Source organism: Bufo gargarizans, chromosome 7 (genome assembly GCF_014858855.1).
Source record: "Bufo gargarizans isolate SCDJY-AF-19 chromosome 7, ASM1485885v1, whole genome shotgun sequence".
NCBI classification, from domain to species: Eukaryota; Metazoa; Chordata; class Amphibia; order Anura; family Bufonidae; genus Bufo; species Bufo gargarizans.
Genome location: NC_058086.1, coordinates 42,971,660 through 43,115,838, shown reverse-complemented (window position 1 = coordinate 43,115,838; position 144,179 = coordinate 42,971,660). Strand labels below are relative to the sequence as shown.

The window sequence follows — 144,179 nt, the reverse complement described above, 5'->3', positions numbered from 1 at the left end:
CTGAGCGTTTTACAGCACGTACGAACGGGAGCTTCTTTGGGGCGTAATGTCGCGCATTCCCGCACATAGACTTCCGGGAACGCGTGACAATGGGCGTTTGTTTGTTTCCGGAGCCGCGTATGTAAACGCCCGATAAAATCGCGCATACAGAGTACGCTCAGGTGTGAACCCAGCGTATAGTCATGAAGTACTGGAGTAGTTCAACCGTTCAATATAAATCCAAATGGATCAGTACACGGAGGCTGGAGATTTAGGCCTCTTGCACACGTACGGATTAGGTCCGAATGCGTTCAGGAAAACTTGCACCATTTCGCAAGCAAGTTCAGTCAGTTTTGTCTGCGATTGCGTTCAGTTTTTTTCTGCGCGGGTGCAATGCCTTTTGATGTGTTTTTCACGCGCGTGATAAAAAACTGAATGTTTACAAACAACATCTCTTAGCAACCATCAGTGAAAAACGTATCACATTCGCACTTGCTTGCGGATGCGATGTGATTTTCCCGCAGCCCCATGCACTTCTATAGGGCCAGCGTTGCGTGAAAAACGTGGAATATAGAACATGCTGCGATTTTCACGCAATGCACGAGTGATGCGTGAAAAACAACGCACATGTACACAGACCCATTGAAATGAATGGGTCCGGATTCCGTGCCGCACCATCTGAATACACCCTATATTGTGGATAAAGCTGCAGCTTCCCCAGAGAAATCCTGATTACCTTCAAGGCAGTGAATTTGTTGTTGTTTATTACATTGCAAACAAACTTGGATTCCTCAAATTCCCTTGGCAAACCTAATTAGATGTGAGATTTGCATATTCATAGTCGAGAAAGCGCCGCGGCTTAATAATTTATTAATGAATTCACTGAATAGAGAAATACAGGATGATATGAAAGTCCTGAAAACAGCGACGACTGAGGATGTTTATTTTCTCTTGAATTGCCTTAAAATCAGGGGCCACAAATAAAATACTGCAGGGCCTTACTTAGCGTGGCTTTAGAGGCCACCATCTGATGTGACCTCTGCCAAACTATGTCTTTTGCTTGGCTTTCTAAGTATGACATTGAATTCTTGGATTTTTTTTAACCACAGTTTTGGGAGTGGCATTTACTTATCCTGTACTAATCCATGGGTTACATCCTGTATTATACTCCAGAGCTGCACTCGCTATTCTGCTGGTGGAGTCAGGAATGGGTACTCCACAGCTGCACTCACTATTCTGCTGGTGCGGTCACTGTGTACATAAATTACATTACTTATCCTGTACTGACCCTGAGTTACATCCTGTATTATACTCCAGAGCTGCACTCACTATTCTGCTGCTGGAGTCACTGTGTACATACATTACTTATCCTGTACTGATCCTGAGTTACATCCTGTATTATACTCCAGAGCTGCACTCACTATTCTGCTGGTGTAGTCACTGTGTACATATATTACATTACTTATCCTGTACTGATCCTAAGTTACATCCTGTATTATACTCCAGAGCTGCACTCACTATTCTGCTGGTGCAGTAACTGTGTACATTACATTACTTATCCTGTACTGATCCTGAGTTACATCCTGTATTATACTCCAGAGCTGCACTCACTATTCTGCTGGTGCAGTCACTGTGTACATACATTACATTACTTATCCTGTACTGATCCTGAGTTACATCCTGTATTATACTCCAGAGCTGCACTCACTATTCTGCTGGCGCAGTCACTGTGTACATACATTACATTACTTGGCCTGTACTGATCCTGAGTTACATCCTGTATTATACTCCAGAGCTGCACTCACTATTCTGCTGGTTGAGTCTTATTTACATTTTGGTTAACGGGAGAAGTCCAGTGACGTTTCGTGTACAAGTGGGCCTCACATATGACATCAGGATACAGGATTGTGTGCAGATATTTATGATATTACCGGGATGTTCGCACCATGTTGTCATTCTGTCTCCAGGTTCATTATTACAAAACATATAACATATTCTGCAGAGATCGTGTGATTTGCTTCCACACGGTAGAGGCAGTCACAGTGTTTATTAAGAAGACTTTTATTAAGAGCCTTTCAGGCAAGACGTCCAAGATTCACTTCTCGCTGTTGATTTGTAAGCATATCAGGTTCCTTGTAAGCTGTGAACATGGCCGGCGATTTAGTGATAATGATGGGAAAAAACGCAACAATTCTCTGAACGCAGAACACCGGGAAGAGGCAAAGTCTACACAATGTGGATCAGAGAGGGGAGATCCGCTCAGCACCCCTAATGGGCCTTAGGGATGATTTCAGGCGGCCATGATCGGCCTGGGAAACGCGGTCCATCTGTCACCACGGTACATCTGACTCGAAATGACCGTATCATAGTAATTGATTCAGTTGAGATCAGATCATGAGAATAATGCACTGCATGGGATAGGCATAAGGCCATCCTTCATATAAGATGGGGCCAGGGGCTATCCATAGTATTCAGTATATTGGGCAGACTAGATGGGCCTAATGGTTCTTATCTGCCGACACATTCTATGTTTCTATGACTGCTATCAGATATGAACTATCATAAATTACTGTGATACAGTCAGGGGAGCTGCAGTCAGCCTGGAAGATGTGGCCGACCCATGAACTGTGTCTCCAAGGCCGATCACAGCCGTGTCCATCAGTTCTTAAAGCCGTTTTCCAGGAGTAGAATATTAAATCATCAATATCTAACAAGTCACCGTCCGGCACCCTCGCCAATCATCCGTTTCTGCAACCTCCTCACAGAATACCAAGCACAGCGCCGTCCATTATATAGTGGCCATGTTTGGACTTGAAGCTCAGGTCTATTCACTTGAATGGGACTGAGCTGCAAATAGGCCATGACACCAATAAACACTATGTCACAGGCCTAGGAAATGGCTGCAGCACCACAGACTATTCACAAGGCTGATCTGAGCCTGGGTGGGGGTCTGGCTGCTACAGACTGGCCCACCGGGGAGGAGGGGGGATATTCCTCAGTAGGACCCCAGTCTCCTGCGCCCAGAGATAAGACGGAGGAGTAATTATTTCTCTTGTTTCTCAGGAGAGATAATTATTGTAGCCACTAGGTGGCAGTATCGCACGGTGATGCAGCCTCCTACTAGTGTACATTGTACAGTAAACTTCCCAGGCTGCTGGCAGTGAAGGGGGGGAGAGAACATGTCTGGCCATCCTCCTGCCCTCCCTGCTGTCAGAAAACTGTGGTTGCTGGAGAGAAGGACTCCTCTGCGGTGCTGGGCTGCAGGTGTGTGACAGTAGTGAGCTGTAGGAGACTGTAAGGGGGGAAAATTGGGGATTTGTTTATAGTAGACCCAGATGTCTGCATGTGTGCTGCTCTCTGCAGAGTTCAGAGTGGCATTGGGGGACTCTGCCCTAGGTCCCCCCCAATGCCTCTGCTTTAGGAGCACCCCTATTAGTGCCACAGCTCCAGATGCCCCCCACTCTAAATGCACCCCTAATATTGCCTCTTCTCCATTTAGCCCCCTAAGGCCCCTCTCACACTAGCGAGTTTCTACGGAACTGCCTGCCGGAATCCTCTGCCGCAAGTGTGAAAGTAGCCTAAAGGACTTAAGACAGGCATCTAAAATGCCGATCTGAATAAATAACGCCCTTTATCCCTGCACCACATTTATCACCCAGCCTGAGACCTCTTAATAGACTTTCGTGAAAAAACGGATGCTGCCCATGTGCTTTACGCAATTTGTGAAACGGAACAGGAGGCCCATTATAGAAATGCCTATTGTTCACAAAACTGACATGCCTCATAATTTTTGCGGGGCCACGGAACGAAGCAACGGATGCTGAATTATAGCCGTGTAGTGGGATCTCTGCTCAGAGGTTGGTAAAATAGTATGCCAACCAGCAGAATAGCGAGTGCAGCTCTGGAGTACGATATACATTCATGATTAGTATTAGATAAGTTACACATTTGCAAAACAATTCATATAGATGGACTATGACAAAAACATTTTTCTTTTCAAAATGTTGGAAATAATCTGAGATGACAGTTATCCCTTATACAGTAAAAAAAAACAAAAAAAAACACAAACATGACAAATAAATTCAGATTCCATGACATTTGAAATCCTCCCTACCTATACGATGGAAACTTGCAATGAAATGGCATGCAGTGATCTTGCAAGAAAATTTAGACTTGCATCCAAAGTCACGGGTGCTCATCCATAAAGCTAAACATACAAACCGCAAACAATACACGTATGGTAGCACACTGTTATACATGCAAAAAAAAAAAAAAAAAAAAGGGATTGGGGATTATTTTGGATTACAGTGGTACTATACATGAGAAAAAAATTTAAGCTCTTTGCACACTTTATTTTTAAATCAAAACGTGTGCGTCGGGCCCATCTACCAACATCAAGGTGGCTTTTGCAGATGGATACCCAACACTAATACAACTGCCTGTCCTGGGACTAACCCCAGGAGAGGGATAGGCTCCCATAGAATACTGCACAACACACTTTCACTGCATCCCTCTGTAGGGCCACTGTATCATATATAAAAATAAATACACCGCAGCACTTCCAGTAGGTGAAAATAGTGGGATCCTTTTATTCACCCACTGGAAGTGCTGCGGTGTATTTATTTAATCGATTATCACCTTGGTAAGGTGCAATACCGCTGGCACCCCTTGCTACTGGTTGTTTCACTAGGTGTGCTGCCCTGAAATATATATATATATATATATATATATATATATATATATATATATATATATATATACATACATACATATATATATATACACACACACACACACACACACATACATACATACACACACATACATACCAGTCAGCTGAATGCTAAAAAAAAAAAAAAAGGTAACTCATTTGGCATATGCTGGGTAAACAGAGTCCTCTGTACACAATGGGAGCTTTCCTGATGCAGACATTCACGTTCTCTCACAAACGCAATGTGAATAGAGACCATCAAAGTTACAATTCCTATGAAAGTCATTCTATAGTAAAGGGACATGTAATCACTTCACATAACCACTAGATGGCAGCAACACACAATAATATGCCAAAATTGGCTCGGACTCTGGAGAAAGACCCTAATACTATACTACAGGGGTAGGCAAACTCTGGCACTCCAGGTGTTGTGAAACTACAACTCCCACCATGCTTACTTGTTCTGTTCTTCTCAGAACTCCTATAAAAATGAATGGAGCATGCTGGGAATTGTAGTTTCACAACAGCTGGAGTGCCGAAGGTTGCTGACCCCTGCTATACTAGATGATAATATCCGATAATTGGGAAGGGGGGCACTGTTCAGAGCTGTCTGTTACCAGAAAAATAACTAACTTTGTCATTGTTTTTGTTCCATTTCCTTATATTAAAAAGGGAAAAAAAGGGCATCAATTTCTGTGGGAGGAAAACTGGTCTTTACTCTGGAACGTTTTTTTGGACTTCAAAACAGCCCCCCTCTTGGCCATAGGCTGGGTTTGGTATTTCAATACTGTTGACAAAGCCCATGCACAAGGGTGGCGCCATTTCTGGAACAAAAGAGGGACCCCCTTCCTCCCTAATCTTACATACCCCTTTAGGCCTCTTCCACATTACCGTTTGTTTGTTTTTTGCGGGCCATTTTGTTTGCGTATACGGATATTCATTTCAATGGTTCCGCAAAAAAAATTGAATGTACTCCGTATGCATTCCGTTTCCGTATTTCCGTTCTGTTGAAATATAAAACATGTCCTATTATTGCCCGCAAATCACGTTCCGTGGCTCCATTCAAGTTAATGGGTCCGCAAAAAGGGAACACATACGGAAATGCATCCTTATGTCTAACGTATCCGTTCCGTTTTTGCGGAACAAACTATTGAAAATGTTATGCCCAGACCAATTTTTTCTATGTAATTACTGTATATACACAGAACTGAAAAATAGAACGGAAACAAAAAAAAAAAAAAAAAAAAAAAAAAAAAGGAACAACGGACCGCAAAACACTGAAATAGCCATACGGTTGTGTGAAAGAGGCCTTGTAGTGAGGTAATTAAAGACACACAGAAGACCAACGTTACAAAAAGAACATGGCTTTATTGCTTTACGAACACGAGGCAGTACACACTTTTAAAAATGTGAGTATTGTTCCCAGGGAATTGCACCTTCATAAGAAAAAGGAGTAAAATGCAATACCGGGGGCCTGATGGAGAAATTCAGCAGCAACAAAAATAAAAGTAGTAGTATATCCACCAGTGTAAGGGAGCGCTCTCCACCGACTTTATATAATATAGATTTATAAAAAAAAGGCTACATTACAATAAAATGTTCCGCCACTCCTCTAACCGAGAAATCCAGCTATAAATAAGGGAGGCTATCATATGCAACATTTTAATAGTGGGATACGGAAACTAAGAGGTCTACATTGAGCCCACCCCAACGACACGAGGGGGCTACTCCTGGGCCTCTTTGCCGGCCAGCCGGTACAGTTCTGTTGGTCCGTCTGCGTGCATGATTGTCGTAGTCAACTGAAGCTCCTCCGCGCTGTTCATACCGGTTCCACCTGCAGTTAGAAGAAACAGCATTAAGCAATTATTAACCCCTTAAGGACGTGGCCTATTTCAGTGGGAACACCCGCTTCCTCCTTCAGTGTGGAGCCGGGAGCAGGCAGCGACGGGGCTGTGAAACACGGAACCTTTGGTTTCCCTGATGGCTACAGGGACTGGATGATTGACTTCAGGGCTTTCTGCCTTTGAGTCGATGCCTGCCTACCCTTTGGGTGCCTGTGAGCTTGGGCGGCCTGGGGGTAAAAACTGACGGACTGTGTGGCAGGGTGACTGATTTCATATACCCGTGATCTGGCGTGTCAGAGGTGCTGCCATGGCTGGATGTTGGTTTACCTTGGCGACTATGCATGCATGGGGAACTAGTTCTGTGGCTGTGCCTGGTCGACAATTTCAAGTTTATTGGTCTACAGAAAGCAGAGGCCTAAAATGCTCCTGGTGGGGAGTGAAAATATGGGCTGGACTATATATTGTTTGGATGGCCTACAGGGGGTATGGTGCACCTACAAGTCTCCTTTTTGGGAGTAAGAAGATGGGCTGGACTATATAGTCTAGGTGGCCTACAGGAGGTATGGTGCACCAGTAAAACCCTATAACTACATGCTGCCGATCTGGGAGTCCCTGGAGGGTCGGTGTTTGTCTGCTGGGCTCCTTTGTGCGGTAGTTCTGGCGGTGTGGACCCTAGGAGGTTTGAAGGGTCCAAGGGGCTCTTTAGACCTCTTGCAGCAAATCTGTGGGCACCTCTGGAGGGATGGATGCCACAGTAGGGTTCCATCATGGTTGCCAGATTGGAGATTTTGGTGTCTGAAGTACTTCTAGTAGATCTAACAGAAAGAAAAGCGGGCCCTCCAGCAGATCTTGGATCTAAGCATCTATTTTGCAATGTAATCTGCACCAAAGGAATCAGTGGGAGTTCAGCAGACATCTTCAGTTTTGACCATCCTGGGTCATCGTGTACGTTTCAAAAATGTTTTGTTTAATTTGTTATTTTGATAAGCACTTAATGAGAAACCCACATCGGATTTCTTTTATAAAATTATGCCTGGTTTAAAGTCAAAAAGTTGTTAAAATTCCTAGGTTTTAGGATGTTTTTTGATCAGACTTTAGTTCGGACCTCTCGTTAGCCTTCAGTTCCCCCTACTTGCTTCTGGGTCGTTTTAGCATGGAATACTTTTCAAGCGCTGTCCCTCCCGAAGGTTGTTTTATTCCTCTGCTATTTGCCGCTTTCAGACGAGCGAGGTTCACGCTGCCGACTCGCAGCGCGAGTATAACACCGTTCCCGTCCTGAACTTCCAGCACTGCTGAGGTCGCGTAGCATTATACCGATTTATGATGCCATGTAACCTTTAGGCCCCTTTCACACGGGCGAGTATTCCGCGCAGGTGCAATGCGTGACGTGAACTCACGCGGATTTGCTGCAATGCACCCGGACAAAATCCGTGAAAGACCTTACAGTTCTGGAATGTATTGGATAACACTATGTCAGTTATACAATACGCTTCAGATCTCTAATGCCTCATTCGCACAGTCAGTGTTTGGTCAGTGATTTCCATCAGTGACTGAGCCAAAACCAGGTGCGACTCTAAACACAGAACAAGTGGAGGCTCTACTCCTGGTTTTGGCTCACAATCACTGACATGTGCATGAGGCCTAAGGGTTAAATAGCATCATAAATCAATATAATGCCAAGCGACCCCGGCAGTGCTGGGAGGTCAGGACAGGAGCTGCGCTGCGAGTCCGGAGCGCGACACTCCCTCGTCTGAAAGCGGCCATTCGGTCTCTCTATGGTGAAGGGAAAAATGCTAGTTACACTTACCGGTAATTTGATTTTCCTGAACCCACGATAGCACCCCTCTAATTCCCTCCCTGGTGCTTGATAATCGTTTCCATCTTTTATATTTAAAAATGTATTATTTTATTATAATAATATTATTATTCTATAAAAAGAAGTTATAAGAATTGTATTTGTACGGCTCATACGGATCTACTCTGGAATAAACATTGGAGGAGGAAGTGGTTGTTCCTTTTTAATTGCTCGAGGCTTCGATCCATCTCCCTCTCTACGGTGCCGTTATGGGTTCAGGAAAATCACATTACCGGTAAGTGTAATTATTTGTTGTGGGACGAGTTGTATTTGTATGATATCATTTTTTTGGGGTATGGGGGGGGGGGGGGCACATCAATTTCTTCATGACTTATGCATGCAATATAAAACGCTGTTAGAGGTGCCAGCAACCTTCGGGCACTCCAACTGCTGTGAGACTACAACTCCCAACATGCACACTTGCTAGTCTGTTCTGATAACGCAAAAAAAAATATATAAAAAATGAAACAGGATTCTGGGAGTTGGTTTAAAAAAACTGCTGGAATCCCTGCTGTATGGATTAGAGCATGTACGTGTGCTGGACCCTTTTTCGCCTTAGTGCTTCGCAAAACCCTGCAGCTGATCAGCAATCCACAGCACGCTGCACACGATTCTGCGAACGTCTCATCTATCCGTGCTCGCTACTGAAGCGCCATTCAGATGAATGAAGCAATTTTCAGTTGCACAAACGTCTAACAAATATAAGGAGTGTGAAATCCAGCCACAAGCAGCCTGCACTCTGGAGCCTTTCCGCTGCAGAATTGCATGTAAAAAATCTGCAGCATTAACAGCAGCAGCGGAATTAGATATAGATATCTATCTGTGCATTGGAAGAGTCTCCTCGTGAAGTAGTACAGATTTTGGGCATTTACTGGTGCCTGGCTCCTATGCAGATACGAGTGTCTCCATAGTTACATTTTCACGAAACGGAAGGAGATTTTTACTCAAAGTCGCTTTATCAGTAAAAGGTTACAAGAGTGTTCACATTCTTATGCTGCCTTAAAAAGCTAAAATGGTTTTCTTCGAGGGAATCAACTCTTATGCGACATTGAATTTCATTCCTTACTGTTTGTCTGGTCATCTCCATAGTTTTTGTGGGATGGCGCATACAGGAACATGAGTGCAAAGACGTACAGGTTCCACATCCCATAAATGCCGGTGAAGAAAGCGCTGTTCAGTTCAATGTTGTATTCGCCCCATTTCCAGTTACCCTCAGACACCTGGGGAAAAAAAAAAAAAAGTTTGAAGTTGTTAAAAGGGATGCACCAGGCTGAACTTTTGGTTGAGTGGACGCACCCTTCCCACCTATGTGGTCCTCAAAGACTGAGGGATCCATTGGTGCCCCCTCAGGTGCTTGGCCGAGGTTACAATGACCGTCCCTTCTCAGCGTGTGTGTTTAGAGCCGGTTATCCCCCATGAAGGTTTCTGGGTGGGTAATGAAAAGCATTGCCTGGGACATGAAAATGCTGCCAGAGCAACCAGCTAGAAGACGCCCATGTACCAATTGGTGGGGACCAGTTACATAAGGTTTTGAAGGGCACTTTTCGCTAGGCTATGCCCTCATTGTCTTAGGTGTAGGACCCGCACCTATAAAAATTAAGAACGGAGCCCCGCAAGGTGGTGGCTGGAGGACTCTGGTCCGGCCACCACCAAGTTGGCTCCCCATAGAAGTGAATAGGAGCGCACTGCGCATGACTGGCCACCGCTCCCATTCACTTTTGTGGGCTTGGCAATTTTCGGCGGCCCCATAGAAAATGAATGGAGGGCGGCTGCGCATGCAGTGCGCCCTCCTTCACTTGCGGGGCTCTGTTCTAGATATAGGTGCAAGTCCCAGCAGTGGGACCTGCACCTATAAGACAATGGCCGCATATCAGTCATGAGACAACCCCTTCAACATAGCCTTCAGCATCCCTCTCTGTACTACCTGCCACCATTCCCACCTTAGAACGCCTGGTCCTGCACTAGCATCGCCCACCCCTAGCCCTATTCTGTTGACTGAGTAGAGCAGCTCTATGGTGGCTTTTGTAGCCATACAAAGCCTATGGCAGCTTGTGATGTAATGTATGACCCAAAACTTGATGTAAAATGGGTGACAATGTGATCAAAAACAGTTACCTGTGTGGTAATGAAGAAGACGGTGGTCAGGGCGGCACAGGCCAGGGTGATGATCATCAGAAACTTGAACCTAAAAATCAGCCCCTATAAAAGAAAGCATAAAAGAGAGAAAGCATAAAGAGAGACCACAAAATAAAAAAAATCCAAGGCATTAGATGGCCAACCCAACCAGTGGCCAAGAAATGGGATGTTGGGGAAACATGGCAAGAGCAAGAAGGCCATCCACCATGAACCAGTCCATTGCATGTACAGAGTCTTTGAGCAGCTCATGGTGAGCAGAGGTTTTATGTGGTGGTCACCATTAGCATTTGTCCATGGCTTGGCCAGTTACAGATTTTTATATACAAATATGGATGTGCCAGACATCTTTAGTTATGTGATGACCAGGAGATATTCTTACCATGCAGTTTGGCTCCATATGGTTTCAGGTCAAACTCAGATACACACAGTCCGCTGTTGATTCCAACTTCTGGCCAATGTGTGTTTGCTTTGGGTGTGTAGAAGAACGGCCTAAGGTTACTTGAGGATAATTCTGCATTGCATCGAACCACAAAAGTTGTGCCTGAATTCTCAGGCTGCACGTCCTGTTTCCCTCTGGGGGATTTGTACTTATTTGCACCCCCGGGTTAACCCTCAGAGCCACCTAACGTCATTTACCTCGTAATGCAGCCTCCGGGCCCTGTTCATTGCTGGTAAACTAGATTGTTTCCCGCTGATGTTCTTGAAGACTTGATACACCATAAAACACAGAAATAAGAAGTACAGACAGGCGCAGATCCCAGCCACTATAATGAAAGCCATCTGAGAACAGCCATTAAGGAAAAGGTTGGTTGAATGACGAATTGTGTCTTCTACACAGATGTTCTGACTCACAGAACCCAGGACCTGAATAGCTTGAGGCAAGACTTAAAAGTCTGAGGTTTCGGAGGATGCCACTTGCATGATAGCAACTGGGTCTTCAATCCTCTTCCTAAATCTACAACTGCTTCCAGATGTATCTATTCACTATTTAGTCAGCCAATTCCCTGAAACCATGACAAACTCCATAAATCTGTTTGGATTGCACAGCCTGAAAAGTCCACTACAAGATGTACATGCGCAGTACCGCAGAGCAGGCGGTGCTTGCAAACTGTCCAGTGCTTGCCATGTTATTTGTCATTTTATGCTGTGTATACCCAGTATGGTAATGGATAGAAGTGACAGGGTTAAATCAAACCCTTGCAGAGTCCAGAGAGTTCCAGCAAGGAGAGGAAGAAACTCAATGAGCTCTATTCCTCACAGGACTGGACAAAAGCTAGAGAGACTCAAATCTCTGGATGAAAATCTGCATGGCTGAGCGTTGACGTCAGTAAGGTATTCTGCTACCCAAGCCATCTAAATTACTGCACTGAGGGGGAATACTGTTAAGACACCCTTCACACTTGGAACCGGCCAAGTTGTGTCCAAGTGTGAAAGGTGTCTTAACAGTATTCCCCCTCAGTGCAGTTTTTGTTTAAGACCCAACCGGGGGTCTTAAACAAAAACTGTACCCCTCCGTTGCAAAAGTGAGATGGTCAGATACAGAGTGTGCAGTAGGACATTAAGGTACAATAATTTCCACCCTTCCTCAAAACCATACAAATCCATCTGGAGAGATTTGTACTGTATATTGTGGTAACAGTTTTTGCCATTGTGGGATGGCCTGGTTTCCATGCACTGGCCACTGCACTCTGCACACCCTGGCTTGCATCGAAACACCTAACAAAAGGTACCCTAATTACCATTAATAGCGATGTTAGCGATCATGTAGCAGTGTAATACTGCCGCCAATTTCCCGATGAATGAGCTCCCTCATCAGGCAATTGTGATTTTTAAAGCACGCTTAAAAAATAGTTTGCTGGTGGCAGGTCGTGCTGTCCAATTAAGATCTGCCGCTAGACAACATGGGGACGAGCAATGGCATAATGATTGCTCCTCCTCATACTGCGGAGGAGATCGCTGCATGCAATAGCACCGGTCTCCTCCACTAGCGAGCAGGCGATTGCTGGGAGGGAAAACTTCTCTGCCGACAATTGCTTGCACAGTCAGCCTGTGCAGTCTTACCTCCAATGAAAATCTAAGTTTTGGGCATGTTTAAATGGGCATGTCCATATTGTGGTCTGCAAACCACGGACTGTCAGAATATGGATACCTTCCATGTGCAATCTGCATTTCTGCCACTCCCATCACTAGAAAGGACCATTCTTGTCTGCAATACAGACAATAGGAGACGTTCTATAATTTGTGGAAAGGACATACGGATGTGGACAGCACATGGACGACAGCAATGCACACTTATTTCTGTGAGATCCTCAAAAGAATGCGGATCGGACACATGCAAAATACAGTCGTAAGCATGAGGTCTTCTACTTCTCACCCCCAACATCCGCCACATCCCCACACACACATTAGATGGTCAGCCGCTTCTGGACAGACTGACGATTATACTGTATAACGTGCAGGGGTGAGGCAGGTTCAGAGAGGAGGACGGAGCAGCCAGGGGTCCGGCCCAGAGCTGGCAAGTGGAGGAGAGGCAGATGTGGCCAACATTCACATTCACTGCGTTTTGCTGTACGGTTTGGAGATCTGTCACAGGATCTTAAAACCCGCAGAAAAAAATGCCTGAGTTTTCTCCCCATTCATTTTTAAATGGGGACAAAAACGGAAAAAACTTGAACGGACTGCACCAGAATGCACTCCGTTATGTTGCGTTCTCATGACGCACAAAAACGCTGCAAGCAGTTACGGGATACTGACCAAGACGGATCTGTTGTGAAACACAATGTAAACCAAAAGGCGCCAGATCAGTTTTTTGTTTTTCATGTCGGGGGAGAAAAAAAATAAAATAAATAAAAAATCTGGCGCCCATTGACTTACAATGGTTTTAGTGCCGGATCAGTCTTGTTCAGAATGGCTTCCGAGTGCGCCGATGCAAAAATCTGTATAAAAGACCCCCATACACATTAGGCGATGTCAGCTAAGCCCACCGAGCAGATGATAGGATGTGCATGGGGAATCTTTTAATTGTCCCTCCACCCCACCTGCCCTTCCAAAAATAAAATAAAATTCTAAGTGCCCTTTAAACTGCCCTTCTATACGGCGTGGGGGTGTCTTCCGGCCCCCTATAACTAACCTCGCTGCATTTATCCCCATTACCAGGGGCCCCCCCTTCTTCAGTGCCCCTGACGCTTGAGAACCTGACATGAAACCCATGTTCCTGCATGTGCGATGAACGGGAATCAATTATTAAACACATTTATCACACTTGTATGAATGGAGCTGGAGACTTATTTCTGCTGATGCTCCCCGGAGCCGAGGAGAAATGTCCACAAGCCTCCGGTGAAGCTTCACGGGATGTAATTGTTTTATTAACCCCTTAAAAACTAGAGAGAATTTTGTAAAATCAGGACTTTCAAAGCAAAGGAAAAATTTACATGATGGCCTCTAGGCAATGAACGGACGCAGCAACAAAGCAAAATCAGGCGCACGCCCCTGGTGATCCAGGTAAGGCTACTTTCACACTTGCGTTCGGAGCGGATCCGTCTGGTGTCTGCACAGAAGGATCCGCTCCTATAATGCAAACGATGGGATCCGTTCAGAACGGATCCGTCTGCATTATAGTTCAGAAAAAATTCTAAGTCTAATTGTTAGACTTTACATTGAAAGTCAATGGGGGAACGGATCCGTTTGAAATGACACAATATGGTGCAATTTCAAACGGATCCGTCCCCCATTGACTTCCATTGTAAGTCTGGACGGATCCGTTTGGCTTCGCACGGCCAGGCCGACACCCGAACGCTGCAAGCTGCGTTCGGGTGTCCGCCTGCTGAGCGGAACGGAGGCCAAGCAGAGCCATACTGATGCATTCGGAGCGGATCCGCATCCACTCAGAATGCATTGGGGCTGTACGGATCCGTTCGGGGCCGCTTGCGAGAGCCTTCAAACGGAACTCACAAGCGGAACCTCGAACGCAAGTGTGAAAGTAGCCTTAAGGTGCTCTATGCTTCTCAAGATCAGGATGGGGAAAATGGCAACAGGGTCACAGGGGTCCGCAAAGGACCCACATAACTGGAGCAGTCCCTGGATGGACTTCTTTTGGCTGGTTAGGCCGGTGTCAAAGTTGCCTATAGAACATACACAAGCTTCATGATGAATGGCTGATGCTGGACAGCAGATCAGACCGATCATTCATTTAAACCAGACATGCTCAGCCTGCGGCCCTCCAGCTGTTGCACAACTACAACTCCCAACATGCCCGAACAGCTTACAGCAGGGCATTGTAGTTTTACAACAGCTAGAGCATGCCTGAGATCTTTGGATCCATGCGAGGTGCAGGGCTGGTTCTAGCTCTATTAGAGATTTTCATGTGCTATTGGATGTCCGAATGGATGTTTTAATTTAGATTAATTATGCGATAATCCATTTAAGGCTAAAGATGTAAAAAGGATACAGCAAGCTCCGCTCCTACATCTGTGGTCCAAATGCTGTAAAATGGGTTCTTCAGCTGGACTCCCCTGAGGGAAAGAAAGCAACGCAGCGAATTAAGGAGCAGAACATATATCCTAACCACCTAACCATTTAAAAAAAATATATATATAAAGATAGAAACTGCTATGGAGCCCGGCAATGATCTTTCCCGCTTGTAGCCAAAAAACAGTATTTTTCTGCAGCCACCAAGAGTGGGAGCTCGGTGTAATGAGATTTTTATAGCCGCCATTGCATTCAATGTTAACTGTATAAATTCATATAGATGGAGCTCCCTCTAGTGGTGGCAGTGAGTTCTCTTATGTAATGCTTAAAGAAAAGGAAGCAGGAGATTGAGGAGCTGCATCAGTGTACTGTATTTATATATGCTGAGAAATAGACACAGACGTCAGGTAAAGTGGGTGCAGCAAGGAGTTTATTATTTTTTTAAATAAAATAAACAATGTCTCATGTCCGTTTTGTGGTCTGTAAAATACCGATGTGGTCCCCATTTTCAGCCTTTGACTTCAGTGGGTCTGTGGTCTGCATTTTGCAGATGTATCTTTTTGCAGAATGTACACACAGATGATCCGTGCGCTTTTCATCCATATATCTGTTCTGCAAATAAGTGGCAGCAAAATGCACGCTGCAGACCCGGTTAAGTCAATGGGTCCACATAAAATGCAGATGCAACACGAACAGTATCCATACTTTGTGGATCCACAAAATACATACAGTTGAGTGCATGAGGTCTAATAAAAAAAAATTGAAAAACCAAAAATCGCAGGGGTCCTTACTAAGTTACTATGGAGCCCCATGATATCGATGTGCACCCATGTTAGCGGTCCTCCTAAGCTGCAAAAATATAGAATAGGAATGGGGTTGTCAGACATCAACCTGCTCCTGCTTTATCCTACACCAGATGAACATAAATGTTTCAAGACTTGAAAGGTTGTTAAACTCCCCTTCCCCACCCAAGACCATCATGGATGAGCTGACCAGTCCCTCAGTCACATCATAACCAGTAAGGAACCATTACCTTTCACACATATCAAATATGAAGAGACAGCAGGAGCCAAAGGCAATGGGGACAACTTGCTTCCAGTAGATGGAGATGCGATTCCTTTCAGACTGGTCCTAAACAGAGAAGGACACAGCGCGTCATGCACCCAACCAAAAACAAGGAAGGTTAACCAACCTCAACAACTAACCCTACCATCATGTGTTCCCCGCAGAAGATAATCCAGAAGGACAGCAGCATCACATAGAAAAGGCCTTGGCGGATATCTCCAAACAGCAGCATCCAAGTCCAATTGAATCCAATGGAGAACCATTCAACAGGAATGTTTATGAAGGTCATGGAGATGCCCAGTGCAAAGATAATCCTACGGAAACCACCACAAGGTACCATTTTAGCCAACAGAGGCAGGAATACCCATATGGACAGCCCACACGCACCCATCAGAACACAAATGGCCTTACTTTTCCAGCAGGACTGGGGGCCGAGTCATCATGGTTATTCTCCTCCAGTACCAGATCATGATAATTAAGATGCTCGGGGTCAGGAAAGTCTTCATAGCAAACCACACTTTTGTAAAGCCTCCATTCTGGAAGATGACCTGGAGACAAATGGACAAAAAACTAAATAAATAAAAAATAAGTCACATGTAGAAATATAATGCAAAATATATTTTAAAGATTAGATTGATGAAAAAGGGGCGGCAGTTTGTCGGTTACAGGACTACTGATTATAATGAGGACTTCAAAAAAAAAAAAAACACACACACACACACACACACGTGTGTGAGGACCAGTCTCATCTCTGCTGGCCCGCCAATATGGCCACTGTTGACTGGCCTTTCCACCAAAGATAGAATATTGAGTAGATATGCCAGTCAGATTTGTTGGTGGTTTGGCCTTTGAGATGCCCACATTCCCATAAATGTTGGTGCCTGAACATAAACCTCTTTAATAAAGTAAATGAAAGTCTGCTCTTAAAACACATTTTATTATACAATTTTGAAAATTGCAGATTTTTTGTCGTTGTTGCATACATACAAGGCTCTCTAGCATAGACATTATATGCAGACTACCTGCAACCGCCACTAGAGGGAGCTTATCGCATACAGTCTCCTCATCTGGTTCTGCATGCAGTGAGCTCCCTCTAGTGGCGGGTGCAGGGAGCCAAAATGTACTCCTTTAGATTGATGGAGATTTGGAGCGGCGTAGCCGTACAGTAAAGAAAAGGTATTAAGATATGAATTAGCACTGTATGCAAAATGGATTTAAAGGAAGAAAAACGAAACAAAAAAATTCTCAAGGATGGAAAGGGGGCTTTCCGAGATTTTGATACCCTTAGGATAGATCAGTGTCTGATCTGAATCCTGACAACCCAACCGATCATCTGTATGAAGGTTGCGCTCCATGAACGCTTAGGCCTCTTCCAGGGCCAGTGATGTTCATGGTCTAGGTGAAAGTCATTCCCACTCAAGTGAATGGGGCCGAGCTGTGAAACCAAGCACACGCGCTAGCCAATGGAGGACGCCATAATAGCACTCAGAGCTCCAGTTTTCACCGCTGCACGTCGGACCGCCGCCTATCTGATATCGATTACCTATCCTGAGGGACCCATTGACTTCAGACCAAAATAGGACAAGTTCATCCATTTTGCAAATTACGGAACAAAGGTTTACAAAATAGAACATGCACACGGATTTCCATGCTTTTTTGCCCCCTGCACTACAAAAATGCTGCAGTTAATTTTTTTGGGGACTTTTGGGGGGGGGGGGGAATTCCTATCGAATGACAGCAATTAGACTTCTTGAAACCATGAATTATTACCCCTTTAACCCAGAGATGGCCATTCAATCTACAAGAGCTGCAAAAACCTACAAATGGGATCCTGACCAGTACATGTCCACGATTCAGATGTTACGGAAAATGATGAAGGGGTCCGAGATGCGACGTTTGCACAGACCCTTAGCCCCGACCCCAAACTCCTAATGCTAGTGATCTAAAGCAGAAGTAGGCCGATACGTCGTGCAGTGTAATCTTGTTACTGGATTTGTATGTTATGTAATGTCACCTGCTGGGACCAGGTAAAGCTTTAGCATGGAGGTACAATAGCGCCCTCTGTGGGCAAGGCGGCAAAATATTTTGCATGTGTTCGTGCGGTAGACTGAAATCACTCAGCTCTAAAAGGATGCTTACGCTCCGCATAATGAGCCGAGCGGGAGGAATGGCTTCCATGGCCGCTCATTTTTCAGTCTAATTATCCTTTAAAAGCTCAGAGCAGAATTCATTTGGAGTATTGAAGGATTTCTCACCACTAAATGCAGGTCGTTTATCTCTCCGATGTTCACATTTATCTTCTTCTCCTCGTTAACGGGAATTCTGATGTTCACCAGGTAATATTTATGCGCCACGGTCCCCAGCTCCATGAGGGGCAGGACATCGCATTCATAGTACCGGCCCTGATTGTCAGCGGTCTGCACCAGAAGAAAACAAGTTATGGAAGGAGAACAAAGCAAGATATTGCAAAAACTACAACTCCCACCAGGACCATGTCCTGACACCCTTTCGCTGCCAGGGTGTGCTTGGTGCTGGAGAGATGCAGATTGGAGGCCATGGATCTAGAGAGACTCGGACATTAAAAACTCTGTTGAATGCAGTCTGGTATCAGCCATCTTGGGCTGGGAAAGCTCGACTTTCAAATGGTTAGTTGATAGGAAGTCCATTTAAATTCAGCAGAACTTGGCAGAGATTTGCAGATCTATCCCACCGCCTTATATTAAAGGCTATGGACATTTATTTTTATTAATTGCATTCTACTCATTTTGCACTACAATAGAAAAAAAAGAATATATGTTTTCTCCAATTGGTCTTCATTAAACACTTTTTCAGCCATTTCCCTGTAGCAGACAGCTTCTATGCAATTTCAGAGTAGCAGGCTTTCTGTTGAGTCCGTCATCTGACAGCTCATGTGAAGCCCCCCCCCATCTCTTAACTCCTAACAGCTCATAAACACTCATTAAACTGATATTTAAGGCATATTCCTATTAGTTTAACAATGAGTGTTTATGAGCTGTCAGGAGTTCAGAGAAAGGCTTCACATGAGCTGTCAGGTGACGGACTCTACAGAAAGCCTGCTACTCTGGAATTGCATAGAAGCTGCTAGCTATACTGGGAAAATGGCAGAAAATATGTAATAAAAACTGAAAAAAATAATTACTTGGCCCAAAATGAGTATAACAACAATAATAAAATTACCCACAAAAGGTTTTGATAGAGTTTAAAATAATTACAAAACAAAAAGAACCCTAAAATAACATAAAAAGGCAAATTCTGAACAGCCTTACTCCCCATGTAATAGTATAGACCAAGGACAACCTCACTGGGTGGGAACCTGTGGCCAAAACACTACTTGTCTGCAGTCCTGTCATTCCTATGTCACGGCCCCAGTTCCCTGCCGCTTCCCGTCTCCGCCAGATTGCCAGTAGCTTGGTCCTGTCCCATGACCAGTCATTGGCCTCGGTAGTCACATGTGATAGAACAGGTCACCATCATCGGCGTTGTCTGCTCCTAGGCTGGACAGTTTTGCATAAAAAATAAATCAATCCTGTTTAGACCTACATGTCTCCATGGTAACAGACTACAACCAAAGCCTGTGTGTAGTCAGAGCCATTTCATTTGACCCCACTTCTTGCTAACACTACAGATTTTAACCCTTTCTTGAAGAATACGGTCCAACACAACCACAATAGGCTCCAGAAATATCACCTTCGCAACTGGGAACGTGCACTGAAGTTTTCTCTGCTCGACAGAACTTGCCAGCTCAGTCCACGGATCATTTAACTCGTCACGGTACGCCACGGACACATCAAGAGTCACGACTGCATTGTCCTCTGAAAGGAAGCACAGGCAAAGTCAGGGAATTAGGAAAAAAAAATAAGAAAAATCAGCCCTTGGTTATAAAAGGAGAACGGTGCCGTTCACTGACAGCAGGCAGAGATCTTGGGAACGGTGAGGCATCCAAACACAAATTATATTAGAAAGTTGCAGAACATTTTAAGGCTACTTTCACACTAGCGTTCGGGTTTCCGTTCGTGAGCTCCGTTTGAAGGAGCTCACGAGCGGACCCGAACGCAGCCGTCCAGCCCTGATGCAGTCTGAATGGAGGCGGATCCGCTCAGACTGCATCAGTCTGGCGGCGTTCAGCCTCCGCTCCGCTCGCCTCCGCACGGACAGGCGGACAGCTGAACGCTGCTTGCAGCGTTTGGGTGTCCGCCTGGCCGTTCGGAGGCGTGCGGATCCGTCCAGACTTTCAATGTAAGTCAATGGGGACGGATCCGTTTGAAGATGCCACAATGTGGCTCAATCTTCAAGCGGATCCGTCCCCCATTGACTTTACATTGAAAGTCTGAACGGATCCGCGCAGGCTACTTTCGCACTTGCGAATTTTTTTAAAGTTATTAATGCAGACGGATCCGTACTGAACGGAGCCTCCGTCTGCATTAATATGATCGGATCCGTTCAGAACGGATCCGCCCGAACGCTAGTGTGAAAGTAGCCTAATACATAAAGCTTTATGGAGTCGGATGTTTTTTTTTCTGTCTGCACCATGAACAACAAACCTGAGAAGGCGGCTCAAATATTCCAGTGTTGAGCAGCGGTATTTTTGTTGGCGTTTATCCAGAATAAGTCAGACCCTGCATTTACTGCCGCTCCAGTGATCCAGTCATGTCAGATGAGGCAGCATTCTATTTAAAGATGTTACTTCTCCAATCATGGCCGCCAAACAATGCAGGACGGAGGCGGGAGCCTCAAATGACTAAGACCCTGCATTCTGCTTTACCCGCAGAGTGAGAGATTTCCAAATTATGACATGGGGGGGGGGGGGGGGCGGCGGAGATGAGCCCCCCCCCTTCCCACGCAATGATGCAGATTTGATATTCATTAGCCTGGGAAAGACTTAATTTTTATGGTATCTGTAACAGTGGCCAAATTGGCTGACACCTAGCACCCCCAGAAATGCGTAACTAAAGGCGGGACCAATGTCCACGGTGAGCTAGGTATATATGTTCTATGCTAGTCAACCCAAACGTTAAGGAAGGCAGGGACTCCCTTCCACACTAGAGGTTTATATATGAATGGCCAGCAGTCTGCAATAAAGGTCCAGATGGGTGTTACCAGTTGCACAGTCTGACACTGGCATCACTGATTGTGGATACACCCCCAACTAGCACCCAGCTGGACCTTCATTGCAATCTGCTGGCAATTCATTCATAACTTCTAGCAGGGATAACAGAGGAATGGTGCAACATAGAGAGTCATAAGACTAGATGCTCTAGAATTATTATATGGGGAAAGCAAGTAGTTACTAAAACAGACACGTCAGGAGAGGGCACGGAGCACAGCATCGTCACATAGACCAATGGCAGGACTTACCAATGTAGTTATTTAGCTTGAAGGCAATGTCCATCTGTAGGATGATGAGCATGAACTGGAACCAAGGACTCATCTCTTGGCCATAGTGTGGGATGTGCGTAGAGAACACAATGTCGTTGGCTTCGATAAGCCTGCTGGCCGCCTCCTCAAAGCCTTGGATGCTGTCGCAGCGATCCTTCCCCCATGGAAGCAGCCACTTGGGGGCGCTATGATGACCTTTCCGTACATCGAAACACTTCACAGCGAGGATGTTGACAAAGCTTGTCGGCTTTGGAGCTGGAAAGAACAAAATAATGGATTAGATCAGCAGATGTAATAGCCACGGTGGACGCAATAGGAAATGTGGCAGAAAATAATCACCAGCAGGGGGCATCCCACTACGGGTTTTACGTTTGCAGACCACACAGCAGAAGGACGGCAGAGCTGGTTGCACCGATTTGGCTCACGTACCAAGTGACCCACGTGAAACAAACACTTTGCACGGTTCCTATAGCAGCAACAAACGTGCTAAAAGGTTCTTGTAGTGTGATGGATGAGAGCGTCTCCCGGGGATGGAGGAATCGCTGCGCTCCGAGGGTCATAGCCGGCCTTTGGCTCTGGAGGGGCTTCCATGATGATAGCCTGTTCTATCGGTGATGTGATCCCTCCCGGTATAGCTGAGAGCAGGGTCAGTCTATACCTCCCCCTGATATAAAGCTGGCACTACCCTGAGGAACATGTCCATGGGCAGAACCTGTGCATCACGTAGAAAGCGTGCGCTCCACAGTACCGTCAGTGATACCACCAAGTCTGACCAGGTGAAAGGGTTAAAATTGGATTTTTATTTTATTTTAGCGGAATAAAGATATTTTTTTGCAAAACTAATAATCTCGGTTTTTGGCTTCATGCACAGATACCCTTTTTTTGCCGATTGCACGCAGACCCGTTCAATTCTATGGCTATGCAAAAATCAAATGGACAGCGCTCAGAGGTCATCTGCGTCAGTGTGTCCGTTCTATAAATAGTAGAAAGTGTCCTACTCCGGTCCGAATCGCGGACGACCATAGTCATTTCCAGTGATGGCAGTGATAGAAATGCAGAAGGCACGCGGAAGGTTTCCGTATTTTGTGGCTCTGTGGTTTACGGTTGGCAGCACAGACACGGTCGGGTGCACAAGCCCTCAGTATGTCACTAACCATGAACCCAAGACCAGATCTGATCCACGGGGAAAAAAAAAAAAAAAAAAAAAAAAAAAAAAAAAAATCAAGGTTACTGCAGGAGGGGATTTATGGACTTTTCTCAATTTTTGGGTCCTTTAAATGTCCGGGACAAACCGTTCTCCCGAAGGTTGAGCTTGCAATCCAGTCAGGACGCATTTAATAGGCAGACGGCACCAAAACCAGACTTGTTCAGAGTCTCAGTCTCTTACTGTCCGCAGCAATTAACTCCTGGATGTCAAGTGCACAGATCTGGTGTCAGAATCATCCGCCCCAATAAGGGCAGCCTGCTTCATGCTCAATTACCCCCGCCTGTGTAAGAGCGGCACATCCAGCACAATGGGGGAAATCGCTTCATTACACGAGAAATAAACAGGTCCGCTTCACTTACGGGAACCCCAGTTATCCGGTGAACTCACGCAGCGTAGAGAACAATCCACTATACATGGAGACTTATAATTGCTGTTGACTGATCCAGCTACAGTCTACATCGTTATTCTAATCATGGCTTGTGTTAGGGATTGTCCAAGTTTTATTTATTTATTACATTTTTTAATAAATAGTTCCATTGTTATGTTATTGCCTTTAAAAAAAATGCCCCACAAAAACAAACAAACTCATTTGCAGCGTCCTCTCCATTCACTGCTAGGGGAATTCAGAAAATAGCCCAGTAATTAGGCTACTGTCACACTAGCGGCACAGACCTCCGGCGGGTGAACAGCCTGTCCGATCCGTCCTGCCGCTAATGACCGCGTGCCTCCGGACTGCCGCTCCGTCCCCACTGACTATAATGGGGCGGAGTTCCGGCGAGGCTGCCGGAATAAGACTACGACATGTCCGACATTTATTCCTGCAGCCTCTCGCCGCGCCGGAACTCCACCCCCATTATAGTCAGTGGGGACGGAGCGGCAGTCCGGAAGCACGCGGTCACTAGCGGCAGGACGGATCCGACAGGCTGTTCACCCGACGGACGTCAGTACCGCTAGTGTGAAAGTAGCCTAAACACACTGAAATATTTCAGAAGTCCTACTGCGGTGGATGGAGAGGACGCAACAGAGGCACAGTGAGCCTTCCATTCACCCCTATGGGACGTCCAAAAACAACCAGCGCACTCCGCTATTTCAGAGGTCCTATAGCAGTAAATGGAGTTGGTTGCACATGAAGAGCTTTCTCTCCATTCACCTGAGCACCCATTCTGGAGACAGGAAGAGGCCCAGGAGGTGGGTCCTGCACCTAGCGACATTTTTGAAAAAAAAATATGTAAAAACCTACCACCGTAAGGGCCCTGCATGCAGAAATTCAGACCTCATTTTACATACAATTTACAGAGATTTTGCTGTATTAGGACGGACAAAAATAGTCAACTTTTAGGAATGGTCAGGAAACTTTCTTCTGTCTCATTAATGCCATTTGATAAAGCGCAGCTTTACTGTTCCGTATGTAGAACGTGTTCAGCTCCTGCCGCAGGGATGAGCGAGGTGCAGGTCTCGACATGTGCGCCAGGCCCAGGAAACAGGTCACTGCCTCGCTCCACATAAAAGAGAATTCCACAAGGAAACTGGAAGATCTTCACTTCAAACGAGACACAGACTCCGATCTAATGCATTGGAGATGTTAGAGCCATCATTCAGCAAGATCCACTGCAGTAAACATGAGGGATGAGTTATATAAGACATAACGTGTCCCTGCGCGGAGGGGGCTGGGAATCACTTAGAGTCGCTTGTGTGGTTTCTGGAACAATCATAGACTATACTGTATAGTAATACAGACTGTCCCGGGTGTGCAGAGAGATAATGGAAAGGAGGACACCAACTTTGTGAAAACGCCATTGTTTTTTTTTAGGTCAGTTTGCAAAGTATATAGCATGGAGGAGGTCTGCTCCTGCTCAATGGGGACGCTTTGTGATAAGCAATATGGCGGCCGTTACAGCTCAAAAAATAAGAAAAAGTTGAAGGGGTGTCATAAAAACAACCTTTTTCCAAGTGCCCAATTAGGGCATATGGATGCCATTGAGGAAGGTACCCCATTTTGTGCATAACTAATAACTAGAAAGCACGAGTGGCTCCAGCTCTGGCCCGCCCGATCAGTGACAGCCAGCCATCTCTGTATGCACAGAATGCCATCAAATCAGAGTCCTACTACATAACTCAAGCTGTTCTGTGAAGGCAGCAGAGGTTTGTTACTGAACATTAGTGATCAAACTGCATCAAGAAAGCCATGGAACACACCAGACAGGTCAGGGATAAAGTCCTGTGCAATTCATTATCTGAAAATGGAAGCAGTATGCCACAACTGCAAACCTACCAAGACATGGCTGTCCACCTAAACCGACAGCCCAGGGACGGGGAGCACTCTAAAAAGCCGGTCTTAATAAAAGGACACCATATGTGTGGTAGAAAACTAACACTGCACATCACCCTGAACACACCATCCCCACCATGAAATATGATGGTGGGGAGCACATTCAAAAATTTGCTGTGGGACCCAGTGTAAGGTGAAGAAATAAAAAAAAAAAAAAAAAAGTGGGAAGTTCAAGGGGTATGAATACTTTTTCCAAGTCACTATATAATGTTCAGCTTCTCCTGTTCTATAACCTACTGATGCAATGGCACTGTATTGTGTGGTGACAGGTCCTCCAAGGCTCGCAGCTCCTTTTTCAGCATTCACAGACATGTACTCATGCTTCCTCTAGGCCAGACAGAAAAATGCGGCTAAACACAGACTAACACAACAGTGACTGTCACAGGCTGCTTCCCCTATGTACAAATATATTACTACTACAATACTGCAGCATTTTCACTGAGGACAAAGCTGAACAGAGTGCGTCAGAATGCACTCTGTTCTGTTGAGTTCCCCTGACGCACACAAAAGCCTTTTGTGCGACTGCGCAAGACGGATCCGGTATGAAACACAATGTAAGGGCTCGTTCACACGACCGTTTGCTTCCTGTGCCCGTGGACTTCAAAATGCACAGGCATCGACCGTGGGGCAGCCGCAAGCGCATCGCAGACCCATTCACTTGAATGGGCTTGCGATCCGTCTGGTCCACAAAAAGATAGAACTTGCTCTATCTTTTGCAGTGCGGAAGCACGGAACGGAACCCCACATTGTTGCAGATGGCTGTATTATTGACCACTTGGATCCAGCAATAGCGCAGATGTACTGCCTCCTATGTACAAGAATATAACTACTATAATACTGCTCCTATGTACAAGAATATAACTGCTATAATACTGCTCCTATGTACAAGAATATAACTACTATAATACTGCTCCTATGTACAAGAATATAACTGCTATAATACTGCTCCTATGTACAAGAATATAACTGCTATAATACTGCTCCTATGAACAAGAATATAACTGCTATAATACTGCTCCTATGTACAAGAATATAACTGCTATAATACTGCTCCTATGAACAAGAATATAACTGCTATAATACTGCTCCTATGTACAAGAATATAACTGCTATAATACTGCTCCTATGTACAAGAATATAACTGCTATAATACTGCTCCTATGAACAAGAATATAACTGCTATAATACTGCTCCTATGAACAAGAATATAACTACTATAATACTGCCTCCTATATACAAGAATATAACTACTATAATACTGCTATGCACAAGAGTATAATTACTATAATACTGCTCCTATGTACAAGAATATAACTACTATAATACTGCCTCCTATGTACAAGAATATAACTACTATAATACTGCTCCTATGTACAAGAATATAACTACTATAATACTGCTCCTATGTACAAGAATATAACTACTATAATACTGCCTCCTATGTACAAGAATATAACTCCTATGTACAATATATCACTGCTACTGGTTTTAATTCTTATTTCTGCCTCAGACATGGAATGCGGCTTTAGTGTTAGGTTCCCGACTCACAGATCGCCTTGACGTGTGGCAGACAGGCCCAAATATAATTTTGTACATTTATTTTGTTTGCAGAGGCTGTTGGATTGTACAGAAAAGTGCACCTGCACATTGGGATAGGCTGACTGACCCCCCCCCCCCCCCTTTTTTTTCCTTTGCAGTTTGTAATGGAATGCGGCTTCCCTCATTTTCTTCTGAACTGTTCCAAGAAGAGAGCGCTAGTGAAGAACACTTCATCCTAGAAACAACCCCAGGTATCCAGCGCCCCAGAAGCTGCCCAGCGTCCATTCACTGCCTCTCCTGCCCTCATCCTCTTGGCGTCAATCCTGATACAAATGAACTTCAATTCTGCATTCTCTTTCCAAAATCCATCTCCACTGCCGCTGATGCCAACCAACCAGATAGAGACTGAAGTCAGCAGATACAAAGAGGTTTATGTAACATACAAGCCAAGATTCACTACTAGCAATACAGAGTGTAAAGTTATATATATTTTTATTTCTTTTTTTTGGGGGGGGGGGGGGGGGGGGTTACCTAAAGTGCAATGAAAAGGTCTCCTCATTCTTCTGCACATATTGTGTTGCTGTGTCACCAAGACCCCTCACTATTCAGTGCAACGGGTGAACGTTTTGGTCTCAAAGTTTTACATTTTTTGAAGAACATTAACCACCAGTACAAAATGGAGCCAAAAATATCAAAAAACAAAAGAGGCAGCTGGAACGGGACTGACAAGGTGGCCGGCAGGGAACGCAGCCACAGGCAGAATATGAGCGTAGGCCCTGATGCAGTAATTTAGTTGTGCCGAGATCTTGTCGTAACTTGCGGCAAAACGTAGCTCAATTTACAGCCTTTTTGGCTCTTCTGGTTCTAGAAGCCTCCACTGCACCTTGCATGTTGAAGCTGACCCAACCGATGGGCGGTATAAAGCTGGAGAAGTCTCTCGCCTGCACCAAATTTACCACCCAGCCGGAGCCCCCATGATAAATCTGGTGCATGTTCAGACTGTAGGTTTACAGTGTCTACAGTATTAATAAATCTGTCCCATAGTTTATAAAATCCCTTTGCAGCTGTGATTTCATTGCTCGGCTTTAAACCTACAGCATAGATGCATCTATTAATAACGGTACACAGTGAATGGATCTGGGATTTTAAACCAAATCTTGGATCCAGAGGGTTTTACACCTTACTAGATATTAGGGCGACCCGGCCACCCGAGACTCCATCCTAAGTTTTTGTATTAGACCAGTATGGTATAATAAAGGGATGAAAGGATTCTGCAATATCACAGTTGCGATGCTGCACACTACCGCACTGCTGTGTGCATGGACCCTGTACGGCACCGCATGCTGTTCCTATGCGTGCATATTACAGGCCTGTGCCGCAGCATAGCATCTCCAAAATGCACTGTTGGGGTCCCTGCATACATTACGGAATAAGCCTGGTTTTCCACGCAGAGTCTGATGCAGAAAGACTGCAGCGTAGTACAGCACCAGCAAAGTGGGTGACATTACACAAGTCTCATGCACACTTTGCATTTTTGTTCCGTGCAGAAACTGACCTGCCGTGCAGATTTTTGAAATCCTCAGCAAGTGAGTTCTTTGTGTGGATTCCACCCAAGAGTGAGATCTGGGGCAAAAACCACATCAAATCCGCAAATAACATGCAGTTTTTGGTGCAGAAACCCACACAGAATTTCTGCAAGATAGCCCGCACCAGTGTGCAGGCAGCCCAGGGCCAGAGTCACACGTGGCTGACTAGCTGCGGATTTTCATGGGGCAATTCTGCATCATTGTAGGGTACCAGCGAAGTGGATGAGAATTTCCGAATTATCATCCACACGCTGCATCCAAAACAAATTAAATCCACAGCATGTCAATTTATAGGGTGAAATCTGTTGGCTTTTCCACGGTAAAACCGCGCGTAATAAATGCTCTATCAGTTCTATTCACCCGATTGGGGCGTGCAGAAATCCATGCGCTTGACACCAAAGCAACTCCATTCAGGTTATCGCAATTCATTTTCACGCACAAGATTTTCTGCAACTAAATCTGCCACATGTGAAGGAGCCCCAATATAGAATGTAATGAAGAAAGCCGCAAGAAAAATATTAAAATCAGGAAGCACATGGAGGTGCAGCAGTCATCATATTATCAGTGCAACAAGGATCACAATACAGCCATGTGCATGAGGCCAAGAGGACGATTGCTGAACCCTAAAAGAAAAAAAAAGAAACACATGCAGCAGAACTTTTTTTTTTTTAGTCCAGAGCTACCTGGTGACGTAAAGATCACAATTCGAGATGAGCGAACTTCATATTTTGAAATTCGTTTACTGGTAAAAGCAGAATTGCATCATGGATTCCGTGACAATAGACCACAATGCAATTCTATGACGGAATGCCTTTAGAGGCATTCCCTCCATAATGGAAACGGGACGGATCCGTTTTGCAGCCCATAGACTTCTATTATGACGGAATGAATAACAGAATGCCTCTAAAGGCATTCCATTATAGAATGGCGTTATGGTCCGTGGCAACGGAATCCATAACGCAATTTTGCTTTTACCAGTAAACTAATTTCATAAGCAGAAATTCACTCATCTCTAATAACAATGTTGCATTCGCATTCACGATGCCATATACAACATGCTGCGACAGTGGCAAAGGAGCCAACACTTTTGGATCTTCGCAGGTCACAAGCCGCACATGCAACTTTGCCACAAGGCACGTTGTGAGTGGCTGCAGCAACCTGGCCGTGGTTTTAATGGCCACGTCACAAAAATAGTGACGTGAAGCAAGAGGCACAAACATTCTGGGTAGTGCAACTTTTCTGAAACTTGCTGTCGCACAAAACATTGTCACTGCGCAGCCGCAGCTTTTATAAAGAAAATAAAAAAAAAGTTAATTTAGAAAATCATTTGTCGAAGTATAAGAATGTGTCTTTATGCAAAACAAAAGTACAATACAAAGATAACGTGAAGAAACAGAGAAGTGGATTTCGCAAATGAGAAGCCAGAAATGCTCCGGATTCCTGCACCGCTGCCATGACGCGCTGAGCTCACACAAAAGACTGAGCTGTAACCTGGCGTAAAATGGGTTAAAAGAAGTTCACACTACAAAGTTCCACCAGGAGTCTTTTTTTTTTCTTCTTCTTTCCATGTTCTAGCCTCAGGGACGGGCTAAATAATTTCCTGATTTCACATAATAAAACTTGGCAGCACAGAATGGGCTTCCTGTGTAAAGTGCAGTAATTGATACTCTTCTCCTTGAGATGAAGGCTGGGAGGACACTATTTACCGAAGTAATTGGAGGGCGACAATTAGGAAGCGAAGACTCGAAAAATAAATATAAAAAAATAAAATTACAAAATTATTATTTTTTTTATTTATTTATTTCCCACAAGATGAACACATCTACATCGCCTCCATCTCTCCCTTTGTTGACCAAAAGTTCAGTTGGTTGAGCCCCTGAGATCCAGGCAGAGGTCCAACCCATTGAAATCTTTTTGACTCCCAAGTAAAATTTATTAGATGAATTTCCCCAAAATTCCTCGCACGCTCGCAGTGACTCAGACACTTAGGCGACGATCCGCACGAGTCGTGGATTTTCAGCAGTTTACCGACAAGTCACGATAGATTAGTGCTTTTTTTGGGACTAAAACGCCAATTCACGGCTGAAAAGATTTTTCTCTTTTCTTTTAAGTACAGCCATTTTGGAATTTTTCTGATTATTTCTTACAACGCAGATTTGGGAGATTTCCCAGGAGTCAGTTTCACTTTTACTACAAAAAAAAATAAAACAAAAACTTTGAGAAGAAAGATACAATGTCGCCGTGTAAAGCCCTGGTAACCCTCTGCAGGGCTCAGACCTCCCTTCCTGGGGTGTAGAGCTTAAAACAAAGGCAGGTCAGGGTGGAGTTTGGGGAAGAAGGGGGGGGGGGGGGGCTGTGTTTCCCTAATAAATTCGAAGTGAACTTTCCGGGTTAACCCCTTAGGGTTTGGAAACTGCAGAGTTCACCAAGTTTCATTAGTTGTGATCCCCAGAAGTAGAGGGGGCACCGCTAACAGAAGCTGCTGCACCCCCTATAGCCATCTAGGATAAAAGCAGCGGCTCAGTCCCGGGGGCCCCGGGTGCAGCACGAGAGCGGCAGACACAAGGAGAAAAGTTTTGGAGCAGAGGACTCACCGATCAGCCCCCCGACCAGGAATGCCAGCACTTGGCAGACCAGCAGTAAGCCCCCCATCAGGCACAGCTTCTTGGTGCTCATGTTCTCTATGATGGCCCCCGCCATGGCTGCTCTCGGCGTCTAGATTCCTGGGGCGCCCGGACTCACACACCGCGCTCTGCAGCCTCCAGATTTATCAGCCGAGCTGCCGCAGCCTCCAGATCACGTGACGGGCTCTGCCTGCACCTCCCCTGCTGCTGTGCTGCTGCTGCAGTGCCACTCAGTGACCAGAGCAGTGACCAGCACACACTCCTCTCTGCTGTACCTAATGTCCTGCACACACTCACCTCTGCTGTATCTAATGTCCTGCACACACTCATCACTTCTTTCTGTATCTAATGTCCTGCACACACTCATCTCTGCTGTACCTAATGTCCTGCACACACTCCTCTCTGCTGTACCTAATTTCCTGCACACACTCCTCTCTGCTGTACCTAATTTCCTGCACACACTCCTCTCTGCTGTACCTGATGGCCTGCACACACTCCTCTCTCTGTACCTGATGGCCTGCATACTTTCCTCTGTACTATACCTAGTGTTCTGCACACACTCCCCTCTGCTGTACCTGATGGCCTGCATACTTTCCTCTGTACTATACCTAGTGTTCTGCACACACTCATCACTCCTGTATCGAATGTCCTGCACACACTCACCTCTACTGTACCTAATGTTCAGCCCACACTCCTCCCTGCTATACCCAATGTCCTACACTCTCCTCTCTACAGGCACACTCTGACCAGATGTCCAGCACAACATATTCAATTGCAAGAAAAGTTTGTGAACCCTTTGGAATGATATGGATTTCTGCACAAATTGGTCATAAAATGTGATCTGATCTTCATGTAAGTCACAACAATAGACAATCACAGTCTGCTTAACTAATAACACACAAAGAGTTAAATGTTACCATGCTTTTATTGAACACACCATGTAACCATTCACAGGGCAGGTGGAAAAAGTATGTGAACCCCTAGACTAATGACATCTCCAAGAGCTAATTGGAGTGAGGTGTCAGCCAACTGGAGTCCAATCAAGGAGATGAGATTGGAGGTGTTGGTTACGGCTGCCCTGCCCTATAAAAAACACACACCAGTTCTGGGTTTGCTTTTCACAAGGAGCATTGCCTGATGTGAATGATGCCTCGCACAAAAGAGCTCTCAGAAGACCTACGATTAAGACTTTTTGACTTGCATAAAGCTGGAAAGGGTTATAAAAGTATCTCCAAAAGCCTTGCTGTTCATCAGTCCACGGTAAGACAAATTGTCTATAAATGGAGAAAGTCCAGCACTGCTGCTACTCTCCCTAGGAGTGGTCGTCCTGTAAAGATGACTGCAAGAGCACAGCGCAGACTGCTCAATGTGGTGAGGAAGAATCCTAGAGTGTCAGCTAAAGACTTACAAAAGTCTCTGGCATATGCTAACATCCCTGTTAGCGAATCTACGATACGTAAAACACTAAACAAGAATGGATTTCATGGGAGGATACCACAGAGGAAGCCACTGCTGTCCAAAAAAACATTGCTGCACGTTTACAGTTTGCACAAGAGCACCTGGATGTTCCACAGCAGTACTGGCAAAATATTCTGTGGACAGATGAAACCAAAGTTGAGTTGTTTGGAAGAAACACACAACACTATGTGTGGAGAAAAAGAGGCACAGCACCAACATCAAAACCTCATCCCAACTGTGAAGTATGGTGGTGGGGACATCATGGTTTGGGGCTGCTTTGCTGCGTCAGGGCCTGGACGGATTGCTATCATCGAAGGAAAAATGAATTCCCAAGTTTATCAAGATATTTTGCAGGAGAACTTAAAGAGGACCTTTCATCAGAATTAAACTTCTAAAGTAACTATGCAGGCATGTAGAGCGGCGCCCAGGGACCCCCCTGCACTTACTGGTATACCTGGGCGCCGCTCCGTTCTCCGGTAATTGCCTCCGGTATCTTTACAGTTAGGCTCCACCCAGGGGAACCTTCCGTCGGCTCATTCTCCCATGCTGCAGCGCTGGCCAATCACAGCGCTCAGCTCATAGCCTGAGAGAGAGCTGAGTGCAGTGATTGGCCAGCGCTGCAGCATGGGAGAAGGAGGCGCCGGCAGGTTCCCCTGGGTGGAGCCTAACTGTAAAGATACCGGAGGCAATTACCGGAGAACAGAGCGGCGCCCAGGTATACCAGTAAGTGCAGGGGGGTCCCTGGGTGCCGCTCTACATGCCTGCATAGTTACTTTGGAAGTTTAATTCTGATGAAAGGTCCTCTTTAAGGCCATCTGTCCACCAGCTGAAGCTCAACAGAAGATGGGTGTTGCAACAGGACAATGACCCAAAGCATAGAAGTAAATCAACAACAGAAGAAAGTCCACCTTCTGGAGTGGCCCAGTCAGAGTCCTGACCTCAACCCGATTGAGAAGCTGTGGCATGACCTCAAGAAAGCGATTCACACCAGACATCCCAAGAATATCGCTGAACTGAAACAGTTCTGTAAAGAGGAATGGTCAAGAATTACTCCTGACCGTTGTGCCCGTCTGATCTGCAACTACAGGGAACGTTTGGTTGAAGTTATTGCTGCCAAAGGAGGTTCAACCGGTTATTAAATCCAAGGGTTCACATACTTTTTCCACCTGCACTGTGAATATTTACATGGTGTGTTCAATAAAAACATGGGAACATTTAACTCTTTGTGTGTTATTAGGTTAAGCAGACGGTGATTGTCTATTGCAAACCATAGTGATGGGCGAGCACACTTCATTTGGCAATTTGATAAAATTTTATTAAATCACACAATAGTAATATACACGTGTATAGCATGAGAATATAAAATAATATAAAACAATGTGGTAAAGTGCACTAAAATCCAATAAAAACCAAGTGCAAAGTATGTATTTCATATAAACTAACACCACCACATATGTCTGGCAAAGTCCACAAGGTGTTACAATTGCTGTTGGAATAGTTCCTAATTCGTACAGTAATCAACTGGTTAATTGTACTGATGTTGATTAAAATCCCATAGCGATAAGTCCATATAGATGTAAATATATGTCCCAAACGTTTGCTATGTATATGTTCAGAGACTTGAATATTCCAGAGATCGTTGAGGAATCAGTCTCTTGACTAATACCGTATGTTCCAATAGACATTAGTGGTTTTTGGCACATGTATTATAATCTGTATATTGATAGCTTGTTGCTTATACTTAGGTCCTCTTACCTTCCTCGACGTTTCTAGCGAGGGTCGGGTGGCGCGGGACAGTGCCGGTGTCTCACCGCTTACCCTTCTGGCCGGCTTACCCAAGATGTCGCGGGAATTCGGACGAGACTTCCGTGTATGTTTGTTTCGTCAGTACTTTTCGCTCTTCCGGCTTGGTACAGAGGAAGGGATTTTTTCGGTCTGTGAGTCTTGGTGCCGATTATGTTTCGACTGTCCTTTGAATTCAGTTTTCTCAGCGTGGCCACGCTTGTAACTGCAGAGGTGCTTTTTACAGGTATCCGATCCGGCCCAGAAGCGTTTCGGGAATTAGCCTTCCCTTCATCAGTGGTATCGAGACACCTGTTGGCCTCCGCCTTTTATTTCCAAAAAGGCACCAAAATTGTGGAGAACTGGATTTCCATCTAGAGTAATGGATTTGCTCATGCGTTTTTCATGTGTTTTTTCGATACATGTGCATTTTTTTACCCTGTAGCGCTACAGAACATACAGGGTAATACAGCCCCACATATGTACCTCTTACATCCAGTGACTTCTCTTCTTTGATGTAGATATTCTCTTTCCTCTTCTTCTCCTGTCAGACCAGACCGCCATGGTGACTTCTTTCAGCCGCACCTCGTCTCTGCAGAGTTTAACAAACAGATATCTTACTTTCCTACTTTTCCATCCTCCTCCTTACCTTCTCAACATCCCATCCTGCCGCCCCCAATACTGTGCCTACTTTCCTACAGAAACAGTCCCCCTGAAAATACTGGTACCACAAACACCCCTTTATATTGTGCGCTAGTACAAAAAAATCCCCCCTTCCTTTCAGATCAGACCCCCATATAAAACCCTAATGAGATCCCCCCATCGCAGACCAAACCCCCTTTAGACCTATGTCAGACCCCATATAAGACCCTAGTTTTAAACCTCAGATCAAACCCCCATTAGACCTCCATGTAAGACCCTGACCCAATATCAGATCTCAGATAAGACCCCCATATAAGACCTCCAGACCCCCATATCAGACCTCAGAACCCCATATCAGACCTCAGACCAGACCCCCATATCAGACTTCCAGACCCCATATCTGACCCCCATAAGACATCCAGACCCCCATTAGACCTCTAAGCTGCCCAGTCAAACCTCCAGACCCCCATTAGACCGTCAGACCTCCATTCCCCTAATCAGATCCCCATTAGACCTCCAGACCCCCATTTAGACCCCCATTAGAACTCCAAACCGCCCAGTCAGACCTCCAGACCCCCAAGTCAGACATTCAGATCCCCATTAGACCTCCAGACTCCCCAGTTAAACCTCCAGACCCCCAATCAGACCCCCATTAGACCACCAGACCCCCAATCAGACCCTCCAATCAGACCTCCAGACCCCCAGTCAGACCTCCAGACCACCAATTAGACCCACATTAGACCTCCAAACCCCCAATCAGAATCCCATTAGAATTCCAGACACCCCAGTCAGACCTCCAAACCCCCCAGTCAGACCCCCATTAGATCTCTAGACCCCCCAAATAGACCTCCAGACCTCCCAGTCAGACCTCCAGACCCCCATTAGATCCGACCCAATATCAGACCTCAGATCAGACCCCCATTTCAGTCCTCAGACCCCCATTAGACCTCCAGACTTCCACTAGACTTCCAGACCCCCATTAGACCTCCAAACCGCCCAGTCAGACCCCATTAGACCTCCAGACCCCAGTCAGACCTCCAGACCCCCAATCAGACCTCCAGACCCCCAGTCAGACCTCCAGACCGCCAATCAGACCCCTATTAGACATTCAAACCCCCAATCAGACCCCCATTAGACCTCCAGACCCCCAATCAGACCCCATTAGATCTCCAGACCCAATTAGACCACTCCAGACCCCATTAAACCACCCCAGACCCCCCAGTTAGACCTCCAGACCCCCCAGTTAGACCTTTGACCCCCGTAGTCAGACCTCCAGACCCCCATTAGACCTCCATATCAGACCTCAGATTAGACTGTAATACTTACCTCTCCTGCCGCCACTCTCCTTGTCCTGTACATAAATTACTTATCCTGTACTGATCCTGAGTTACATCCTGTATTATACCCCAGAGCTGCACTCACTATTCTGCTGGTGCAGTCACTGTGTACATACATTACTTATCCTGAACTGATCCTGAGTTACATCCTGTATTATACTCCAGAGCTGCACTCACTATTCTGCTGGTGCAGTCACTGTGTACATACATTACATTACTTATTCTGCACTGATCCTGAGTTACATCCTGTATTATACGCCAGAGCTGCACTCAGTATTCTGCTGGTGCAGTCACTGTGTACATACATTACTTATCCTGTACTGATCCTGAGTTACATCCTATATTATACTCCAGAGCTGCACTCACTATTCTGCTGGTGGTGTCACTGTGTACATACATTACTTATCCTGTACTGATCCTGAGTTACATCCTGTATTATACTCCAGAGCTGCACTCACTATTCTGCTGGTGGAGTCACTGTGTACATACATTACTTATCCTATACTGATCCGGAGTTACATCCTGTATTATACTCCAGAGCTGCACTCACTATTCTGCTAGTGCAGTCACTGTGTACATACATTACATTACTTACCCTGTACTGATCCTGAGTTACATCCTGTATTATACTCCAGAGCTGCACTCACTATTCTGCTGGTGGAGTCACTGTGTACATACATTACATTACTTATCCTGTACTGATCCTGAGTTACATCCAGTATTATACTCCAGAGCTGCACTCACTATTCTGCTGGTGCAGTCACTGTGTACATACATTACTTATCCTGTACTGATCCTGAGTTACATCCTGTATTATACTCCAGAGCCGCACTCACTATTCTGCTGGTGGAGTCACTGTGTACATACATTACTTATCCTGTACTGATCCTGAGTTACATCCTGTATTATACTCCAGAGCAGCACTCACTATTCTGCTGGTGGAGTCACTGTGTACATACATTACTTATCCTGTACTGATTCTGAGTTACATCCTGTATTATACTCCAGAGCTGCACTCACTATTCTGCTGGTGCAGTCACTGTGTACATACATTGCATTACTTATCCTGTACTGATTCTGAGTTACATCCTGTATTATACTCCAGAGCTGTACTCACTATTCTGCTGGTGCAGTCACTGTGTACATACATTACTTATCCTGTACTGATCCTGAGTTACATCCTGTATTATACTCCAGAGCTGCACTCACTATTCTGCTGGTGCAGTCACTGTGTACATACATTACTTATCCTGTACTGATCCTGAGTTACATCCTGTATTATACTCCAGAGCTGCGCTCACTATTCTGCTGGTGCAGTCACTGTGTACATACATTACATTACTTATCCTGTACTGATCCTGAGTTACATCCTCTATTATTCCTGCTGGAAAGTAATAATGTCCCCCATAGTGGCCCCCAGCATTAATAATTATTTCCCCCATAGGTGCGCCAGCAGTAATAATACCCCCCAGAGGTGCCCACAGCAGTAATAATACCCCCCATAGTAGCCCCCAGCAGTAATAATGTCACCCAGGGTGGCCCCCAGCAGTAATAATGTCGCTCAGGGTGGCCCCCAGCAGTTAATAATGTCGCCCAGGGTGGCCCTCAGCAGTAATAATGTCGCCTAGGGTGGCCCCCAGCAGTAATAATACCCCCCAGAGGAGCCCACAGCAGTAATAATATCCCCGATAGTAGCCCCCAGCAGTAATAATGTCGCCCAGGGTGGCTCCCAGCAGTAATAATGTCGCCCAGGGTGGCCCCCAGCAGTAATAATGTCGCCAAGGGTGGCCCTCAGCAGTAATAATGTCGCCCAGGGTGGCCCCCAGCAGTAATAATGCCCCCCATAGTAGCCCCCAGCAGTAATAATGTCGCCCAGGGTGGCCCTCAGCAGTAATAATGTCGCCCAGAGTGGCCCCCAGCAGTTATAATGTCTCCCATAGTGGCCCCTAGCATTAATAATTTCCCCCAGCAGTAATAATTCCCCGCAGAGGTGCCACAGCAGTAATAGTGTCCCCCATAGTGGCCCCCAGCAGTAATAATGTCACCCAGTGTGGCTCCCAGCAGTTATAATGTAACCCAGTGTGGCCCCCAGCAATAATAATGTTGTCCAGGGTGGCCCTTAGCAGTAATAATGTCCCCCATAGTGACCCCCAGCAGTAATAATGTCACCCAGTGTGGCTCCCAGCAGTAATAATGTTGTCCAGGGTGGCCCTTAGCAGTAATAATGTTGTCCAGGGTGGCCCTTAGCAGTAATAATGTCCCCCATAGTGGCCCTCAGCAGTAATAATGTCACCCAGTGTGGCTCCCAGCAGTAATAATGTAACCCAGTGTGGCCCCCAGCAATAATAATGTTGTCCAGGGTGGCCCTTAGCAGTAATAATGTCCCCCATAGTGACCCCCAGCAGTAATAATGTCACCCAGTGTGGCTCCCAGCAGTAATAATGTCACCCAGTGTGGCCCCCAGCAGTTATAATGTTGTCCAGGGTGGCCCTTAGCAGTAATAATGTCTCCCAGGGTGGCCCTCAGCAGTAATAATGTTGTCCAGGGTGGCCCTTAGCAGTAATAATGTCTCCCAGGGTGGCCCTCAGCAGTAATAATGTCGCCCAGGGTGGCCCTCAGCAGTAATAATGTCGCCCGAGTGGCCCCATCATTAAGAATGTCCCCCATAATGCTGAAGGACCTGCGCTCTCAGCGATCCTGCAGGGATTAGGGGTCTGAATGTATTTACTAAGTCTTCCCTGGCTGTGTATTTAGTCTTGTCTTGGTCTGTATTTATGGTGTCTGGGGTCTGTAGTTTAAGGGGAGGGGGGGGGGGGGGGTCTGTTTGGGAGGGTCGTACATATTTAGGGTGTCTGGGTCTGTATTTAGAGGGTCTGGTTTGGAGGAGTCTGTGTTTATGAAGGGTGGCCGGGGACTGTAGTAGTTTAGGGGGTTTGAATTTTGAGTTTATAGAGCTAGCTATAGGGGGTGCAGAGGTAGCAGTCGCTACCGGGCCCAGGAGCCTGAGGGGCCCAAAGACCCTTGCGCCACATAAGAAGACACCAGTATTATAAAAGTGCCTACTGGTCAAGGTATACATCTGGCTGGAGGGAAGGTGTTAGGTCAAGAATTTGGCATGGGGGGGTGGGGGCTGGTGCAGTTTACATTTTTGCCTCAGGCTGCAGGAGCGCTATGTGCTCCCCTGACCCTTGCCACAAGGGGGCCCCCTTTAGCTACGCCCCTGATCACAGGTTTTTATCTTTTTATACCCCTGCAGGTCTGATTTGGGGTATGTGCTTAGGGGGTTTGGTGTGGTTTTAGGGGAATCTGGGGTCTATATTAGTTTATGGGATCTGCCCTGGGTCTGTATTTAGGGGGGTATGGTTTGGGGGGGTCTGTATTTCTTAATTGTGTCTGGCAGGAAGTTTGTATGTGTTTTAGGGGGTCCAGTCTGAGAACTATAAGAGGTGGTTGGGAGTCAGAATTTTTTTTTCTGAATTTCTTTGCAGTCATCAGGAGAAGTCGTCATGGCCGTCTGGATCTGGTGGAGAAGAAAAGGAAATGTGACCTGTGAGTCATTGGATTTATAGTGGGCCTCGTTTTTACGTGTTTGCAGAGTGGCCCCTTATTTTCTCGGCGTGTCCCTGACTACACACAATAGGTTGCAGTATGGGGGGGGGGGGGGGGGGCTGCTCTTTTTTGCTCTTTTACATTCCTCACTTGTGGAATTCAAAGTAATATCGGCAATGAAGTCACTTTTGAAATATTATAAAGTTAAGGATCCTTCCGAGACAAAGTGAATGGTGTAAAGGACAAAGGAAAACAAATCTCAAAAACTTCTAGTTAGTCCCTGGCGTTTGTCTTGTGCAAGCGTCACAGCGGAGCCTCCGTGTATAGGTGACAAGGTATGGCATTCATAGCGAGTGATCATTGTCCTACTGGAGCCTGTCGTGGCTTATGCGAAATTTTTGCACTTTGCAGGGCGTGCTTTAAGTTTTTTTTTTTTTTTGTATGCTTCAGTCTAATGACCTGTTTGCATTACAGCAACCTCCGCCGTCTGTTAGCATTCCGATCCTGACTTTGCAGATGATGAGAGAACTCCGCTTGGACCCCGTCCAGTATTTCAGAGGACAGCGAGTATATTCCTGCCAACCATTTGCCATCTAGCAAAATGACTCTTTTGTTAAATTAGCAGCACCAGGTTTAACCCCCTGCTGGCCCGTACGGGAGAAGATGATCATTTTTGATTAAACAGGGTAGCGGATTTTTTTTTTCTTTGGCTAATGAGCAGGAGTTGGCGGCGCGGAGCTTGTTGTTGCAAACGCCACTGACAGCCACCAGACCAATTAGACTGGGTATCTTTGTTATGCCTGGGTCCGGTCCCTACTCATTTTAATTAAGTCATGAATATTCCGAGTCAATAAGCTCGACGGGAATAATTACCAGTTTTCTGCTGAAAACACAGACCCACAAAGTGATGGTAAATTATGCAAAAAATCGGATACCCGTCTAATCGCCAATCTACAATTCTGATCATTCACCGGCATTTTAAGCAGAAGTTTAACATGTATGGAACATTTCGCCCCTTAAAAATAATCCTCCTTAAAAAAATCAAGTGCTTAAGATGCCCTCTTCAGCTTTCAGAAAAGCTGGGTGACATCCAATATGGCTGCCAATATGGCTCTCACGGGGCTTTCCACCAAACTTTCTCATGCAGCTTAGTCCAGTTTCACACGCCCATACTAAAGCCGGACGCATACTACAGCCAAATCATCCGAAAAACCTTTCGACTAAGGCCTCATGCACACCAACGTATTTTGTGTCTGTTCCGTTTTTTTTTTTTTGTGGATAGGATGCAGACCCATTCATTTCAATGGGTCCGCAAAAAATGCGAACACCACACCGTGTGCTACCGGCATCTGTATGGCCGTTCCGTAGGCCAGCAAAAAAAAATAGCATGTCCTATTCTTGTCCGTTTTAGGCATTGTTACGGATCCGCAAAAAAACTAAAACGGATGGTATACGGATGTCATCCGTTTTTTTTTGCAGATCCGCAACTTGCAGACCGCAAAACACATACGGTCGTGTGCATGTAGCCTAAGCCAAAGGGTTGGTTAAAAAAAAATTGTGGCTGCACCCAGGCCCAGGTGGGCTCTTTGCTCCATAAGAGAATAGCAGTGTTATAATTTGGGGCCCCAATTGTACACCGAGGGCCAGGAGCTCATAGTTACACCTCAGGGGCGTGGCTCTAGGGGGTGAAGGGGTAGCACTTGGACTGGGCTCTGTTTCCTGAAAGTCCTACTAAGATGTGGCCGGCATCATATATAACATAGGGTTGGTGAGGGGCCCAATTACAGATTTTGCATTGGGGTCCAAGAGCTGTAAGTTATGCCAGTAGGAATAGGTTATGGAACAGTAGGGGGCGTCAGTGAGCACAGAGAATATGAACTCTGCTCCATCCTCCGGGAGTCATATTCCGAATAATCAGTTATTGACAGGCGTTTAGACCCGCGGCGAGGAGGGGTTGGAGCGGAGTGGTGGGGGAGGCAGCTGCGGGGTTACCCTCTTTGATCTAATGAGTCAGGAGGGAGGGACTTGAGAGAGATGGGCCACTGTTTAAGTAATTGCTTACATAGGTTATTTTCTTACAGTCATGTGAAAAAATTAGGACACCCTTTGAAAGCATGTGGTTTTTTGTAACATTTTTAATAAAAGGTTATTTCATCTCCGTTTCAACAATACAGAGAGATTAAAGTAATCCAACTAAACAAAGAAAACTGAAGAAAAGTCTTTTCAAGATCTTCTGTAAATGTCATTCTACGAAAATGCCTATTCTAACTGAGGAAAAAGATAGGACACCCTTGCCCCTAATAGCGAGTGTTACCTCCTTTGGCTGAAATAACTGCAGTGAGACGGTTCTTGTAGCCATCTACCAGTCTTCGACATCGGTCTGAGGAAATTTTACCCCACTCCTCAATGCAGAACTTTTTCAGCTGTGAGATGTTTGAGGGGTTTCTTGCACGTACAGCCCTTTTCAAGTCACCCCACAGCATCTCAATGGGATTCAAATCTGGACTTTGACTTGGCCATTCCAGGACTCTCCATTTCTTCTTTTTCAGCCAATCTTTGGTTGATTTACTAGTATGTTTTGGGTCATTGTCATGTTGCATGGTCCAGTTCCGCTTCAGCTTTAATTTTCTAACTGATGGTCTCACATGTTCTTCAAGCACCTTCTGATACACAGTAGAATTCATCGTGGATTCTATGATGGTGAGCTGACCAGGTCCTGCTGCAGCAAAGCAGCCCCAAACCATGACACTTCCACCTCCATGCTTCACAGTTGGTATGAGGTTCTTTTCTTGGAATGCTGTGTTTGGTTTACGCCAAACATGTCCTCTGCTGTTGTGTCCAAATAATTCAATTTTGGACTCATCTGTCCAAAGAACATTATTCCAGAAGTCCTGGTCTTTGTCAACTTTATCTCTGGCAAATGTCAGTCTGGCCTCGATGTTTCTCTTGGAAAGCAAAGGTTTCCTCCTTGCACACCTCCCATGCAAGTTAAACTTGTACAGTCTCTTTCTGATTGTAGAGGCATGTACTTCTACATCAACAGTAGCCAGAGCCTGCTGTAGTTCTCGAGATGACACTTTAGGGTTTTTGGAGACCTCTTTTAGCATCTTGCGGTCTGCTCTTGGGGTGAACTTGCTGGGGCGACCAGTCCTGGGCATGTTGGCAGTTGTTTTGAAAGCCCTCCACTTGTAGACTATCTTCCAGTGGAATGGCTGATTTCAAAATCTTTTGAGATCTTTTTAAATCCCTTCCCAGACTCATAGGCTGCTACAATCTTTTTTCTGAAGTCCTCTGACAGCTCTTTTGCTCTCACCATGGTGCTCACTCTCACTTCAACAGTCAGGAGCACACCAAACTAAATGTCTGAGGTTTAAATAGGGCAAGCCTCATTCAACATGCAGAGTAACGATCTACTAATTATGTGCACCTGGTGTGATATACCTGTGTGAGATCTGAGCCAATTTAAGAGGGAATACATGTGAGGGTGTCCTATCTTTTTCCTCAGTTAGAATAGGCATTTTTGTAGAATGACATTTACAGAAGATCTTGAAAAGACTTTTCTTCAGTTTTCTTTGTTTAGTTGGATTACTTTAATCTCTCTGTATTGTTGAAACGGAGATGAAATAACCTTTTATTAAAAATGTTACAAAAAACCACATGCTTTCAAAGGGTGTCCTAATTTTTTCACATGACTGTATGTTGGGGTATTTGCTTGAACGCTCATGCGGTCCTGGCCCTCAGGGGCCCCGTTTCTATGGATTCACCAGTCCTGAAGAATAGTTCTACCAGTTTATTACTTTTCTTTAATACCCCATCTCTTCCCAGATGAGCTCCTTTTCTTATCCTGTCCTCTCTGGGCGCAGATATTTTACACAATCACTTGAGATGTCGGGGGTGGCTCCCTGCGGTGGGGACGGTGAGTAGACCTTCGGTATGTGTTCAGAGGGATCTTCTTGGGGGTCCGTCCATGACCCGTGCCCTGGTTGTGTGGGGCTCGTGGACAGGACACTTTACATCTGGTGCTGTGTTACTGAATTGTTTTACTTTTCAGTTGCTGACTCTGTTATTGTATCTTTTAAGGGTCTGTTCACACGACTGTGTCCGTTTTGTGGACCGCATACCACGGACCCGCAAAACACAGACACTGGGCATGTGTCTTCTGCAGGTCCCGCAGTATGTAACAAAAATGTCTATTCTTCTCTGCAAAATTAACAAGAATAGGACATGTTCTATTTTTGGGTGGGCAGGGCTGTGGAAGGTACTTGCAGATGCGGACAGCACACAGTGTGCTGTCTGCATCTTTTGTGGCCCCATTGAAATGAATGGGTCCGCATCCGAACCGCAAAAACTGTGGGTCAGATGTAGAATAAAAATACCATTGTGTGTATGGGGCCTAATTTTGATGTTACTTGTTCTCAGTGAACGTGGATGACATCACTCTTCACTGCTGATGACATCACTCTTCACTGCTGATGACATTACTTTTCATTGCTGAAGACATCACTCTTCAATGCTGAAGACATCACCTTTCAATGCTGAAGACATCACCCTTCAATGCTGAAGACATCACCCTTCAATGCTGAAGACATCACCCTTCAATGCTGAAGACATCACCTTTCAATGCTGAAGACATCACCCTTCACTGCTGATGACATCACTCTTCACTGCTGAAGACATCACCCTTCAATGCTGAAGACATCACCCTTCAATGCTGAAGACATCACCCTTCAATGCTGAAGACATCACCCTTCAATGCTGAAGACATCACCCTTTAATGCTGAAGACATCGCTCTTCAATGCTGAAGACATCGCTCTTCAATGCTGATGACATTGCTTTTCATTGCTGAAGACATTACTTTTCATTGCTGAAGACATCACTCTTCAATGCTGAAGACATCACCTTTCAATGCTGAAGACATCACCTTTCAATGCTGAAGACATCACCCTTCAATGCTGAAGACATAACCCTTCAATGCTGAAGACATAACCCTTCAATGCTGAAGACCTCACCCTTTAATGCTGAAGACCTCACCCTTTAATGCTGAAGACCTCACCCTTCAATGCTGAAGACCTCATCCTTCAATGCTGAAGACCTCACCCTTCAATGCTGATGACCTCACCCTTCAATGCTGATGACATCACCCTTCAATGCTGATGACATCACCTTTCAATGCTGAAGACATCACCTTTCAATGCTGAAGACATCACCTTTCAATGCTGAAGACATCACCTTTCAAAGCTGAAGACATCACCCTTCAATGCTGAAGACATCACCTTTCAAAGCTGAAGACATTACCCTTCAATGCTGAAGACATCACCTTTCAATGCTGAAGACATCACCTTTCAATGCTGAAGACATCACCTTTCAATGCTGAAGACATCACCCTTCAATGCTGAAGACCTCACCCTTCAATGCTGAAGACCTCACCCTTCAATGCTGAAGACCTCACCCTTCAATGCTGATGACCTCACCCTTCAATGCTGATGACATCACCCTTCAATGCTGATGACATCACCCTTCAATGCTGATGACATCACCCTTTAATGCTGATGACATCACCCTTCAATGCTGAAGACCTCACCCTTCAATGCTGAAGACCTCACCCTTCAATGCTGATGACCTCACCCTTCAATGCTGATGACCTCACCCTTCAATGCTGAAGACCTCACCCTTCAATGCTGATGACCTCACCCTTCAATGCTGATGACCTCACCCTTCAATGCTGAAGACCTCACCCTTCAATGCTGATGACCTCACCCTTCAATGCTGATGACCTCACCCTTCAATGCTGAAGACCTCACCCTTCAATGCTGAAGACATCACCCTTTAATGCTGAAGACATCGCTCTTCAATGCTGAAGACATCGCTCTTCAATGCTGATGACATTGCTTTTCATTGCTGAAGACATTACTTTTCATTGCTGAAGACATCACTCTTCAATGCTGAAGACATCACCTTTCAATGCTGAAGACATCACCTTTCAATGCTGAAGACATCACCCTTCAATGCTGAAGACATAACCCTTCAATGCTGAAGACATAACCCTTCAATGCTGAAGACCTCACCCTTTAATGCTGAAGACCTCACCCTTTAATGCTGAAGACCTCACCCTTCAATGCTGAAGACCTCATCCTTCAATGCTGAAGACCTCACCCTTCAATGCTGATGACCTCACCCTTCAATGCTGATGACATCACCCTTCAATGCTGATGACATCACCTTTCAATGCTGAAGACATCACCTTTCAATGCTGAAGACATCACCTTTCAATGCTGAAGACATCACCTTTCAAAGCTGAAGACATCACCCTTCAATGCTGAAGACATCACCTTTCAAAGCTGAAGACATTACCCTTCAATGCTGAAGACATCACCTTTCAATGCTGAAGACATCACCTTTCAATGCTGAAGACATCACCTTTCAATGCTGAAGACATCACCCTTCAATGCTGAGGACCTCACCCTTCAATGCTGAAGACCTCACCCTTCAATGCTGAAGACCTCACCCTTCAATGCTGATGACCTCACCCTTCAATGCTGATGACCTCACCCTTCAATGCTGATGACATCACCCTTCAATGCTGATGACATCACCCTTTAATGCTGATGACATCACCCTTCAATGCTGAAGACCTCACCCTTCAATGCTGAAGACCTCACCCTTCAATGCTGATGACCTCACCCTTCAATGCTGATGACCTCACCCTTCAATGCTGAAGACCTCACCCTTCAATGCTGATGACCTCACCCTTCAATGCTGATGACCTCACCCTTCAATGCTGAAGACCTCACCCTTCAATGCTGAAGACCTCACCCTTCAATGCTGATGACCTCACCCTTCAATGCTGATGACCTCACCCTTCAATGCTGATGACATCACCCTTTAATGCTGATGACATCACCCTTTAATGCTGATGACATCACCCTTCAATGCTGAAGACCTCACCCTTCAATGCTGAAGACCTCACCCTTCAATGCTGATGACCTCACCCTTCAATGCTGATGACCTCACCCTTCAATGCTGATGACCTCACCCTTTAATGCTGATGACATCACCCTTTAATGCTGATGACATCACCCTTCAATGCTGATGACATCACCCTTCAATGCTGATGACATCACCCTTCACTGCTGATGACATCACTCTTCAATGCTGAAGACATCACTCTTCAATGCTGAAGACATCACCTTTCAATGCTGAAGACATCACCTTTCAATGCTGAAGACATCACCTTTCAATGCTGAAGACATCACCCTTCAATGCTGAAGACATCACCTTTCAATGACATCACTACTCCGGTGCTGCACTTGTCATTGTTCACATATCATATTCTTAATGTTATATAATCTCAAAATGTTAACAAAAACATATAATAAGAATGGCTGAGCTTTGTGGCTCAACTATGCAGCCAGCGGATATGGTTTGCTCTGCTTCTGCTCTATGCTCATTAGGAGTAAGGTCTGTGCAGCGATGACCTTGATATCATTATTAAATGTTATAGCGCAATCAATCTTGAGACGTTTTATGAAGGTATTGTTGTATGCCGTCATCTCTCATCTGAGTAATGCCCTGGCACACATCGTAGACCTCTGCTCATCACCGGCTATTGAGAGCTAGAAGCTTCTTGTTTCCTGATGCAGCCATTTAAAGGGGTTGTCCCAAGATCAACACATCCCCTATCCACAGTATAGGTAATAAACGTGTCACCCCAACCCATGGACCCCGACTGATGATTAAAATAGGGGTCCCCTGTGTGAATCGCAGTTGTGCAGGTATGTACTTGGCTATCAATGGAGCGACAGGTCGCTTGTGCAACCACTGCTCTACTCCAATGGGGGAAACGTGATACCCCCACCCCCCATGATTGATGGGACCCCCAGTGATCAGACACTTATCCCCTATAATAACCATGTTGATCCTGGGACATTCCCTTCCAGGTAACATACTTGCAATTTCCAAGACGACCTTCATAGTACGGCATAATGCATGAGAATAGGGTTTTAAAATCCCAAATCCAAAGCATTTCACCCATCTAATGCCAGTAGAGGTGCACGGGGCCTTTCTGTACCTCCATATGCCTCCAGAGACTTGCAGAGTTTTTTCGGTCAGATCCCGCTGACAGTCCGTGCAATATTGACTTTCATAGGGTTCAGAGGGAAGTGTCCTTCTCTGACTCCTGCCTTGTAGTTAGTCCCGCTGGGTCCCAACCGAAGAAGGACTCCAGTGCTTCTTGGGGAGATTAGCTCTGTAATATGGCGTCCAATGGAGCATGACACAGTTATTCCTGTCACAATTATATGGAATATCTTTGTATGAAAACCGCCATACACCTCAAGCCTTGCTCTGGGCAGCAGGACACAGCTTATCACTTTTGCTCAGCGCATCCTGTTCTCTGTTATCAGCCAATTAACTCAAGGAACCCTATGATAGGCTTTTGGTGGATCATCCAGAAACATCCCTTCTACTTCATCTTCCATGTCCAGGATAGGTTTCTGATCAGCATGGGTCCGACCCCTGGGGTCCCCACCATTTAAGAGAATGGGGGCCTGCGCTCCTCTTTTGAATGTAGCGGCAGACACGCGTGTCCGCCACTCCATTAAACTCAATTGGACAGAAGGTGATAGCCGAGTACAAGTTCTTGGCTATATCCGGCAGCTGAATGGAGCTGCAGTCCACCAGGGCGACACAGCTCCATTCAAACAGGGTAGCGCGGGCCCCCTTTCATGTGAGTGGTGGGGGCCCCAGAATTCAGACCCCTGCCGATCAGTTATACCTTATCCTGTGCATAAAAGATAGGTTGTTGTACTGGGGAAAACTCTCATAATAACAGTATAGTAAATCCCTTTGGGGTTGGAGTAGCTTAGTGTCTAATACCTCGTACCCCTGGTGGCCTAGGATGATGAAGGGGTTTCTATTGACATTCATTATCTATGGTGGTCTAGGGTGGTTATGGGTTGCTATCTAATATTACTGGTGGTCATGGGTAGCTTAGTAATTAACGTTTAATATTGCATATTTAACACAGTGGGGGTCATTTACAAAGATTGGCGTTTTACCTGCGCTACTGGAGGATTTGGCTGATCTATGATAAGGCATGTGCTGCCCTCGTCATAAATTAGGCGCACCTCCAGCAGTCCCTGCGCCTGTAGGGGCTGGAGTAGTTTTCACTCCTCTTTTATTCCCATTTCCAGGTATAAAAGATGGTAAATTTGTTGGGGCCGAAGTCCTGGCCCTCGACACTCCCAAATGTTGAACGCATCATAAAACGCCTGTGCGACCATATTTTGTTTTATGGGGATTTGCAACTTTTTTTTACGCCTAATGCAGGCGTAGTGCACTAAGTTAATGACTCCCGGTGTTTCTCTTATATCGCTAAGGGACATGCACATGACATGTTTTGCAGTCCGCAAATTGCGGATACCTGCCGTATCTGTTCCGCATTTTGCAGAAAGGAACATCTGTCCCATAACAGAACAGTCCTACCCATGTCCGTAATGTGGACAATAATAAGTCATGTTCTATTTTCTTGTGGCACTGCCATGTGGCCATACGGACACAGAATGCATACGGAGTAATTTCTGTTTTTTTCTGCCCCGTTGAAGTGAATGGTTCCACATATGGGCTGTAAAAAAACTGGAACAGGCACGGAAAAAAATATGTTTGTGTCCATGAGCTCTAAAGTCAGGTTTTTCCAGGTAACTAGGATTTCCCCCAAAAAGTTTGCCTATTAGGAACCTGGCTGCACTTCTATAAGCAGGCGACCGAAACATAGCACAGATTTGCACAGCCATTTATTTGGAGCTCAAATGGCAGAAAAGTGAGGTTGGTGGCGAGGAGATGGGATGTAAGAAGAGGGAGGAGGGCAGAGAATAGTACAGAAGTGCAATTGACTCTGCAGGAATGCAGCAGTGCAAGTAATGATGTAAGATCTGAGGAGTCTGCTTTCATGTACTGTAGCCATATCCCTGCCACCCGCTGTGAAGCTGAAAGGAGAAGCTTTCTCTAAAATTCACAGCTCTCACCCTGATTAATCCCCAGACTTCCTGCTGCGACTGAATACATTGAGCTAGGTATTCTGGGCTTTAATGTGACATATATTCTGATTTTCTTTGAAACCCCCGAAGGAAAGTGATCCAGACGGCAAGGAGCTGGCGCACACACAGTTTTGAAGTGTTGCAATGAACTAGGACACGGACGTCACTTTCTTAAACTGCCCCTGCTGTGGCACTGGAGGCCCGGTCGTGGCGAGTTTTTACCTTCAGACTGATGTAAAAGGGCACTAAAAATGTCCCGATAGGTCGCTCAATTAAAATTTATTCTCAGGCTTCTCAGAAAGGAAAAAAGCTAATCGGATTTCCTCGATTCAGAGTCATTTTCATATCCATAGATATCAGATGGAGTCCCTCCTTAAAAACGTATGCACGCGTACGTAGCCTGTTTTGTGGTTGGCAAATTGCGGATCCGCAAAACATGGAAACCGGCAGTGTGCGTTCTGCATTTTGCGGAGCAGAACGTCATGGCCTCTATAGAACAATTCTATCCTTATCCGTAATACGCCTAGGGTGGCCACTGGCTTCAACCCAGAAAGCCAGACCTCACCGGCCATGACCGCAAACCTATAAACCACACTCGCCTCCATGAAGCCACGCCTCACCTCTGTGAAGCCACACCCCCATCGCCGGACGGTGAAAAAGACGGGAAGACTGGGGGACAGGAGGGAAGAACTTTCTGAATGGAAGGTGAGCTGGGGGCAGCCTGGGTGCTTCTCTCTCTCAGTCAGCCATGTCTGCGGCTCTAGTGACTGACTGGGGGGGAGAGAAGCCTCAGTCAGTTGCTGCAGCTCACACTCAGACAGCGCAGTGCTGCTGTCTGAGTGTGAGCTACTGAAAAGGTGGACATCCCTGTGTCCGCCTGGGCCCTGCGCCGGACAGGGAAACAGAAAACCGGACTGTCCGGCCTGAAACCGGACGTCTGGCCACCCTAAATACGCCCCATTGAAGTGAAAGAGTCGGCATCTGACCTGCACAAAATGCAAATTGGATGCGGAAAATAAATACGTTTGTGTGCATGAGCCCTAAAGTGAACCGGTTATCGGTTACATTAAGTTATGCCCTATCCACAAGATATGGGATAACTATTAGCTCGGTAGGGGTCCTACCACTGGGACCCCCCACCAATAACAGGAATGGGGGGCCCGTACCCTCCTGAAATAAACGGAGTGGCCAGCTGGGCATGCATGCAGCACCTCCATTCATTTCTATGGGAATTCCACTCCCTTCATTTTAGGGTGCTGCAGAGGGTATGGGGCCCCCATTCTCATGATCAGTGGGGATCCTAGCGGTAGGACACCCACCGATCTAATAGTTATCCCCTGTGGATAACGACTGGAATACCCCTTTAACTTTCTGTACATGGTAACTGCCATTTGCTGAAGTGAAACAACGCCTTTAGGCTCCATTCACATATCCGCAATTCCGCTATGCATTTTGCGGAACGGAATTGCGGACCCATACATTTCTATGGGGCCGCACGACGTGCGTCGCCGTTCCGGAATTGCGGACCCGCACTTCCGGGTCCGCAATTCCGATCCTGAAAAAAATAGAACATGTCCTATTCTTGTCTGCAATAGCCAGCAGTCCAGTGAGTCACATATGCTTCCCGAGATTTTTTAATTTTTTTCTCTATACAGCCAATATAAAAGGACAAATGTACAAAGCAGGATGGGATGGTGCAGATCGCTGCCAAAATTTGTCACTTTTAGTGATTTTTTTTAATTTATTTTTTATTAAGAGGCACACATATTTCCATGTATATTGTGGGCAGAGGGCCCAAGGTCTGAACCTGGTATATTTCCAACTATCACTCAAAAAAGGAGAACCAAATATGGCGCACACTACTTGGTTACTCTAGTATACCTAGAGCGGTTGCCCATAGCAACCAATCACGGCGCTGCTGTAATTTCCTAACCAGCCTTAGAGAAATGTAATCTGAGCTCTGATTGGTCGCTGAGAACAAGCGCTTCCCTTTACTTTTGTACTACATTCTGCTCAGCGCATCCTCTAGTGGCAACAGCGATAACTACAACAATAAGGACATTCCAGCCTTCTGTGTCGAATCTGCCTGTAGGGAAGTGAAGCTGGCGGCGAATGTGCTGCTGTGATCCGGGCGCTCGCCCTTCACTGACAGGGCAGACTTTGCACACAGTCCTGCAGTCACAGGAGTGCCACTTGGCTGATGGCAGCGCTGGGGTTACACAGACTGGGGTCCCCTGTGCTGAGCCGGTGCCAGCCTGTCCTCTGCAGCTCACAGTGCTCCCTGCTCAGTACCCAGGCTGCAGCAGGGCACAGGAGGGGGGCACAGTCCTTCCCTGTCATACCAGGGGCCATCCTGCCCATCTACAGGCATGTTTATGAAGCCAACAGCAGGAACAGTGACAGGTGCAGACACAGGTGAGCCCCCACCCTGCAACTTTTATTAGTTTTAAGCTTTTTATTTTTTATTCATTATAATATACAGGATAATTATAATGTATGAGCTTCCCCTTGAAGTTCAATATTTAAAGAGCGCCCTCCTCCTTGAAATCCATGACATCAGGTCATGGAAAAGCTGGGTGACCACTGATATGAGCGCCATTCCAGCTGTCATAGGGGTCAGCACCCAGATAGAGTTGCGAGTACATTCAGGAGTCTGGAAAAGCTGGGTGACTACATGACGCATTCCCATGTTCAGACCGCGGAGCTGAATCCTCAGATCCAGAGCCGTCCCTCTGATTCCTGCCACGGATATGCGGTTTGACCCACCACTTTTCCCATTCGGAATCCGGGTCAGTTTTATCTTTCTCCATAATGTGGCTTTCAAAAATTGTAGGGATTTCCTTTGTGGTTAAGTTTCCCATGAGATATATGTGACAAAATCCAGAAAATCCTGCTGCGTCCCTATAGCCCTAAGATCACCTGGCCAAGGGACAGATTTTTTCTCTCCTCAAAGGACACAGAATTTTGCCTCAAAATTTAGATATTTGCACCGCAGGTCAAATGCAGAAATCCTCTGCATTGTGCAAGTGACCTAAATTGCATTGCCTTTTCCCCAGTAGTAGTGTTGAGCGAACTTCTGTTTTAAGTTCAGCGTCTAAAGTTCGGCTTCCGGTTAGCGGAGAATCCCGATATGGATTCCGAATACCGTTGTGGTCCGTGGTAGCAGAATCAATAATGGCCGATACGGACCACAACGGAATTCGGAATCCATATAGGGATTCTCCGCTAACCGGAAGCCGAACTTAAAACAGAAGTTTGCTCAACACTACCCAGGAGTCTTCCGTTCTTCCAGTAAGAATTTGGATGATCTCGGTCCTGAGTCACGTCCTGTGTCCCAAAGGTGGAACCTGTGATTGTTTGATGGAAGATCATGTCGCCACAAAGTCACATTTAGGACTCATGCACCAGAACGTGTGCCGGCTGGACCTGTGCCGCAGTCCGCAATGCTTGGGTGCCGACTGTAGGGCCGCCAAATGCAGACTCTGGCCCCATTAACTTGAATGGGGTTCGAGATTCGCATCCGACGGTCTGCACCACAAAAAAGTAGTGCATGCAGGATCTTTTTTGCGGTGCGGAGGCACGGATAAAACCCCACAGAAGGGCTCTGTAGCGCTGTGCCTCCGTTCCGCACTGCTCCTCCCGGATTGCGGACTCATTCGAGTGAATTCGTGGTGCAGTGCACAGGCTGGTGCCCATATATTGCCGACCCGCTGTTTGCAGGATGCAGTACGGGCATGGCTGGGTAACAGTCATGTGCATGAGCCCTTAATGTGACAGAAATAAAGGATCTGCAAAAAAAAAAGTTAGACCAACACTTCCAAAAATATGAAAAAATAGGGTGCAGCGGGTGCATGCTACCGGGGCTGCAGTGTAAAGGCAAACGGGGACTACAAGTAGCAGCACACTGCCATGCTCCATCTCTGGAATAATCCTCCCAAATCTGATGGAGAACTCCTCAGGAGAAATCAGTGCACTTCACTGTCATGTCAGGAATTACTGTAGACATGCAGCCACTCAGCTTTCCCTGACTCCTGAAAGGTAAACCTGCCTAGCCGAGCAGCCATCCATCCCTTGCTTCTTAGGCTACTTTCACACTTGCAGGAAGCCTTTTCCATCAGGCTGTTCCGGCGGAGGAACAGCCTGCCGGATCCGTGCTACCGCAAGTCCACCGTGCCGCCGGAAGTGTGAAAGTAGCCTTAGATTCTGGTGTTAACCTCATGTGAGAATTACAGTGGGATCATATTGGTTGTCACCCAACTTTCCCAGGCTTGTGAATGGCGAGCCTGTCTAATTGGGCGGCAGTCCATCTCTTGCTCCCAGGAACGTTGGTCGAGCAGCCGGTGGGCCTACAGGTTGCCCACAACAGGATGTCATTGATTTGTGAACCAAATGCATCAGGAGCACAAATCTCTATCTTGTCCTGATTGCTACAATGTATCAGTGCAGGTAAGATGCATCAGTCTGGAGTCCAGGGTGTTCACCTTACAAAGGATTGTCTAGGTGTAATTTTAGCAAACCCTCAAGTTGTAGGTCTGCATGGGGTTTTGGCCATGGTAAGCAAGAGCTTTTCATTCACTGACGGCAAGCAGAGATCTCCAAGATGGTGCAAAGTCTAAGCACAAATTGTATTAGAATGTAGTAGAGCTTCCTATGGCACAGTGATCCATTGTGAAGTTGTGATTTTATTTTTTTTCTCCAGATACACGGAATTACTGGAAAAGGTTAAATTAGGAGGAGGCGAGAATGCGATTCTACGGCATACCCAGAGGAACAAAAAGCTGCTGGTGCGGGAGCGGCTGAAGAGGCTCCTGGATGATGAGACCTTCCTGGAACTATCGCCATTTGCAGGGCTTGGTCTGCCGTACGGTGACGTCCCCTCTGCCGGGTGCCTTACTGGTGAGACCCTTAGGATAGATGCATTGCTTATATGAGGGTTCTCCTCCCCCGAGAGGAGTTGGAATGAAATGGTGGTCACACAGGTGCACCTCCACTGCAGCGTGACCACCACTTCATTCAATATCTATAGGGCTGACAGAGATAACGGAGATAGCCGAGATCTGAACGCCGCTGTCCCCACTAATCCTCTAGACCTGAATGGAGCTGCAGGACCCCAGTTTATAGACCACCTGTTTAATACTGGTGGTCCAAGTAGCAGGACCCCTCTCCTCATGGATCCTTCAAAGTGGACAATCACTTTAGTATCAAATGTCAATTGCAAAGATGTAAATACTCGTAGCTGATGTTTAAGCACATCCTCATATACCAGGTTGAAGCGCGTCAGCCATCTGCGTCTCCTGTTATGGATTTGGATGCTGAACTCTTTTCCACTTTTACCATCATCATATGTTTTTATGGATGTTCTCTGTGTCTTGTAGGCATTGGGAAGATCTGTGGGATCTGGTGCATGTTTATTGCTAATGATGCCACGGTGAAAGGGGGCACCGCTTATCCCATATCCGTCAAGAAGCAGCTGCGCGCTCAGGAGATTGCCATACAGAACAGGCTGCCCACAGTGTACTTGGTGGACAGCGGAGGCGCCTTCCTGCCTCTTCAGGTATCACGTCCAGTCTCATCGTTCACCTGTCCCGCTCACACAGCTGAGAGTTTGTTACAGTTGTGTTCAGTCTAGAGAATCCTCTGTGAGCTAATCAGTCAGGACCCTGATACATTGTAGCAAAGTACCAGAGAGCAATGTGTCTAGCTGATGTGTCGAGATCACAGACACTTGTGTAGATTTGTATAAAGAATAAAAAGTTTTTATCTTTTTTTCGGGAACAACACAACCAATTTTTTACAAGACAGGTAGGTATCATTTTAATCAGCAGGATCAACCCTACCTGATAGTATGTGTGTCTTATTAGAGTTCATCCTGCTGACAGATCCCCTTTAAGGTATTGTCCAGCCTTAGAGCCAACAGCCCTGGGGTCCTAATATGTGTCCCTGGACATAAAAAAACCCGGACCTACCTGTGTGCGGTGTCGCCGCTGCTCTGTTCCTGCAGGATCAGCAAGCGGCTTGGTCCTGTCAATCACAGGCCTCAGCGGTCACAAATGATTTGGGTTTCTTATGTTCAGGGGCACAAGGTAGGCCCTTCAACGCCTTAAAGCAGACAACCTCCTTTCCGGATGTTTCCACAGTGCCATGTAGGTTTTTGCAGATGCCATCATTGTTTGAGTGCAGGTAGGTGTAGTCGTAGGTTGGCGCAGATCTTGGTACCCGATGATTGTGTATAATAGATCTAATTTCTGTATCTTGTTTTCCGTCCACAGGCTCAGCTGTTTCCCGACAAGGAGCACGGTGGGCGGACGTTCTATAATGAAGCCATAATGTCAGCTATGAAAATACCTCAGGTACGAGCAGCTTCATCATTTCCCTGTCACTGGGTGTAGATCATCCCATTTTCCAGATGACTGTACTGGAACCAGTATAATCAGATACCATACTGCTATGATGTGCTGCAGGTGGCTGTGGTGTGCGGCTCGTGTACAGCAGGGGGCGCTTACATCCCAACCATGGCAGAAGAGACAGTCATCGTAGACCAGATAGGAACTATATTTTTAGCCGGACCCCCGCTAGTTAAAGCCGCCACAGGTGAGGATGTCACTGCAGAAGACCTTGGCGGAGCAAAGCTGCACTCCAGGTAAAAGCACTTCACACCTTACAATAGTCCCTGTGGACGGATGTCACAATCTGTCTGCCCTGCCCCTCCAATCCTTGTGGCCATATGGATGCACCCATACACGATGTGGTGGACCGCGTTAACCACAGGCCGATTTCTACCAGTTAGGGCTCATGCACACGACCGTATGCCCTCCGAGACATACGGTCTGTGAGCGGGCCATATGTCCCGGAGCGGCATACATTGTGCGCATGGGAGCGCGCAGCATCATAGGTTACTATAATGCTGTGCTCATCGGGCTGCCCGTGGGGCTATTGTCCTGCACTCATAATATCATATAAGTGCGGGACAATAGTCCCGCGGGCGGCCCGATGCGCACATCATAGTAACCTATAATGCTGTGCGCTCCCATGCTCACAATGTATGCCGCTCCGGGACATATGGCCCGCTCACAGACCGTATGTCCCGGAGGGCATACGGTCGTGTGCATGAGCCCTTAGGCCCCTTTCACACGGGCGAGATTTCCGTGCGGGTGCGATGCGTGAGTTGAACGCATTGCACCCGCACTGAATCCTGACCCATTCATTTCTATGGGGCTGTGCACATGAGCGGTGATTTTCACGCAACACTTATGCGTTGCGTGAAAATCGCAGCATGTTCTATATTCTGCGTTTTTCACGTAACGCAGGTCCCATAGAAATGAATGGGGTTGCGTGAAAATCGCAAGCATCCGCAAGCAAGTGCGGATGCGGTGCGATTTCCACGCATGGGTTCTAGGTGACAGTCTATTCACTGTATTATTTTCCCTTATAACATGGTTATAAGGGAAAATAATAGCATTCTGACTACAGAATGCTTAGTATAATAGTGCTGGGAGGGTTAAAAAAAATAAAAAAGTTAACTCACCTTATCCCCATGATCGCCTAGTTCCCGGTCGGTCTCTTCTTTAGCTGTGACTAAAGGACCTGTGGTGATGTCAGATCACATGCTCCATCACCATGGTGATGGACCATGTGATTGGAGCATGTGATCTGACATCACCAAAGGTCATTCAGCCCAAGCCCACAGCTAAAGAACAGACCGACCGGGAACTACACGATCATGGGGATAAGGTGAGTTAACGTTTTTATTATTTTTTTAACCCTTCCAGCGCTATTATACTAAGCATTCTGTATTCAGAATGCTATTATTTTCCCTTATAACCATGTTATAAGGGAAAATAATAGAATCTACAGAACATCAATCCCAAGCCCGAACTTCTTTGAAGAAGTTCGGGTTTGGGTACCAAACATGCGCGATTTTTCTCACGCGAGTGCAAAACGCATGACAATGTTTTGCACTCGCGCGGAAAAATCGCGGGTGTTTCCGCAACGCACCCGCACATTTTTCCGCAACGCCCGTGTGAAACCAGCCTTACTCAGATGCACCTATACTTGCTGTGGTGTGCAAGTACAGGTGCACCCTTGTAATTAACGGTAATGCGTATGCATTTAGTGCAGCTCGCCCGCAGCGTGTAAGGGCACCCTTAGGTGCTAGAAGTGTCGGTTCTGTTGCCGGTAGCAGCTGTGGTTTTGGCTGCAATGTAACGCCTAAACAGAAGGGGACGAAACCTGAATAATTTGTGTGGTCCTATGCAAAGAGGCATCTCCCAAGAAAGAGCGCCACCTATTGGAAGTGGCACCCTATGAGTCAAGATCCCACTTTCCAACAAGCCTTGGGATTTGACAAGAGAATAAAGCCAAGCCAGATATCCTTCCGAAGACGCCCGTTTCGGGGTGCTTGCCCCTCATCAGTACGGAGTAGTATTTTGGCGCAGTGCGATGCCTTGGAAGCGACTTAGGCAGAGTGCTGAACCTCCTTAAAGAGACCAGTCCAGTCCTGTGTGGAGTCTTCCTGGAAGTACTCTGTGGTATGGAGACTTAATGGCAATGCCAGGGAGATACCACTTTGCATATTTGTTTCCCATGGTGCATTGCTGCATACCTGGAGCACTTCCAGTAGGTCTTCATGCAGGACTGGTCTCTTTAACCCCTTTGCTACCAGCGCCATACATGTACGGTGCTGAAGCGAAGTGCAAACATGGCGTCCAGTCACGCCTGCAGCGGGCGTCTTGGCCGGCAGGTCTCCGCTGTTTCAGCAGAGACCCACGGCTAATGACTGCGACCAGCAATAATGCCGATCGCGGTCATTAAAGCCTACAGATACCTTGATCAAGTGAGATCATGGCATCTAAAGGGTGAAAAACCCGGAAGCCCGCTCTTCCGGGCTTCTCTGCGGCCAATTAGGATGCCGGTAATTGAATTCAATGCGCTTGCTCTACCTGAAATGAGCAATTCTGATTGTGGGTGAAAACTCAAAAACAAAAAAACCTCGGGTATCCTAAGGGTTTAGGGGATTCAGCCCCCTGCCTAAACGTCTGTGTCGTCATGAAACCTTCTTCCTTCTCTGCCCAGAGTCAGCGGCTGTGTTGATCATTTTGCTTCCACGGAGTCCGACGCCTACAACTGCGCCCGAATGATTATCTCCACCTTAAACTTTGACCCTGAGCCGGAGGACGGAGCACAGTATGAGGACCCTGCATATAACCCTGAGGAGTTAGCCGGACTGGCGCCTCGTGATTACACTCACACTCTGGACGTTAAACTGGTGAGTTTTATCATGAGGTGAGTAATAATATATAATCGCCAGGAGGTTTAGGGTGCGTTCACATCGCGTTTTTCCCATCCGTTTAACGTATACAAAACCTAGGCCTCAGACTGGTGCCATTCAGTGGTATCTGTTCATCATAGAGTTCCATTGTGTAAAATTTTTAAAAAAGTATATATATATATTTTTTTTATCGGACGGTGCAGGATACAAGAACATGTTGAGCTGCGTTTATGTATTATTATTTTTTTCTAACGTATATGTCAAACGGAGGCATAAAACGTCATGTGAACCCAGCCTTATACAGCTGAAAACCCGAGTCCACGTGCCTAAAAGTAACAGGTCAACCCCTTGGCACCATACAGTTACAGCACTGGTGCTATGTAGTTGGTGCCAAGGGTTGTAAGTGTGCGGTACAGGCGCTGTGTCTGCACCATCTTCTGTGGTTGTTGGCTGTATACACTCTGCTGCAACAGCTGGGATTGGAGATGACTCCGATCCTGGTCATTTAATGCCACTGTCGGTAGCGACCGCAGCAACAAAGTGATTAGAAGGATAGTCTGCCGTGTATAAATGCCTATTGGACCCTGCCAAGACAGGACCTAATAAGCTGCCTGCCAGTCCAGGGCCCTAAAACGTCATCCTATTGCTGCTGATTCTCTGCCTGTACTTGCTGTGGTGCATTGTGGGAGATAACATGTCTACAGCACTGTGACTGATTCCACATAGCATCCAGTCTGCAATCATATCACAGCAAAATGCCTGCAAATCTGCTCATTATACATCTAGTAAATGTGTGCTCACTAGTGCAGCTTAAAGGGATTGTCCCATCGCAATTTATCCCCTATCCACAGGTGGGACCCATAAAGTTGGATGGGGTGGCAGACCCCGCCAATCAGACGTATCCTATCTTCTATGAATAGGGGATAAGTTCTCATCAGACAGCCCCTTTAACATTAGCGTTTACCCCTAGGTTGCCATGTTTCTAGAAGGCAGATTTTTACTATTTACGTGCTATATAGTATGTTTGTTATCCATTGATATTATATTATCTGCAGATACTGAGCCGACTGGTGGATGGCAGTAAGCTGCTGGAATTCAAAGCCGACTACGGAACTACATTAGTAACCGGATTTGCTTCGGTTGAAGGGTAAGACTTTTCCTGAGTATTCTCTACACTGAGGGTGGGACTCCTGAAGAGATGATAAAAGTAATAATAACAATATCATAAAAGGCCTAGAATTACTGAACAGTCAGACAGGAAACTTCTGCTACTCAATTAGTATTTTATTCTTCACCATAGTAAAGAGTGTTAGTTATTATATTCTTGTACATAGGGGGCAGTATTATAGTAGTTATATTCCTGTACATAGGAGCAGTATTATAGTAGTTATATTCTTGTACATAGGAGGCAGTATTATAGTAGTTATATTCTTGTACATAGGAGGCAGTATTATAGTAGTTATATTCTTGTACATAGGAGGCAGTATTATAGTAGTTATATTCGTATACATAGGAGCAGTATTATAGTAGTTATACTCTTGTACATAGGAGCAGTATTGTAGCAGTTATATTCTTGTACATAGGAGCAGTATTATAGTAGTTATATTCTTGTACATAGGAGCAGTATTATAGTAGTTATATTCTTGTACATAGGAGCAGTATTATAGTAGTTATATTCTTGTACATAGGAGCAGTATTATAGTAGTTATATTCTTGTACATAGAAGCAGTATTGTAGTTATATTCTTGTACATAGGAGCAGTATTATAGTAGTTATATTCTTGTACATAGGGGCAGTATTATAGTAGTTATATTCTTGTACATAGGAGCAGTATTATAGTAGTTATATTCTTGTACATAGGAGCAGTATTATAGTAGTTATATTCTTGTACATAGAGCAGTATTATAGTAGTTATATTCTTGTACATAGGAGCAGTATTATAGTAGTTATATTCTTGTACATAGGAGGCAGTATTATAGTAGTTATATTCTTGTACATAGGAGCAGTATTATAGTAGTTATATTCTTGTACATAGGAGCAGTATTATAGTAGTTATATTCTTGTACATAGGAGCAGTATTATAGTAGTTATATTCTTGTACATAGGAGCAGTATTATAGTAGTTATATTCTTGTACATAGGAGGCAGTATTATAGTAGTTATATTCTTGTACATAGGAGCAGTATTATAGTAGTTATATTCTTGTACATAGGAGCAGTATTATAGTAGTTATATTCTTGTACATAGGAGGCAGTATTATAGTAGTTATATTCTTGTACATAGGAGGCAGTATTATAGTAGTTATATTCTTGTACATAGGAGCAGTATTATAGTAGTTATATTCTTGTACATAGGAGCAGTATTATAGTAGTTATATTCTTGTACATAGGAGCAGTATTATAGTAGTTATATTCTTGTACATAGAGCAGTATTATAGTAGTTATATTCTTGTACATAGGAGCAGTATTATAGTAGTTATATTCTTGTACATAGAAGCAGTATTGTAGCAGTTATATTCTTGTACATAGGAGCAGTATTATAGTAGTTATATTCTTGTACATAGAAGCAGTATTGTAGCAGTTATATTCTTGTACATAGGAGCAGTAATATAGTAGTTATATTCTTGTACATAGGAGCAGTATTATAGTAGTTATATTCTTGTACATAGGAGCAGTATTATAGTAGTTATATTCTTGTACATAAGAGCAGTATTATAGTAAGTTATATTCTTGTACATAGGAACAGTATTATAGTAGTTATATTCTTGTACATAGGAGCAGTATTATAGTAGTTATATTCTTGTACATAGGAGCAGTATTATAGTAGTTATATTCTTGTACATAGGAGCAGTATTATAGTAGTTATATTCTTGTACATAGGAGCAGTATTATAGTAGTTATATTCTTGTACATAGGAGCAGTATTATAGTAGTTATATTCTTGTACATAGGAGGCAGTATTATAGTAGTTATATTCTTGTACATAGGAGCAGTATTATAGTAGTTATATTCTTGTACATAGGAGCAGTATTATAGTAGTTATATTCTTGTACATAGGAACAGTATTATAGTAGTTATATTCTTGTACATAGGAGCAGTATTATAGTAGTTATATTCTTGTACATAGGAGGCAGTATTATAGTAGTTATATTCTTGTACATAGGAGGCAGTATTATAGTAGTTATATTCTTGTACATAGGAGCAGTATTATAGTAGTTATATTCTTGTACATAGGAGCAGTATTATAGTAGTTATATTCTTGTACATAGGGGGCAGTATTATAGCAGTTATATTCTTGTATATATGAGCAGTATTACAGTAGTTATATTCTTGTACATAGGAGGCAGTATTATAGTAGTTATATTCTTGTACATAGGAACAGTATTATAGTAGTTATATTCTTGTACATAGGAGGCAGTATTATAGTAGTTATATTCTTGTACATAGGAGGCAGTATTATAGTAGTTATATTCTTGTACATAGGAGGCAGTATTATAGTAGTTATATTCTTGTACATAGGAGGCAGTATTATAGTAGTTATATTCTTGTACATAGGAGGCAGTATTATAGTAGTTATATTCTTGTACATAGGAGGCAGTATTATAGTAGTTATATTTTTGTACATAGGAGGCAGTATTATAGTAGTTATATTCTTGTACATAGAAGCAGTATTATAGTAGTTATATTGTACATAAGAGCAGTATTATAGCAGTTATTTTCTTGTACATAGGAGCAGTATTATAGTAGTTATATTCTTGTACATAGGAGCAGTATTATAGTAGTTATATTCCTGTACATAGGAGGCAGTATTATAGTAGTTATATTCCTGTACATAGGGGGCAGTATTATAGCAGTTGTATTCTTGTATATATGAGCAGTATTATAGTAGTTATATTCTTGTACATAGGAGGCAGTATTATAGTAGTTATATTCTTGTATATAGGAGGCAGTATTATATTTTGGTACATAGGGGGTAGTAATTAGTAATTATATGCTTGGTGTTTGTCATAAAAATATATATATTCTGCATTGTTTTGTTTTCCTTTTCAGTAATTTGGTTGGAGTTGTCGCTAGCAATGGAGACCTGACCCATGACGCGTCTCTAAAAGGAAGCCATTTTGTACAAATCTGTAACCAGCGCAATATTCCTTTGCTGTTTCTTCAGAACACAACTTCTCAGGATCACTTGCCTTCAAGTGTATCAAAGGTAAAGTCTTAGGTTGACGCGGCTGAGAACTTCTCCGAGAGTTACCATAGTAAAAAAAATAACCATTTGTTTTCCAGGCAGAACTGCTTTCAAACAGATTAAAAGCTCAGGCCTCAATGATCGCTGCTGTAGCTTGTGCCACAGTGCCGAAAATGACGGTGGTGATTGGTGGCTGCCATGGAGGAGAGAGCTTTGCCATGGTATGGAAAACCGCTGGGGGTAATAATCCTGTCTTTACAGTTATCTTTTCTCTTTTACTCTGCCATGTTTGGGACCCGATAGGTGCCAGATTATCAGTGACTCTGGATTATTGCACGATCACAGAAAGTGTATCAAGCTCGTATTCCTAGAGACGCTCCAGGAAATAATCTGCTACAGCAGTGTCTCTATCAGAGATAGTTATCTCAATCTTCTCCACAATATGTTTGCAATTCTGCAACGGAAAGAACTGATGGATTATGAGGCTGGATTATCAAATGCTGGATTAAAATGTCAGTATTTTCTTTTCATATAATAAAGATATATATTTTTTTATATAATATTGGGCAGCTGCTAAGCTTCAGACGCCTTACTGTCCTCCCTGCCGCAACCAGTCAAGACTATGCCCTTCCCCGTAAGTAAAGCTGGTAACTGCCGACATAAACGCCAGCTGTCTTCTCGATGCCCCCATATGCATGCATGCTTGGCCTTGTCGAGGATGCATGTGTTTTGAATAGAAGTGTGTAGTAAGCCTCTGCCATACACCTCTTATCTTACTGAGAACAAAAGGATTGAGGATTTTGAAATCCAACATACCCGACCCTTCTCTAACTCAACATCGGTCATAGGAGGAGATGAGCTGGAAGGCCCCCATACACCTTAGATGGTTGGCAGAGATTCATGGGTTCAGCTGATGTACGTCTGTGGGTATGGCCAGCTTTAGTTAGTCAGTGTTCATATCTGCATAGGGTATTCCGGTATTCTGTTCAGGCAGAGAAGCAGAATACTGGGATAGCCATATCCGGGATAGCCAAACACTGCCGGGGCCCCCTGGATCTCCATTCACTTTAATAGGATCAGTCGGGTTTCTGGCAGAAGAATACTGATGTCTGCCCTTTAGGAGATAAGAGGGTGTCACCACCCAAAAAAGGGATAACCTATGATTTTCCTCAAAAACCTCCACTACCCTTGTCTATAAATTGTCTGGTATTCAAATGAGTGAGCTGCAGTACCAGGCAAAGCCATGGATGAGAGTGGCGCTGTCTGCAATGCACAGGGACCGACCGCGTGCCCGCCGCCTGCGGATGTGAACCCATTCACTTGAATGGGATCCATCATCCGCATCTCATAAAAAGTACTGCATGCACTCCTTTTTTTTCGGTGCAGAGACGCAAACAGAAACCCCACAGAAGCACTCCGTAGTGCCTCTGTTCCGCACCACACCGTATCTTCCGGATTGTGGACCCAATCAAGTGAATGGTTCCATATCCATGATACGGTGCCCATATATCGTGGACCAGCTGTTTGCGGGACGCAATACGGGAACGGACCTGCTACGGTCGTGTGCATAAGGCCTTTCTGTGAGAAATTTGACTTTTTTTTTTTTTTTTTTTTTTTTTTCTCTCTCATATTGTACAATCCCTTTAAAATTGCCTCCACTAGGAAATTTCAGATCATGTACTTGTGACTACTTGTTGCATTTAGTTTGATGACACAAATTAATTTTTATTTTTTTAAGTGCGGGAGATCATATGAACCAAATTTTTTGTTCCTGTGGCCGAATGCAAGAATTGGTCTGGTGGACGCAGCCAGGTTTTCATGGAGCGATCAGAAGGATGAAGGTTGGACGGATGAGACAGAATTCAGAGCTCAGCTGAGCAGGTAAGAGGTTTGGTGACGTCACGTATCTTTGCTCAGGGCAACCAATCGCACTTCAGCTCTTACTCCATTCCTGATTATTACAAATGTTGTATTAATATTTTAGGAAAAATCTTTAATCCGGCATTAATTGGACCTGACAGGTAGCGGATTAGGAGATGGATTCATTCAGATGGTCATAGAAGACTATGTAAAAGTCTTAGGGCTCTTTCACACAAGGGGATCCCATGCGGGTAATCCACTGCGTGAAAGAGAGCCAAGCCCCGTTCCGGACAGCAGAGACACAGAGCATTAACATGACTGATAACGCTCCGTGCCTCTCTGTGACTTTTTTACTACAAAATCATGGTGACAACTTTATCTCACTGTGATTTTTGAAGTAAAAAGGTCACAGAGAGGCAAAAAGCATGATCAATCATGTTAATGCTCCGGGTCTCTGCTGTCCGGAACGGGGCTTGGCTCTCTTTCACGCAGTGGATTACCCGCACGGCATCCGCTCGTATGAAAGAGCCCTTAAGGGTAAGGGACTTTCTGGAGTATTAGTTCCACTGTAGATGGATAGTTAAAATCCGATTCACTGGGACCAGAGGGTTGCCGGATTATCAAATATTCTGGATTAGCAGGACATCTCAAAGTGCACAGTATGCCACTAGTCGTGTGCTTCTGATCCAATGCAATCCACCACGATATTCCAGTTCTGGATTATCAGACTATATACATTACCTGATGCCGCATTAAAGGATTTATCATAGTTTTGTATAATAGATTACACTTAAAGGGGTGGTCCATAATCAGAATAAGGAGTTTGTCCACAGCTGTGTTTGGTATTCACTTGTATGGGGTTGAGCTGCAATACCATCCACAGCCATGGACAAGAGGGGCGCTGTTTCTCTTTAAAAGCAGACTTTTTTCAATTCTTTGGTTTTCAGAAGTTACTGCTGACACCATCTTTGGCAGTTGCCAATGCAGCTACAAGAAATCACTAGGGTTTAATAGCATTCTGCTGTTTTAAAGGCTAAGTTGTCGATATCAGATTAGCAAGGGTCTAACTCCTGACACATCTACCAATCGGTTGTTTGAACAGGCTCCATTTAAAGGGATACTCCCACCTGGGATATTGATGGCACATCGCTAGGATATGCTATCAATGCCATATAGGTGCAGGTCCCACTTCTATGTCCCGAATGGGTTCCCAAAGTGAACACCGAGCAGCTGCGCATGTGCCGCCACCTTCCATTCACTGCTTTGGGAGTTGCAAAAATTGCCAAGCACTGACTGAACTATTTCTGGCATTGAGAGGTAGCCGCTCTCGCACTGTGCGCTTTCCATTCACTGCTGTGGGACTTTTGAAAATAGCCAACTGTGCTCGCTCAGCTACGGTATTTTCAGATCTCCCATAGTGATGAAAGGAGAGCCATGCTGCACATGCGCTCTCCCGCACTTCAGGGGCCTAGCAGGTCACACCTATCTGACATCGATGGCATAGGCTAGCGTTAGTGCTGCAGTACCACCCATGGCCACTACACCGTGTACGGTGCTGCCACGTTTTGTTGCATGTTGCTGCAGATCGTTGGACCCCCACCCCACCACTTTATCTGATATTTCCTTAAAGATTATTTAAAGAAACACTGCTCTAATCAGTAATAATTCATGTATTGACTCATTATTAAGGGGTTGTCAGGGAATGCATCTTTTCTAACAGGTGCCCTCAGCCTCCCTTACTGTAAGGATCGTACTTGCCTCCTGCATCTCCATCTTCCGGTCCAGGGTTTGTTTTCTTACTCCCCAGCACGGGCAGGATCATCTGAAGAGAATCCAGGTGACCATGCCGGGGGAACAAACCCTGGACCGGAAGATGGAGACGCAGAGGATCAGAGTGGCGGGGGCAGGCTGCGGGCACCTGTTAGTGGTCTGTTTCTGGTCAACTCCTTTAAATTTCTCTTAGACTGAAGGAGGAAAGTTCAGCGTTTTACTCATCGGCCAGGCTCTGGGATGATGGCGTGATCTTACCTCAGGACACCAGACGGGTGAGGATTTGCATTAAATATATATGTTTAGGGCTTGTCCATGTGATTCCTGCTTCACCCTCGCAGCCATGTTAGTTCTATATCTGGAAGTTATGGCTCCAATACTTAACCACTGCCACTGCATCCCCTCTGGCTTGAATGCTGTGTATATTTGTGTGTGAACATTGATGTAAATCCACAGAACGTGGAACAATGTTGTCACTGGAATCGGCAGTGCAGCCTCAGGCTCTGGGCCTGTACCCTCCAGCGATCATTGCTCAGCATAGAAATAAAATAACAAAAAGCAGTTTTTAAATTTTTTGTTATGGTGCTTTTTTTTTTAAAGGGAATCTGATGCTTTTTTTTTTGTGCCAGATTTTGCTCCTGCAAGTGTCCAGGAGGTGGCGCTACACTATGTAGTGCACTCTTTGCTTTGCTCTGTTTTACCGTCCTCCCCTGGTTGGATGCTACAGTTGACACTTAGTGGGAAGAAGCTTAATGTAGAGAACGCTTCACAGTGAAGGCTCCGCCGCCTGGGCACTTGCAGGAGCAGAACCTGGCAGAATAAACAGTCTGATTCAGCCTACTCCTGATGATATCAACTTCACAGAAATCACGTTTCTCCTGCCCCGTTCGGTGCAGGTTAGCATGGTCAAAACTGCTGACAAGAAGTGGTTTGGTTTGATTTTGCTTTCTCTTTTAGGTTGTAGGCAAGTGCTTGAAAATCATTCGCCAACAAAATTATGAACGAGTCACTTTCCATAGATCTCCGCTGCTGAGGATGTAACGAGTGCGTTGTAGAAAAAAAACATGTAAATATTTTAACAGAATCTTTATAAATTCCATTGTGCCTTTTTTTTTTTGTATAATAAATTAAAATGTAACAGGAATGAATGGTGTCTGTCAATTATCTGTCTAATTGTCACTTAAAGCAGTGTTTCCCAACCAGTGTGCCTCCAGCTGTTGCAAAACTACAACTCCCAGCATGCCCGCACAGCCAAAGGCTGTGCGGGCAGGCTGGGAGTTGTAGTTTTGCAACAGCTGGAGGTACACTGGTTGGGAAACACTGACTTAAATGCAATTTGCTGAAGTGAGACAACCCCTTTGTCATGTAGAGGAAGTTAATACAAGGAACTTACTAATGTATTGTCCATATTGCTTCATTTTTGCATCGTATTATACACTGCTCGTTTCCAGGGGTTACGACCACCCTGAAATACAACAGTGGTGGCCGTGCTTGCACATTTTAGGAAAAAGCATCTGGCCACCACTGCTGGATTTCAGGGTGGTCGTAACCATGGAAACACGGAGCAGTGTATAATGTGATGGGAAAATGAATCCAGCCAGCAAAGGAGGCAATGTGGACAATACATTAGTAAGTGCCTTGTATTCACTTTCTCTACATGATAAATGCCATTTGCTGAATTGACACAACCCCTATAAACCAGGATGAAATGATTTATAAGCTCCGGGAGTAGGTAAGTGACACTGCTAAATAAAGTGAACCCATCTCCTCTGCCGAGATCTGTTTTAGTAACTACTTGCAATATCAATTCCGGAGCATCTGTTCTTATGACTGTATATTGTACCATTCCTATTTTATTCCTTTATTTAGAAGTTATGAATTAATTGCTAGCAGATTGCATTGAAGGTCCAGATGGGTGTTATCAGTTGGGGGGGTTTCCCTGCCGTCTGACACGCCAGCCTTCATTGCAGACTGCTGGCAAATCATTATTAACTTCTAGTAGGAATAATTCAGGAACAGCACAACATAGAGCCATAAGTATAGATGCTCCAGAATTGTTATTACATGGGGAATGCATGAAGCTATTAAGATAAGCATTTCAGGAGCGGTGAGAGGTCCTCATAAGTATGAATTAGAAAATCTCTTTTTTTTTTCCACGAATACAAGCAGGGAGTGATAGTGGCTCAATACTATTGTCACCGAGACGGAAACGGTGCACACCCCATTTTGCATGAATACACCACTGCAGTTTTGGGAAGGCTCCGTGGTTTAGCTTGTTGAGCTGATGTAAGACAGAATGATCAACTGAGACTTCGAAATGTCACAGTGTCACAATCTTACTCCAGTAAAGAGGTGATTTAGAAAGTGGAGTAACATTTCAAGACCAGAGTGCCAAATTTATCAATAGTCACGTGACATTTGCTAAATTTGGTGCAGATTCCGACAACAGAATTTTTTGCAAAATTAACATTTTCCTTATGAATTCTACGTTTGATCACTTCAGAAACACGCACAAATGGGAGATGTCACCCCCCTATTTCTGGCAAAAAAAGTTGCAAAGTCCGGGTAGACGTCACTAACTTTAGTCACAGTTGGTATTTGTACGATACCCTCACCACTTTCCAAACAGGAGATGTGGCAAGGGCAGAGCCAGACGTTCTGACACCTTTATCTTTTGCGCCAGTTTTCAGGCATACAGTAAATGAAGACTGAAATCTGTGGCAGCTACGAGCTGCCGTGGATTCCAGTTCTTAGGTGCACGCACTGCCGGAGGATGCACCTCGCCATAAATTAAAGGAGTACATCAATATAGGTCATTAACATCTTGTCAGTGGAGGTCTGACACCTGGGACCCTCACCGATAAGCTGTTTAGGGTCCATTCACACGTCTGCAATTTCGTTACGCATTTTGCGGACCGGAATTGCGGACCCATTCATTTCTATAGGGCAGCACATCATGCTGCCCGGACACGGAATTGCGGACCCGCACTTCCGTTCCGCCAAAAAATAGAACATATCCTATTCTTGTCCGCAATTGCGGACAAGAACAGGCATATTCTATTAGTACTGGCAATGTGCGGTCCGCAAAACACGTTGCGGACCTGTGAATGGAGCCTTAAAGAGTAGGCGACGCTCCATGAGAGTGCTGCTTCCTCTTAGTTACACTGCACTTTGTCTCGGAATGGAGCGCCGCCTCCTCGTCAAACAGCTCATCGGCAGGGGTGCTGAGTGTCGGACCCCCGCTGATCAAATATTGATGACTAGAGATGAGCGAATTTCCAGTTATGAAATTCGTTCACACTTCATTTGGTGGTAAAAGGTGAAGTGCGTTATGGTCCGTGGTAACAGAATCCATAACGCAATTCTATGACGGAATGCATAACCGAAACGGGACGGATCTGTTTTGCAGCCCATAGACCTCTATTATGATGGAATGCCTCTAAAGGCATTCCGTCATAGAATTGCATTATGGTCCGTGGTAACGGAATCCATAACGCAATTCACCTTTTACCACCAAACGAAGTGTGAACGAATTTCAAAGTATGAAATTTGCTCATCTCTATTGATGACCTATCCTGACAGTAGGTCATCAATATTAATGGCTAGACAACCCCTTTAAGCGCATCTTCTGGCAGCGCAGGGGTTATTAAGACTGGTGTATCTCACGCCAGTCTTGATAAATCTCTCCCATAGTTTAGTGTGCTGCATTCTTCCACCACTAGAGGGCAGTACTGCTTTAAAAATGTGAATTCTAAATAAGAAAAAGTGTCACAATGTGACGGCCGGGCACAGATATAGGACTTCAGACAGTATGTCTGTGGGGGAAATACAGTACCTGTCAGTGAGGATTATAATTATTGGTGAACAGCTGTGTAATCTGCACATCCAGGTTAAAAGGGTGACAAAAAAAATAGCCATACTTTCCATGGCAGATTTGGGGTCTTTTGCCCCCCTTTTGTACATGCACCCTTTCTGGTGTGATGTCGGAGACCTTCCACCCTGCTGCAGCCCCTCATATTGCTGCAGCTCCATCCCCCTCCTCCCTCTCTTTTTAGGCCTTGTGGGCACCGACTTCAATGGGTCTGTGATACGCAAGATGCGGTGAGAGACAGGACAGCCTATCAGAGTCACAGACCCAAAAACCCACAGAAGGGGTCCGTAACACAGGCACGGCGGCCCCATGGTCTTGTGCCTGAGGGCTTATCGTTTTACACTAGATGCATGGTGGTTTCTGAAGATTTACAGAGAGGAAAAAGGGACAGGCTGCTGGAAAGTGAGGAAGACGCCACCTCACCCCAATATGACATGAAGTGTTATATAGTTACATGTATTACTGAAAAAAATGATAATGTTTGGTACCGGCGGCAGACATGAGGGCGCAACAGCCGAAAGAATGCAAAACACATTTATTTAGAAACGGACTGAGCTAAACAAGATGGAATTCTCCTTCTCGGATCTACATGGAGCAATAAATATACAAATGGAGTAAAATGTGCAGCCTCCATATACAGAATGCCAGCGCCGGGTTCTGGCCTGTGATGATACATTGTATCTTGGGATTTTTTGTTGTGCCTTGTATCACAAGCAGCCAGGTGATCGCTTCTCTTTAGGCTTTTTTGAACATGCCGTGAAATGTGACGGGGATGATGGTGTCGACCTCCGCTCGGGCGATTTCACTCATGTCCTTTGCATCCAGGATGAGCAGGCACGAGGGCTTGTGCCCCACAGCCGGGGAGATGGCCATACTCAGAATGACACCTGTGTGAACAATACAAAGCTGATCAGTGTTATACACAATGTGACTTATGAGGGGTCCTGAACAGGGGCCGCTCTCGCTGAGGTCCATAGAGGTTGGCGCCCCTTTAGAGTAACTGCACACGATGCAGATTATGTGCGGAAAAACCACAACTTTGCATGAGATTTTTTGCTTTTTTTGTTCCATGTGGAAAATTCACCTGATGTGGATTTTAAAATCTGCCGCATGTCAGATGTTCGATTCCGAATCTTCTGTAGAGTTATTTTCTCCGTAAACTTCAATGAGGTTGTCAAACAGAAAATCCGCACAAAAACCACAATTAGTGAGGGTTTTGGTGCAGATTTTCTGCATACATATCTGCCCCGTGCACGGGTGCCCTTGAAGAGGAACGGTCAGATCTCTAGACTTCTCCGTTTTACTAAATATTTGTGCTCCTTCATGAAATGGCTATTTTGTAGCATCTTTTCTCACAACTCTGTGCGGCACGTTTTTCTGTAATTCCTCCTGGAAATGCATGAGCCAACTGGGTATTATTCCCCTCGTCTAAGGCCTCATGCACACGACCGTATGTATTTTGCGGTCCGCAAAAAATACGGATGACATCCGCGTGCATTCCGTATTTTGCAGAATGGAACAGCTGGCCCCTAATAGAACAGTCCTATCCTTGTCCGTAATGCGGACGATAATAGGACATGTTCTATTTTTTTGCGGAAGGGGCATATACGGAAATGGAATGCACACGGAGTAACTTCCGTTTTTTTTAAAGGGGAAATAGAATAAAATCTGTGTCCCCATTCAGAAGATCCCATTTGTATGTCTCCAGGATGTAGCATACATCTGAATGGGGCGGTTTTGGTGGCGGTTACATGGATTTCTGCAAGTGTCCGTTCAGATTTATTGGACAGTAGTGTGCGACTTCACCGTAAAGCCTCCAAAGTAGCAGTGAGAGAATCGATTGGCACAAACTGAATTCAGCCTGCTTGAGCAGTGAGGGGCTGGCACCGCTCCTCAGGAGACGCACCGCTCCCCCTTGATTGACAGGGACAGAAATCTCGCGCCTGCGCTCCAAGTAACAGCACAAGTGCAGAGACTCTGCTGCTGCTTCCTGAGCCTTGCGCATGTTGCGGTACACTGCCAGGTACGCAGTAGATCAAGCGGTAAGGGGGAGTCTCTTGAGCAGCGGGGCCAGCCCCTCCCTGCTCAAGCAGGCTGATTTATGAACGATTTTGTAGGAAGCGATTCGCTGCCCTCTACGCCATCCTTCCATTTCTGAGCATTGTTGACCAGTCTAATATCAAACATTGCAAATTAGAATTTAAAGGGGTTGTCCAGTCCTATGCAAATAATCTGAAACCCATTCAAACTTGTGTTTCAGTTATAAATGCTTTAAGAATATATCACCAGTTTCAAGATCCCCATTTGCGTCACCTGATACATTGTAGCGCACGCACGGTACAGGAGAAAGGTTTGTGCCGCTGATGTATAAGCACCAAGAAGATTGCTTAGACTGGATACAACTGTAACAGAATGTTTCCGTTTGCTGGCAGCAAGCAGAGATCTGGCCAGGCAATGAAACGCAAAGTAGATTACTAGGTTACAGAACTTTTCATTATGCGTTGACCAATCCCTGGAAATATCATTACCATCGTCTTCCTCCAGAGCATCTGGGGTTGGGACAAATATCGGCTCGGAGGGGTAGGTGTTGGGCTCTTGCCAGACCCACGTTTCTTTGCTCTTGACGTTCAGTTTCACAAGCTGGAAGGGCGTATAGAAAGACGTTATACATCACGATTACTGGGAAAGCAGTAGCTATATAATTTTATTTCAAGACACGGAGGCTCCTATTGCTATAACTCTCTTTACTGACAAACCACAGCAGCAAAGAAAAAACTTAAGAGATTAACATATCTCCATGGTAACAAGCTCCTCCCCCTTGCTCCCCTATATATAGTCTCTGTTACAGGAAGCCTTCCTCTTTCTTTGCTGCTCCCTGTACTCACCCCCATTTTTCGTCTGTTTCCTCCCAGCCCCAAAGACCTTGCGCTTCTTTGGCCGGTCGCCATTTTAGTCGCGCTGCCCCGAGATCTCGCGCGGACCCCTCCGCTCGCGAGAATCTCGGCGGCCATTTTGATCCCTTCTGGCCACTCCGGAGATCTCGCGTTTCTCTATCCCGAGATTCTCGGCGGCCATTTTACCTTCATATTTAGGCGCGCAATCACGTTCAGTCACACCCTTCGGTCTTCCCTGACATCGCTGCCAGACTGCGTCTTCTATACTGCGTCTTGTGGGGTAACTCACCCCAATTAAATTGTTTGTTTTTTCCCTAACTACCCTGTTTATTAGAGTCATCACTAGAGCCCAGATTTATACTTAGACACAATAAATCTCGGTACATCACCTCAGTTACCATGTCACATACCCCATCTAGACATTCTATGGCTGAGGAGTCTGAGGTAGAATTTCACTCCCCTCCTACAGCACCTGAGTTTAGTGCAGCCCCTTCCACTCTACACCCTTCCCAGGTGGATATTTTACAGCGCTCTGTGTCAGAGGCTATTATAGCGGCAATGGGTTCTATGTCCCATTCCCTTTCCATGACAATTGCAGATGCACTTAAGAGTCAGCCCCCCACACCCACGGTTGATTCCCAAGCAGGTGCTACTTCCCATCCAACCTCCAGAATTGATTTGACTGGTGTGACCATAGCCACCCAAGACAGCGCGCCAAGATCGCGCAAAAGAGCCTTTTCCCGCCAGGCAGAAAAGGCGAGGAGTTGGAAATGTGCCAGAGCACAACCAGAGTCAGTTTCAGGATCCGAATTCGGTTCCGACTATGAGGCTAGATTTGAGGATGAGGAATTTCCAGATGCAGACCTGTCTGACTCCCCATATGATCGGCCTACTGACAGTTCCGCTACTGCGGCAGTACCGTCTACATCCCAGGCTGCATTGGGTTCATCTGGTCCTTTGACCAACCCCTCTGGAGAACCATTATTTGACCCCAACTCCTTGCACCACCAGAGGTCGGCTGAGTGGCTACCGCTGGATCATGTAGCCCAATACTTAGAAGCCAGAGTCCGCTGCCCCCTCAGTAAGGAGGCGCGTAAAAAGCTCAGGGCTGAATGCCCGCGGCCCTTAATATCAAACAAAGTGTGCGATACACCATCAGTAGACCCTAAGATGGTCCAATTTCTATCCAAATCTGGCTGGAATCCTAGGAGAGGCCTAGATTCTGCTCTTCGAGCATGCCAGGATAAACTACAGGATATACAGACGTGGACAAAATTGTTGGTACCCTTTGGTCAATGAAAGAAAAAGTCACAATGGTCACAGAAATAACTTTAATCTGACAAAAGTAATAATAAATTAAAATTCTATAAATGTTAACCAATGAAAGTCAGACATTGTTTTTCAACCATGCTTCAACAGAATTATGTAAAAAAATAAACTCATGAAACAGGCATGGACAAAAATGATGGTACCCCTAACTTAATATTTTGTTGCGCAACCTTTTGAGGCAATCACTGCAATCAAACGCTTCCTGTAACTGTCAATGAGACATCTGCACCTCTCAGCAGGTATTTTGGCCCACTCCTCATGAGCAAACTGCTCCAGTTGTGTCCGGTTTGAAGGGTGCCTTTTCCAGACTGCATGTTTCAGCTCCTTCCAAAGATGCTCAATAGGATTGAGGTCAGGGCTCATAGAAGGCCACTTTAGAATAGTCCAATTTTTTCCTCTTAGCCATTCTTGGGTGTTTTTAGCGGTGTGTTTTGGGTCATTGTCCTGTTGCAAGACCCATGACCTGCGACTGAGACCAAGCTTTCTGACACTGGCTAGTACATTTCTCTCTAGAATTCCTTGATAGTCTTGAGATTTCATTGTACCCTGCACAGATTCAAGACACCCTGTGCCAGACGCAGCAAAGCAGCCCCAGAACATAACAGAGCCTCCTCCATGTTTCACAGTAGGGACAGTGTTCTTTTCTTGATATGCTTCATTTTTTCGTCTGTGAACATACAGCTGATGTGCCTTGGCAAAAACTTCGATTTTTGTCTCATCTGTCCACAGGACATTCTCCCAGAAGCTTTGTGGCTTGTCAACATGTAGTTTGGCATATTCCAGTCTTGCTTTTTTATGATTCGTTTTCAACAATGGTGTCCTCCTTGGTCGTCTCCCATGTAGTCCACTTTGGCTCAAACAACGACGGATGGTGCGATCTGACACTGATGTTCCTTGAGCATGAAGTTCACCTTGAATCTCTTTAGAAGTCTTTCTAGGCTCTTTTGTTACCATTCGGATTATCCGTCTCTTAGATTTGTCATCAATTTTCCTCCTGCGGCCACGTCCAGGGAGGTTGGCTACAGTCCCATGGATCTTAAACTTATGAATAATATGTGCAACTGTACTCACAGGAACATCTAGTTGCTTGGAGATGGTCTTATAGCCTTTACCTTTAACATGCTTGTCTATAATTTTCTTTCTGATCTCTTGAGACAGCTCTTTCCTTTGCTTCCTCTGGTCCATGTCGAGTGTGGTACACACCATATCACCAAACAACACAGTGATTACCTGGAGCCATATATATAGGCCCAATGGCTGATTACAAGGTTGTAGACACCTGTGATGCTAATTAGTGGACACACCTTGAATTAACATGTCCCTTTGGTCACATTATGTTCTGTGTTTTCTAGGGGTACCATCATTTTTGTCCATGCCTGTTTCATGAGTTTATTTTTTTACATAATTCTGTTGAAGCATGGTTGAAAAACAATGTCTGACTTTCATTGGTTAACATTTATAGAATTTTAATTTATTATTACTTTTGTCAGATTAAAGTTATTTCTGTGACCATTGTGACTTTTTCTTTCATTGACCAAAGGGTACCAACAATTTTGTCCACGTCTGTATTTGGGCCCCTAGCAAAAATCTTTGAATTAGCTGAGACCGCTAAAGCGGCTAATGAGTCTGTGGACCCTGAGGTCCTCCGTGCTTGGGCACAACGTGCCATCTGTATAGCCGGGAATGTCAACACTTCCCTTTCAATAGAAAGACGTAAGGCGATCTTATTTAAGATCGAACCTAAATTAGCTAATCTGGCTCTGTCCGAATCTGGAAGTGAGGCTCAGGGCCTCCTCTTTGGTGACTCATTTATTAAAGACATGAGCAAATTTGTGGGAGCATTCACGGCCCTTGACAAGGCCCAATCCTCCATGAAGAGGGTTTTCCACCCTCGTTTTTCACACAGGGCCGGCAGCTCCAGGGGCCGTCTGTCCGGCCGCTCCTCATTCCAGACCCAGGGCTCGGGTCGAGGTTCCTACAGCCACCGTTCCTTTTCCGAAAGATCCTCATTCCAGGATTCCAGACAACCAATGGGTTTCTTCCCATCCCGAGGTGCCCCCAATCGTAGAGGTTTCCGTGGAAGCTCCAGCTCCCGCCGCCCTTTCGGTAAGTGTACCACCTCTACTTTGTGTAGGGGGCAGACTACGACATTTTTCTCGTCCTTGGTCCGCCATCACCATGGACACTTGGGTGCTCTCCACAATCCTTGGTTTCCAAATAGAGTTGGTAAGTTTTCCGTTTCTTCCCACCCCCCCCCCCCCTACCCTATGGTCACTTCATCAGAGACCCTCTTCCACATAGACAAAGAATTGATGGACCTACACAGAAAAGAGGCGATCGAACGTGCGCCAGATTGCTCCGGAGGCGTTCTGAGCACTATCTTTCTGGTGCACAAGAAGGGCGGCCAAATGCGCCCAGTCATCAACCTCCGCCCCCTGAACAGGTTTGTACGGTATCGACACTTCAAGATGGAGGGCATCCATCTTCTCAGGGATCTTCTACTAAAAGGGGATTGGATGGTGAAGCTCGACTTAAAGGACGCGTACCTCACCGTCCCCGTAGAAGAGTCCTCCAGAGACCTGCTTCGCTTCAGATGGAAGGAAGAAACTTGGCGTTTCACTTGCCTCCCCTTCGGCCTTTCATCGGCTCCATGGTGTTTCACCAAACTCATGCGGCCGGTGGTAGCATGGCTTCGCAGTCGAGGAATTCGACTAATTATCTACCTGGACGACATACTTCTGTTGGCCCAGGACAGACAGACCCTTCTCTCGCACCTGGAGCTCACTTCAAACCTATTAACCGGATTGGGATTCCTCATCAACTACGACAAGTCCGTTTTGACCCCAGCACGGATAATGGAATTCCTAGGTTTTTCCGTGGATTCGGTAGCAGAAACCCTCAGTCTTCCGATGACAAAGATCAAGGAGATTCGCAAGGAACTACGCAGAACGCTGGACATGCCACGGATTTCCCTTCCACATCTGGCTCGGATCATCGGCCTCCTATCTTCCTCCATCCAGGCCGTTTTTCCAGCCCCTTTACATTACCGAGCCCTACAACGCCTAAAGACGGCGCATTTACACAAAGGAGCCACATACGCGGACTTTATTTGTCTGGACGACGAAACTCGGGAAGAGATCAATTGGTGGATCGGCAATCTTCAAGCCTGGAACGGGAAGGCGATTTGCGGTCCTCGTCCGGATTTTACAGTAGAGTCGGACGCCAGCCTACTCGGCTGGGGAGCCCACTGCGAGGGCATTTCGACCGGGGGTCGTTGGTCAATAGAGGAATCTCCTCTACACATCAATGCCTTGGAACTCCTGGCGGGCTCATTCGCTATTCGCAGTTTTGCGAAGGACATGGCCAAAGCTTGCATTCGACTACGCATGGACAACGTCTCCGCTGTCCGTTATGTCAATGCCATGGGCGGTACCTATTCTCCCATGCTGTCTCATTTGGCCAGGGATTTCTGGTCCTTCTGTCTGAGTCGGGAACTTACAGTGGTGGCGGAATACTCCCAGGATTACACAACGGAGCTCACGCTATCTCAGGGACGCCAGCGATTGGAGATTAGATGCGCAGGTGTTTTCTACCATCTCCTCAATCTGGGGCCCTGCTTGCATCGATCTCTTCGCCTCCCGTTTGAACAAACAACTACCGAGGTTCTTCAGTTGGCGCCCGGACCCGGAAGCGGAAGCTGTAGACGCATTCCTTCAAGATTGGTCAGAGGATCTTCACTACGCGTTTCCGCCGTTCTCAATGATTCTGAGAACCAGGTCCGTTTCCAATCAGCGGAGATCATCTTGATCGTTCCGTTTTGGACCACTCAGTCATGGTTCCCCAACCTTCTAGAGCTTCTCATCTTCCCTCCTTTTCTTCTACCAGTTTATCCAGATCTCCTCTTAGGTCCGGGAGACGTTCAACATCCTCTCCTTCTGGATGGTTCTCTCCGATTACTGGCGTGCAGAGTATCAGGCGTTCCTACGAAGGCTACGTCCTTTCGGAAGCAACTTGGAGATTACTGGAAGAGTCTTGGGCTCCCGGCACCAGACGGGCTTATAGAGCGGCCTGGAGATCTTGGTCTAGTTGGTGCGTGGACCGGAGTCTGGATCCCGTTTCAGCCCCTGTAACAGACATCTCGAATTTCCTTACTTCCCTATTCGAAGACGGTAAGGCTTATCGGACTATAAATCTTTTCAGGTCCGCCATTTCCTCTTTTCATCAAGGTTTCGAAGGCCGTTCAGCAGGCCAACACCCTTTAGTCTGCCGCCTACTCAAAGGCTCCAGGATGGCTCGTCCTCCCAGACCACGCCTTTCCGCCACTTGGGACGTTTCTCTGGTTTTAAATTTCCTCTCTTCCTGGCCATCCAATTCTGAACTCTCATTACGCCAATTGTCAGCTAAACTGGTCACTCTGTTCTGTCTTATCTCTTGTAAGAGAGTTTCTGACGTGAGAGCGTTAGATCATAACGCCAGATTTTTCTCTCCTGAAGGAGTCACCTTTGACATTTCTCGTCGGACTAAGACCCAGATTCGTTCTGTGTCTTATCCTTGTTTTCCGGGAGTTCCTGCTCTTTGTCCCGTATCTTGTTTACGGGAATATGAGTCTCGAACTTTATCTCATCGTTCCAACGAGCTCCCTCAGTTGTTCCTTTCTTACCGACGTCCGTTTGCCCCAGTTTCCACCACAACTTTGGCTAGATGGGTTAAATGGCTCATGGCCTTAGCGGGTGTTGATACTTCAATATTCACCGCCCATTCTACTCGAAGCGCATCTTCCACTTCTATGATGGCGGCGGGTGCTCGCCTGGAGGACGTTATGAAAATTGCAGACTGGTCCAGAGTATCGACTTTCAGAGACTTCTATTTCCGTCCTACTCAACATGTTTTTACTCCTGTTATTGGACAGCTTTAAACTCGCAATAGGAGCCTCCGTGTCTTGAAATAAAATTGTATGATTTTGCTAATTTATGACGTAAAGTCATGATTTTATGAAAGACACGGAGGCGAGTATTGCCCTCCCTCACTTACTTTTTCCCTCCCTGGTCACTTTACTTTAGTTATTTATTTGATTATTTTATTACCTTTGACTTGCTGATGATCACTTATACTTGCCATTTATTATGCTTTTTGCTGCTGCACATGCACAGGTTACTTTAGTGTATATTATTACCCCCTCTATGTGATTTTCCTGTTTCTCTTTTCTCCTAGTGTAACTTTTAATCCTCACTATCGGTTGGATAACGTATGATCTACGTTCTTAGTTTCCAGTTACGACATTGCAGTTCCGGTTTGACCAGTTCTCGGCTTCTGTTGCAAAGTTCCTGAAGAGTTGGAGTGGCATCCGCCAAGAAAGAGGAAGGCTTCCTGTAACAGAGACTATATATAGGGGAGCAAGGGGGAGGAGCTTGTTACCATGGAGATATGTTAATCTCTTAAGTTTTTTCTTTGCTGCTGTGGTTTGTCAGTAAAGAGAGTTATAGCAATACTCGCCTCCGTGTCTTTCATAAAATCATGACTTTACGTCATAAATTAGCAAAATCATACAATTCTATATCATATACACTCACCCTGTCAGGAATGAAATTGTTCAGTCCCAGTCCATAGGCGTATCTGTAATCTTTACCGCTGTACTCCCTGTAGTTGATCTGCGGGAATTCGAAAGCTGTAGGAAAAATACATTTACGATGAGAGAATATATACTGGTATAATATGTAATCCTGGTATTGAATCTGGTCAAGGAGAACATGTGCATTTCCTGTGCCCCACTGTATGTTGGCGCTATGTAAGTATTGAGACCACGCTGGCGTTTCTGCAGTATAAAATCACAGTGAACACTGCCACCCAGTGGTCAGACAGATACTGGCAGTCTTTTCAGACTGCTGTACTTTTAATGAGTTGTGTCAAAGTAAAGCTACTTTCTCGTATGCATTCTGGTTTTGATATCTGGAAGAGGATCTCAAAACTGAGCCAAAATTGTTCTGTTTTGCCCCCATTTATTATTCAGAATGGGAAGAGATCTGTTCAGATAGTCTTCCTTTCTGTAACCGGACACAAAGCTGCAGTTTTGTATCCGGTCATCGAAACGTAACAAACCAGATCGTTCACTAAAAACAATGTAAGGGCTCATGCACACGGCCGTCCCTGTATTTTGGCCCACAAACAGCGGGTCCGCAATGCACTGGTACCGGCCGTGTGCTCGGATGCGGAACCTTTTATTTGAATAAGTCCGCAATCCGGAAGGTCTGGTGCGGAACAAAGGCACGGAACCCCCTGGAAGCACTACAGAGCTCTTACGTGGGTTTTCTCTCCGTGCCTCCGCACCGCTCAAAAATAGAACATGCTCTAATTGAATTAAATTTGTAATTTGTCAAGATGACGTCTACACGTAAACTCCATACATGACTGTGTTCTGTCCGCCAGCTGCCCCAGTGTCGGTTAGGATACGTAGCCGTCACCCTTTGCGCTCCTGACCTGCAAGATGCCGGCGATCACTTCCTCTGGCAGCTCCGAGGTACCATCCGTTTGGCATATGGACGCATCCAGTGCGCGCTCAGAGACACGATTGTGCTGCCTGCTTCTGTGCATGCGCAGGATCTGTCCATATGCTATTCATCCTCTGCGCAGAATAGAAGGAACCCAGGAGAAGTCAGAGGAAGTGATCGCCGGCATCTTGCAGGCCATGGACACAGAGGGCGACAGGTAAGTATGTTTACCTAACTGACGCTGCGGCAGAGTACACACTCATGTATTTTGTATGGAGTATATGGCATTTTGACAATTTAACGTCGAAATAGGCCAACCCCTTTAACCGCTACAGGACTGCGGCCCTGTTATTCCTCCTGGACGCGCCGGCGTGTCCTCTCGCGAGAGGCGAGATTTCCTGTGAACTCAATTTTTTTTAACCCCTAACAGGTATATTAGACGCTGTTTTGATAACAGCGTCTAATATACCTGCTACCTGGTCCTCTGGTGGTCCCTTTTGCTTGGATCGACCACCAGAGGACACAGGTAGCTCAGTAAAGTAGCACCAAGCACCACACTACACTACACCCCCCCCCCCCCGTCACTTATTAACCCCTGATCACCCCATATAGACTCCCTGATCACCCCCCTGTAAGGCTCCATTCAGACATTTTTTTGGCACAAGTTAGCGGAAATTGATTATTATTTTTTTTGTTTGTTTTTTGTTTTTTCTTACAGACTCTCATATTCCACTAACTTGTGTCAAAAAATAAAATCTCACCATACCCCTCACGGAATCCAAATGCGTAAAATTTTTTAGACATTTATATTCCAGGCTTCTTCTCACGCTTTAGGGCCCCTAAAATGCCAGGGCAGTAAAAATACCCCACATGTGACCCCATTTCGGAAAGAAGACACCCCAAGGTATTCGCTGAGGGGCATATTGAGTCCATGAAAGATTTAAATTTTTGTCCCAAGTTAGCGGAAAGGGAGACTTTGTAAGAAAAAACTAAAAAATATCAAATTCTTCTTTCCAAAATGGGGTCACATGTGGGGTATTTATACTGCCCTGGCTTTTTAGGGGCCCTAAAACGTGAGAAGAAGTCTGGGATCCAAATGTCTAAAAATGCCCTCCTAAAAGGAATTTGGGCCCCTTTGCGCATGTAGGCTGCAAAAAAGTGTCACACATGTGGTATCGCCGTACTCAGGAGAAGTTGGGGAATGTGTTTTGGGGTGTCATCTTGCATATACCCATGCTGGGTGAGATAAATATCTTGGTCAAATGCCAACTTTCTATAAAAAAATGGGAAAAGTTGTCTTTTGCCGAGATATTTCTTTCACCCAGCATGGGTATATGTAAAATGACACCCCAAAACACATTGCCCAACTTCTCCTGAGTACGGCGATACCACATGTGTGACACTTTTTTGCAGCCAAGGTGGGCAAAGGGGCCCACATTCCAAAGATGCACCCTTAGGATTTCACAGGCCATTTTTTTCAGATTTTTATTTCAAACTACTTCACACGCATTTGGGCCCCTAAAATGCCAGGGCAGTATAACTACCCCACAAGTGACCCCATTTTGGAAAGTAGACACCCCAAGGTATTTCATGATGGGCATAGTGAGTTCATGGAAGTTTTTATTTTTTGTCACAAGTTAGTGGAATATGAGACTTTGAAAGGAAATTTAAAAAATAAAAAAAATCATCATTTTCCGCTAACTTGTGACAAAAAATAAAAAGTTCTATGAACTCACTATGCGCATCAGTGAATACCTAGGGTGTCTACTTTCTGAAATGGGGTCATTTGTGGGGGTTTTCTACTGTCTGGGCATTGTAGAACCTCAGGAAACATGACGGGTGCTCAGAAAGTCAGAGCTGTTTCAAAAAGCGGAAATTCACATTTTTGTACCATAGTTTGTAAACGCTATAACTTTTACCCAAACCATTATTTATTTATTTTTTACCCAAACCATTTTTTTTTATCAAAGACATGTAAAACAATAAATTTAGGGAAAAATTTATATATGGATGTCGTTTTTTTTTAAAAAAAATTACAACTGAAAGTAAAAAATGTCATTTTTTGCCAAAAATTTCGTTACATTTCGATTAATAACAAAAAAAGTAAAAATGTCAGCAGCAATGAAATACCACCAAATGAAAGCTCTATTAGTGAGAAGAAAAAGAGGTAAAATTCATTTGGGTGGTAAGTTGCATGACCGAGCGATAAACGGTAAAAGGAGTGTAGTGCAGAAGTGTAAAAAGTGGCCTGGTCATTAAGGGGGTTTCAGCTAGGGGGGCTGAAGTGGTTAAGTGGTGTTATAACTGAAGACCTTGTGACCTGGAGGTCCCTGACATCTAAGGCCTCGTGCACAAAGAGTCCCTGCAATGTATAATACTGGAGGTGTACAGCGGTATAGTAAACCCCCGTATAAGCGTATGGGTCCCATATTATGGCTACGTACAACTCCGAGGCCCATGTGCACAAGGCTTTAAACAACCTACAGGTAGGTACACAGCTGCAAGGACTACAAGATGCACAGGACAGGCCCAAAAATGGTTATCCTGTTATACAGACCTTGTCGAGGGCCAGAGAAGAGAACCTCAGGCTCCAGCCAGATTGTGCCGTCGCTGCACAGGGTGGCAGTAGCTGTAGTGTAGGGCAGCGTCACCAAGTTCTTTCCGGTGTCATTCTGGTAAAAAAAAAAAAGAGGAGAAATCAAGGAATTACGTTGCATTGATGGCATAATTTTACCTTCCACTTCTACTCTCCAGAGGAATACACAGATTACAGCAAACTACAGCTTAAAGGGGACCTCTCACCGCTCCTGACAGGCCTGTTTTACTAGCTTCATGCATTCCCCATGTAATAACGATTCTGGAGCATCTATTCTTATGGCTCTATGTTGTGCCGTTCCTTTACTATTCCTGCTAGAAGTTATGAATGAATTGCTAGCAGTCTGCAGTAAGGATACAGAGGGGAGGTCACAAGTTGGGGGTGTGTATCTGCACAGGCTGAAAATGGCAGCACTGATTGGATAGAGTGAGTCTGTGCAGGGACACACCCCCAACTGGTTACCGCCCCTTTGTACCCTTACTGCAGACTGCTAGCAATTCATTCATAACGTCTAGCAGGAATAGTAAAGGAACGGCACAACATGGAGCCATAAGAATAGATGCTCCCGAATCGTTATTACATGGGGAATGCATGAAGCTATTAAAACAGGCATCTCCGCAGTGGTAAAAGGTCCTCTTTAAGCAGACATGCAGTGTAAAGCATAGTGGAGTGCAAAGCTTAAAAAGGGCAGCCAACAGTGAAGACAATAGGTAGCAAGCACTGCCTAACACATGCCCACAGGAGGGGGCACATTACCTTCTGGATATCGAGGGGCAGGATGTATCTCCGCACTTCAGGTTGAGGAGCTTTCTCTGCAAGTCTCTTCACTTCCTCCCAGTTCTCCCGTAAATTGGCCAGATACAAATAATTGTAGATAAATTCAAAGCTGCAACGATAACGGTGGACAGTGACTTTCAGAAGTAGATGCCGAGGCTTAATACGACATCACAGAGGCCTGAGGTGCAGACAGTGAAGCGATGGTGGAATCCAGAAGCCAAGAAATATTAATGGGCGATTTCTCTGGATGTTACTGAAACAATGGCTAAAAATACTTCTGGATCTCCAGAAACTCTTGTAGGTCATGTTCTACCATTTTAACCCTGCATAGACATATAGTAAAAGATAATATTCTGTCTACCTACAGCCACCACTAGGGGGGACTCTAGAGCTGACTGCATACTGTAGACATTGCGTTACATAAGGACACAGTATACGTTAAGCAGAGTTCCCCTAAGCCCTTGTTGCTGGTGACTGAGGCAGTTTGGGACCTGAGTGCTCTTATCTAGGCAATACAGGGCACATATTAATGTGGGGCGCCCAAATAATTAGCTATAAAGCAGCTTACCCAAGTAAATAGTATTAAACAGCATCCAGCTGTGGTGCAATAAAGATTACTGTCTACACCCCGGGTGGTTTAGGGCAGTGAAGGGGTTAGCATACCTAGTAATTTAGGGCAGTCAAAGGATTATGGTCAATATTTCTGGTTGTCTATGGCAGTGAAAGAGTTAACATCAGTATATTGCACTTGGTCGTCTAGGACAGTCAGGGGTTAATTCCAGTATCTCTGGTGGTCTAGGGCAATGAAAGGGTTGATGGAAAGATCCTGATCTTGTGTTACATCAAAAGGGTATCTGGTTTAGAAAAAAAATATTACAAATACTCCATTGGGGACTTTAGAGTTAATGGGGGGAGGGGTGCTCGTTCAGGACCCTCATTTGACAGAAAGCACTAGAAAGAGCATCTCTGGAGGAGTCAGGGCGTCAGTGCATTACACCGACAGCCCAATGTAGCCTCCGCAATCCATCTTTTCCCCTGTGGCGGCACTGCAGGGAATTTGCACACTTCCTGCTGGGTTCCTTCAGTCTGCACTTGATCGCTGCGGGGGGTCCTGCAGAGGGGCACCCAGTAATCATCCTCTCTTTAGGGCACCTTTCTAACAGGATTGTAAAAAAATCTGTGGTGCTCCTGGGGTTTGTTAGAATCTAGGGTTCGGTTCTGTTGGTGACATTACCCCTTCCAGCAGCACACATCCGCTATGAGAAATCCATTGTCTTCATATGTATTAATGTGATGGAAAATGTTGAAGGCCGACGTCCTGTATTTTACATTGAGGTATTCTCCTGTGTGCTTCTCTGCGACGTGCATCCACACCTAGGGAACACAGCAGGCTCAGACACACAGCTAACAACCCTGATGGGGCCCAATAAATAAAACTCAGAATGGGTCCCGCCATATATTATTTTCTGTTTCAGTATATGATGTAATTCAAGCTGCTGGCAGCCACCACTAGGTGGAGCTAACTGCACACGGATTTACACACTAATATATTTGCAGTGAGCTCCCCCTAGTAGTGACTGCTATGATGGCATCAATGCACGAAATAGCAGATTAGTGTTGGTCCGCTCCCATCATCAGCCCCATAGCAATAGTTTTTCCTGCCTCTCTGTTAAGCATGCTACTCCTTAACCATACAAAGCTGAGGGGTGGGAAAAGACCCCAAAAACTAAGTTATGCATACAATTTCTAGCAACTACATTTAAAGAAACACGGTTATGTCTAAGTGCTGTGCTTGAAGGGTTGGTGCATGACACTGAGATTTACCATCTCTGCTCCTCCTCCCCTCTCACAGCATGCAGTCTGAAAGATGCAGAGAAACTGCAGCTGCATCCCCCTCCTCCCTCTCTGCAATTTAATGCACTACGGCAGATGGATTTTTTGCTGATTGAGGAGGTGCCTGGACATTCACAGGGAGCACACGGGCAGGATAGCTGAGCTCCAAATGGATACAGTCGTGTGCATGAGCTTTAAGCACCAAACGACGCAGTATGCACTAAAGGCGAAGACCTTCTGACACCGCAGATATTATGACAGGAAGCAGTTTTCTTACTCACGCCCATAGTTTCATTAGATTCAAAGCAATCCATGTAGTTGGCTCCCCAGATGCTCCAGGCAGAGAGGAACTTGTACAGATTAATCTTCACTGGTTGTTCTACGAAGAGGAGATAATTGGAAGACATGCCGAAACTAGGAGAGAGGAGACGAGTTACCAGAGTCTTACTGACCGCACAAGTCATATAGTTATACAGTACAGTGCACAGACATCAGTCCTAAAAAACTACCGCCATCCAGGAAGCCGATAAAGACTTTTATAAAACATCAATTCCAGTCAGAGATGTCAGATCTAGAGAGAGTTGTATATAGGAGCAGTATTATAGTAGTTATATTCTTGTACATAGGAGCAGTATTATAGTAGTTATATTCTTGTACATAGGAGCAGTATTATAGTAGTTATATTCTTGTACATAGGAGCAGTATTATAGTAGTTATATTCTTGTACATAGGAGCAGTATTATAGTAGTTATATTCTTGTACATAGGAGCAGTATTATAGTAGTTATATTCTTGTACATAGGAGCAGTATTATAGTAGTTATATTCTTGTACATAGGAGCAGTATTATAGTAGGTATATTCTTGTACATAGAAGCAGTATTATAGTAGTTATATTCTTGTACATAGGAGGCAGTATTATAGTAGTTATATTCTTGTACATAGGAGCAGTATTATAGTAGTTATATTCCTGTACATAGGAGGCAGTATTATAGTAGTTATATTCTTGTACATAGATGCAGTATTATAGTAGTTATATTCTTGTACATAGGAGCAGTATTAAAGTAGTTTTATTCTTGTACATAGATGCAGTAATATAGTAGTTATATTCTTGTACATAGGAGCAGTATTATAGCAGTTATATTCTTGTACATAGGAGCAGTATTATAGTAGTTATATTCTTGTACATAGGAGGCAGTATTATAGTAGTTATATTCTTGTACATAGGAGCAGTATTATAGCAGTTATATTCTTGTACATAGAAGCAGTATTATAGTAGTTATATTCTTGTACATAGGAGGCAGTATTATAGTAGTTATATTCTTGTACATAGGAGCAGTATTATAGTAGTTATATTCCTGTACATAGGAGGCAGTATTATAGTAGTTATATTCTTGTACATAGATGCAGTATTATAGTAGTTATATTCTTGTACATAGGAGCAGTATTAAAGTAGTTTTATTCTTGTACATAGGAGCAGTATTATAGTAGTTATATTCATGTACATAGGAGGCAGTAATATAGTAGTTATATTCTTGTACATAGGAGCAGTATTATAGCAGTTATATTCTTGTACATAGGAGCAGTATTATAGTAGTTATATTCTTGTACATAGGAGGCAGTATTATAGTAGTTATATTCTTGTACATAGGAGCAGTATTATAGTAGTTATATTCTTGTACATAGGAGGCAGTATTATAGTAGTTATATTCTTGTACATAGTAGCAGTATTATAGTAGTTATATTCTTGTACATAGGAGGCAGTATTATAGTAGTTATATTCTTGTACATAGTAGCAGTATTATAGTAGTTATATTCTTGTACATAGGAGGCAGTATTATAGTAGTTATATTCTTGTACATAGTAGCAGTATTATAGTAGTTATATTCTTGTTTCTAGAAATGTTCCTGGTTACCTGTGGACATAGGATGGTTTAAATCTATCACTACATGGAAACTGGACAACCACCTTGCACTTTGTTATGGGATCTTCTTTGTCTGTAATAGTAAATTAGTAGAATTAGCAAATATTCCCAGTGCACAGATAATGATTTGGAGGCGGCCTCTGTAGACCACAACCTTTGATATACTGGTCCTTCTCAAAAAATTAGCATATTGTGATAAAGTTCATTATTTTCTGTAATGTACTGATAAACATTAGACTTTCATATATTTTAGATTCATTACACACCAACTGAAGTAGTTCAAGCCTTTTATTGTTTTAATATTGATGATTTTGGCCACAGCTCATGAAAACCCCAAATTCCTATCTAAAAAAATTAGCATATCATGAAAAGGTTCTCTAAACGAGCTATTAACCTAATCATCTGAATCAACTAATTAACTCTAAACACCTGCAAAAGATTCCTGGGGCTTTTAAAAACTCCCAGCCTGGTTCATTACTGAAAACTGCAATCATGGGTAAGACTGCCGACCTGACTGCTGTCCAGAAGGCCATCATTGACCCCCTCAAGCAAGAGGGTAAGACACAGAAAGAAATTTCTGAAGGAATAGGCTGTTCCCAGAGTGCTGTATCAAGGCACCTCAGTGGGAAGTCTGTGGGAAGGAAAAAGTGTGGCAGAAAACGCTGCACAACGAGAAGAGGTGACCGGACCCTGAGGAAGATTGTGGAGAAGGACCGATTCCAGACCTTGGGGGACCTGCGGAAGCAGTGGACTGAGTCTGGAGTAGAAACATCCAGAGCCCCCGTGTACAGGCGTGTGCAGGAAATGGGCTACAGGTGCCGCATTCCCCAGGTCAAGCCACTTTTGAACCAGAAACAGCAGCAGAAGCGCCTGACCTGGGCTACAGAGAAGCAGCACTGGACTGTTGCTCAGTGGTCCAAAGTACTTTTTTCGGATGAAAGGAAATTTTGCATGTCATTCGGAAATCAAGGTGCCAGAGTCTGGAGGAAGACTGGGGAGAGGGAAATGCCAAAATGCCTGAAGTCCAGTGTCAAGTCCCCACAGTCAGTGATGGTCTGGGGGCCATGTCAGCTGCTGGTGTTGGTCCACTGTGCTTTATCAAGGGCAGGGGCAATGCAGCGAGCTATCAGGAGATTTTGGAGCACTTCAGGCTTCCATCTGCTGAAAAGCTTTATGGAGATGAAGATGTCATTTTTCAGCACGACCTGGCACCTGCTCAGTGCCAAAACCACTGGTAAATGGTTTACTGACCATGGTATTACTGTGCTCAATTGGCCTGCCAACTCTCCTGACCTGAACCCCATAGAGAATCTGTGGGATATTGGGAAGAGAAAGTTGAGAGACGCAAGACCCAACACTCTGGATGAGCTTAAGGCCGCTATCGAAGCATCCTGGGCCTCCATAACACCTCAGCAGTGCCACAGGCTGATGGCCTCCATGCCACGCCGCATTGAAGCCTCCTGGGCCTCCATAACACCTCAGCAGTGCCACAGGCTGATGGCCTCCATGCCACGCCGCATTGAAGCCGTCATTTCTGCAAAAGGATTCCCGACCAAGTATTGAGTGCAGAACTGAACATAATTATTTGAAGGTTGACTTTTTTTGTATTAAAAACACTTTTCTTTTATTGGTCGGATGAAATATGCTAATTTTTTGAGATAGGGAATTTGGGTTTTCATGAGCTGTATGCCAAAATCATCAATATTAAAACAATAAAAGGCTTGAACTACTTCAGTTGGTGTGTAATGAATCTAAAATATATGAAAGTCTAATGTTTATCAGCACATTACAGAAAATAATGAACTTTATCACAATATGCTAATTTTTTGAGAAGGACCTGTAGTCCATAGTAAACCTGCCGCCACACACATACCTGCCTGCACAGGAGGAATCTTGACAACATTGTAAGCAAGTGAAAAATTCTTCCCAAAGCAGTTTCCCATGTTGTAGACGGTGCCGTCGTTCTCTATGTGCGGATGTGCAGTGACGCCATTAATGGAGACGTATTTACACAGATCCACCTGAAAGTCATATAAGGTTATTCCTGACTAATGGCTGCGACTCGCAGAGGAAAATTGTATGTCTATCTGATATACACATCAGCGTTACTAGTATTATATGACAGATGAATGATACAGACACCAGCGATCAGCATAAGAAGTCGCCACATTTTACACTGAAGGATGAAAACAATAATCTGTCTAGGCCAGGGATGGCGAACCTTGGCACTCCTGCTGTGGTAAAACTACAACTCCCAAGATGCCCCGCTTGCTTGGCTGCTCTCAGAACTCTATAGAAATAAATGGAGCATGCTGGGAGTTGTAGTTTCACCACAGCTGGAGTGCCAAGGTTAGCCATCGCTGGTCTAGGGCATGTATACTATTGCAACAAAAACATTTTACAATGATCACTCCAATGCATCTAAGAAAGAAATAGAGCAACTATGTAACCAGCCTACTGTAAATTAGAAACTCCCTATCGTTTTGTGCATACAACACCTATAGAGATGTCTGTGTCTCCATGGTTACAGACTACAAACAAACCCTGTGTAGTCTGATCTCGTAGTCATGTGATACTTTAAAAAGTAAACTACAGGCAGTAGAAGACCACAAAGAGTAACACACATAGTAACATAGTTTCTAAGGCTGAAAGCCTCCGTCCATCCATCCAAGTTGATCCAGAGGAAGGCATGGAGTTCAGGAGGAGACATGAAGTACAGACAGGACAGACTGTGGTAATGGAGACTGCATACAAGAGCTTCTGCTCATGACCACACCTCACCCTCCTCTCATGTCTCCTCATCTTCTCCATTCCCACAGAGATTCACCTGTATTCAGGATCATGATCCCTGACGAGCAGAGAGGAGGATGAGGCAGCTCTATGGCTCATTGTGGTGAAGTAACTTGTCCTCCTGTGTGATTAGGACAGGTTTTGTGTGCACTTATAGGACGGCGGCCATTTTATTTCTCCTGATGACTGCTCCCCAGACAAAACAAGCCATTCTAAGTAATGAAAGGTATTTGTGAATATATTTATTATAAATAAAATATTTTTTTAATTCCTGGAGTACCCCTTTAAGGTCCCTTTACACAGGACGATATTGCAGCGGATTGTCAGGAAGGAAACGTTCCTTCCCGACAATCTGCCGATTGCTGGTGGAGGAGACCGATGTATTTACATGCAGTGATCTCCTCCACAGTATGCCATCACTCTTCCCCATAAGGACTCGTTGCTTGCCGGCAGGAGATCGTGCTTAAAATCAGTTTTGCGTGCGCACAAACAATCAGATTACTCGATAAAAAAGCGTTTCGCTCGTTCATCGGCAGTACATATTTACGCCACCTGATTATCGCTAACAGGCGTTACTGTGAACGTTCGCTAGTGATAATCTCTGCGATTCTCGGACGATTTATTGTATAAAGTACCTTTTTGACTGTTTCTAAAGTCTCAGGGTCAACCTTTGTTATGTAATTGGTTTCAGTGCAGGCGTAAAAATCCTCCCCCACGGGGTATATGTTCACCAGGGCGTTGTCCGTCACTTCGAGTCCTTTGAAGAATGAAAAAAACCTAGGGAAGAAAACAAAAAGGAAAAATATTTTTACTGTTTTACAGCCCTAGACTCTCTGACCAGTCAGTGCTCCTCACTGACCTGGAGAATATATTCTTGCACGGATCTGGATAAGCGAAGGTGCCAAACTCCGTGATTACGATCCTCTTCTCGGTCATTGCGCGGACGTAGGCGTCGGTCTTCACAAACCTGTGATTAGAGGAACAGAAAAATATTGTACGTCAGAAAATACTTCCACCTCTGTGTGCCTTTAGCCGGTGGTAGGGGAGGCCCGACCATGGACCCTACAGCGAAATGTCTTGGTGGGGCGATGCCCGGGGGGGGGGGGGGGGGAGGCGCTCGAGGATCCTCTTTTCTTAGGACTGTTGATCCTTTCTTACTCCTCCTAGAAATTCATGATGGGTGTCCCTACATTGTGTATCATGGCCACTAGAGATGAGCAAATTTCTGGTTATGAAATTCGTTTGCGTTATTGCGTTATGGATTCCGTTAGCACGGACCATAACGCAATTCTATGGCGGAATGCCTTTAGAGACATTCCATTATTCATTCCGTCATAATAGAAGTCTATGGGCTGCAAAAGGGATCCGTCCCATTTCCGTTATGTAGGGGAGTCCTGTCCTGCATAACGGAAACGGGACGGATCCGTTTTGCAGCCCATAGAACGTCTATTATGACGGAATGAATAACGGAATGTCTCTAAAGGCATTCCGTCATAGAATTGCGTTATGGTCCGTGGTAACGAAATCCATAACGCAATTCACTTTTTACCAGTAAACGAAGCGTGAACGAATTTAAAAATATGAAATTCGCTCATCTCTAATGGCCACCACTGATTGGATAATTTTAGACTGTGCAGAGACAACACATTATTCATACATTTCTAGGAGGAATAGGATCGGAACAGAACATAAAGCGGCAATAAAGATGCATCGGAATTGTGATTTCATGGGGAATACAATTATTTACTAAATCAGCCATGTCACTCGAGGCGACGCCCCCTCTTTAGGAGATGGCTCCGCCCATAATGTTTATCTAGCTCCGCCCATATTAGGATATAGCTTGGGCTTGTCAGTTTTTACCTGTGCACACGCTTATTGAGGTGGCCGGTTCCTCCACCGTCCCAAACAGTCTCTTATAACCGCCCACGGGGTGTTTCCGATGTTTTTTGTAGCTTTGTTTGTTACAAATAGGGTATTTTAGTACATGTGGTTTTTTTTGTGTGGCTTTTCCACAAGACATGCCTGTTTCCATTAAAACAGGAATCCGTGTAACCCAAACGTAAGCGAAGAAAAACGGCATGAAAAAAAAAAAAGGCATATTTGTATTGTGTTCATAAATCACCAAAGACTTACAGCTAACATCTGTGTGCAGTTTTCTTGCCTTAAAAAAACACCACAAAAAAATATGAAAAAAAAAAGAAATTCATGTTAAAAATGCGTTTTTGCTAAAAATAAATAAATAAATAAATAAAAAATGTGTGTGTGAAACCAGCCTAAGGTATTTGGTAGGTTAAAAAGATGAAGGTGACAATGTAAATGAGTATGACGGCAGGATCAGACTACACAGAGTTTATTTGTGGTCTGTTACCATGGAGACACATAACCCTGCATACAGTCTTCCCTTACATGTACACATGAATGATCACTGTAGACACGTAATTTGCGTGAATGTCCCTTTACGATATAACGTAGATAGCTGTGGGGCGTGTCCCTCCTGCGATGATTCGCCTACCTGCGATGATACGTCACGTGTCCCTCCTTGAACTCAAACTTATGCAGCATTGCTTGTCCGTCGAACAGATGATAGTACTGCTCGGAGCCCACTTCAAACAGTCCGGGCCCACATCGCAACAGACTGCCGGACAGCCATAGGGGCAACCGACCTGTGCGAGAAGATATGGAGAGGTAAAAACCTAGGAGCGAGGCCATCAACAAAGAGACTACCCAGAGCTATAACGTCACAGCTTATAATAGGGCAGGAGCGTTATAAGACGGGTGGCCGATATCAGCAATGGAGACGCAATATAAATTAGTGATCATGGAGGGTGGCCGATAACAGGGAACAATAGACTGATGATAAGACCTTAGTATCATACATGGTACAATTTAAAGGGGACCCATCACCTCTCCTGATATGTCTGTTAAAAAGCTATGAACACCTTTGGGGCAATTTATTATGATTGCATTTTACAAATTTTGGGCTAAGATTCTTTTTTTTTTTTTTTCATTTGGTCTTTATTAAAAATTTTCTGCAGTTTTTGAGATACATGGGTTAAAATCTGTCTGTTTGCAGAGTATCACTTCTCAGTCCTGTCAGCTGATGGCTCATGTGAAGCCTTTTCTCTGATCTCCTGACCTCATAAGCCATATTCTTATCAGTTTGATAAGAGATTTGCATTTTACTAATTTTGGGCTAAAAATCTTTTTTTTTTCCATTTTTTATTTATTAAACATTTCCAGCCATTTTTGAGATAAAGGGGGTTAAACAAATCAGTCTGCGTGCAGAGAATCACTTCTGAATCCCGTCAGCTGACAGATCATCTTATCTCCCGACCTCACAAACACTCTTTGTAGCAAATTTTTTATCAAACTGATAAGAATATGGCTTATGAGGTCAGGAGATCAGAGAAAAGGCTAAACAGGAGTCATCAGCTGACAGGACTGAGAAGTGATACTCTGCAATCAGACTGATTTTAACCCCTGTAACTAAAAAACGGCTGAAAATGTTTACAAAAGACTAAATGAAGAAAAAAAAAAGATTTTTAGCCCCAAATTAGTAAAATGCAATCATAATAAAATTCCCCCAAAAGGTGTTCATAGCGTTTAACAGACATATCAGGAGAGGCGATGGGTCCCCTTTAAATTGTGACATGTATGATTACAAAGGTGTTCATCGCCTTTAAAGTGTAACGGTCATTCTTTTTGTATCTGTGTAATGTATAGGGGCAGACAGTGTGTGATTTCAGTAATTAAAGTAAATTATAAAAATGGTCAGTATCACTGCCCCTATACATTACAAAAAATATAAAAATATGACAGTTACACTTTAAAAAAAATGCATGTATTCCCTATGAGGTTAAAATACTGGATCCTCTTTTCTTAGAACTGTTGATCCTTTCTTCCTCCTCCTAGAAACTCATGATGGGTGTCCCTACATTGTAGATCATGGCCAGCACTGATTGGATAGTTTCAGACTGTGCAGAGACAACCCCCAACTGGCAACACCCAGTTGTACATTTATAAATACATTTATAGGAGGAATACGATAGGAACAGCACAACATAAAGCGGCAATAAAGGATGCAGAAGAATTGTTATTTCATAGGGAATACAATTATTTACTAAATCAGCCATGTCAATAGAGGTGACGCCCCCTCTTTACGAGATAGCCCCGCCCATAATGTTTCTCTAGCTCCTCCCATTAGTCACCAGTATTATGATAAAACTTGGGCTTGTCGTTTCTTACCTGTGATGTGGACGCTCATTGGGGTGGCCAGTTCCTCCACCGTCTCAAAAAGTCTCTTATAACCGCCCGCGGGGTGCTCCACACTGCAGAATAACACACAACAAATAAGTACACGCCCACGAGGAGCGAGCCGCTAACAAAATTACCAGAAATTGGACACAAGGGAAAGGATAACTCATCATTTTAAACCGTTGGACAGCTCGGAAGTCCCCCACTCGGGAAAGCAAGATTTACTTTGTGTCCAGCGAGATAAGCGGCACATTTCATGCCAGTTGGCCCCTTATCTCCTTTTATATAGAAATTTTCTCTGTCTGTCTCCATATACAGGATGCCATAAACAGCAGCCTGACTATTGCTGAAGGATTTTCCGGGCACCGATGGAGGAGGAGGTGGATTTTCTTCAGCTATAAGAGGGTGTTCAGGGAATTGCTACACAAGCAATTTCCCTGGTTCACCTTAATAACTAGACTAATGTATGAAACAGCCTTTAAAAAAAAAAATCTAAAAAGTGGAAACTTTGTAAGGAAAAAATAAAACTTCCATCAAGTTGTCAAAAAAGATTCATGCCTCCTACAAGTGGACTCGACAGGTCGGTGAGCGACGCTCTGAATACTAATGGCGTCCCAGCTGCTACTTACCGACTGACCATGATGCCTCCTGCTAGGGGATGAGCCGCTCCGAGAGTGAGTTTTTGGAGCCTTTAAGTTTCCATCTATTTATAGGGACTTTGATTTGTTTCACGAGAATAATCTTCTTAAAGGGCCGGCGCAGCCAATGAGCGAGAGGACGGGGAACAGAAGATCCTTTCAGGAGCGGGATTCTCTTGAAGCAGCTCTCTCCGCTGAGTCTTCGCGTCTTTGCTCTTCGCACAAGGAGGTTCTTTGAAAAATGTTTAGTTCTAAATCCTTTCAAACCAGCAGTGGATTAAATGAAAGAATTCAGTCACACGCAGCAAGACAAGAGCTTTTCTCATTCGAATTGCTGACTATATTGGACAAATGCTCAGATAGACCTTACAATGGAGCCCTGTGGCCGGCGTCTCAAGACAAAAGACAGTGACCTTCTAATGAGAAATCAGATTTTTTCAAAAAATAAATAAATAAAAAAAATCGATTGTCTGCCGCTAAATTGTTAAAAATCAGATTTAACCATCTTTCTGTTGCACCCGTTTCTGGGAAAAGTTGGGTAACAACCAATATAGCCGCCCGCACTGCGCCGACAGGGGGTGACACCCAGCTTTTCCAAACTCCTGACCAGTAAACTGCCTGGCTAAATATCCCTCGTCATATCGCCCAATAACCACACAAACTATTCCTTACAAGAACGGCAGTGTCTTGTATTGGATTTTATCATAGGTTTAGGGTCCATTCACACGTCCGCAATTTCGTTCCGCATTTTGCAGAACGGAATTGCGGAGCCATTCATTTCTATGAATTCCGATCCCGAAAAAAATAGCACATGTCCTATTCTTGTCCGCAATAGCGGACAAGAATAGGCATATTCTTTTTTAGTGCTGGCAATGTGCGGTCCGCAAAATGCGGAACGCACATTGCCGCTGTCTGTTTTACGGATCCGCAAAACACACACGGATGTGTAAATGGACCCTTAGGGAAAGGATTCTTTACAGTAAGAGCGTTCAGCAGCTTATCTTAGTGACGAGTACGGTTACCAACCCCAAAGCAAACCTAGAGGGTCCCCCCTGTGCAGAAACAGACTAGTGTGCAGGACCAGACTACACAAAGGGTTGGTTTGTAGTCTGTAACCATGGAGACACATAACTCTGCACATGAGCTGTATACACAGGGAGGTAGAGGCATGTTAAAGGGTTAAGGCTCCATGATCAGATCAAGGAGTTGCCCAGCACTCTCTCCAACATGGCTACTAGAAGAGGGAATGGACTAACCTATGACTATCTGACTACACACAGGGTTTGTTTGTAGTCTGTAACCATGGAGACATAACTCTGCACATGAGCTGTAGACACAGGGAGGCAGTTTTTGTTTTTTATGGCTACATGTAAAAAGTTGTTGCAAAAGTATACAGTACATATACTTCAAGATGCCCGAGGTTGCCCTGAGCAGGTGCAGTTTGCATAGACATCAAGCCTGATTATTAGGCGATTGTTAGTTGCGCAGTTCCCTTTATATTGCCGCTCTTATTACCCGTGTAAATTTAACCCCTGGGTTGCTGCTCAGCGTTTCCTTCCTCTTCTTCAGCGGAAGTCACCAGAAACCAGAATATTTGGGAAAACTACGGACTTGTATAACGGGATTACAGAGTCTTATTATTGCGGTTCTGTCCTTGGCTGAGAACCGAGAACCTTTGTCCTAGAACATTTCATAATGAGATTACATCCGTCACTTCGGCTGCATTTTCAAGAGAATTCAACAGTAAACCCACAGGACTATTATACAAGTGACTTATGCAAAATATCCTCCGCCGCTCCGAATGAGAAGAGCGCAACAAATGCTGCAGAGGAGACAATACAGTCTACTTCACCTGCTGAAATGAAGGGAAGGCCATGGATGTCAATCGCCTATGGCGTCCTTGCAGCACAGAAATCTGGTGCAGATTTTGATCCAGACCTAAAAAAACACAGCAAACTCATGTGAAAACATACTTTGTAAAAGTCTCCTTTATAGGAAAATGATAATTATACTTACTGTTAATTTGATTTTCCGGAGCCCATGACAGCACCAAAGCAAGAGGGATTCGCCCCCAATGGCAGGACTGGAAGTCATTAGGGCAATTAAAAAGGGAACCTTTTCTTTCTAGGAGCCGTACAGATTTGTTAAAACGTTACTTTTAACTATTTTTTATCACTCTGAAGCAAAAGGACAATATTTCTATAACCAACCAGAAGCTTGAGGGAGGGACTAACAGGGGTGCCGTCATGGGCTCCGTTAAATGCAATTATTTTTCCGGTCACCCATGACAGCACCAGTGAGAGGATAGAAGAGGAGCTAAACCGTAGGGAGGGACAACCACCTGTAAGATCTTATTCCTGAAGAAGATCCAGAGAGACAATCAAAAAGTAAGCAGAGGAAAGCCAAAGGACAACGAAAGGTCTGAATTAAGAACCCATTGCCAACCTAGATATTCAGAAGTGGACAGAAGACAAAGAATAGGCCAAAGCCCCTGAGGGATCAACCACACAAAGCGTGGTTTTCCTCTGCATCCAATCCACATTTTTTGCAGGTCGGATGGCACACTATATGTTGTCCGCATCCGTATGGCCATTCCGTGACCCTGCAAAAAAAATAGAACATGTCCTATTCTTGACCGTTCTAGAGGGCACTGGGCAGGACTCTCCATTCCCCAAAACGCACACAGTGTTTTGCGGAACAGCTACGGCCACGAGCCCCAAGACTGGACATGAACTCCTAAGGCCTCTTTCACACGGGCGAGATTTCCACGCAGGTGCAATGCATGAGGTAAACGCATTGCACCCGCACTGAATCCGGACCCATTCATTTCTATGGGGCTGTGCACATGAGGTGATGGATCATGTGACGGACCATGTGATGAGCGCAGTGACGTCACCACAGGTCCTTTTCCTCCTGCACAGCAAAGAAGAAGAAAGAAGAAGCCGGGCTGCCAGAACAAGTGGATTAAGGAGAGTTAAATTATTATTTTTTTAACCCCTCCAGCCCTATTGTACTATGCATTCTGTATTAAGAATGCTATTATTTTCCCCGATAACCATGTTATAAGGGAAAATAATAAAATCTACACAACACCTAACCCAAACATGCCCATTTTTCTCACGCGCGTGCAAAACGCATTAAAAAGTTTTGCACTCGCGCAGAAAAATCACGCATGTTTGGGAGGCCCCATAGGAATGAATGGGTCCGGATTCAGTGCGGGTGCAATTTTTCCCGCGACGCACCCTCACACATCTTATCCGGGCCAAATCCATGACGCCCGTGTGAAAGAGGCCTAAGAAACTGGTAAATAGATCTACCAGAAATAAATTAGTAAACCACCAAAAAACTGTAGGGTCTTGGGACAAACACCCCCCCCCCCCCCCCCCCAATTTCCTCAAGCAGCTTTTTGGTATGTTTGCAACCGGATCGCCACCAGTCCCAGTTATAGCGAATGGGGCCGGCAAGTGTCTGGTAGCTTTCAGCAGTGCTGGATCCGGGCTGCTCCCCTGCATTACTGAAAAGCCTTCACATCCTTCCACCTCTAAGACTCAGACCTAGGGCTCATGCACACAAAACGTATTTTCTTTCAGTGTCCAGGCTTTTTTTTTTTTTTTTGCGGACCGTACACGGAACCATTCATTTCAATGGGTACGCAAAACGGAAGTTAATCCGTGTGCATTCCGTTTCCGTATGTCAGTTCCACAAAAAAAAAATGTCCTAAAGTGTCCGTAATGCGGACAGTAATAGGACTGTTCTATTAGGCTAGATGCACGCGATCAGGATTTCGTGCGGATTTGTGTGCGAAAAACGTAGGTCATGTACATTGTATTCTATGAGAATTTGAAATTCTCAATGCACACAATGCGGATTTTGACAATTTTATTTTTCTTGACCGGATTTTCTTCATTCGTTTAGTAAAACCCGCACCAGTTGATGTGGATTGACCGCACGGATTTGCCTGCGAACACCTGCGGATTGTCTGCACATGAATCCTGAGCGCATGCATGTACCCTTTGGGGCCGGCTGTTCGATTCCGCAAAATACGGAAGGCACACAGACGTCAACTGTGTTTTTTGCGGACTGCAAAATACATATGGTCGTGTGCATGAGTCTTTATACTGACGATGTATCCTCTGGATAGGTCATCAGTATCTGTTCCACACACCGGTGCCTCCTCAAAGAGCTGATGTCAGGGGTCCCAGGTATCGGACCCCCACCAATCACATACTGTTGACCTATCAAGTATAAAGGCCTCGGAAAACCCCTTTTGATATTGCCAGGCAGGGTGCAGCTATAACATTCCGTCTACACACAGACAATCCATGGCTGCACCCTGCCATATAAAAAGGGGTCCCCAGACTCCCCAGTCTCCGAGAACCCCTTTAAAAAAAAAAAAAAAAAAAAAAAAAAAAAAACACAACCCACACGAAAACCCCAGCAGGTGCTCAGTAACGCGCTCTGCGCCCCTTTAATGTGTAACATGTTGCAGCAAACAACCGATCCCAGCCTAATGCTACATTTGCACATTTTTAAAAGGCATGTTCACACACAGATCGGTTACAGAAACTTCTGCAACTGAAAATCAGTTTATCTGAATGGGGCCGTTTTGGCGGCGAGCACAAGGATTTCCGTAAGGTTCATTCAGATGGGAGAACTGCAAAAATTTCTGCAACCAATCCGCTGCATGTGAATTCACCCTAAAGAGGTTTTTTTGTTTTATAACGGTTTATCTTTCTAACAGAAGACGCAAAAAAGTTGAAAAAAAAAACAAAAAAATCATTTTTTATTTGTTTCACCATTAATATAAAGTTTTTTCGCATTTTAGATAAAGTATAAAGCTCTTCATGCAAACGGGTATAATAAGAAAACTTCAGCAAAATCAAAAGCACAAAAAACACTGAAGAGACATAAATATAAGAGAATATACACCGAGCAGCGCAGCGCGCAGCAAGCGGGGAAACAGACAACACTCACATGTCAGTTCTCTGAGGCACTCGGGCGGTTCTGGGGTATTAAACACCGGCCTCCCGCACATTGCATAGGCGGCCATTTTTGGCCTTAAAGTAGTTAGATACATTTTTAAAGGGAAACTCCACCTTCATTTTGGGCTGTTCACAGAGGGGGAGGAATTGGTTAATATATCAGGAAATAACGAGTGGAGTTTGCCCTTTAACCCAGTACAACTTAGGCTACTTTCACACTAGTGTTTTCAATTCCGCTATTGAGATCAGTCATAGGGTCTCTATACAGGAAGAAAACGCTTCCGTTTGGTCCCCATTCATTGTTAATGGGGACAAAACTGAACGAATAGCATTCTGTTCAGCTGCGTCCCCATCACGGACAGAATAACGCTGCAATGCAAGTCAATGGGGACAGATCCGTTTTCTCCGACAATAGAAAACGGATCCGTCCCCCACCGACTTTCAATGGTGTTCATGACGGATGCGTCATGGATGTAGAAGACATAATACAACCGGATCAGTTCATGACGGATGCATGCGGTTGTATTATTTTAACGGAAGGTTTTTTGCAGATCCACAAAAACCGCTAGTGTGAAAGCAGCCTTACTTTTCATTAGCACCCTGTAAGTCGTCGGGACACTACAACTCTCAGCATTGCAGACCTTTGCTTCCTAGGTTGCTGACTCCTAGCCTGTGCGGGAGCGGCAGGTGCCATTTAATGTGCAAATAAGCAATGTAAGAAATGTCAGGAACATAAAAAATAAAATAAAAAATTCCTTAAAGGAAGCTGGTTAGAGGAGCGATCCGTTATGGTGGAGGCTACAGATCATCGTCTTGTAAGGATGGGATCTGTGAAGTACGGCTTCCTGAGCTGCAGATCATCTTTGGCAAGGTTTTGGAGCACACGTCATTTCTCTCACACACGTCAAAAACGGGGACACGCCGATCGTTACATACAACTATAGTACAGAGCTGCCATCACTTTAGGAAACGGATTTTCACTTATAAAAAAGTCTAAATTCCAAACATTAACATGTGGACAGCGGCTCAATGATATTTACTAAAAAAAAAAGTCTCGTCCATGTAAACAGAGCGAGGGGCCTAAGAGGAGACGTTCCTACGACGGCTGCTCCAGTCAGTATCTCAAGTTGCGAAACTTTGGCCTTTTCAGGACCAACATCGGCTGCTTGATGGTAGGTTTGTCTCCGAAGAGTTTGGCTTCGCTCTCTGTTGTCGGGAAACGGCTGCGGTAGATCTCGGGATATTCTTTCTGAAACTGAGAGAGGAAATGGCATTGAATTGAACCAATTAGAACCCCCCCCCCCCCCAACGTGTCCAGGAAAGCCAAGCAACAACCCCCAGATGGAGGCTTGGAGCAGTAATGGCTTCCACACTGTGGTCTCCTTGCTTATAGGGGGCGGAAGGGGAATAAGAAATAAAATCCCCTCCATTTTCGGCAGACTCATGCGGTCACCAGACCGACCTGTTTGAGCTTCTTCTTCTTGTCCTTCACTGATAGATTCTTATCCTTCACGATGCTCTCCAGAAGCTCCATGATGGCGGCTTGTGAGGTGACCACCTTCTGCTCTTCAAACTCTCGTGTGCTGATCTGCTTACAGAAGTAGAAGCCCGGAGCCAGGTCCTTCATCTGTATATATTTAAAAAAAAAAAAATTTTTATAGGGACGATTATCCTGACGGCCAAAGAGACGACACCTTCCTTGAAGAAGGACCCAGGCTGAGGGAAGTTTCTCCTGCTGGGATGATCCCTTTAAACCTCTCATGTGCACACATTTCCTATGCCATGAGTAAAGACCACAATACGAGGGTCCGAAACGCGTAGACGTACTTTTGTATTTGTCTGTTGGACGTTTTTACCGCACCGCAAATAAAGAACCACTTGTTTGTCAAGAGCTGGCTTCCGTACCCATTTCTTCACACATTTCCTATGTACGCATGATAAATGACTTTCATTCTGCTTATGAATGGCAGGGCCTGGCGTAAACGCCTTTGGGGACCCGTCAGTTATCAGTGGGGTGACTATGCTTATGGGGGGGGGGGGGAGGGGGGGGGGAAATCTAGGATGGGACTGGAGAATATCCCACAGAGCATTATACAAACTGGATGCAACGCAGAATGTATCCCTGTAATGGCCGCCAATACGCCTTTTTAGAAAGGTATCCTACAGGTTTGGCTACACAACAACGAAAATACGTGTGACATGTCTGCAACCTGCCGTCATGCAACTACAGTACAGTATAGAAATGCGACTTGACTGTGAAAACGCAAGCGAGTTCTGTTTGACTTCCATGAGTCAAGGCTGGATTTTTTGCAACTGTCGCATGTCGCAGTGCGACGCCATTGGAAAGTATTACATGAAATGTTGTTGTGTAGCCATATCCTTAAAGCCAATGGTGGAAAACTCACATGCAACATGTATGGATTTTTTTGGGACACCATTGACAAACGTTACATGAAATGTCGCTATGTTGCTGAACGCCCTGCACTGATGCCGGCTTGGAGAGAGTTCTCCACCATCTAATGATGGGCCAGCTCCTGCATCCAGGGTGACCGGGCCGTGAGTAATGGAGGCTTCTCCCTTTGATTTTCCAGGAGATGCAGTTGGGGATCCCTGTGGAGTCGGCCCTGGAAGCCATGAAAGGATCCCAGGGCCGTCTGTGTCATAGTGGGAGATCATGACGTATACTGGTATACACATGGAAAACCGTAATCCATTAATGGAGTAGAGGGGTTCTCCCACCACAAGATCTCGTCAGCTATCCCCAGCGATCACGTGGACAGCACTCTATGGCAGTACAATAGAGACTGAGTGAAAGTCAGACAGTCAGCTGACACCGGAGACCCCACTCCTGTGATCAGTGGGGGTCTCCGCAGTCAGACCAACACCCATCAGTTACTTATCACAGGGATCAGCAACCCTCAGCACTCCAGCTGTTCTGAAACTACAACTCCCAGAATCCTCCTTTCTATTCTATGGGAGTTACAAGAGCAGCCAAGAAAGTGTGCATGCTGGGAGTCGTAGTTTCACAGCAGCTTGAGTGCCGAACGTTGCCGATCCCTGTCCTATCCTATGGACAGATCAGTCCTTATTGTGGGACAACTGCTTTAAACACCTGAGGGACATACAGCAACTGCTCAGAATATGAAATCTGGGATCAGACGTGTAGCTGCACCCCCCCCCTCCCCATCCCCATCACTTTTGCCTTTGTAACATACGTGTGACCGGAGATACTGGATGTGATCCTGTACGGCTGTCTGCAGGTAACAGGGCACCTGGAGGACCTCCTGGTGATGGTCCATGAGGAAGGAGACCAGTCTCGTGGCTAGCAGCTCGTCTAGATCGACCTCTTCAGCGCAGCACAGGACGCAGCGCGAGAACGTTTGGATCATCTGACAGAAGAAGAAAAGTTACACGGTGCAAAAAAAAAAAAAGAGGGCGCCACCGTCTGTGTACACAGCGCTGCCTTACCAGAGACCGGGTGCCCATGGCATCGTGCAGGCGCGGCATATCCACGTTCTGGCTCATGCGGGAGATCATTCTCATCAGCAGCTGGAGCTTCCTGCGGTTCGGAGGTGGGAGAAGCAGACAGCAGAGCTGGAGGGCGTCTATTGCCACCCGCTCCAAATGGGGCTGCAGCAAACCTGAGAGAAGGAGGGCACAAGTGAGAGCGGGGATGACAGGAGGACAATCTCTACAGGGCTGAAGACTTAAGTGGAATGACCAAGGGCTGAAGAACTGCAAATTTGCATTGGCCAAGTAGTATATGGTCTGCTGCTCTAGTCATACCCAGAGCTGCATTCACATTTCCACTAGCAGTCACTTGCAAATCCCAAGGTCAATCTCCAGCCCTTGTGACTCAGCTTAAAAGGGTTTTTCCTGGAGTAAAATATGGATGACCTATCCTCATTGGTGGGGGTCCGACTCCCAGCACCTCTGCTGATCAACTGTTTGAATAGGCTGCGGGACTCCAGCCTCTTCCTATGCTAGTGACGTCACCGTCATCAGTGAATGGGCCTGGGCTGCAATACCAAGTGCAGCCACTATACTACGTGCGGCGCTGTGCTTGGCTTGCTGTAAGGAAGCCGCAGAGCGCCCCAGCATCTTCAAACAGCTGATCGGTGGGGGCGCTGGGTGCAGGACCTTCACTGATCTGATGACCTAGCCCGAGTTTACGGCATCAATATTCTACTCCTGCAAAACCCCAGGTGTGCACAAGTGTCTGGGAATAGGCACCCTGAACTGTGAATGCAGCTTTGGGTGTGAATGCAGGATCACCAATAAAGTCCTAGATAAGGAATCGTAGCATTTTCCACAACTACTAAAAAGTCAGCCCTTTTGCATAGATTCTTCTTATCCATTGTGCAGACAAAAATCAGCTGTAGGACAGAGGAAGGGCGAGACCCACACAGCAAAGCCTGAACCCCACCAAGAGCCGCGTGCAGCTTTATTCTGAGCCTCCACCAGGGCGCATGCAGAACCCGGATTAGAACATCGCCCGGGGCCACCGATTCCTAGGTAAATCTCACACTTACCAGCATTATCCAAGTGGAATTAGGTTCTGAGCAAAACCCGGACTTACAACTTTCAGCTTTAGAAGTGTACGCATACGTGCGACTAGGCAAATAGATTCATTAGCATATTTTGCATGGGTTTGAGCTACAGCTCTGGAGGCGACTGGAGTAGAATTCGAGTGGGACTTGGAAACAGACTGTAAATAAACCCCTGTCGGGCTAACCAACAGTAGAATCCTGGCTTTAGATGTGAGCGGAGAAGGTCAGTAAATCAAAATATGTGCAGTCATTTCCTTTTTTTGGGGGGGGGGGGGGGGGGGTGGACATTTTATTGGGTAAGGTGAACCCACATGGTAGAAGAAGTCATTTCCTGAGGGTAGGTTCAGCCAAAGACAGAAGTAGATTCGAAAGGGATCAGAAATATAAAGCAAGGACCTCCACATCTCCTTCCTGCCGGATCCTCTTCTGGCTTTGGCCGAAAAACATGCAGCAAAATCTGCCCCAACCTCTTCCAAAATACTGTGTGTGAACCTACCCTAAGAGGACCCGATGGAAGGTTCAGGTCACTAGGGCGAGGCGCCTGTTAGAAGAGAGGGCAGAGGGAGTGGAGCGACCAGGGACTGCAGGACCAGACTACAGACAGGGTTTATTTGTAGTCTGTAACCATGGAGACAAGAGCTGTATACACAGGACTCAATCTAGATGCAATGGAGCAATACAAAAAGAATAAAAAATGTAAATGTATTAGGAAGTGATTGCAAGTTAGAAGTGCATGCACAGATTGGGGGAGAGGGAAAGCATGCAGGATTAGCGTGAGAAGCAGAACATGCATGACTAGGATTACAATGGATTATCAGGACTCACACAGACATGCGGGAAACGTGCAATACACGGTGTTAACCTTACTTGGAGTGCCAGTGCAGGACTGAGAAGCGTGCAGTGCAGAAGAGTTGGAGGGGACAGAACTGGAGAGCTCCATATTGCTCTGGCACAACCGTTTGGTGACCGCGATACCCGGGTCATCCCCTTCGCTTCCCTCAATAGAGCTCAAGCGTTTCTGCAGTCTACCTTGGCCAGCTTGCCCGGGTTTGATGGTAATCTCAGCCACTGGAGTGTTGATACTCGTGCACGACCCGAGACAGTCCCCCAGGCTCTGTGACCTAGGCAGTGCCCGGCAGTCAGCTCTGTGAGCGCCCTCTGCTGCGGAGTGATGGTGCTGCAGGGCACGGGCATTGCCTTCAGCAGCAGGCGCAGCTACATTGTTCACAACATGGTCAGATGGAGGGAGATTTGGGGACAGAGTCTGAGAAACTGGAGAACAAGCTTCTGGGGAATCACTTTCAGAATAGGACACATCCACGATTGCCTCCATTGAGCAACTGCGCAGCCGGACTTTAGAAGGGACATTGCAGTCCTTCCTGCAGGTGGCGAGGTTCTGACAGCTGCCACCCATCACCTTGCCATCCCTTGGCCGTCTGGCAAGGGAGTTGTATAGCTTCTCCCTGTTGGTGTTGTGCAAAGCAATGTCCTTGTGCTCCCTGCCAAGCTCTCCGAAACTCTGGTCGTCGTCCTCTTCCTCCTCTTCGTTGGGAACTTTCCGTACCAAGCTGAGGAGCAGGCATTCCGTAGATTTAAAGTTAGTGTTGCTTAATTGTGCGGACTGGGAGGACCGTGAAGCGGGCGCCTCTTTCTTTACTTTGTGCTTCCGGCTGCGCCTGTGGGGTACCGTAATGTAGCCACATACAACTAACCAGGAACGAAATAGAAGTTAGAATGTGCAGGGAGCGGTAAATAAATGTGCATGTTAGCAGCCGGCAGGTTAGTGGAGGACGGCAAAGCGAAGGAACAAAGACACAGCCAACAGCGTCATGCCGGCTCACTGCGACATTTATACTGGAAACTAAAGGAGGGAAGCAGGCTACAAAGACAATGCATCAGCCCCCACCTCTCCTGAAACACTCTGCGCTACTGGGGGCCCTCTCCCTTATATTAGGCTACTTTCACATCTGCGGTTTTTGTATTCTCTGACGGATCTCAAAACCAGAGCAAAAAGCAGTTCAGTCTGATTTAATGCATCCGTTCAGTTAGGATGAGGTTGTATTAAATCGAAACAGAACAAACCAGATCTGGCATTAAAATAAAAAAAAAAAAAAAAAAAAACACCTTTTTTTCGGATCCTGCACCATTGACATACATTGTTTTGGTGCCACATCCGTTTTTTTTTTCTGTTTTGCAGACCGGAAACAAAACCCGGTTTTATGTCTGGTGTACAAAACAGAACTGATGCATTCAGAATGCATGACGACAAAACCGAAGCCCAGAAACAATGCAGCCGTTTGAGGAGGAGCGATCGCAATAGCGAAAGCTTGTCCTCAATGTAGAGCTTCACCTCCACTGGACGGGCAGCCGACTATCGGGAAGGAACGCTTCCTTCCTAAAAATCAGCTGCGGCTCGGCCTGTGTAAAAACAGCCTTTGCCTATATCAGTTCTTTGCAACACGGTTCACTGCTAACTGCAGCAAGTACAGGTGAAGCACATGAAACCCACGGCAATCAGTGCTGAACTATTCGTGGTTTCTATGGGTCGAACAACCCACGTAAGGGTACAGCCACATACGGCAACTGCGGTGGAGATTATCCGCAGCAGGTTGGATGGTAAAGGTTAAAAGCTGCAGCATGAAACTAACATGCTGAGGATTGCAAACCAGAAGTGCAGGTAAGTTTACACTGAGGGCATTTGTGCTGCGTGTGGACGAGATTTCTGAAAAATCGCATCCAGCTTGTATTGTAAATTCTGCATATATTCACGCGGAAAATCTGCAGCATGTCTTCCAAAAATGGCCGTAACCTAATGGCGCACTTAGGGAGCAATTTAGGTAATAGGTGACAGCAGGGAAATCAAGTTCCGCACACCTGTCATCAATGGTGCATGTGAATTTTTGGAGCCATAGGGGACAACTATTTTCTAGAATGCCCTATTGATGTGCACCTCTGGTTATACAGGAGTGCGAGTACAAGAGTCGTTTTTCTAAAAAACAAACTTGCATTTCAGATTCTGCTTCCAAACAGCAGCATGGATCAGACTGCTCACATCTATGCTCCAGACGGCAGAGCGCACAGTATGGGAAACAGCGGTGTAGAAGCACATTACACCCTACAGCGCCGGCTCCTGTACGGTGCATGGACATGAGCAGCCAGGATCTGTGCCGCTGTTCGGGAGGAGATGCGGTAACGCAAAAATTATTACTGTGCCCATGCCTACTCTGTCATGGAGGTAATAGGACCCCCTCTATTAGGGAGGGTGAAAAGCAGCTTCAATCAGTAGCCCACACTCTATGAAGGGCTGCTTTTTCTTGAATACAAAAAAAGGGCAACATGTAAGTTAGTGGCTCCTTCCTGATGACCAGGGACCCAGCAGTTGGCAAGGGGTTACCACCCAGCGTAGCTACAGCCCTACTACACCTAAACTAGTCAAACAAGAGTGTTTGAGTAGTCTCCAAGGCATTGCTCCCGGTTAGCCAGAATCCTACTCTACACTGATGAGGGGCAACACCCCGAAACAGCTGTCTGTGGCTGGACAACTGGCTTAGGTCTTCCCCGTCACATCCTTAAAGCTTGTACAAGAGCGGTATCTTGACATAGGGGCCACTTAATATGGTGGATTTGGTGATCTCTGTAATGGGGACACCCCTTTGCTCGGTTTTCATTCCTTTGAGGGATATCTGGCTTTCACTGTGTTGAAGACCCATAACTGGGGCTCCTCGGTGGCATAACACCTAAACTAGTAGAACTCAACACTATGCCAGGATGATCAAGAGCGGGTACCGGGGCTCCACTTACCATGAATACAGCATACTCTGCCATGCAAGACAATGCGGTGGATGGAACCCTGCGCGCTACAGTTTGCAACGGAAGCATATGGGCCCGACTAGTGACTACAAGCTACCACAGCGTCGTCTCAGGCCACCAGACAGAAGACTTACCCAAGATATTAACAAACAGCTCATAATACTCGTAGGTGAGGAGAGGCTGCGGGAGATTTAAGAAGTAATCGGCGACCGTCCGGAAGACGTCGCGCTCAAAGCCGGGATAGGTCGGCTGGCTCAGGTCGTTATTATTTGGCCCTAAAAAAAACAAAAAACAACAACAAGAATGATACTGGGGAAGGCGTCACTAGAAGATACAATTTTAATGCTATGAATACAGCCTCAACATAAGACAGTTATTTGGACATGGTCAGAGCCATGAAAAATGAGAATTGGTTGCGGGGGGTGCACCCAAATACTTTTATTGCTCCAATACACTGACAATGGGGAGAGAGGAAAAAAAAAAAAAAAAAAAAAAAAAAAAAAAAAAAAAAAAAAACTTTACAAATTCATAAAAATTTTTTTCCTGTACTTGTGTGTACAGCTTCTACACACAGCCCTACGAGTCTCCATGGTAACCGACAAGCCCTGTGTAGTCCAATCCTGCACCCAGATTATACTCCCTTCTATATGTCCCCAACTTCCTGACAATTCAGGTCTGCTATAGACAAACTGTAGGGAAAATCTGAATGAAGACCATTTGTGCAGTTTTTTTTTTTTTAACTGACGGTGCATTGCAGAAATAAAATATGGTTGACAATGCGTAGGTAGCGCAAGAAAGGGCAGATGTAACGGTGTAACCCTAGACTACAGGGTTTGTCAGTACCAACAGAGATGCACATCTCTGCATAGGAGTTGAGGATCAACATTAGGAGAATTTTATGGTTTTGAGGTCGTCTTAAATTCCCTGTCACCAGACTGTGGACCAATCTGGTGGAGTAGAGAGGACTATGACTATGGTGGCCTGTGTTGCCCAACATTTGCACGCTGGCAGGAGATGATCACAATGTACGGCCTCACACACACGACTGTATCAGCAGTTTGGTTGTTTTGTTTTTTTTTTGCAGACCCAATGAATAGGTTCAAAAAACAAAAATAAAATGAAATAAATAAATGCAGATCGCACATGAGGCCTCAGCGGAACACTTCACTTCAGCTCCCCGGGACTCACAGTTTGCAAGGCACTTCATTGCAGACAGGACCCAGTGAGGAAGATCATCTAGAAGAACACAAGACACATCAGCGAGATGGAAGAAACAAGCGGATTCATGGACATTAGAGAAGATCTGAGAGATGCTTCACCGGTCCTGTCTTTCAGAAAGACGACTCCATGTTTGCTGGTGTGCGTCATGTTGTACATGATATGTCCGGGGTTGATCTGCGCAGGATTCAGGACTTCGTCCAATGTCGGCAAAGCGAGGATTTTCTGAAGACTGTGACAAATACAGCAGAGTAAAGAACACCATAAAACCGACCTACAGCCAAGCTGTGGCTACAAAGCTGCTGCGAAACTACAACTCCTGGCTGTCAGAACATACTGGGAGTTGTATTTTCAGACCCAGCACCGTTCTATGCTTTCCTCTCTGCAGGAACTGGCTCATTTCAAGTGAACGGGGACGGCTGCAGTTCCCTCCAGAGCTGTGCTCCCGGCCAGCTTCCTCAGAAGGGGACACAACTCCATGGCCCTTCTTCCCTAGACACTGTGGGCTCCCAGAGGTCGGCCCACCACTGACCATAGCCTAGAAACACTTTCATCACTATACTCAATGAGAACGACCCCCTTAAAGGGGTTGTCTCATCACAGACAGTGGGGGCACATTGCTAGGATATGCCCCCATTGTCTTATAGGTGCGGGTCCCACACCTATATCGGGAACGGAGACAACCCCTTTAATGGTTACCCCCCCCCTCCATATCTGCCCAGTCACAGACCTAAAATTGTGTCCTATAACATATAGAGGGCGTTTTCTGGGTTCAGGAAACTGACAGCCTACCCGCAGTTTAGACCCTCAATATCAGATGGGTGGGAGTCTGACTCTTGGTAACCCCTACAATCACCCGTTTAGTGATTGCGGCTAGCTGCCCGTTTATGGTTTACATGGGCCTTCTACTTTGTGGACGCAGTGCAGGACATTGCAGCTTCATCCATTCAAGTAAACGGGATGAAACGGCAATTCCTTGTAGCACTGCCAACCCTGGAGCCTGACACCCATCCCCACTCTGGGATCAAGCTGCTGCCCTTGTGCTTTACACTGCAGCTTTGCTTCTTCTAAATTGGTGGCTGTGCATCAAACGCCCAAAAAAGCCAGTAAAAGGAGACAGAAGGACGAGGACAAGTATAAGCTTCAGTAAACTAGATGAACACGTGTCAATAACCAAAAACGGCACCAGAGGGCGGTGTACGTACTGGATCAGGGCGATGTTACCCCAGATATCTTCCTCATCCTTCTTGGTGAGCTCCTTTGTTCCTGGGTTATCACTTTCCTTCTCTACCTCCATTACTTCAGGGGCTTCATTTTCATGTTCACCCTACGGGGAACAAATACAGTCAGTTTGATTTCAGCTCCGCACATCATGTCGATGCCTCATTTCATGCAATAATATTATTACATAGCCTTCAAAGAGAATGCAGCCAACATGAGACACGTGCCATTGTCAGCATAATCTAATGGTCTTGGTCCTATCTCGATATGTGCCCACAATTAGAAAGAAAATAAAAATATATAAAACACACATATATATATATATATATATATATATATATATATATATATATATATATATATATATATATATATATATACACACACACACATACTTTTCATTCTATGCAAATTAGCCTCTTAGTGCAACAAAGCTGTTGCAGTTGCACCCGAGGCTCTGCTCATTTTCATTCCCAGGCGGGTTCCCACCTTTTTGGCTGACAGGGCCAGGCAGTGTAGTGGTAATCAAGCCTGGCCTCTTTGATTGGCGCGCGCTGTACAGTACGGAGGCTAGCCTGGCTGATGGATGCATGCGCAGTACAGGTTCCATCAGCCCCGCTAGCTGCAGTACGTGCGCCAATCGAAGAGGACAGGCGAGAATACCACTACACTGCCTGGCCCTGTCACTCAAAGCTGCGGTGGGGACTGGCAGGGAATGAAAAGGAGCGGAGCCTCGGGTGCAAGGGCAACGCCTTCCTTGCACCAAGAGGCTAATTTGCATAAAACTAAAAATCTTGTTTTTTCTAATTGCGGGCGCATATCAAGAAAGGATAATCTAATGGTCTCGGTCCTAACAATCGCACATCTCTCATGTCATGTCAGCATTATCTTCACTATAGGGGAAAATATCACTGTTAGAAATTGGCATGCAGTGAATGCGGCTGAAAGTGAAAGTAAAAGCAGGTTTATTCTCAACTGGATTTCTAACAGTGATATCTCCTGCTGACCTTGGGCTAATGCTGTCATGTCAGCTTTCAAACAAGACCAGGCCCATGCTTCTAGCTGCTACCAAGCAAGAGATATCAGCAGCTAAAGCCCCTGCCCCCCAGAACTGCTGCCTGCGCCCAGACTAGGTACTTTCCCCACAGAACAGTTAGGTTAGTTAAAGGAGTTCTCCGCTTTGGACAATCCCTACTAGTTAGAAGAGTGCCTGGACAAGAAGCAGATCACAAAATGCACCCCCTGTTGGGAAACCTGGCAGCAAGTATTCAATATCCCTGCAGCGCCACCACAGGAGAAGTGAAGCATTACACAGGGTCCATTCATATCAATAGATGGCAGGACAGGTCCCCTAGAGTTAGAGACTCTTAGTACCCGCTCTGCACTCTATCCCAGAGACGACGATCCTGAAAAGGACCCTATACAAGATTTCAGAGCGACTGTCACACAGAACAGACCCTTTCAATATAAAATCCCCCTTTGTGAACGGCAGGGATGGAGCACCTCAGGTGTATTACTGTGGTTTGTACTCATTCTGTCCTTGCAGCCCTACATGCAACAAGGATCTGGTGGGCTTGTGCTTGTACACAGCAGCTAATCTAAGCAAGAGGAGCTGCAGTGTAAAGAAAGGGGGAGGGACAAAGCAGCAGCCTTAGCCACTGTGTTGCTGCCAAGCTGGACACTAGTCATAGCTCTGCGCAAATGAAGATTGCCTACCTTGCCGTCCAGAGATCCGCGTCTTTTAGGGGTCCTCTTGGAGAAATGAGGCATTTTGAAGAGATTCTCCTTCTCCTTGAAAACGTTCTCCAAGCTGCTCCTCTTCCACAGAGGCTGACGGCTGGGAATGGTCTTTATTGGGGACGTGGAGGGAAACCTGCTCCAAACAAGTTATTAGTCATAATGGAGAACGGCGCAGCCGATTCTGACCTATGCCTTGTAGAGCAGCTTCCTGGGACGTGGTTCTCCAGATGCTGTAAAACTACAACTCCCAGAATGCTCCATTCAGTCCTGTGGGATTTACAGCCGAGAAACTGTGTGCGCGCCGGGAGATTGCTGACCCCCGCTCTAGCTGCAACACTATAATTTCCAATATGCCCAAGGAGCCAAAGGTTGGCAGGGCATGGTGGAGCGCCAAAGGTTGCCGACCCCTGCAACCCTATTATTCCCAGCAAACCAAGATAGCGGAAGGTAGTCAGGGCACGGTGAGAGTTGTAGCTCCACAGCTGACGACTCCTGCTCTAGCAATTGCAAAGCTGTAACTCCCAGCATCTCCTGACAGCGGAAGGTTATCAGGGCATGGTGAGAGTTGTAGTTCTGCAACAGCAGGAGAAGCACAGGTTGGAGATCTCTGGTTACCTGAAGAGCTGGTGGTTGTCATCCAGGTCCTCGGTGCCCCATCTCCCCTTCAGGTCCTCGATGACGTGATTCTTCAAGAACTTCCTGAGGAGTTGGATCGTCTGCTGCCTCGTCACTTCGGAGCCAAAATTACTGTTGTTCTTGAGCAGGTGGTGCAGCCAGTCTATAGCGTCGGCGGACGTGAAGCAGTTCCCGTAGGTCTTGAAGTTCTGCCGATGCTTCTTCAACGGCATTCCGGCGCGGAAATACTTGGTGACTTCATTCCACTGGAAGAAAGAGGGACAAGAAGGGTCATTAGAGCCAAGTTCCCAGTAGAGGAGGCTCGGAACAGATCTCGCCCGGGTCCAGCAATGACAAGTTTCAGTCGGGCCTTAGGACTTACTTGAAGGCTTCTGCCCCCTAATATTCAGAGCGGAGCTCACCTTGAAGTCCCTGCTGGACTAATGGTAAGAACTGGGTCCCATATTCACCTCTAGTCATCAAAGCTGCCACAACCACCCCCATCGGGCACACGGCCCCCTAGCCGTCAGAGCAGGGACAGGCTCATCAACTAGTAATGGGAAGAGTCCGACAAGCCTGCGCCCTTCTCCGGACCACCCATGGAGATAGAAGATGGGAAATCCTCCCCGTGTACACTGTCCACCTGCTTTCAGGCGCACCACCCGTTTCTCATCCGATCTCCCACAATGCACTGCTCCCTGAGAGCAGCTTTAGATGTGACTAGAGAACAGAATACACAGACCAGGGCCGCCGCGGTGTGCAGGAGAACGCCTCCTGCCATCAGCCTGGTGCTGTACCGTATGACGGTAATATAATAAGACAGACGCCACATAACGAGCTGCTCATTATACACCGCACACGTCCCGGGCACCAAATTACACCAGAAACAGGAACGCGAGAAAGCCGAGTGACCGCATCCATGACGACTCCGTCACCCAGCTTTCCCAGATACAGATAGACTAAGTAATATAAAGATGGAAGAGGAGGGTCACCGGACGTTAGGGACAGAGTCACAGGGGGCCCCTCCAGGAAATACCGCCGCCTGGACTCACTTATACAACCTAGTAATCAGCCTGGGGCGGGGGAGGGGGACACATGGGAAACTTCACCAGTCCCACCCCAGGGACCAGATGGAAACCAGTCTGTGAGGGGGAGCGAACCAGTGGTTATATGGGAAGCAAATCCCAGAGGACCCCATAAAATGACTTATTGTCTGCTGTCACATGGACCATACATGACCAGCCGTGTGTGTGTGTAACATGGACCATACATGACCAGCCGTGTGTGTGTGCAACATGGACCATACATGACCAGCCGTGTGTGTGTGCAACATGGACCATACATGACCAGCCGTGTGTGTGTGTGTGTGTGTAACATGGACCATACATGACCAGCCGTGTGTGTGTGTGACATGGACCATACATGACCAGCCGCGTGTGTGTGTGTGTGTGACATGGACCATACATGACCAGCCGCGTGTGTGTGTGTGACATGGACCATACATGACCAGCCGCGTGTGTGTGTGTGTGTGTGACATGGACCATACATGACCAGCCGCGTGTGTGTGTGTAACATGGACCATACATGACCAGCCGCGTGTGTGTGTGTAACATGGACCATACATGACCAGCCGTGTGTGTGTGTGTGACATGGACCATACATGACCAGACCGTGTGTGTGTGTGTGTGTGTGACATGGACCATACATGACCAGCCGTGTGTGTGACATGGACCATACATGACCAGCCGTGTGTGTGTGGTGGTGACATGGACCATACATGACCAGCCGTGTGTGTGTGTGTGTGACATGGACCATACATGACCAGCCGTGTGTGTGTGTGTAACATGGACCATACATGACCAGCCGTGTGTGTGTGTGTGACATGGACCATACATGACCAGCCGTGTGTGTGTGTGTGACATGGACCATACATGACCAGCCGTGTGTGTGTGTGTGTAACATGGACCATACATGACCAGCCGTGTGTGTGACATGGACCATACATGACCAGCCGTGTGTGTGTGTGTGACATGGACCATACATGACCAGCCGTGTGTGTGTGTGACATGGACCATACATGACCAGCCGTGTGTGTGTGTGTGTGACATGGACCATACATGACCAGCCGTGTGTGTGTGTGTGTGACATGGACCATACATGACCAGCCGTGTGTGTGTGTGTGTAACATGGACCATACATGACCAGCCGTGTGTGTGTGTGTGAGACATGGACCATACATGACCAGCCGTGTGTGTGTGTGTGTGAGACATGGACCATACATGACCAGCCGTGTGTGTGTGTGTGAGACATGGACAAAACATGACCAGCCCGTGTGTGTGTGTGTGAGACATGGACCATACATGACCAGCCGTGTGTGTGTGTGTGACATGGACCATACATGACCAGCCGTGTGTGTGTGTGTGTGTGTGTGTGTGTGTGTAACATGGACCATACATGACCAGCCGTGTGTGTGTGTGTGTGTAACATGGACCATACATGACCAGCCGTGCGTGTGTGTGTAACATGGACCATACATGACCAGCCGTGCGTGTGTGTGTGTGTGTAACATGGACCATACATGACCAGCCGTGCGTGTGTGTGTGTGTAACATGGACCATACATGACCAGCCGTGTGTGTGTGTGTGTGTGTGTGTAACATGGACCATACATGACCAGCCGTGTGTGTGTGTGACATGGACCATACATGACCAGCCGTGTGTGTGTGTGACATGGACCATACATGACCAGCCGTGTGTGTGTGTGACATGGACCATACATGACCAGCCGTGTGTGTGTTGTGTGTGTGTGTGGAGACATGGACCATACATGACCAGCCGTGTGTGTGTGTGTGTGTGTAACATGGACCATACATGACCAGCCGTGTGTGGTGTGTGTGTAACATGGACCATACATGACCAGCCGTGTGTGTGTAACATGGACCATACATGACCAGCCGTGTGTGTGTGTGTGTGTGTGTGTAACATGGACCATACATGACCAGCCGTGTGTGTGTGTGTGTGTGTGTAACATGGACCATACATGACCAGCCGTGTGTGTGTGGTGTGTAACATGGACCATACATGACCAGCCGTGTGTGTGTGTGACATGGACCATACATGACCAGCCGTGTGTTGTGTGTGACATGGACCATACATGACCAGCCGTGTGTGTGTGTGGTGTTGTGTGAGACATGGACCATACATGACCAGCCGTGTGTGTGGTGTGTGTGTAACATGGACCATACATGACCAGCCGTGTGTGTGTGTGTGTGTAACATGGACCATACATGACCAGCCGTGTGTGTGTGTGTGTGTGTGTAACATGGACCATACATGACCAGCCGTGTGTGTGTGTGTGTGTGTAACATGTACCATACATGACCAGCCGTGTGTGTGTGTGTGTAACATGGACCATACATGACCAGCCGTGTGTGTGTGTGTGTAACATGTACCATACATGACCAGCCGTGTGTGTGTGTGTGTGTGTGTGTAACATGTACCATACATGACCAGCCGTGTGTGTGTGTAACATGTACCATACATGACCAGCCGTGTGTGTGTGTGTGTAACATGTACCATACATGACCAGCCGTGTGTGTGTGTGTGTAACATGTACCATACATGACCAGCCGTGTGTGTGTGTGTGTGTGTGTGTGTGTGTGTGTGTGTGTGTGTGTAACATGGACCATACATGACCAGCTGTGTGTGTAACATGGACCATACATGACCAGCTGTGTGTGTGTGTGTGTGTGTAACATGTACCACACATGACCAGCCGTGTGTGTGTGTGTGTGTGTGTGTGTGTGTGTGTGTGTGTGTGTGTGTGTGTGTGTGTGTGTGTGTGTGTGTGTGTGTGTGTGTGTGTGTGTAACATGTACCATACATGACCAGCCGTGTGTGTGTGTGTAACATGGACCATACATGACCAGCCGTGTGTGTAACATGGACCATACATGACCAGCCGTGTGCATGTACCATGTATACTATTTATATCAGCTCTATGTCATTATGTGCACAGAACACCCCATCCCCCCTCTAATGAAAGTCGCAGCCCGGTCCCCACCACGCGGCGCCCCGCAGTTACCAGTTTGGTGGCCCGGTACGGCCCCGGGGTGATGATACGACTCTCCATCTCCCGGTACAGGTGACCCGAGCCGCCCGCGGCCCTTTAATCCGCCCGAAGCACGTGACCAGACCTCCGGACCCGCAACCGTTCACCAAGGAGGTTTGAAAAATGAGTACAAAATGAGCCGAGTCGTGATTGGCGCAATGAAACGGTCATGTGACACACCACCCACCTATCAGCACTTAGTAAGCGGAGAAGCCGTCCTGCTGAGTGGAGGAGGCGAGAGGGGCGGGGCGCCGGGGACGTGACCGGGGAACGGAGCGTCCTCTGGTGCGAGGGTGAATCTACGGCCGAGTCTGGATCGCTGTGCCTTCTAAACGGGTGTGGAACTACCACTCCCAGCATGCACTGGTATTCCAACGTCAGGGTTTGATGAGAGTAGTAGTTTCACTTCAGAAGGGGAGTTATAAGTTACAGGTCAAACATTTACATTCAGTGTTCAGCAGCCCCATAACAGTGTCATCCACAGATCCCCCCATAACAGTGTCATCCACAGATCCCCCCCATAACAGTGTCATCCACAGATCCCCCGCAACAGTGTCATCCACAGATCCCCCCCATAACAGTGTCATCCACAGATCCCCCATAACAGTCACCCACAGATCCTCCATAACAGTGTCATCCACAGATCCCCCATAATAGTGTCATCACAGATCCCCCATAAGTGTCATCACAGATCCCCCATAAGTGTCATCCACAGATCCCCCCAGGGCCGGTGCAAGGATTTTTGCCAACACAAGCGAAGCTACATTTTAGCGCCCCCCCCCCCTTTCCCGCGCCCCATCCATGATCACATCATTAACCCCCGCCCAGACGGCCCTGGCCCCATCCTGATCACATCATTACCCCCTATTGACAATAGGGGGTAATGATGTGATCATGGATGGGGCCAGGGCCGACCGGGCGGGAGGGGTGGGAATGATGTGCCATGGGGGGGAGAAATGTGACACACAATAGGCTATTGTGTCACATTTCTCCCCCCCCATGGCACTTAATCCCCCCCCTGACGGACGGCTCTGGCCCCATCCATGATCACATCATTACCCCCTATTGTGTCACATTTTACCCCCCCATGGAACATCATTCCCCCCCCCCCGGCCGACCCTTCCTGGCGGCCTGGCCCCATTCCCATGTCACATACAGTGGCATACTCAGAGTACAGACATTTACATTGTCCCCCCTGCCCTCCCTCCATCATGTCACGGTCACACAAACTAGCGCCAGAGCAGAGGCGCTCAGGCTTAGCATGGCATCAATGATGTGTTTAAAAAAATTAATTACAAAACAACAATAATTAATATTAGGGGGGGGGGCGGGGTGTGTGACCCCCCCAATATTAATGATTGTTTTGTAATTAATTTTTTAAACACATCATTGATGCCATGCTAAGCCTGAGCGCCTCTGCTCTGGCGCTAGTCAGTGTGTGCGCTAGCCTAGCGCTTTTTGCTCATGGGCGCTCATCTCATCATTTTGAATTAATTTTAAACTGGTGTGACTCTTTATAAAATAGCATTAAAAATTCAATTCAGACCTACGCCTACCCTAACAAGTCCTGACCTGTCCTGTCCTGACCACGTCTCCTGCTGCTGCTGGCTGCCAGAGGGCCAGAGGGCCAGTGTGCGTCTGAATCATCTGCTCTCATCTTACTGGCGGGCGCGGCTGCCTGTGTCTGACTCAGACACAATCAGTTAGCTCGAGCCTCGCCTATGGTACCTGCGCTACCCGCCGCCGCCGTGCCGCTCTCACACCAGTCACGCCCCCTCTGCAGGTGACTGTGTTGTGTACTGTTGCCCTGACTACGATGAGCGCCGCCGGCCGACGCACGCAGGCTGGGGACGGGTGGTAATGTTGCCCTGACTATGACGAGCGCCGCGGCTGCCGGCCGGCACACGCAGGCTGGGGGCGGGCAGGTTCACTGACGGTGGCGGCGCTGCAGCACAAGCAAGTGCAAAAAAAAAAAAAAAAAAAAAAACGGCATTCATTCATTCTTCCGTTCTTCCGCCCTGCGCAGGGCGCGCCCTAAGGCAGCCGCTTGGTCTGCCTTATGGTAGCGCCGGCCCTGGATCCCCCACAACAGTGTCCTCCACAGATCCCCCCACAACAGTGTCATCCACAGAGCCCCCCCATAACAGTGGCATCCACAGATCCCTCATAACAGTGTCATCCACAGAGCCCCCATAAGTGTCATCCACAGATCCCCACAACAGTGTCCTCCACAGATCCCCCCACAACAGTGTCCTCCACAGATCCCCCCACAACAGTGTCATCCACAGATCCCCCATAACAGTGTCATCCACAGATCCCCCATAACAGTGTCACCCACAGATCCCCCATAACAGTGTCATCCACAGATCCCCCATAACAGTGCCATCCACAGATCCCCCATAACAGTGCCATCCACAGATCCCCCATAACAGTGCCATCCACAGATCCTCCATAACAGTGTCATCCACAGATCCCCCATAACAGTGTCACCCACAGATGCCCCATAACAGTGTCATCCACAGATCCCCCCCATAAGTGTCATCCACAGAACCCCATAACAATATCCTCCACAGATCCCCCATAACAGTGTCATCCACAGATCCCTCATAAAAATATCCTCCACAGATCCCCCCACAACAGTGTCATCCACAGATCCCCCATAACAGTGCTGTCCACAGATCCCCCACAACAGTGTCATCCACAGATCCCCATAACAGTGTCATCCACAGATCCCTCATAAAAATATCCTCCACAGATCCCCCATAACAGTGTCATCCACAGATCCCTCATAAAAATATCCTCCACAGATCCCCCATAACAGTGCCATCCACAGATCCCCCACAACAGTGTCATCCACAGATCCCCCATAACAGTGTCATCCACAGATCCCCCATAACAGTGTCATCCACAGATCCCCCATAACAGTGTCACCCACAGATGCCCCATAACAGTGTCACCCACAGATGCCCCATAACAGTGTCATCCACAGATCCCCCCATAAGTGTCATCCACAGATCCCCCATAACAGTGTCATCCACAGATCCCCCATAACAGCGTCATCCACAGATCCCCCACAACAGTGTCATCCACAGATCCCCCATAACAGTGCCATCCACAGATCCCCCATAACAGTGCCATCCACAGATCCCCCATAACAGTGTCATCCACAGATCCCCCATAACAGTGTCACCCACAGATGCCCCATAACAGTGTCATCCACAGATCCCCCCCATAAGTGTCATCCACAGAACCCCATAACAATATCCTCCACAGATCCCCCATAACAGTGTCATCCACAGATCCCTCATAAAAATATCCTCCACAGATCCCCCATAACAGTGTCATCCACAGATCCCCCCACAACAGTGTCATCCACAGAACCCCCATAACAGTGCTGTCCACAGATCCCCCACAACAGTGTCATCCACAGATCCCCCATAACAGTGTCATCCACAGATCCCTCATAAAAATATCCTCCACAGATCCCCCATAACAGTGTCATCCACAGATCCCTCATAAAAATATCCTCCACAGATCCCCCATAACAGTGCCATCCACAGATCCCCCACAACAGTGTCATCCACAGATCCCCCATAACAGTGTCATCCACAGATCCCCCATAACAGTGTCATCCACAGATCCCCCATAACAGTGTCACCCACAGATCCCCCATAACAGTGTCACCCACAGATGCCCCATAACAGTGTCATCCACAGATCCTCCCACAACAGTGTCATCCACAGATCCCCCATAACAGTGCCGTCCACAGATCCCCCACAACAGTGTCATCCACAGATCCCCCATAACAGTGTCATCCACAGATCCCTCATAAAAATATCCTCCACAGATCCCCCATAACAGTGTCATCCACAGATCCCTCATAAAAATATCCTCCACAGATCCCCCATAACAGTGCCATCCACAGATCCCCCACAACAGTGTCATCCACAGATCCCCCATAACAGTGTCATCCACAGATCCCCCATAACAGTGTCATCCACAGATCCCCCATAACAGTGTCACCCACAGATCCCCCATAACAGTGTCACCCACAGATGCCCCATAACAGTGTCATCCACAGATCCCCCCATAAGTGTCATCCACAGATCCCCCATAACAGTGTCATCCACAGATCCCCCATAACAGTGTCATCCACAGATCCCCCATAAAAATATCCTCCACAGATCCCCCATAACAGTGTCATCCACAGATCCCCCACAACAGTGTCATCCACAGATCCCCCACAACAGTGTCATCCACAGATCCCCCATAACAGTGCCATCCACAGATCCCCCATAACAGTGTCATTGTCACGACCCCTGGTCATGGTCGTGACTCCTTGGGAGCCGCATGCAGTTATCCGCGGTCTGGTGTTGTCGCAACCGCAGCTGGGGGCACTTAGTGGTTTGCCTCAGGTGCGGTTGCCGCGAATAACAGGCATGCGTGCGGTTGCCCTTGGCAACGTGTTTTGGTGTGCACGTCCTTCGTCTGTGTTTGTGTGCACTTCCTGGTCTGTTTGTTGTGCACGAGGTTGTATGCACTTGGACACCTCCCTTCACCTGCGGTTGTCCGCGGCAACGTCTGGTGTTGTGCATGTGGTGGCAGGGTCTCTGCCTGCTGGTTGTTCTGCAGGACACGGTGGCCACGCATGCCGTTGCCAGCGGTGACAGGTGAGTGAGTGTGTGTGCTATTCCCCTTTAAGTTGGTGTTTTCCCTTCTGTGGTGTAGGAAGGGTTAACTCCCTTCCCAGTGTGTGTGTTGTCACTGGGTGTGGTTGACTGGTGGGTGTGGCCTTTTGGCCTATATAGCCTGAGTCTCTTGCAGGCTTCAGTAGGTTGCTCTCAGCCATGCTGGCTGGAGCAGCTGCCTGTCTTCTCCATCTGCCTGGTGAGGACCATCCTTCTGGTCATAAAACCTTTGTCAGTAAATCTTATGTTTCATGGTGTTCCAGGTGTGTGTGGGGTTTTATGTTAGTGCAGCTTGTGGTCCTGGGTTCCTGTGTGATGTCTGGTGTGTGCTGTGTTCGTTGGTGTCTGAACCGCAGCACCTGCACATGGGATCCAGGGTTTGTTGTCTGTGGCAGGTGAGTGATGTGTTGGTCCCATTTGCCTGTCACTGCCATAAGTTCTGTTATTGTATTCCCCTGTGTTGCTTGGCCGTTGAGACTCCTGCTCCCCCGTGCCTAGGAGGAGCAGGTCGTCTCACTCTGTCCCCTAGTACAGGGCTGACTTGAGGGCTTGTAGGGACTTTAAGGTTCCGGCGTATGAGTCCTCCTACCACCAAGGTCGGCTCATACAGATAGGAGACGGGGTCAGCGTTAGGGATGCAATAGGAGGTGACCTGTTCCCTAACTCTGTGGTCCCGGCCAAGGGGGAACCCTACCATCTCCTGGCACCGCACGTCTGAGGATTTCCCCCATCCTCAGCTGTGACAGTCACTCACAGATGCCCCATAACAGTGTCATCCACAGATCCCCCCCATAAGTGTCATCCACAGAACCCCATAACAGTGCCCTCCGCAGATCCCCCATAACAGTGCCCTCCGCAGATCCCCCATAACAGTGCCCTCCGCAGATCCCCCATAACAGTGCCCTCCGCAGATCCCCCATAACAGTGCCCTCCGCAGATCCCCCATAACAGTGCCCTCCGCAGATCCCCCATAACAGTGCCCTCCGCAGATCCCCCATAACAGTGCCCTCCGCAGATCCCCCATAACAGTGCCCTCCGCAGATCCCCATACAGTGCCCTCCGCAGATCCCCATAACAGTGCCCTCCGCAGATCCCCCATAACAGTGCCCTCCGCAGATCCCCCATAACAGTGCCCTCCGCAGATCCCCCATAACAGTGCCCTCCGCAGATCCCCCATAACAGTGCCCTCCGCAGATCCCCCATAACAGTGCCCTCCGCAGATCCCCCATAACAGTGCCCTCCGCAGATCCCCCATAACAGTGCCCTCCGCAGATCCCCCATAACAGTGCCCTCCGCAGATCCCCTAACAGTGCCCTCCGCAGATCCCCATAACAGTGCCCTCCGCAGATCCCCCCATAACAGTGCCCTCCGCAGATCCCCCATAACAGTGCCCTCCGCAGATCCCCCATAACAGTGCCCTCCGCAGATCCCCCCCATAACAGTGCCCTCCGCAGATCCCCCCATACAGTGCCCTCCGCAGATCCCCCCCATAACAGTGCCCTCCGCAGATCCCCCCCATAACAGTGCCCTCCGCAGATCCCCCCCATAACAGTGCCCTCCGCAGATCCCCCCCATAACAGTGCCCTCCGCAGATCCCCCCATAACAGTGCCCTCCGCAGATCCCCCCATAACAGTGCCCTCCACAGATCTTATTCTGTAAATTTTCCTGGCCGGTCAGACACATTAGTGTGACCCCACAGTGCGGCTGACCAACCCACCTAGTGACTTGTGGCCATTGGTTGCCATGAGTGGCTGTGCCTTTGCCGCACCGTGGGGTCACACTCTTAGGCCTCATGTACACGACCGTTGTTTTGGTCCGCATCCGAGCCTCAGTTTTTGCGGCTTGGCTGAGGACCTATTGAATTCAATGGGGCCGCTAAAGATGCGGACAGCACTCCGTTGCTCCGCTCCGTGGTCCGCAAAAAAAATATAACCTGGCTTATTCTTGTCCGTTTTGCGGGCAACGATAGGCAGTTATATTAATGGCTGTCCGTGCCGTTCTGCAAATTGTAGACCCAAGTCGAGCCAAGTGTGCATGTGTCTCGGGGGCAGAAGAGTTGTCTTGGGTGGTTTGGCCAGCTTCCTCAGTCATGGCGTTCAGGTTGAGTTACTCAGTAAACATTTCTTCTCTCCGGGAGTCCATTGACTGATTCACTTCTCCGGATATAATTGACTTTCCTCGTCTGATTGTTCTTTGTTACTTATTTGTCAGCAGGGTCCTTCATCACCAAGCACAATGTGCGAGCGAGAGATAAGTCACCGCAGGGCGAGCAACACCCGCAGATGAGGAGACAATGACAGATGATTAGTACCAGGCTCCACAAAAATGGCCGAACTTCTCAGCTCATGATGCGTCAAACCGTTCGTCTCTAGTCCTTCCCCAATCTGTGTGTAAAAGAAAAAAGTCAACGATTCGACTGTAAAACAACATTATAGGAGATTGTCATCCTGTTTATAGGACCACAATGAGTCCAATGTACCCATACTGCACCACCTGAGCCCAACAGGACCATACTCCACCTCCAGAACCCAATAGGCCCATACTCCACCTCCTGAGTCCAATAGACCCATACTCCAGCACCTGAGCCCTTTAGGGCCATTCTCCACTGCCTGACCTCAGTAGACCCATCACCTCCTGAGCCCTACAGGACCATACTCCACCTCCAGAACCCAATAGGTCGGTACACCACCTCTAGAACCCAATAGGCCCATACTCCACTTCCAGAACCCAATAGACCCATACTCCACCTCCTGAGTCCAATAGGCCCATACTCCTGCACCTGAGACCTTTAGGGCCATTCTCCACTGCCTGACCTCAGTAGACCCATACTTCACCTCCTGAGCCCAACAGGCCCATTCTCCACCTCCTGAGCACAATAGGCCCATACTACACCTCTAGACCCCAATAGTTCCATACTCCACCTCCTGGGTCCAACAATACCATATTCCACCTCTAGAGCCCAATAAGGCCATACTCCACCTCCAGTGCGAAATAGGCCCATACTCAACTTGAGTCCAATAAGCTCATACTCCACCTCCTGAGCTCATTAGGCCCATGAATACTCTACCTCTTGACCACGATAGGTCCATACTCCACCTATTGAACTCAACATGCCCATACTCCACCTCTAGAACAGAACTATCTTCCACCTCTTGAGCCCAACAGGCCTATACTCCACCTCCTGAGCCCAATAGGCCCATACTCCACTCCCTAAATCTAACAGGCCTATACTCCACCTCCTGAGCCCAATAGGCCCATACTCCACTCCCTGAATCCAACAGGCCTATACTCCACCTCCTGAGCCCAATAGGGCCATATTCCACCTCCTGAGCCCAATAGGCCCATACTCCACCTCCTGAGCCCAATAGGCCCATACTCCACCTCCTAAGCCCAATAGGCCTATACTCCACCTCCTAAGCCCAATAGGCCTATACTCCACTCCCTGAATCCAACAGGCCTATACTCCACCTCCTGAGCCCAATAGGCCCATATTCTACCTCCTGAGCCCAATAGGCCCATATTCCACCTCCTGAGCCCAATAGGCCCATATTCCACCTCCTGAGCCCAATAGGCCCATATTCCACCTCCTGAGCCCAATAGGCCCATATTCCACCTCCTGAGCCCAATAGGCCCATACTCCACCTCCTGAGCCCAATAGGCCCATACTCCACCTCCTGAGCCCAATAGGCCCATACTCCACCTCCTGAGCCCAATAGGCCCATACTCCACCTCCTGAGCCCAATAGGCCCATACTCCACCTCCTGAGCCCAATAGGCCCATACTCCACCTCCTGAGCCCAATAGGCCTATACTCCACCTCCTGAGCCCAATAGGCCTATACTCCACCTCCTGAGCCCAATAGGCCCATACTCCACCTCCTGAGCCCAATAGGCCTATACTCCACCTCCTGAGCCCAATAGGCCCATACTCCACCTCCTGAGCCCAATACGCCTATACTCCAGCACCTGAGCCCAATAGGCCCATACTCCACCTCCTGAGCCCAATAGGCCCATATTCTACCACCTGAGCACAATAGGCCCATACTCCACCTCCTGAGCCCAATAGGCCTATACTCCACCTCCTGAGCCCAATAGGCCCATACTCCTCCTCCTGAGCCTAATAGGCCCACAGTGCACCTCCATTTTCAGACATTCAGGCATTCACAAATGTGTTTTACAGGTTTCTATGGAAACCAAGAAAAAGTGTGGTCTGTTCCCATTCCGTAATAAGGTCTTCTCCCCAGGAGCATACCTCTGTATTACTGTGCCATATTGGGGTTCCATAGTGTCTATAATAGGTCTATAATGCTGTTTTCCTACACCCTGCCAGTCACCACTATAGTCACTTTGGCGCACATTGTTTCCACCCCGCCGCCACCTGATGTGTCGTCCTTGCTAAATCCCATCGCCCCTCCATCTTCAAAGGCGTCCAGATGCGTCTCGTAGAAGCCTGTGAGTAAAATATGACATTTTGCAGCTTATACAAACACTCCGGCAGCGCAAACATTTATACACAACGGGGGGTGGGTGGGGGTTATAAATCCACAATCGGTGTTCGAAATGTCACTGCTGATTGTTGCCCACAGCAACCTGGCAAATTTTTATGAAAACCATTCTGTCTGCTATTAAACACCCACACGTGCCAGCAGTCGCTGCCCACACAGCGACGGAAGTACGTGGACGGGATTTCTGTAGATGCACATATATGTGGTGCCTATAAGGGTCAGTCTAAACAGCCACGTGAAAAAAGACGAGCACTTACATGCCACATGTACACAACTGTATGAAGAATCCTCAGTGCCGGTGGACACCCGGGAGCACAGACTGCCCACGTGAAGCTTCCCCATGGTGCTCAATATACATTAGATCTCATGTCATTTTGCAGCCTCCATTGACATCTATGGGCAGGGGGAATCTGCACCGTTATTGCATCCGATGGAGGATGCATGGCACAATTTTTTTCAAATGGTGATGCAGGAGAGAGGATAGGTGTTGGTGGGGGTCCGGCCGGTGAGGGGGTTTCCCTTTATGCAGCAGTCAAGCATGAGAGTGCCGGAGATAGACGAGGACAGCACAGGGGATGGGTGATCATTTTCGATCTTGGGCCAACCCCTTTAAAGGAGACAGATTTCTTAGTGTACATTAAGGGGGTTGTCTAGAATTTTGATATTGATGGTCTACGCTCAGGATCTGGCAGGGGTCTGACTCCTTGCACCCCCACGATCAGCTCTGGCGGCGGAAGTTTCATCCATTGTGTAGTGCAAGGATCAGCAATCTCCGACATTCCAGCTGTTCTGAAACTACAACTCCCATGATCCTCCTTTCACTTCTATGGGAGTTACAAGAACAGCCAAGAAAGTGTGCATGCTGGGAGTTGTAGTTTCACAGCAGCTAGACTGCTGATCCCTGGTGTAGTGGACAGAGTTTATTGTCATTCACTTCAATGGGAGGAATGCTGCAGTTACCTTCTCAGTCGACCACACATGGCCAGAGCTGCTCCAGAACAGCAGATATCAGGGGTGCGGGGTGTCAGACCCCTGCCAATCTGATATCAGCCATGAATATCAAAATCCTGGACCACCCCTTTAAATAACATTATAGCATACCAAGCACAGCGCCATTAATTGTATAGTGGCGATCCCTGGTTCTGCAGATCAACCCCATTCACTTAAAGGCTATGGACACCTTCAGGGCAATTTTTTATGATTGCATTTTACTCCTTTTGGGCTAAAATACTGTTTTCAATTGGTCTTTATTAAAACTTTTCAGTAGATTTTTTAGAAACCAGGGGTTAAAAATCTGTCTGTTTGCAAAGAATCACTTTTCAGTCCCATCAGCTGACGGCTCATGTGTAGCTCTTATCTCTGATCTCCTGACCTCATAAACACTCATTTAAGCCAAATTTTAAAACGTTTTTATAGGGCTGTATTACAGATTATCTGACAGATTTTCTGACCAATCATTGGTGGGATGGCCAATTACACACACTATACACACCGACTATTGGTCTGATTGGACAGAAATTGTTCAGATAATCTGTTGGTGTAATACAGGCCAGGTATAATGAGTGTCTATGAGGTCAGGAGATCAGAGATAAGAGCTACACATGAGCCGTCAGCTGATGGGACTGAAAAGTGATTCTTTGCAAACAGACAGATTTTTAACCCCTGTATCTCAAAACCTGACTGAAAAGTTTTAATAATAACTAATTGAAAAAAAGATTTTTATGCCAAAAGGAGTGAAATGCAATCATAAAAATTGCCTTGAAGGGGTCCATAGCCTTTAAATAGGGCTAAGATGCAGAAAGGCCATGTGACCAACAGACGGGACCAGGTGCCAGGAGTTGGACCTCCACCGAAATGATATTGGTGTCCCATCCTAAGGACAAGGTCATCGCTATTTATCCTGGAAAAATCCCTATAAAGGCAGTAATGTTCGCCCTATTTTTCAATTTTTATGTATGATAAGTATGACCTGCTTGAGGCTACTTTAAAAAAATGGATCTGGATACAAACCGATTCTGAGTTTGGCATCCGTTTCAGTCGCGTAGAAATATTTGGGGTCAGTCCATGGATCCCACAGTAAGCTTTCTATAAGGTTATGTTCACACGCTGCAGAAGTTTCAGCCCCATTGAAATGCAGTTTGCAGAACTGTAGAGACATTACAGCACAGGTTAATGGAGCAGATTTCTACAATGTGTCTGCCAGGTGCAAACATAAATGTATAGAATTGCCTAGTTGCCTTCTGCTCTTTGTCCACTAGGTGGAGATATCAGATTTTTCAGATTTTTTTTTTTGTCGCTTCTAAGTTCCTATCTAAATTAATCAAACATTTTGCGCTGTTTCGCCGCCGGCAGAAGATGGAAATTTTTTCCGATTAACAGGGATGTAATTTTTATCCACTGTATTATACTGTAAACAGTAAAACAATATCGTCTTCAAATTAATCGGATATTTGTGACGTGACGATGCTGAGGAATATAACCATGAAATGCATGAAAAGAAGATTTGTTTGATCCGTGAGCGGAAACAGTGACGCTCAGGCTTCATTCACACAGCGTTTTCAGAACCAATTAAAGTCTATGGGGCTAGTCACATGATCATTATTTTAATGGCCAGTGAATAGCGGCTGCCAGCAAATAGGAAGACCTATTTTTGGCTATTTTCACGGCCAGAGGCCCCCCGCCGAAATCAATGGGCCCATTTTTAACATCCATTTAGAGTGCGCCCGTATAATGGCCATTAAAACGGGTACGCTATGTGTAAAAGGGGCCGTTCAGGGGTTAAAATAAAGAAAATGAAATACTCATCTCACCACTTGTACGCAAGGGAGGCAGCAGGACCCGACATTCCCAGCGTGATGACGTCACATGATCGCGCTCTGAGCTTCAGGTCCTGCAGCATCCAGTGTGGAACAAATGTTCTTGCAAGTGCCTGTGGTGAGGAGAATATCATATTTTTGGGGGGGCATCAGCAGAATTGGTGGTACCAAGGGGGTCATTATTCATACTGGGGGGAACAAAGGGGGTGACTAGTCTTACTAGTGGCACAAAGGGGTCATTATTCCCACTGGGGGCACAGAGGAGGTCATTATTCCTACTGGAGGGCACAAAGGGGGTCATTATTCCTATTGGGGTACCAAGAGTTTCATTCTTCCTATTGGGGGCACAAAGGGGGTCATTATTCCTACTGGGGGCACAAAGAGGGTCATCATTCCTACTGGGGGCACAAAGGTGGTCATTATTCCTACTGGAGGACACAAAGGGGGTCATTATTCCTATTGGGGTACCAAGAGTTTCATTCTTCCGACTGGGGGTACAAAGGGGGTCATTATTCCTACTGGGGGCACAAAGGGGGTCATTATTCCTACTGGGGGCACAAAGGGGGTCATTATTCCTACTGGGGGCACAAAGAGGGTCATTCTTCCTACTGGGGGCAGAAAGGGGGTCATTATTCCCACTGGGGGCAGAAAGGGGGTAATTCTTCCTACTTGGGGCACAAAGGGGGTCATTATTCCTACTGGGGGACACAAAAGGGGTCATTATTCCTACTGGGGGTACAAAGGGGGTCATTCTTCTTACTGGGGGCACAAAAGGGGACATTATTCCTACTGGGGGTACAAAGGGGGTCATTCTTCTTACTGGGGGGCACAAAAGGGGACAATATTCCTACTGGGGGCACAAAGGGGGTCATCATTCCTACTGGGGGCACTAAGAGAGGCATTATTCATATTGGGGGCATTATTCATACTGGGGGCCACTATGGGGTCCATTTGATGTCTAGGGGACACTATAGGGGCATCATGTATAACGAGGGCACTGCTGTGTTGTTTTTTTTTTTGTAAAGCCCATGAAATTCAAAACAGCCTATTAAAACAGATGATGGATGGATGCAAAAAGGCCATGAAAAACTGACAGTGTGTTTGTTTTTAATCGCCATTTTTTTTTCCATGTGAATGAGCCCTAGGTCATTTGTAGCAGTTCACACTTGAGTTTTCCTCTATTTTGTGTGGAGGAGGGGCACCCATAATCAGTTCAGATATGATTGTCTGTCCCTTTAAATAGACTTTTATAATGCTTGGAGTAGACAGAGTAGTACAGATGTAGCAGAGCTGAATAGGTCATTGCTCTTTGGCGGGCACATCTCTTGCTCATGCAATATATTTCTGCAGGTGGCGGTCTGTTGTATACGGTATATTTACACTAGAAAAGTGCCGTACGTACATTTATAAATCTGCTCCTGTGATGCCCAGGCATGCCACATGACAAATTCACCTCTGCTATAATTGCCATCCTTCCCTCCTAAGGTTACAACCACACAGGGTGGAATTTGACACGTTTCTGCAACAAAACCTGCACATTTGCCACAGAATTGAACTCAAAATACTTAAAGGGGTAAAGGGGTACTCCTATGCTATAAAATAATTGCATGTCGCGAGGGTATTCCATATGTTTATGACCCCTGGGACCCCCACAATCCTGAGAATGAAGGTGCCGGATCGCTGCTTTGGCCCTGCACAGTGGCTTACCCCCGGCACTGCTAAAGTGAATGGGGCCGGCTGCAGTTCCCTGCACAACCAGGTGACCAAGAGCGCTGCTCTGAAGGGGAAATAAGAAAAGGGGTCAATGTTATGTCGGACCCCCACTGATCGTAAAGTGATTGCCATCTTTTTACAGGATGCCAGTGCCCCTTTATTAAGGAGTAGCTGGCAGGGAGTGATGTGTAGGTAGAAGTCTCGTGTGGGTAGGTTCTGCCAGCTCCTCTCCATCCCCTGTGGAACGCTCGGTGCCCCCGGCGCTGGATTTTTGGATCTCGTCCTCTTCCACTTGGTGATTTCATTAGCTGATTTGGCTTTGAAAGCTGCCAGAGATTTGCAGATGACAAACAGATATATTTGGCCACACATAATAGATCCCGGTGCTCCAGAGCCGCGCGGCGCTGCGGCGCTTCTCCTCTGTGATTAACCCTCTGTAGGATGGGAGACACTGGACCCGACACTAGCCTTCTACCAGCCAATCAAGGTCCACTGATCTCCAGAACGGCCCCCCCGATGTGAACAGAGAGCAGTCGTGCATGCACGGCCGCCCTCCACTAATAGAGATGAACGGAGCAGTGGCTGCGCTTGCGCAGTACGCTCTCTGTTCATTTCTATGGGACTTACACACGTTTGGCTATGTTCAGAATTCCCATAGAAATGAATGGAAAGCAGGTGTGCCAGTACAGAAAATACCCTCTTTTAGTGCCTCCAGTGTATCCCCATAGTGGCCCCCTTATAATGTGCGCCAGTACGAAAATACTCCCTTATAATGTGCGCCAGTACGAAAATGCTCCCTTATAATGTGCGCCAGTTCAAAAATGCTCCCTTATAATGTGCGCCAGTACAAAAATGCTCCCTTATAATGTGCGCCAGTACAAAAAAATACCCCCTTTAGGCCTCATGCACACGACCGTTGTTGTGTCCGTTGTTCCATTTTCTGTGATTTTCTGCGGACCCATTGACTTTCAATGGGTCCGTGGAAAACTCGGCTAATGCACCGTTTGTCATCCGCGTCCGTGATCCGTGTTTCCAGTCTGTGAAAAAAATAAGACCTGTTCTATTTTTTTCATGGACAACGGATCGCGGACCCATTCAAGTCAATGGGTCCGTGAAAAAACACGGAGGCACACAAGATTGTCATCTGCGTCCGCGCGTTCGCGACCCTTTTTTTCCTATCATCTGCGTGGCAAACTTGACTTAGATTTTTTTTACTTTCCTTCATGTCTGGTGATCCTCCAAAAATAAAGGAAGACATGGAAACAAAAATGGAAACGGATCACGGAACAACGGAACCCCGTTTAGCGGACCGCAAAAAAAAAATACAGTGGTGTGCATGAGGCCTTAGTCAGAGTCCATTGTTCTCCAGAGTCACTGATCTCCAGAACGGGACCCCCGAAGTGAACGAAGAGCAATGGTGCACGGCCGCCCCCCCCCCCCCCCCCCACTCATAGAGGTGAACGGAGCAGACGCTCTCTGTTCATTTCCATGGGGCTTCCGCACACTCGGCTATTTTCGGAACTCCCATAGAAATGAATGAAAAGCACGCCACTCGTGAAAGGTGCGCGCTTCTTCATGTCGGGGGGGGGGGGTCTGTTCTCTATACAGGAGCGCTGGAGCAGAGGTGGGACCCGCACCCGACTAACATTGGTGACATATCCTAGCAATATTACAGCCATGTCTGTCTGAGGTGAAAAAATCCCTTTAATTCCTTCTGCTTGCTGTCATTGAATAGGGGGTTGGAAATCTGTCCAGGTCATGTGACTATCCCACAGGTGCAGGTACTGTAGATAACTGAGCACCTATATGATCATGGCCAGGACAGATTTCTATATACTGAAGTAACCCCATTAAGTGACAGCAAGCAGAGATCCAGAAAAATGAATTACACAAAATATATTAGAAAATTTGAACTTTCCACAGCAGAGTGAAGGGGCAGCGGCGCCCCAGTGAGTATTGTTCCCTTTCATTACCTAGGCACAGCGCCATGCATTCTGTTGTGGCTGTATTTGGTATTGCAGCTCAGTCTCAATCAAGTCAGCGGGAATTAAGTGCAGTACCAGGCACGGCCACAACTGTATGCATGGCGCTGTGCCTGGATGGACAATGAAGAGGTTCCGGTTGGAGTGCTCCGGCCCTTTCATACAGTGACATCATTCATTCAGTCGGTCCCATAGAAGAGAATAGAGCTGGGAGACCCATGGGCGCTACTGTTCCATTCATACAGGGGACCCCCGCTCTCGTGATGGGTGGAGAACTCTGAGGTCAGACACCCTCCCCTCAGGCCCCGTGGATAGGTGCTTTGATTATAGGACAAGCCCTTTAGGAGCCCTGGACCCCTCATAACTCCATGTTGAGATCCGGCCTTTAAACTTTACAAGTGCATTTCTTGGAGTATAAAACTGAAAAACACGCAATTTGTTTCCGTTCCTCGTCTCTTTACGAGGCGCCGTATATACATTTTTACTTTATGGACGGAACCTGCTCGTTGTAAAGTTTAATAAGGCGTTATCTGATCAGAATAAACACCGTCTAAAGCCGCCCCAGAAACTGATTTGTCTCACGAAATATTCTCCAAATGACTTTGGCTTGATTAGTATTTGCTTCTGGCTGAATAGAAAAATAAAATAGCAATCTATTGTGCGCACAGATGGCTGGTTTTATTACACGCCGCGAATTAGACTTCACCGTTTTTGGTATTACGCAAAATGCGTTTAGGTGAATAATAACATTAGCAATTTCATCTGTTACTGGGAGGCTTTGTGTCCTTGTCATATGTATTAATCCCCGGCAGATAAATGAGCCGCCAAAACAAGTGGATTTCCACCGTTCCAGGGCTGCAGAAGATTTATACTCCAGTACTTACCATAGAGAGGATAACAAACAGGACGACGATAGCAGTTATATTCTTGTACATAGGAGCAGTATTATAGTAGTTATATTCTTGTACATAGGAGGAAGTATTATAGTAGTTATAGTCTTGTAGATAGGAGGCAGTATTATAGTAGTTATATTCTTGTACATAGGAAGCAGTATTATAGTAGTTATATTCTTGTACATAGGAGCAGTATTATAGTAGTTATATTCTTGTACATAGGAAGCAGTATTATAGTAGTTATATTCTTGTACATATGAGGCAGTATTATAGTATATTCTTAACCAAAACTCTTTTTATTGAGAGTGCATATGGTCTGGACAAAAAATCATGCATCAATATAAAGCCATTCGCAGATGGCAGCAGCATAATGGGTGCCAATATTCTCACAGACCATGTCAGATCTACTAACATAGTGAGTATAAACAATTTAGTAACAACGAATGAAAGAAAAGACACAGACAAGATTGGAGGGTGGGGGGTTGGGAGAAGGGGTAGAATTGGGTGGGTAGAGGAGGAGAGGGAGTTCTTCCAATTCACTCGGGGTTGCGGTATTTCTCCCATGGTCGCCACAGTTTGAGAAATTTGGAACGTGTGCGAGTTTCCCAATGGGCTAATTCCTCAAATCTAAACAGTTGATCTGTTTTCTCGGTCCACATTAACATTGAGGGTGGTGAGTCATTCTTCCAGAGGAGGGGTACCAACAAACGCGCTGCAGTAAGAAGCATGGTCGGGAGGTCAGCTTTGGCAGGAGTAAGGGAATCGTTGGGACACCAGAGGAGTACTAGTTTTGCATCCAGACGTACCTTAGAGGCACATATCCGGTTAATTGTGTTCTCTATTTGAGACCAAAAGGGGCGAATTTTACTACAAGACCACCATATAGTGTGACAAAGAGCCAACTTCTGTTCCACACCTCCAGCACTGCGATGGAATGTCAGGGTTGAGCCTATGTAGGAATTCTGGCGTTTTGTACCAGCGGGTCAGTAACTTGTAGGAATTCTCCTGAATTTTGATGCATCGGTTGAAGCCATGTGAATGGGCTAAGATAAAGGCCTTCTCCGGCTCAGTCAGTTGGATTGTGAGCTCCTTTTCCCAGGCAGACATAAAGTGCAGTGCTGGAGGAGCAGAAGAGAGCAGCTCCCTGTAGAGTGTCGAGAGGGGCTTTTTCGGTAACTCGGGAACACAAAGCTTCTTTTCTAGCCAAGTAGGTGTATCATCAGTGGGGGAAGGTAGCTTGAGGGCTTTAACATCTCGGCCTAAAGGCCCCAATAGAAAGGAAGGAGAGGGCTTTAACCTTTGGCAGAACCTGAATCTTGTCCCATGCCAAGTCCCCAGACGTGGAAGCTATATCTTGTAAGGTAAGGTCAGATAGTATGCTCCAGACTCCGGAGGGTCTGAGTATATCGGGGTGGATATAGTTCTGTAGTAGATGTAGGGGGAGGTGGATATTAGGGAATCTGATGTCTCGGGATTTATACAGTTTGGCCCATTCCACCAACATACCTTTCCAAATGGGAGAGGCAAACGCTGTTATTCGGGGTGCATGTGCGGATTCCCCATAGGATAAGTCCTTCTTTGTAGGTGAGAAGAGCACGTTCCAGTTGTACGCAAAGATTCGGGGGTTGGCGTGAGAGGAGAGAAAAGCACCTGTTCAGGAGCGACGCTGTGTAATAAGTTTGGATGTCGGGCATACCAAAGCCCCCAAATCTCTTTTCTCTTGTCAATATTGAGTACGCTATCCTGGAGGACTTGCCCGCCCACATGAACAAAGAGAACACACGGCGTATTTCCATAAAAAAGGAGCGGGGTAGCCAAATTGGTAGTGTCTGAATTAAATATAGAAGTTTGGGTACAATGAAGGCTTTAAGGAAGTTCTTCCTTCCCATCCAGGAGATGAAGGGGAGTTTAAGGGACTGTAGATGTGTTCTAATATCTTTGAGTAGGGGGCCATAGTTCAGACTAAATAGGTCATCTTGGTTAGCCGAGATTCGTATCCCTAGAAACTTAATATCACGGGGGGCCCAAGCAAAGGAGGTGGCGCGTTTAAGGTCCTTGACTACATATGATTTGCATGAAACATTCAGGGCCATGGATTTGCTATAATTAATCTTGAAGTTAGATATCCACCCGAACTCTTCGAACAGATAATGGAGCCGTGGGAAAGAAATCGTGGGGTTGGTGGTCATAATCAATAGATCATCGGCAAATGCCGCGGTGGTATGCATACAAGAGCCCATCTTGATGCCTTCAATTGCGGGGTCTTGTCTAATCTTGCATAGCAGCGTTTCCATAACTATGACAAAAAGGGACGGGGAGAGGGGGCATCCCTGTCTAGTGCCATTGGATATGGCAAAGGCAGGGGAAAGAGTGCCGTTGACTTTGACTCTGGCAGAGGGGGACGAGTATAAAGAGAAAATAGCCGCGATAAACTGATCAGGGAAGCCAAATTTTGACAGTGCCGCAGACATGTACTGCCAACTGACCCTGTCAAAGGCCTTTTCCGCGTCTGTACTGAGCAAGGCTAGCGGAGTTGAAGTGCTCCGTGCCCAATTCATGAGGTGAAGGAGGCGGACGGTATTTTCGTTCCCCTGTCTGCCAGAGACAAACCCAACCTGCTCCCTATGGATGATATCGGGGAGAATCCGCTGAATTCGCTGAGCCAATATCTTAGCCCACCACTTTACGTCCGTGTTAAGGAGGGAGATTGGGCGATAACTACCACAATTTAGAGGATCTTTGTTCTCTTTATGAATAATCGTAATGTGGGCCGAAAGCGATTGGGGGGGGAGGTGGCCACCGTTCAGTAGGTGGTTACACATGGAGCGGAAGTGGGGGACTAGGACCTCTTGAAAATTTTTATAGTACGTAATGGAGAAGCCATCAGGTCCAGGGCTCTTCCCTGAAGGAATAGAGGCCAGTACTTTCCGCGCTTCAGCATCTGTTATTGGGGCTACTAGTTGAGTTGACTGGGACTGGGTGATATTAGGGAGATGTAGGGATGAAAGAAATTTTTCCGTGGCGTCCGTGAGGGTATTGAGCGACTGATTCGATGGGGGTGGAAGATTGTAAAGCTCCGTATAAAAGGTGCTAAAGGCCATCGCAATGTCAGGGGTGGACTTCAGGTGAGTTCCTTTAGCATCTTTGATAGCAGAGATAAAAGAATCAGAATGTTGTTTTTTAACCAGCGCTGCCATAAGTTTGTTCCCCTTATCGCCATGAGCGTACGATTTAAATCTAGAGCGTAAGAGCAGTTTGGCCGATGTAACATTTAGTAAGTTCTTAAGCTTAGTTCTAGCATCACTAAGTTCAGTGGCACAACTAAGTGCCTGTGATTGTTTGTGCGTAAGTTCGAGCGACTCAATTTGGGACATAAGGGTGGCAATGGCTTGAGCACGTTGTTTTTTAACATGGGAGCCGAGGGCGATAAGTTCACCTCGGATCACCGCTTTATGGGTCTCCCATACAATCGGTGGCGAGGGAGGTGTGGGACCTGCGTTATTCCGCTGGAAGAACTCTGTCAGAGAGGAAGCTAGCTTCTGGGAGTTGGCTTGATCTAAGATGAGGGTGTCATTGAGGCGCCAATTCCATTCCCTTTTTGGAAGAGAGGTCAAGGTGAAATGTATAAAAATTGGGGAGTGATCTGACAAAGTAATATTACCTATTTTGGCGTGTAGGAGCAGTTGGGCATGTTTGGAGGATAAGAAGAGGTGATCCAGTCTATGGTATGAGGACTTGGCATGGGAAAAGAAGGTATAATCCCTACCAGAGGGGTTTAGAGTGCGCCATGTGTCAAACACACCTAATTTTTTCAGGGCCAATTTCAAACGCCTCAAACGTATGTGCGTAATAGCTGACTTCCCGGAGGAGGAGTCTAAGCTAGGATCAAGGGAAACATTAAAATCTCCCCCTAAAATTACAATGCCCTCCTTGAAGGAGGATAGGAGCGTGAGGGTCTGAATCCAGCCATTGGACCTGTCCCCTATTTGGAGCGTAGACGTTAGCTAGCGTGATCTGAGTGTCAGCAATTACGCCCTTCACAAACAAGTACCGACCATCTGGGTCTGAGGAAGAAGCCGAGACTACGAAGGGTAGCTGCTTGTGAATGGCGATGCTAACACCTCTGCTAGCCGAGCCATGTGTGCTGTGGTACCATTGTGAGAATTTTTTGGGTGGAAGATTAGGTATCTTACCCGACCGGAAGTGGGTCTCTTGGAAGAATGCTATGGAGACTTTGTCTTTCTGCAGTAGAGATAGGATTTGCGACCTCTTACATGGCTCATTCAGACCTCTCACGTTGAAAGAGGAAACTATGACTTCAGCCATCTCCGGGCGGTGGTTGGGTACATTGCATGTCATCAGTGGTAGACCAATCAAGCGTGGAAGAAGGAGGGAAAGACACGGTAGGAGAAGGGAAGACACAGACAAAATGAACAAAACTTCTGCAAATAAAATAACAGAAAGTAAATGCAAAAACCAGCATAAAACACAGAAAAATGAAAGCTCCACAGGGCGCCCGGTGGTGAAACGATCCATTTGCATAACGGCGGACAGCCGGGATCTACCGGGCGGGGGGTCTCGTGGAGCCCTTAGGGGCCAGAAGGAGGCCATCAGGGGGTAGGGTCGTGAACCGGGTTAGACGCTGGTTAAACCCCAGCTTCTCGGGGGGAGGGGGGAAAAGTAATGCGAACCATAAAACGTAGCATAAACAAGGTCCCAAAGAGAACGAAAAGGGAAAGTCTCTTTCGTGCTGTAACAAGGGACGCCATCTGGGTGACACCAGGGGTCACAGGCCGGGTGACCAGCGAAGGCAGTGCCCTTTTATTGGGCTGTAGAGTTGATTCGTGTCCCATATGCGACATATCATCTCAGCGGTGCGGAGGAAACTCGGAAGTGGCGGGGAGATGGCGTTCCCGGTTAGGTCTGGTAGCTTTACCCGAGGTGGCAGTATTCCACTGGTCCGAGCTTGGAGGCGAGGGTATCGGCACTCCCTGATCGGCAGGCATCCAGGACGGTATCTCCAGCGGTGAAATACCCAGGTGAACCCAGGCAGCGTTTAGATCCTGTTGGGAGCGTATAGTAATCTGTCTCCCGTTCTTCATAACGGCCAGGCCGAATGGGTAAAGCCATCTGAACTGGATGGCAGAGGCCTTTAGAGCTTCTAGGAGTGGCCGGAGAATTCGGCGCTTCGCCAGCGTAGTAGGAGCCAGGTCTTGAAAAAACAAGATCGGTGTGCCTTCAAATCTCAAGCTGTCTGCTTCTCTACTTGCTTTCAGCAGAGCCGCAGTGTCCACAAAACTTAGAAGGCCACAAACAACATCTCTCGGCGGCTCAGAGCCTTTAGGTTTAGGTCTCAAAGCTCTGTGTATCCTCTCAATTGTGATTTTCGCAGCTCTGTCCGTTCCCAAAAGATTCGCAAAAATTTCGCATGCGATTTTTTCCAGAGCTTCCGATGCGAATGATTCAGGCAGGCCCCGGATGCGAATATTTCGCCTGCGGCTGCGATTTTCTTGATCCTCGATGTGCAGCAAAGCATCATTAAGGAAGTCTTTTTGCGAATTTAATACTGCGCATATTTCTCCCTCGTGGCGAATAATCGCATCATGCGAATTTTCTAAGTCCGCCACCCGCTGCCCCATGCTGCGCAGATCTACCTTGATCTCTGCTAGGTCTTGTCTCAGGGGAGCCAGAGCGGCGTCCAGGACCTCCCGAAGTGCTGTCTTAGATAAAGTTCCACTCCGTTTTCGGGCTTTGTAATCCGAGATGTCAGAAGCGCTTCCTGCTTCAGAATAATCTTCTCCCTCAGAATGCTGAGAGGCAGCCGGCGCCATCTTGGGGGTCTCAGCTCCACGGGCCTTGGGCTGCTTTTTCAGGTATTGCTCCATGTCTGGCTGCTTGGAGCGGACCCGGGTGGTCTCTAAAGGGTCCTTGCTGCGGTCTCTCCCCGTTTTGACCATTTGTGCAGGTAAAAAAGTGCTTTTAATGGGGTTAATCACCAGCTAGCCGGAGGAGCTCAGCAACAGGCAGCCATCCAGGAAGGCAGCCAAGCTCCGCCCCCCTATAGTATATTCTTGTACATAGGAGCAGTATTATAGTAGTTATATTCTTGTACATAGGAGCAGTATTATAGTAGTTATATTCTTGTACATAGGAGCAGTGTTATAGTAGTTATATTCTTGTACATAGGAGCAATATTAGAGTAGTTATATTCTTGTACATAGGAGCAGTATTATAGTATATTCTTGTACATAGGAGGCAGTATTATAGTAGTTATATTCTTGTACATAGGAGCAGTATTATAGTAGTTATATTCTTGTACGTAGGAGGCAGTATTATAGTAGTTATATTCTTGTACATAGGAGCAGTATTATAGTAGTTATATTCTTGTACATAGGAGCAGTATTATAGTAGTTATATTCTTGTACATAGGAGCAGTATTATAGTAGTTATATTCTTGTACATAGGAGGCAGTATTATAGTAGTTATATTCTTAACCAAATCTCTTTCCGCTAACTTGTGCCAAAAAATAAAATCTTCTATGAACTTGCCATGCATGGGTTAAAGGGGTTGTCTCATCATGGACAATGGGGGCATATTGCTAGGATATGCCCCCATTGTGTTATAGGTGCTGGTCCGACTGCTAGGGACCAGCACCTATAGCGAGAATGGAGCCCCAAAAGTGATGGAGGGCGCACTGCATTCATTTTCTATGGGGTCGCCGAAAATAGCTGAGCGCTGGCTCAGCTATTTCTGTTGAGCCCATAGAAGTGAATGGGAGCGGTGGACGGTCATGCTCGGTGCGCTCCTATTCACTTCTATGGGGAGCGCGCTTGGTGGTGGCCGGACCGGAGTCCTCCAGCCATCATTTTGGCCCGGTGGGACACACAACTATGAGACAATGGGGGCATATCCTAGTGAGGACCTAAAGAGGACCATTCATGGGTCCAGACATTATGAAATAAGTAGCATAACTAGCTATTCAGTAGCATATCAGACGGGAGAAGTGAACGGGGGGCACAGCGGGCGAACGGAGCGGCGCCCATAAAAAATATTAAGCGATCTTACATCCATGGACTATGTCCTACATAACCTGCTACTTATTTCATAATGTCTGGACCCATAAAAGGTCGTCTTTAAGTCATGCCCTTTCCCCATGAGGCCCACAACCCCCTTGGCAGATAGGGTGCGGTGGATTATTCTTTTTGGCTTACTTGCTTCATAAATGTGTCTAAAATGAGATGCGCCAAATTGAACAAAAAAAAATGCTACAGTAGTAAATGTGGACACTTATTTGCTCCCCCCCCCCCTTCACCAACTGCATTCTTTTTCCTCAGAGCTGTAGCTGAAAGGTACTGGGCCCCAATGCAAAGTCTATGTTAGGGCCCCCACCTATCATGTACCAGTTATCATTCTGGTGCCTTTAGGCAACCTTAGGGTGACTACTACCTCTCTACCCCCTATATCTAAGCCATTACTTATTTTTTTTTTAAGAGGCAAGTGCAATATGAGCTTTAAGTTGCCTTTGAGTCTGACGTGTTCTTTTCATATGCATCCGAAACATCAAATTGACTTGGAGATGTGTTATTATAAAGCATCACCAAAAGAAATTCAACATGTGACCACTGGATGGCGTCGTGCTAATATAACATAGGTACCATCTGGGGGCTCATCATAGAATTCTTAGGATACTTTTACACTAGCGTTTTTCTTTTCCGGCATTGAGTTCCGTCCTAGGGGCTCAATACCAGAAAAAAAACGGATCAGTTTTATCCTAATGCATTCTGAATGGAGAGCAATCTGTTCATGATGCATCGGTTCAGTCCCTCTTACTTTTTTTGGAGGGAGAAAATACCGCAGCATGCTGCAGTTTTCTCTCCGGACAAAAATACGGATCACTTGCCGGAATGCCATTAATTTACATTGAAGTGTATTAGTGCCGGATCTGGCATTAAGTGTTCCGGCAAAACGGATCCGGCTTTCCAGTCTGAGCATGCGCAGACCTTTAAAAATGAAAAAAAAAAATAATACCGGATCAGTTTTTCCGGATGACACCGGACAGACGGATACGGTATTGCAATTAATTTGTGAGACGGATCCGCATCTGGATCTGTCTCACAAATGAATCCATTTGCGTCCCGTGATGGAACTGCCTGCTGGAATCCTCTGCCACAAGGCCTCTTGCACACAAACGTTTTTTTTTCATTTGCGTTCCGTTTTTTGCACTCTGTATACGGACCGTATACGAAACCATTCATTTCAATGGATCTGCAAAAAAAAACGGAAGGTACTGTACCGTATGCCTTCCGTTTCCGTATTTCCGTTCAAAGATAGAAGATGTCCTATTATTGTCCGCATAACAATATTTTTTATCAGGGGCCAGCTGTTTCGTTCCGCAAAAAACAATGCACACGGACGTCACCCGTATTTTTGGCGGACTGCAAAATACTGAAAAAGCCATGCGGTCGTGTGCAGGAGGCCTTATACTTAGCTACTACCAGCGTATATGATAAAAAGAGATATATTTTAATCCATGGGTTTTTCTAATGAGTTTCAAAAATTTTTTACTTCTTTTTCCAGAATGACTCATGTGACACAAAGTAACTTATGTTATTTTGCTACAAACAAGTTTACGTTTTGCTCGATACATTCTATCCTCCTCTAAGCTACGCCTCTGCTGTTGGTCTCAGGTCTCTATAGTGAAGGTAATGCAGGATATAGAAACTGCGCAGATTTATTCTAATTCATTAGATCCCGGAGTTTAATTCTATACTTCTGTGCCGTTATCTGTCATCCGTTCATGCAATTAAAAGAAAATACCTCTGTGTTTCCATGGAGCTGAAGCCTTGTGCTAGAACAGGCAGCCCACACAGGGCCGACAAGCTATGAAATATTAATTCACTACAACCATACATTTCATATCCCCCAACAACCAGTATACGGAAAAGGATACTGCAGTGAATAGAATAGTCCACGGGCAACAAAGGGTGTGGGTGCAGAAGGTGCGTGGACTCCTTTCCTCTCAAGGAAAACAACAGTTTCTAATTTGAGGATTAAAATGATTTAGCTAAAAGCAAATAATGAGAAGCAGAGAGCGTCGTGCTGCTATTCGATAGCGGGAAAACAATGCACTTTATGATTTATCAACTATTTATTGTATTATTGGACACATCTTCTACACACAGGAGAGACTGATAACGATATCAATGAGGCATGAGGTACACAGCACCTCTATAAGGTCTACATCTTCATGCAATATAAATAAATGCACACACAAAACACAGTAGCACAAGTCAAAAAAATGGAAAATGGGTGAAATCCCTCCAGGC

The 144,179-nt window shown here is 46.1% G+C and overlaps 4 protein-coding genes across 10 annotated transcripts; 1 reads left to right on the top strand and 3 right to left on the bottom strand.

Annotated features, from left to right (window-relative positions):
* Positions 1–6,038: 6,038 nt before the first annotated feature.
* WLS (Wnt ligand secretion mediator) lies at positions 6,039–30,914 on the bottom strand. Its single transcript, XM_044302276.1, has 12 exons — positions 30,710–30,914; positions 21,434–21,709; positions 19,766–19,890; positions 18,313–18,474; positions 16,469–16,605; positions 16,203–16,371; positions 16,026–16,123; positions 14,973–15,036; positions 11,162–11,305; positions 10,505–10,588; positions 9,456–9,609; positions 6,039–6,524 (listed from the first exon to the last, which is right to left on the bottom strand). Exons 1-12 carry the CDS (start codon positions 30,813–30,815, stop codon positions 6,415–6,417), a joined length of 1,629 nt encoding a protein of 542 aa, XP_044158211.1. The 5' UTR covers positions 30,816–30,914; the 3' UTR covers positions 6,039–6,414.
* Positions 30,915–51,661: 20,747 nt separating this feature from the next.
* Positions 51,662–80,205, top strand: LOC122943686 (biotin-dependent 3-methylcrotonyl-coenzyme A carboxylase beta1 subunit-like). Of its 2 annotated transcripts, XM_044301610.1 has the most exons (13): positions 51,662–51,957; positions 54,242–54,438; positions 54,918–55,096; positions 55,812–55,892; positions 56,004–56,182; positions 58,615–58,807; positions 59,866–59,957; positions 62,858–63,014; positions 63,092–63,214; positions 64,732–64,874; positions 66,817–66,898; positions 67,581–67,689; positions 79,929–80,205. In XM_044301610.1, the coding sequence occupies exons 1-12, from the start codon at positions 51,743–51,745 to the stop codon at positions 67,662–67,664; spliced, it is 1,725 nt and encodes a 574-aa protein (XP_044157545.1). In that variant the 5' UTR covers positions 51,662–51,742; the 3' UTR covers positions 67,665–67,689; positions 79,929–80,205. The 2 variants fall into 2 exon arrangements, 1 of the variants encoding a protein (XP_044157545.1); XR_006390888.1 differs by lacking the exons at positions 67,581–67,689; positions 79,929–80,205 and having other exon boundaries at positions 63,092–63,233.
* On the bottom strand, positions 71,019–96,121 carry RPE65 (retinoid isomerohydrolase RPE65). Of its 2 annotated transcripts, XM_044301612.1 has the most exons (14): positions 96,003–96,121; positions 95,365–95,447; positions 93,632–93,782; positions 91,979–92,086; positions 91,755–91,896; positions 90,203–90,350; positions 88,321–88,402; positions 86,690–86,822; positions 85,810–85,949; positions 84,555–84,684; positions 83,760–83,874; positions 80,288–80,382; positions 73,023–73,134; positions 71,019–71,381 (listed from the first exon to the last, which is right to left on the bottom strand). In XM_044301612.1, the coding sequence occupies exons 1-14, from the start codon at positions 96,011–96,013 to the stop codon at positions 71,230–71,232; spliced, it is 1,602 nt and encodes a 533-aa protein (XP_044157547.1). In that variant the 5' UTR covers positions 96,014–96,121; the 3' UTR covers positions 71,019–71,229. The 2 variants fall into 2 exon arrangements, with proteins under 2 accessions (XP_044157547.1, XP_044157546.1); XM_044301611.1 differs by lacking the exon at positions 71,019–71,381 and having other exon boundaries at positions 72,409–73,134.
* Positions 96,122–100,810: 4,689 nt separating this feature from the next.
* On the bottom strand, positions 100,811–118,368 carry DEPDC1 (DEP domain containing 1). 5 transcript variants are annotated; one of them, XM_044301257.1, is made up of 12 exons: positions 118,231–118,368; positions 114,148–114,413; positions 113,509–113,665; positions 111,777–111,898; positions 110,673–110,803; positions 110,497–110,589; positions 109,488–109,628; positions 106,411–107,250; positions 104,462–104,634; positions 104,209–104,382; positions 102,456–102,620; positions 100,811–102,248 (listed from the first exon to the last, which is right to left on the bottom strand). In XM_044301257.1, the coding sequence occupies exons 1-12, from the start codon at positions 118,276–118,278 to the stop codon at positions 102,108–102,110; spliced, it is 2,451 nt and encodes an 816-aa protein (XP_044157192.1). In that variant the 5' UTR covers positions 118,279–118,368; the 3' UTR covers positions 100,811–102,107. The 5 variants fall into 5 exon arrangements, with proteins under 5 accessions (XP_044157192.1, XP_044157194.1, XP_044157193.1 ...); XM_044301259.1 differs by having other exon boundaries at positions 106,573–107,250; XM_044301258.1 differs by having other exon boundaries at positions 110,542–110,589.
* Positions 118,369–144,179: the final 25,811 nt, after the last annotated feature.

Excerpts from the sequence above, each read along its gene's own strand:
- WLS (XM_044302276.1), bottom strand. The coding sequence starts at position 30,815 with ATGGCGGGGGCCATCATAGAGAACATGAGCACCAAGAAGCTGTGCCTG. Across the intron at positions 16,372-16,468 it reads CCCCCAGTCCTGCTGGAAAA|GATTATCTTTGCACTGGGCA; the intron begins GTAAGGCCATTT and ends TGGTTTCCGTAG. Across the intron at positions 16,124-16,202 it reads TCTGCGGGGAACACATGATG|GACCAGTCTGAAAGGAATCG; the intron begins GTAGGGTTAGTT and ends TTCTCTGTTTAG.
- LOC122943686 (XM_044301610.1), top strand. The coding sequence starts at position 51,743 with ATGGCAGCGCTGGGGTTACACAGACTGGGGTCCCCTGTGCTGAGCCGG. Across the intron at positions 63,015-63,091 it reads TGCCTTCAAGTGTATCAAAG|GCAGAACTGCTTTCAAACAG; the intron begins GTAAAGTCTTAG and ends TTTGTTTTCCAG. Across the intron at positions 64,875-66,816 it reads TTCAGAGCTCAGCTGAGCAG|ACTGAAGGAGGAAAGTTCAG; the intron begins GTAAGAGGTTTG and ends AATTTCTCTTAG.
- RPE65 (XM_044301611.1), bottom strand. Across the intron at positions 88,403-90,202 it reads GATTCCTCCTGTGCAGGCAG|ACAAAGAAGATCCCATAACA; the intron begins GTATGTGTGTGG and ends TTACTATTACAG. Across the intron at positions 83,875-84,554 it reads TGCCCCTCGATATCCAGAAG|AATGACACCGGAAAGAACTT; the intron begins GTAATGTGCCCC and ends TTTTTTTACCAG.
- DEPDC1 (XM_044301257.1), bottom strand. The coding sequence starts at position 118,278 with ATGGAGAGTCGTATCATCACCCCGGGGCCGTACCGGGCCACCAAACTG. Across the intron at positions 109,629-110,496 it reads GTGTTCCGCTGAGGCCTCAT|GGCCAAATAATAACGACCTG; the intron begins GTGCGATCTGCA and ends TGTTTTTTTTAG. Across the intron at positions 102,621-104,208 it reads TCCAGTATCTCCGGTCACAC|ATGAAGGACCTGGCTCCGGG; the intron begins GTATGTTACAAA and ends AAATATATACAG.